General features: G+C 38.0%; 4 protein-coding genes across 37 annotated transcripts; all 4 read right to left on the reverse strand.

Annotated features, from left to right (window-relative positions):
• Positions 1-3,867: 3,867 nt before the first annotated feature.
• Positions 3,868-20,236, reverse strand: LOC579041 (tRNA-dihydrouridine(20) synthase [NAD(P)+]-like). Its single transcript, XM_030976237.1, has 13 exons — positions 20,113-20,236; positions 17,193-17,310; positions 16,551-16,596; positions 15,541-15,676; positions 13,898-14,006; positions 13,114-13,179; positions 11,839-11,996; positions 10,892-11,060; positions 9,341-9,462; positions 7,800-7,949; positions 7,239-7,329; positions 6,193-6,266; positions 3,868-5,399 (listed from the first exon to the last, which is right to left on the reverse strand). Exons 2-13 carry the CDS (start codon positions 17,307-17,309, stop codon positions 5,015-5,017), a joined length of 1,623 nt encoding a protein of 540 aa, XP_030832097.1. The 5' UTR covers position 17,310; positions 20,113-20,236; the 3' UTR covers positions 3,868-5,014.
• A 3,653-nt stretch (positions 20,237-23,889) lies between these two features.
• LOC578978 lies at positions 23,890-104,314 on the reverse strand. Of its 34 annotated transcripts, none has more exons than XM_030976202.1 (71): positions 104,012-104,314; positions 93,438-93,683; positions 92,639-92,890; positions 91,813-92,070; positions 91,013-91,264; positions 85,468-85,722; positions 82,603-82,857; positions 81,697-81,944; positions 79,293-79,551; positions 78,429-78,683; positions 77,565-77,819; positions 76,490-76,744; positions 75,636-75,890; positions 74,692-74,946; positions 73,923-74,177; positions 73,233-73,484; positions 72,661-72,912; positions 71,959-72,210; positions 71,256-71,507; positions 70,572-70,823; positions 69,856-70,107; positions 69,189-69,440; positions 67,173-67,427; positions 66,452-66,697; positions 65,517-65,771; positions 64,569-64,814; positions 63,972-64,223; positions 62,457-62,705; positions 61,740-61,991; positions 61,033-61,278; positions 60,346-60,600; positions 59,594-59,845; positions 58,949-59,200; positions 57,483-57,734; positions 56,713-56,967; positions 56,081-56,194; positions 55,303-55,425; positions 54,877-55,002; positions 54,384-54,506; positions 53,537-53,662; positions 51,863-51,997; positions 51,340-51,498; positions 50,396-50,542; positions 49,793-49,912; positions 48,849-49,097; positions 48,357-48,605; positions 47,866-48,117; positions 47,232-47,486; positions 45,601-45,852; positions 44,630-44,881; positions 44,235-44,477; positions 43,234-43,485; positions 42,647-42,898; positions 42,065-42,319; positions 41,433-41,687; positions 40,374-40,634; positions 39,486-39,743; positions 38,597-38,851; positions 38,109-38,363; positions 37,619-37,873; positions 36,865-37,113; positions 35,235-35,486; positions 34,241-34,501; positions 33,678-33,929; positions 32,965-33,213; positions 30,967-31,221; positions 29,355-29,438; positions 27,482-27,526; positions 26,707-26,808; positions 26,103-26,237; positions 23,890-24,929 (listed from the first exon to the last, which is right to left on the reverse strand). In XM_030976202.1, exons 1-71 carry the CDS (start codon positions 104,076-104,078, stop codon positions 24,712-24,714), a joined length of 15,978 nt encoding a protein of 5,325 aa, XP_030832062.1. In that variant the 5' UTR covers positions 104,079-104,314; the 3' UTR covers positions 23,890-24,711. The 34 variants fall into 34 exon arrangements, with proteins under 34 accessions (XP_030832062.1, XP_030832061.1, XP_030832076.1 ...); XM_030976201.1 differs by having other exon boundaries at positions 79,293-79,547; positions 81,693-81,944; XM_030976216.1 differs by lacking the exon at positions 75,636-75,890 and having other exon boundaries at positions 79,293-79,547; positions 81,693-81,944.
• On the reverse strand, positions 82,864-85,461 carry LOC105447109 (hyalin-like). Its single transcript, XM_011684779.2, has 2 exons — positions 84,187-85,461; positions 82,864-83,507 (listed from the first exon to the last, which is right to left on the reverse strand). Exons 1-2 carry the CDS (start codon positions 84,494-84,496, stop codon positions 83,185-83,187), a joined length of 633 nt encoding a protein of 210 aa, XP_011683081.1. The 5' UTR covers positions 84,497-85,461; the 3' UTR covers positions 82,864-83,184.
• LOC105447115 (hyalin-like) lies at positions 85,730-87,702 on the reverse strand. Its single transcript, XM_030976238.1, has 2 exons — positions 87,145-87,702; positions 85,730-86,675 (listed from the first exon to the last, which is right to left on the reverse strand). Exons 1-2 carry the CDS (start codon positions 87,437-87,439, stop codon positions 86,398-86,400), a joined length of 573 nt encoding a protein of 190 aa, XP_030832098.1. The 5' UTR covers positions 87,440-87,702; the 3' UTR covers positions 85,730-86,397.
• Positions 104,315-107,975: the final 3,661 nt, after the last annotated feature.

Raw genomic sequence — 107,975 nt, forward strand, 5'->3', positions numbered from 1 at the left:
GGGGGGGGCCCAACCCCCAAAAAAGGTAAAAAAAAAAAAGGTAAAAATCACGTGATTTTACATGATTTTTTTCTCAAGGGGGGGGGGCCGGGCCCCGGGCCCCCCCCCCTGGATCCGCCACTGGCATCAACATCAAGATTTTGAATTTTTAGCATAATTTCAAAAGTGTTTGTTCAAATTCGATGAAACATGTACACAAGGGTTATCAAGTGTCACAAATCTTATGGCACAAATTCCAGTTCACAAAGTCAAGGTCAAAGGTCATTTCAGGTCAGTATGTGAGGATTGTTAAATCAATTTTTTCATTTTTTTTCATATTCCATTAAAATTATTAATCTTGGTACAAATTATAGTAAATAATTCTTCTGATGACTCTTGGTCAACATTCACTTTAAAATGCTGAATATATTCAGAGGATTTCATTGGGGGGGGGGGGGGAGCTACTTATTGGCCACCCTGTCTGAATAATGTCCCAGCCTCAATTTTTTATCATATTGAATTGCGTGATGCAGGCGAGACCACCGAGGGCGTTTCCCTTGTTTCTCATGTTTCTGAGCTTTTCGATCCATTTCATTTCACTATATATCTCTTTGGTTTTGATTTTTTTTTCCTGTAAATTTTGGTGTTAATATCACCATAAACTTATTATTTAAGCTACATGATATATTCATTTGCAGTCTTTCTGTTTAAAATGAAGTAAAAGAGGACATATATATATAAGAGATTTTATTCACTTAAAGCCCCTCTAAAGCGTTAGGAGCCCCAAATTCGCCCCAAATTTGATGGCAAAATTTCAAGAAAAGAGGATGTCATTAAGGTCTCACTTCTGCAAAGATTTCCTCTCAAAAAAATGTGTTTAAAGACAAATATTGATAAAAGAATACAAAATTTGAGTTTTCTGTTGTACGCAGAAAACCTAAATTTTGTATTCTTACATACCGTAAATATTCGTCTTCAAACACATTTTGTTTTGAAAATCCTAGCAGAAATATGTCTTAAATGGCATCCTCTTTCACATTATGATACAATTTAAGTGAAATTTTGCCATCAAATTTTGGGAGCTCCCTACACTTTAAAGGGGCTTTAAGGATTGGGCATTTTTTTTTTTAATACTCTTTGATGGTACTTATTGGTTGACATCTTGTATATTTTATGAAGATTAAATTTTAAGTTTTAAAAAAATAAAAGAAATAGCAGTCATGTGTCATTATATCATGCTTCAACATTAATTCTGGGGCAGCTATCCCACGGCCTACCGCCTCCAGACAACTGCCCCCCCCCCCATAAGACTATAACCCCTGTGTAATCGTCTGAGCAGATTTCTGGTAATCTTGGGAGTGTTAAGTTTTCCAGGTGGTACATGTGGTCGTCCCAGTGATGATTGTTCTAGGAGGTAGTTGTCCTAATGGATAGTTGCCTGGGGGTGTGGTTAATTGCCCTTCATCGTTTAACAATGTTAAATCTGAGATGCATGTTTTAAAACCGTTAGGAAAACGCAAAATTTGATTTTGATTTCCAATTGTAAATAACTTGCTAATCAGACAGGCGATTGGCTTGTAAAAGTCATGGGGTTCCTGACTGACCTAAAGGTTTATAATTATCATTGCAGCATGAGGTAAATCCAGGATTTTGTTTCAGAATCTGAGACAAAGATGCCCAATACAGGTAGTTGACTAATTGGGGGGGGGGGGGTATTTGCCTGACATTGAATTATTTCATTCACTACCAGAATGTTCAAGGTACAGTGAACTACATTAACGCATTAAACATTAGATAAAAAGAGACAACAAATGGCAAAAGCTATTCAGGTTTTTCCAGAAATGAATAAATAATTTCCTTTGGGAGGAGTCTTGGGAAGTTGATGGGGTGTGTCATTGGTGATATGTAAACTGTTCAGTGTGCTCATGGAAAAGAAAACAAGTCTAAAAATATAGATTATTTTTAATGGTTTTGAATGCATTTGTGACAAAGCCCAAGGGAACGTACTGCAGCATTCAGTATATGCTGCCTAATCTAACAATTGTAAGCAATGTACGTTCGTAACTTTACCATAAACCTCATAGTGAGAAAACATAGCTAGCTCACACATGACTAATTTCCAGCCCATCATTGGCATAGGGTTCATACAACCATTAAGAATCATTATTCACTGTTTATTGAATTGTTTGAAACACTAGAGAAACAAGAATCACATTAACACAACAATCACTGAATTTTTCAAGGAAGACACTTTTTATTCTAAAATACATTTAATAGATAAGAAATTATGCATATTCAACAAGGAAATTTCATTAAGTTTGATCAGTTTGAAGAACTCTTTGGAGGAAAAAAAATTCCACAATGTAACAAATATGGATTATAACAATGGATTTGTACCAGCGCTCAAAATACACGGGGGCGATGGGCGATTCGCCCCCGTCAGGTTGCTCACGGGGGCGATTGCAAAATTAAAAATCGCCCCCGTGGAATTATAAACTAAAGATTATCTTTTCTGATATAACTTTAACACAATATCGAGTATCAATTTTCAAACCTTAAACCAATGAAATGGAAATTAGATGGCGCTTTCTCTCCCATCTCTTTGAGTATTACCGATACAAACAACGCAGTGCAGCTAATGCAGCCGTCAGCAGTTGATATACTGCGCCCCGGTAGTACCGGTGTGCGCACCAACGCCAAATATCTGCTGGAGCTGGAGACGATCACACAAGGAATGAAACATGGAAAAGTTTTTAGTTTTGAAAAGTGTGAATCCTCTGAAATCTGGTTATTCTAAAGGACCAGCAAATAATTTAACTCGACCAGTAAATCAATATTGAGAAGAAGATCACAATTAAATTATTGCAATATTGTTTGATGATTCAAATGATTATTGTATGAATAGATTATATTAATTACAAAAGAAGGCAATACGTATTATCTTGCCCATACAAAACCTATTTTTGTCCATTTTAAATGTTTTAATGTATTTGAATTGAATGACTATAACATTGTTATAATTACCGGTATGTTTTTATGTCATAAAGGTATTATCCCTCCTAGTCTTATTTTGAATTCTGAAATACATTCTTATATAACTAGACAATCATCTCATTTTCATATACCACTTATCAAAACTTCTGTCTCTAAAAATTCAATTTTCTTTAAAGGACCAGTTTTATGGAATGAGTTACCTCCTAATGTTAAAGCAAGCCCAACTCTCAATACATTTAAAAAGAGATACAAACAATTACAATTTTGTGAATAGAATTTTATTAGTTTTTATATATATGCAATCAGGTGTTAGATGTTAGTTGTTAGGTGTAAGGTGTTAGGTGTTATAGGTTAAAATTCTTTATTATTTTGCAAGGGACCAGCACCACACAAGACTTAAGTGTTCTTTCTTGCTGGTTCCTCATTCGTATATATATATTTGTATTTTATGTTTATCTTTCGTTATGTTATTTGTATGTTCTTTACTTATCTGTAAATACCAATGTTATAATCATGTATGTTTTTATATGAGGAATGAAATAAAATGAAATGAAATGAGAGGTTGCAGGGCGGATCTAAGCGGTTTAGGCGGTTTACCCCCCTCCCCCTCAGGGGCTGCCAAGTGAAAATGTGATGTGCATAGAAAAATTCTATCATGTGTCCAGACCTACACAGTATTAGTAGATGTCAGTAGATGCAAGGAAAACATCACTAACGGGGGTTCAAAATAGCAATAAAAATCGCCTCGCCGCTCTGGGGCTTGTGGACGATGCTTCGCGTGTTATGCCAGGAAAACATCACTTACGAGGGTCCAAAATAGCAACAACAAAAATCGCCTCGCCGCTACGCGGCCCGTGGATGATGCTCCACATCGTATTTGGGTTACCCCCCCCCCCCCTCCATTAGCAAAAAGCTAGATCCGCCCCTGTGTTTTGGAAGGATATGGTAAAGACTAAAAGTAAAGAAAAAATGTGTAAATAAGGTTGCTCCAATAAAGAGGAGGACATTATGTGCAGAACGGGAAGAAATGGAGAGAATGTCATCACGGGGATAAAAGTCACAAATAATTACAGCTATGTAACAAGTAAATTTCTAAGAGTGAAAATGCAGACTTAAATAAATGATAATGATAAAATACCAAGGAATTTAGGAGTTTCATGGGTACCAATTCAATGGAAATTTGTATTAAAATAAGAGCCCCCGAAAGCACTAAAAGAGCCCCCATGAAAAGGCTCACAGGGGCTCTTTTTTTTGTTGAAAGAGCCCCCATGGACAAAAAATTAATTTTAGCCCTGATTTGTACTGAAATAATTTGCAACATTTGTTTAATATACATGTACATGGCCAAGTCCAAGCTATTTTATCACACACATTACTGACCACATCTCAGATTTTATGGATATCTGATCATTTTATCATAAGTTATTGGTCCTACTGTTAAAATCTAAAAAAGAAAAACTGAAAAACTAAAAGTGCCATGTTTGAGCGATCGTTGTCATGATTTTTTAAGCCTCCATAAATAAGGTAGCTATCAAAACATTTACATAAAAACCTGAGTATATTTGATTGCATGAATATGTAAATAAAAGCACTATGAAACAAATCATAACAGTTTTTCTGTTATGATGTGTTTTTTTTTCATAATGTATATATGCAAGCTCTAGATGTTCATGCGTGGATATAAAGTTGTTCGTGAAGTAGGCAACTTGGCAAACACTGAGCCAACGGGTAGTATGCTCCTGTATGGACGTACGCATAAAGGGACACTAGTACGCACAGGAGCATAATACTTGTTGGCTCAGTGTGCTGCCCTCTATATACCCACGCATGAGCAACTTTAATACATGTAGTATATATATTTATTCTAATTAATGTTAACAACCTAAAGACTTGCAGTGAGGGTAATTATTAGCAGAGAAACATAGGGTATGAAAAATTCTTTTGTGGCACTTTAAAAAGCTTTTTAAAAATACTGTATTGCATGTAGTACCAATGCTAAAGACATATAGGTTCACAGCAATAAAAGCATTGTTGTCTCATGTCACCTCTGCTCAGCAGTTCCGACCCCTCTTGCTTCCTGGTGATCTGTAGAACAATCCTTGCTTAGTACAGGCACTTCACTGTCATTCAGCGGATCAGTAGAACAGTTAATAGCATTCCCTTCCAGCCTTGAACTGCATGATTCTGCCTTTTCAACATCATCTTCTTCCCCTCTCCCATTGCATACCTCCCCCTTCCCTCCAACAGGCTGCCCGTCCAGGAGCTCACATTGCTCGGAGCTGACCCTGACCTCCTGACCTCTGGCCACCGATCGGTCCTTCTCGGATGGAGTGCCTGTGACTGGCTCCTTCTTTTGGAGGCTCAGGCCCAACTGTTGGCAGCACACAGCTGCAGCACCCTGCTCTGAATACTTCTTGCTTGTACACCTGTGTAAGAATGAGAACAAAAAAAGGTCATGAAATGTTACTTCAAGTGTACTGGCCTACTCAAAATACATTCTACTCTGTGTGTTAGGGGTTTTGTACTGTACACAATTTTTTAAAAACATGAATGGTACAATTTAAGCCTTCTTCCATCTGGTCAATCAAGAATATTTGTTTCCGTTCATAACACATCAAAATGTGGTGTAATAATATACACTGCGCGTAATAAGACTAATCTTGAACCTTTGTATTCTAATAGAATTTTGTGGAAAATCACCTTGATGTTATTCATATTCATTTATCATAAAGTACAGGGGTTGTCAAAATATCAGAATTGGCATTCAATTCATTATCAGGGGTGAAAGTGAGCACTAAATAAAAAAGTTTTTTTTGTTTGTTTCCCCCTCTACCATGCCCCCCTCTAACACCCCCCTCTTGAGTAAAAAAAAAAGAGGAGTCGGGGGAATAAAATGGCATTTAACAACATCCCCCCCCCCCTTTTTAGTGAGAAAATAGGGGAAAATAGAGGAAAATAGGGGAAAATAGAGAAAAATAGGGAAAAATATAAAAAATAGGGAAAAATAAAAAAAGTAAGGGGAAAATCAGGAAAACAATTTAAATCGGGTAATTATCAGGCCTGCATTATCCAGAGCCATTGGAAAATCAATCAATCAATAACTATTACAGCCAGATAACAAAACCCAGGTGAAAATCATCCAACGACGAAGGAAAACGCCATAAAACCAACAACAACAACAAAAACAACTACCTTTAAAACCTTTAGTTATTAACTTACCACAGAGTTGTAGCATATTCTTGGTCATCCACTATGACAGAAGACTTGAACACACGATTATCTATGTCCTCCTCCTGTAAATAGAAAATACGCTGATTCAAATTGTCATAACTGAAGAAAAAAAAAAATTTAAATAAACAATCAACAGAATCAAAGACTGAAGTTTTCATACTACCGTAGCTTATTAAGTTATAAGCCTAAGTACCACAAGTGTCACAGCATGGTGGCTACGAGCCCTATACAGTGCGAGTCAAAAAAAGTTTACACCTAGAAAATTGCTAATTATTTAAAAAATCTTCTATGAACAGTAAATTATTATACATCTAATGAAAAAGTATTTTAACCCAAATCATTTGGTATCATTTTTGTGTGGTATGTGTTCACGCTTGGATGAACAGGAGGCATTGTTTGCGAGAGTGCAAAAATCGACTTGCGCCAAAGTGATGCCTACAGTATGTATTATGTTGGGATTAGCGGAGTGAGAAAATGAATTGAATGTATCAAATGAAATGCATTGCATTGCAGAAGCAAAGTCACACACACACACATGCGCACAAATGTTCATTGATATTTGATATGTGTGGCATGATTAATTTTGTTAGGGATGTTATTTGGATCTGCAAAGATTGAATTAATACCCAAATCCCAATTGTTTTATTCTAACATCACATAAGCAACTTTGGCGCAAGTCAAATTGTGCACTCTCGCAAACAATACCTCCTGTTAAAATGACCAGCAACTCAAGCCAAATGTGTGTGTAGTCCCATACACACCATTTTGTGTGTTGTACCTTTCACTGCATGTGGTTTTCAGCAAAACTGAAAATTTCACTTTCCAAAATACCTATGAATCGGTAATACATATATAACCTTTTCCAATAATTTCTTGTCACATGACCTGCAATCTACTTAATATTCTATCCTGTAGGATATAAAATGATTCTCTGAATATCAGACATTTCCACAGACTCTAGCCCCAGTTAACTCAGACATACTACGTCACAGATAAAAATCCTAGTTATTCCAAAAATGAGTTGAGAGACTTACCAAGGTGTAGCGAGGTGGGTGTAGTTTATTTGCATGACAGTATTCTATCAGCACACCCTTGAAAGTTTTCTTTGATAGCCTCATCTCCTTCCTGTAAACATCAATAACATGCTGTCATTAATAACAGAAGCCTCCTAACACATTACACCCCACCCCCCCCCCCCAATTAAATAAGACAACAGCTGAAGGAGAAGACAGCACTTCCAATGCTACACACATCCATTTTGAAGATGTTCATTACATACAATGTTCATCGGATTGGATATCACCACATTATATATGTTAATCACGTTGATATTATAAACTTCAAATTTAAAGCTTGAATATTTTCAAAGTGCATATCTAATTTTATAGAACCAGCCTAAAAATATAAAGATATAAATTCAAGTGGCAATGAAATGTTAAAGTAACATCTAACCCTTTGCCTGCTTTGGTCAACATAAGGCACAAATAGTGGACTGCCACGTTCAAGTTTTGTCTCACATGCACAGTGGTTTGTACAACGAAACTGGAAACAAAAACAATTTCACTCCACGACAAATACGAGTTTAATAGGCCTACTTGTTGATTTTACGAGGGGCTTCTATGATGTAGGATCCATCGTTGAGCTTGCGTCGCTTAGGGGCCATCTCTGTACACTGTAGCTCCTCTATCGACCTACTCCTCCCTTCTAAGGCCTTGTCATAATAGTCTAACATGCCATACGCTGAACTGTCATCAAATCAAGAGAAGGGAAATATAGAACAGGCATGTTTTGACAGTTGGTCTACACTAAATATTCTACTTTGCATGTACATAAATGGGAAAGGTAATTATGATATTTCTAAAGCGAATACAAATTCGCTGCTCGATCATGCAGCCATTCAAGGCATGTCATATGTGAACTCTGAAATTGCACCACGTGATAAAATAATCTTAACTTGACTTTAGTAATAAAATAAATTTTAAAATTTTTAATTAAAAAAAAAAATAATAATATAGAAATTTTGAAAAATTAGAAAATTCAGAATTTTTAGGTCTTTAAAATCCTAAAAATCAGAATATTACGGAAAATTCGGAAGGGTTGGCAGGTATGCATATGTAGATACTCCATGGAATTATTTTCTACTTTGCATGTACATGAATGGGAAAGGTAATCCTGACATTTCTGATTATTGTAATGACTCTGATATTTTAAGAGCTTTTCCATCATGAGAATCTACAGGTTTGTAACAAAGTGAGTAACTAAGACATTAGTTTCTTTCAACCTGACCATAAGATTGGACTTGTTGGATTATTATTATAATCATCCTCATCATTACCATCAACCATATTCTTTTCATCATCCAAATGGTAAACAAAGTTATTGTTGTACATCTAACTTGTAGAGCAACCAGGCTTTGTGCAGTATTACTTATAATAGAATCTTAATGTTTTGTATAGCGCATAACACATAGGCATAATTGCATGTCTCTATGCGCTTTACAGAACAGAATGCAGAATGAGTGGAAATGGTGCATATGGTTCATAATTGTAAGATCTTACAAAGTGTCGTTCTCTATGATTATGATGTTGATCAAGTCCTTCACAGTACATTTTAAAACCATTAAAAACTAGATGGATCTTTGACTGCGCGTAGTCGAAAATGATGCCTCTGCCAAAGAGTGATTTTACAAACCAAACCAGAAGCGATTTTTAAAATTAAAGTTTGATTGAAATCCAGTAACAGGTTCTCAGAACATCGTGATTACAAGCTATTTTTCAGAAACATGTATGACCCTTTTTATTTTGACCTCATGACCCTATATCTAATCAGTTCATTGGCTCTGCAAGATACATACATGTCTTGAGTTTGATGGTAATCCGTCCATCAGTTAATGATAATGCGATCACAAGCTATTTCTGCATACATAATGAGTCCTGGGACCCTTGACCTCATGACCCCAAAATCTAATTACTTCATTAGGTCAGCAAGATACATACGAGACCCGAGTTTGGCAGAAACCCATCAATCGGTTCTTGAGATAATGCAATCACGAGAACGGGGCGTACGGATGGACAGACACGAAAAAAATAATGCCTCCGGCTACTTCCTAACGGAGGCATTAAAATCTCAGACTTACCATATCTCCGGTACAGACTTTGAATGCTGTATCTTCTGACCTTGTTCCGTTTGCACCTCATCTCTCAGGATCTGTTGAATGCAGTACTTCATGTTGGTGTACACATTATCATAGTCCACAGACTGAAAACAGGAAAGGTGACAGGTTCAATGCTACTGTTTGGACTCAGTCCAGAAAATGGGTAATGTGTTGTACATGTTCACACATTGAGAGTGAATATATTTTCAAGAAAACTGATTCAGATGAACCTCGACAAGTATCTCAAAGCCTCACTGATCATTATTATTATTATTATTATTATTACTTATACCGCACTTTTTCCATAAGGCCCAAAGCGGTTACGGTGAATGAAAAATTACATAAATACATATAATTAGAACTACAAACTCCAAAAAAGATGTGTTTTTAAGGCCTTTCTGAAGGTAATAACTGATGGAGACTGCCTGATTCTAAGTGGTAGATCATTCCAACATTTTGAAGCAAATACAGTAAATGTCCTATCACCGGCTAATGAGCAGGTAACTGAATATGTGAGACGGGAAGGATCACTGGCTGACCTAAATGCCCTGGCAGGTGTATATAAATTCAAACAGGTATCTAAATATTGTGGAGCTTGATTATTGAATATTTTGAATACAAACAAGAGTAACGTTGATATCATGTAGAGAATCTTGAACCCATTGGATATGGGATACATTAGACCCCTGTATCGTAGCCTAGATGCGAATGAGAGATTTCAGTAGTCAACACATTAACATAAACAAGCCCTAATCACATACACTTGGGATACACATTCCCTTTAATATAGGCACAAAGCAAAATATTTGTATGAAATTGCCTATGTGTTCTAGTATTATCAGCCAATAGGGACTTTTAGATTTTCACGTCAACAGCTTTGACTGCAACGTGTGACTTCATTTTAAGGCACTGCGCATGCGTTACGTCGTCTCGAGAATGCGTCGACCTTGATTTTCCTAAATCTAGTACATACATACATACATATTGATAGTTATATAGCGCCTATACATGCTCAAGGTACTGGTATGCCGCGTGCGCATAAAATATACAGTTCCTCTAGGTAGAAAAAGGAACATCCCTTCCCTGCTATTATGTAAAAATGTGTAGAACAGGTGTCACATGCATATTCACCTGTCCTACACATATTTACATAATAGCAGTGAAGGGATGTTCTTTTGTTGAGGGTAGAATGAGGAACTGTATATTTTGTCCTCTGTCTTTGTCTGTGATGTTCATAGTGTTACTTCCTGCATGCATGTACATCGTCGAGTGCAATCTAAAAGATTTCGAATTGTAGTCAACATGGGCAGTTAAGTACGTTGACACGCATGACCAGTCGGCGTTCGTCGTGTTCTCGTCCACTCAATCTAAAAGTCCCTAATGTCCCAGTCTTTCAACCTAATATTTCTCAGCTCTGAATGTGGACACTCCCTAACAAATTATTTAACATTCTGTGCAATTTTTTTTCAGATGCTATGAGAAATTTGTGTTTAATCCATCACCAGAACTTATGGCCACCTTAAATATACTTACATATTGAATATATCTCTTGGCCACATCATGGTTTGGTAGTTTTCCTTCCTTTCTGAAGATGGATGGGTTCCACTGGGCTTCCCTGGCTATCATCACTGACGAGGCTCCCGTCATCTCCCGGAATCTCTCTATGTCTGCATAGGACTTGATGATGTCTTGTGAACCTCCACTGGCAATGATAACATGCAGGATATGGTGACATACATGTTTGAATGAATCTAAATTTGAGGAAGGTGTGTTATCGTACTTGTACATGGTGTAGTCTTAAGATCATCATATCTGCAACAAGCAAAGTCAATGTCCATCCCTGAAAATGTTTTATTTGACTGACACTTCAAAGGAAAGGGAGTGGCGAAACACCTCCTATAACAAACATAATCCTGGCATAGACAAAATTCTGAACTACATGTACACAGTGTACCATCCCCATTTACATGTATACATGTATATGTAATTATGATTCACACAATTTTTAACCCTATGGGGATTTGGAAATTTTGTTTTATGAAACAAACCAAATGAAGAAACAAAAACAAAGATTTCAGAACAGAATCTGTCCATTGTAGGCCTGATATATCCGACTATCTTTCCAAAACCATGAGAACAAACAAATATTTTCACAATGCACTCAACATTCCATACTGTTAATCCACTGCCTACATAAACTGGATGGTCGCCATACAAAGCCTATGGGAAAGAGAAGTTTCAGTAGTGACTGCATCAAAAACATGTTTCACATGATTTGTATTAAAGGCCGTTCTGTACAAGTTTGGCCAGGAGGGATTAGACCTCCCATCATGGTCACTGACAGGTGGTTATCTCATCAAATCAGCTCACAATCAACAAGGAAATCATGGGGGACCAATGGTCACTGATAGGCATTGCTTGCTACATGTATATAGAGGGCCCAACTAGCTATAAGTAGTGCAGTGGGGCTTTAAACCTACTTGGTAATCAGTGGAATGCTGATGCTATCTGCCACCGCTTTGATCGCATCGCAATGAACCGGATGTCGAGGGCGCTCTTCAGTCAGACGTCCATGGACAGCTAGAGCAGCCACACCAGTTTGCTCGATCATCTTGGCCAGGGCTATGGTGTCCTCCAACTAAAAATAACAGTAGTGCACTTGTAACATTAGCATGCACTCCTTGATATTAAAGGCATTGTTTAACAATGTTAAATCTGAGATGCATGGCCCTACGTGTTATCAGTGTCTGTGATATGGTGAAATACTGAAGCCCTAAAAAAATTGCGCTTCAAAATAATCATGAAATGATGAAGTGCCTCAATAAAGCAATAATTTTTGAGTGACCACTTTACCATACTCATTTTTCCCCAATAGACTGTAATGTTATACAAACTGTTAGGAAAACAAATTTTTAATTTAGATTTCCAATCATAAATATCTTGATAATCAGACAGGCGATTGGCTTGTAAAAGTCATGGAGTTCTTGACTGACCTAAAGGTTTATAATTATCATTGCAGCATGAGCTAATAGGATTTTGTTTCAGAATCTGAGACAAAGTTACCCAATCCCTTTAAAGTGATGATCCGAGTGTCCCTCCACATTCATGAATGACATCAGTATGACTGGTACATGAAAGTGACACATGTAATCAATTTTGCAAGTTGATTTTCTTTTCGCTAAGCCAACTTGGTTCAAGAAAGGAATCATCTCCAATAGACTGAAGTTTTGATTAACCCACAATTCAAAAGGTTATTTTGTTCAACATTCACTCATAAATATTTAAAAAGTCACCATTCTAAATGACGGTAAAGATTTGTTCTATAATCATAGAACCAAAAGCAAATGAATGAAATATGTACATGAACAAGTAATTCATATGACCTGGGGGATGTTTCACAAAGAATAAGATCGACTTTGGCAGGCTGTTCATGCCACTGTTTGCTCTCACCATTTACTGGCATTGGTCTCTCAAGGGACATACAAATCATGGTCACAAATATACCGAATTGACATTTTCGGATAATTCATTATTGAAGGAAAAAATATCATCTAAAGATCATAATAGTGAGAGAAAACAATGGCATGAACAGCCTGCCATAGTTAAGTCCAACTTAAAGTCGATCTTAGTCTTTGTGAAACTCCCCTGGCCTCTGTGAAGCATTAGTTTTGTTCTATCTTTGCTTTAGTAACTCTTGTCAAATGTTTAAATAATAGATACTGAGTATACCGCTTGTCCAAAGTATTAAAGCCTACCTTTGGGAGAATCCGTATTTTGCACGTCACTGGAATTTTGACTCCTTGAACTAATGTTGTCAAAATCTGGAAAAAGAGTTAAAAAAGAAAGAGAATCTTGAGAATACAAAAAAGGAATGTTGTTAAAAATACCGGTATTAGTGATTCTACCGTCTCTCAAAATAAATTCCGACAAAATATCAGAATGGCAAAAACTTCAAAATCAATTGAAAGTATGTGTACATTGTAGGTACACTTTTTTATCACCTGTGATAACCAATCTTGGTTCTTATCAATACATAATCCATTTGGTGATAATAACAATCGTGTGTGTGGGGGGGGGGGGGGGGTTACAAGAAGAGAAATCCTGCAAGGTCAATCATCGCAAAACGGGTATCAACACAAGTGATCCATCGATGGACGTTTTCATTTTCTAAACATGTTTTGATTCCCCATTCAATTCCATGTGAGATGATATGATACTATATTTAATACTAATTTTACATGTACAGTCAAACCTGCTTTAGTGACCACCTGTCTACAACAAGCGCATTTTTTGTTTCCCTTGAAAATAGTTTCTCATTGAAACATGTACTACAGGAACCTGTCTTCAAAGACCACTTTTTGTGTTTCCCTTGGGCGGTCGCTGTAAACAGGTTTGACTGTAATTTCCATGCTAACATCACCCAGCTACTCTAACATCGTCAAATGACACAAGTACTTAGTTCATTTGAACCTTGACCTTTACGTGTAGTTCCAGAGCCTTGTGACATGCACCACGGCACACCTGTAATGGAAGTCTTACCTCTTTGATCGTGTCTGGTTTCTGGAGTAGTGCAGCCCCCATGCCTCCTTTCAGTGAAAAGTCCTTTGGGCAGCCCATGTTGATGTCGATACCTGAAACATCTTTCTCACTGAAAAATATTAATATATCCAGGGTTCAGTGACACAAAGACGCAACTCCATATTTTGCCAAAATGAGTATTTGATATCAAAATGTTCAGAAAAATGTGGGCTTTCCAGGAAACGCAAAGACTTAACTCAACCCAACACCCCATTGAAATTAATGGCTAGTGAAGCATAGACTTAACTCCTAGGCCCAAGTGCTCAGTGACATGTCATAAACCACTTTTTCTCAAAATGGCCAAAATGGAGTTACGTCTTTTTGTCACTGACCCCTAGATATATCCACGGTCATGTAGAGTGTTGACATTGAAATTGAAATGTAGTGGCACAAAAAAATGCATCGGGAACGGAAAAGGCATAACAGTTGGTAGCATTCATATGACATATCTAAATGACTTAGTTTTGTAATATCAAGTCTTATCAAGGTACAGTGAAAATTGTATATAAAGACCGCTCGAGGGAAACTTGAAAAGTGGTCTCTATAGGCAGGTAGTCTTTGTGTACAGGTTGCAATGAGAAACCATATTCAAGGGAAACAAAAAATATGGTCTTTATAGACAGATGGTCTTTCTATGCAGACCTGTGTTCGCTAAAGCAGGTTTGACTGTAGTAGAGTTTTTAAATACGGTCCCATGTTATAAATATTTGGTTCCATCAAAATAGAAAGTATTCAACAAATACCAGTAGGTAGTTTGTGTTCCGGACATGTGTTTACATGCTACTGTATTTAACTAAGCTAGGTACCTCCAGGAACCCACTTAGCTCCTTCTGTACCGACTACCCAAGGTTATTTATAACTGGAACCAACAGAAATTAAAAAGCAAAGTACTCTTACCAAGACAAGGATGTACATTTTGTGTACAAAGGACAATATTCTACAAAAAAAGAACAACATTAGGTCTACTACAAGGATTATCCGTATTCTACTAATAGACCATTTTTTAATTGTAATCAAGGTTATTGCATATATATTTATCTTTGTTAAGTGCCATGTTACACATAATTTCATTCACCTGTTCAAAAAATTGTATTTCAATAGTCAGAATGTGAACTGCATTGTTTACATTAATTGTTGCTAGGTGGGATAAAGCTCATGGCTTGTCCTACCTAACAACATGGAATGTACAGTGTGTATGCAACTTGCATTCTGACTATTGAAACACAATAATTTGTGACAGTTGAATGCAATATATTGAAAGGTTTGTGCATTAAATTTGATTATATTACAAAAAATAGCATTTTCAGTTAAACCTGACATGAGATCTAAGTCATGTTAAACAAAGGGAAAATTTAAACCTCTGTGTACCTTCCTTTTGTTAAAATCAGTTTTAGAGAGAGTTTAAATTCAATGGCAGTTTTAAATATTGGTAGAATACAGACCTCTATGGATAACAACCTCATCCAAATAATCGTGTGTAATGAAAACAAATAGATGGTTAACTATATGGCGACACAAAATGCAACAGTAAATTCACAAAAGCGTTGATACATGTAGGACGTCCTTACAAAGTCAATTTAGTGTCTGCTTTATCTTGTACTCACACCATCTTAGCCACACGGAGTGCTCGCTGAGCGTCGGCTGTTCCCATCTGAAAGACGAGCCGATCGGTTTCTTTGGAACATGTACGGAAGATTACCACATCATCCTTAGAGATGTAATCCACCGTGTCAAGGACACCTAGGTTAAATATCAACAATGGGACCCAAATAGCAATATAGTAATACTGAAATAGAGCAGTCTGTAGTTGCTGCCACAGTCAGAAGGCTCTCTTTCATTAAGTGCTTTGCATGTGCTCGCAGAAACGGTTCTACACAAATGTCTCATATCATAATCATTATCGTTGTCATTATCAATATTATCATTATTATCATTATTATCATTATTATTATTATTATATCTATATCTATCATTATTATTACCATTATTAATATTATCATTGTGGTGTTTGCTTTTTACATAAAGTTGTTGATAGTCTTGGTCACATATGGCATGTTACCTTGGCGGTTCATCGCAGCATATGTGAGCAAGCCTTTATAAGAATTATGCGAATATTCTCTGATGCAGACAACTAGACAAGGGTCTTCATTACCCTTAAACAACCATACAGCTAAAATATAATAATGAGACCGGGAAGGTAGATTTTCTCCCTTTAAACACAGTACTACATCAGGCCTTAAATTTCAATATTTTTAGGGCAAAGCCACTTTTCTGTAGGGCATATTCCTATATTACAGCGCAAATAAGAAGAATTGGAAAGGGCACAAAAAATTTCCAAGGCCAATGAGAGGGGCATTGAGGCCAATCAAAGGGGCATCCACGTCCTTAGCCTTGGTGGCCTTGGATTAATTTAAGCCCTGCTACATGTACCTTTTGAAAGTCTGTATTGATTCCCTGCTATGAGATTCAGATTAAACTATTGTGAACAGGTTGTAACACATGCGTAGGTTGAGAAATATCTGAACATTGGACATTCTAGAAAAAGAAAATCTCAAAGACATTTTTGAAATATATCCCCCATTTACATAATACATACAGATAGATTGATACTTACGGTTCACGTGTCTCCTACAAGTGAGCATTTTGAAATCAATCAACTCCTGAAAGAGAAAATGTAACAATAACAAATTAATGAGAAATTATCCAATCAAATAACTAGTAATACTAGTTATATACTACATGTAGTTACACATGTTGATGGAAAGGGAAAAAGAAGAGATAAGATAAACAATCTCATGTAATTTTTATTTATCTGATTAATTCTACAATAAACAACATGGCTCAAAGAGAATCATTCTTTTCAGAAGAAACAGGTAAAGGACATACCGGTATGGTAAAAATTATTACTAGTGGCCCTACAAAGTACAATGCACAAACACTACAACATAAAGACACAACAAAACACAGACATTAGGGCCTAGCAGGGGCTGTTCTGAAGCATAATGGTTTATAGTACTCTAATACATCCCAAGTAGGGTAATGGTATCAGTTGTATCAATAGAAAATTTCTTCATAACATTATACACAGGGGCAATTATAGTGGAAGGATAGATTTTTAAAATGCTGGAGAGTTGCGATTGATTTCAGCTCACTCATTGCTTTTGAATTTTGATCTGAACTTGTCAAGTTTGAAGGTTTACCATATTTACGACTTACGAGTGATACAAACAGTCTACTGATAACAACCTAGACGTACCTGGCAATACACAATGTCTGCACCATACTCTAACGCAAGTAGTCTCGTAGGGAGGGTGCCGATCCTCACCATGGGAGCAAGGATCACTTTGTTGGCATAACTCAGCCTGGAGCTCATCCTAGGGTGGGTAAAACAGACAAAACCAAAAGAATAATAGTTAGTATAGTGGCAACTCTATCACACTAATTTCAATTTGTGGAATTTAGAAGTAAACTTTCTGTATTACTGGTGGCTACACACAATTTATTTCACATCCATAATACTGAAAACTGAGGCTTTGACTTGCGTCATCAGCATGGCGTAGCATTGCATGTGGATACTGTGAGAGCTTACAATTTGGATTAAGGTACAGTACAGCAAAATAGTTACGATCAGGGGGTAATTTCTCGAAACCGTCATTACCATGACATGACCGTCGCTCAACTTGTCCACTAAGTGTTTCACAAAACTGTCTTTGCCGAGATGAACGACAACTTCCACGACAATTCCTTGACACGACTCCAAACATGTCATACTGTATCTATTTAGAACACCATCTCAAGGCAAATTTAAATCAATCTATGGGCAGTGAAAAAAAAATGAAGTTTCATTTTAAAACTTATTTCTTGATCTTCAAGCTCTCATTTCACTGATCAGTGCTTATTGGTGTTTAATAATAAAATCATAATATAAACATAGAAACTGTTCTATAAAGTTTTAAATACATTCACAAGAAGATAAGACAAATATCATTTGTACATAATCAGTCTACCATAGAAAAGTCGCTGAAAATCAAATAGTCTGTAATTACAGACCCGTTAGAATGACAACAATTTTGTGATGGTATTTCTCTAGACATTTTCCATTCTCAATCCTAATCTTGATACAAATCATATCACAAAAATATTATACATGTCAAAACTATGAGTCATAAAATCTGTATTTTATAAATTATTGTCCTAACTTGAGAAAAATTCAGGGTCTTCTTTCCATCGATTATGACTTATGAGTTATGGTATCCTCTTACTTGCAAATCTCTTAATTAGGCATTTCTGAATGTCAAAAGTAGTTTTAATACTAAGCATAGGGTGTCTGAACGATTTTTCAATTTTCAATTTGGGATCTTTTTTCACCATTTTTATTGGATATTTGAATAAAAAATGTAATCAGAATAATCGTTTCAAATTTCAAGACTCACCGATGTTTCTATCAAAAGATACAGCCCCTCAAAAACTCTGCAATATTTATAGCATTTTGGTCAAAAAGACGTACAAACAGAGTTAAGTTGTTTTGCTAAAATTAGCCAAACAGCTGTATCAACAGCTGAATGGTGACAACGCGTAAAATCTGCACATGCATATGCATTTGGACCGCGTATGTGTATGAGGCGAACAAACACGTTATAGTCAATGGAGGTAGAGCTTGCCAAACGCGCTCAAACCAGGAATAGAAGTAGACACACCTTGTAGACAACGTGCTCAAATTGCGCAATACAGCTGTTTGGCTAAATTTAGCAAAACAACATACACTGTAACTCTGCGTGTACGTCTTTTTCATCGATTCTGACCAAAATGCTATCAATATTGCAGAGTTTTTGAGGGGCTATATCTTTTGATAGAAACATCGGTGAGTCTTGAAATTTGAGATGAATTATTCTGTATTATTATTTTTTATTCAAATATCCAACAAAAATGGTGAAAAACAATCCCAAATTGAAAATTGAAAAATCATTCAAACACCCTAATAAAGGTTTCAATTTCAATTTTTTCATAAAATCATTGACCAATTTTGCATGATCGCCCAATGCACGTAGACTGCATAGGGATGCGTGCAATCTCTATGGGAAGGATTTTAGCACACAACATCGGGTGCGCGATCAGACACCCTACTAGATTAAAGGAGGGGGTTTTCGGCCACTTACTGTAAGACAAAATCCTATTTTTTGGACCCTTTACTTCCTATTTATTATCATTTCTTGTTCACATCATGAAGCAAATATTATTAATATTATTTAAACAAAAAAAGAATCCTAGAAAAAAATCACGAATTGCCATGACAATATTCATTTCAATTTTCACTGTTTCGGAGGCAGTTATCGGCATAGCGAACCAGTTTTCGGCCGCATGTACAAAGTCAATAGGAAGCGCGCGCACTGATCTATAGCACTAGCGGGCGGAGCAGGTATCCCACGCCGGAGCTCCCCTGAGCTCGACAGGCCGAAAACTAGTACTGCGGTGATTGGAAATTGGAATCTGAATTAGACAGAGATATTGTGTGTGCGTTGCGGTGTCTGGCTGCATTGATATATGCGGTGAGATACTTTTGAGCTTGCGACTAACACAAAATCGGGCTCTAAATCTGAAAAATACTTGAAATAAAGCTCATTTAATGGAACCCATATTTCTTACAGAATCAGCGGGACCGCCGATTACATCGCTAAAATGTGATATTTTAGGATATATTTTCCATTGCAAATGTGGTTCTTCAGTGACTCTGGCATGGTATGGAATGTGTGGGATATGTGATATGCTGTTATGCGATGTATTTTAAAGTGATTTTACCATGCATCCAACGGATCGGCCGAAAACTGGTGATGGTCGATTAATAATAAGACCATAATCTAGACCATAGGCATAGCCATAAGCTCTACACACTAATGTCTATGTGCATAATAATATATAAATAATATAATAATGTCTCTGATATAAGTGATAACAGAAACAAAACAGTTGCAAACAAGAACTCGTTCTCAGAAATGTAAGAACCAACACAAACTTTAACAGGTGGGGCAATGTGTTAATAGTCTACGACACTTAGATCTACATCTAGTCTATAGAGTCTACGGATGACAATTTAGAAGGCAGATCTGCAGATCAGATTAATTTATACAAAAGGGGTGACTGCACAAATATAGACATTTTAAAGGCTTCAAGTAACTCACCTATATTTGTATGCTTATTCAGACACAAGATAAGAACAGCTGGCGAAAATAGATTTTAAAAGTGTGCATGCATGCAAATGCGTGCAAATGTGATGATGGTGTTTAATGTTAGTATGGCAAGCCAAAGCTTAGGGAAACAAATCAAACATAAAGCCAGTTCATAGTTGCAGTCTAAGCAGGGATATTACGTCATTTATTACGTCATTTATTTAGGCGAAACGATTATCTAGGGATCTATTGCATTCCATGTACCTCATTTTATCTATTTTGTATAGCATGAGTTATAATTTATTTAGGAATTGCTATATTAGGTTTTATACTAAATCTTCGGATGTATTATGGTACATTATATTATTTACTTTAAAAATTATGTGTCATGTTTTTACAAGAAGAAAAAGTTTTTCTGTTGAACATAATTTTCCTTCTGTTTTGATACACTACAATTTGATAAAAGATAAGTATACAATTCTATCATTTTCTCTACATTTCTTTTGTATTAAACGACAATCGACCAACTTATATATATAGACAAGGCTAAAATTACAATCTTATGTTTTTGGTTAAATTTTACAGTATGCTATACTATACTTTAGTATAGGTACTATTACGTCATTTATTTTAGGCGAAACGATTATCTAGGGATCTATTGCATTCCATGTACCTCATTTATCTGTTTTGTATAGCATGAGTTATAATTTATTTAGAAATTGCTATATTAGGTTTTAGTACACCTAAATCTTCGGATGTATTATGGTACATAATATTATTTACTTTAAAAATTATGTGTCATGTTATTACAAGAAGAAGAAGTTTTTCTGCTGTACATAATTTTCCTTCTGTTTTGATACACTGCATTGTAAATTGATTTATATGATATCTCTGTTTTCAAACAGAAACTTGATTTGTTACATTATATGGTAACTCATGATTGATTTAAATGATTTATTATTATTATTATTATTATTATTATTATTATTATATAAATTATATGTTTATAAACAGATTATTGATGTACTTCAATGAAGTTTAATAACTTGATACATTAGAATACGATACATCTTTTTAAAACGTATTTGGGTATCAACGAAATGATTTCAAATTTAAGAAAATCATTCCTATTTCAATAAAATATCATGTCTTTTCCAAAGTATTCGTCTTTTTGCAAACTTTTTTTTTAATGATTTATTCTTCTTAATTTTTGCAGATCATTTGTCTATTCGCAAACATTTCGTTTTTTTAACAACCATTCTTATTTTGTAAACTGTTTACCTTTTTCACAAATCATTCTTCTTCTTACAAATCATTTATCTTTTAAAAACCATTCGTCTATTGCAAGAGGCGGCGTAGCGACTTCCAAAGTGGGGGGTGTTGGCACCAACAAAAAAGGGCACTTGCTGAAAGAAGAAAAAAAAGGGCACCTTCAAAAGGAAATCTCGACGAAGCAAAAATATACAATTTTGTAGACATTGGTATATACCAATGTCTAAAAAAAAATCCCCCTATATTGTGATTACATTATCAGGGATGATTTCAATATTTGTTTCTCTTTATACATCATATAAGATATTGCTTAAGCATCAAATTTTGCAGTTGGGTGTGATGGTCTGAACATTCATTTGCGAGCGAGCAAAGCGATCGGGGAAAACTTTTAAGAATTACATTCTTAAAAATTCTTTAAAAATTACATCTTAAAAAGTGGAAAGACCCAATCCTAATGGGGTTATAAGCACATTCTCATAACGGAAGACTTGAAAGACCTTTGATAAGTTACATACTTATATCAGCTATAACTACGGGCGAGCGTAGCGAGCGAGCTTTTGGGGAAATTGCTCTTAGTCGCTTGAAATTAGGGGCACGTTTAATGATGAGAGGAAAAGGGAACACTAATCAAAAGGTTTAAGACACGTATTAGAAAAGAGAAGGAGCACGTGTCAAAATACAGGGGCTAATTATCAGAGGTGAAAATGGGGCACTTCTTATACCTAAAAAAAGGGGCACGCACCAGGGATGAAAAGAGATTTTTATGAGAATAGGAAATGGGCATTTGTCGACGGAAAAGAGGCACCCGTCAGATTTTGATAGGGGCATTTATAAGAAGTGAAAGGGGGTATTTATGAAAAGGGAATAGGTTCCTTATTAGGAAGGGAAAAGGGGTATATATCATTGTTAAATTGATAATTATCAGAGGTGAAAAGTGGCACTTATCGCATCTGAAAAGGGGCACTGACCATACATGAAAAGAGGCACTTATGAGAATGAAAAAGGGGCACCAATGATAAAGAAAAATGGGCATTTGTTGAAAGAAAAGGGGCACCGATCAGATTTTAATAAGGGAATTTATCGGCAGTGAAAGGGGGCTAGTATAAAAAGGGGGAGGTGGCTTTTTTAAAAAAAAAGAGGCACATGTTAAAATAAACAAGGCATTTAACAAAGATGAAAAGGGGTAATTATGAGAAGGGGAAGGGGAACTTACAAGAAGGAAAAAGAACATTTTTAGGAAGGGAAAAGGGGGACGTGTCAAAATAAAAGGGGCATTTACAAGAGTTCTAGGACAATTACCCCCTTGGCAATCACCCCCGGAAAATTATCCCCAAAAGTTACCCCTCGAGGACAATTACCCCCCCCCCCCCGAGGACATTTATCCCCCCCCCCCCTCCCGCCCAGAGGACAATTACCCCCTTTGGACAATTACCCCCGAAGAGGACAGTTACCCTCGTGGATAATTATACGATTTATAAGAGATTCAAAGAGCACTTATCAGGAGGGGAAGGGGCACTTGTCAAAGTAAAACGAGTATCTCTCAGAATTGAATAGGGTCATTTACAAGAGATGAGAAGGGGCACTTATGAAAAGGGAAAGGAGCTCTTTTTTAAATGGGGCACTTATAAGGAAAAGGGGCACTTTTAAAAAAGGAACGGGGGCACATGTGAAAATATAAGGTGCGCTTATTTGAGTTAAAAAGGGTTAGTAAAAGGGGAAGGGGCACTTTTTCAAAGGGAAAGGGGAACTTGTCAAAGCAAAAGGGGAACCTCTCAAATGTGAATAGGGCAATTAACAGAGATGAAGGGGTTGCTTATCAAAAGTGAAAAGGGCCGCTTCACGTACCTAAAAAGGGGAACTTACTAGAGATTAAAAAAGGCACTTATGAGAATGGAATGAAAGAGCGATTTATCCCAAATCATTTTGTATCATTTTTGTGTGGTATGTATTCACGCTTGTGTGAACAGGAGGCATTGTTTGCGAGAGTGCAAACAACGACTTGCGCCAAAGTGATGCCCACAGTATGTATTATGTTGGGATTAGCGGAGTGAGAGAATGAGTTGAATGTATTCAATGAAATGCATTGCATAAGCTTTTTGCAGAAGCAGTCACACACACACACACCACACACACTCTCTCTCTCACACACACACACACACACACACTCACGCAGACTTTAACGTAATTCGCACCCACCTTTGATATTTAATCAAACCATTGAACACTCACTTATTCTTCCTTTCATTGGTCATAGGTTTTCTTCAACTTTACAAAGAAATACTCTCATTTCTCTCACATCTATACTATTTCTCCCTCTCCCTCTTCTCCCTTTGTCTTTTTTTCCTGTCCTCTTTCTGCCTCTTTATCTTCCTTTCTTGCTCATGGTAATACAACAAAAACAGTCCTCATGGTGCTCTGTTCTCTTTGGTTGTTCAAAATATCATATAAAAGATAAAGCCTTTGTGACTGCATTAACTACATGTAGGCTACGCAGGCAAAACATGACATGCAAGTTTATTATGGTTCATTCAAATTCATTTTATTATTGTCAGGATGAATCACTGTGCCGTAGAAAAATTACAAACACATCATGCAAGAAAAAACTTTGCAAATGTGATAACAAAACTTTAAGTAAAAGTTAAGAATTTGATTCTATGAATCATTATATTTTTTTAAATCACTCTTTTGTAAGATGCTCAGAAATAATTAGATACGCAGAGAACGAGAATTATTCAAAAATAAAAGATACAGAAAATATTCACAAACTAAGAAGCTGCGTTTATAACCAGAAGCTAACAAGTTCATAAATATGTGCTATGCAGTAAAACGACATCTTTACCTATTGCCTTTCATTTCACTCGACATTACAAGACATGGCCTGCTATTCTAAAGCAGTATGATTATAAAAGTGTCTGTGAGAAAAACAAATAGAAACATTTCAGATTTCATTGTAAAAATGATGTCTATCAAATAATAACCTTTATATACACCAGCAACAGTTTGAACAAAATGTATTGTATACGTTGGTGCTGGAGACATTAAAAGAAATTCTGTCCCACACGGCATCTGTCAATATGTAATAGTTACCATACTGCTTATTCTACAAAGGAATCAATGCAATATACTTGCATTGCTATCTAAATATATAAAACAAAAACATTTAAAGAATATATAAGTATACATATATATCTTTAACAGGATGGGAATAACATAAAATAAAGTATATATCGACTCCGATTGCCGCAGAATAGAGCAAGTCTTATCCAGGTTGGACATTTGCAAGTCAATGACCACACTCTATGGCAGTTTTATCCCAATCTGCCATTATTCTCCGACTAATTACTGGACTAGGGTTATCTCATCCAGTGCCGGCTTGCCAGTACGTATCGACGACCTGTAGCGAGGGACGATGCAGGCGAGGCCAACAAGGAGGAGGAGGATGGTGATGACGAGGATGAAGCACCCGGTGAGGAAAGCCCAAGACATCCAGGTCTGGTTCTTGATGATCTGCTGTAGCTCCTTGGTCGTCTGCTCATCGGTGAAGGAATTCATAACCACTGCAATGACAATGAGTACGAATACAATGTCAAACAGAGCGAGAAGGTCAGTTATGAAAAAGATACACGGTCATCTTAGTTATTTAAATTGCATGCTGTGACATCACGTGTCAAATGTCGTCTCATTAAACTTTCCACTCTTAAGACTTAGATGTGTGAATATATACAAATGATTTGATATAATGGAGATACGAGCGTATTTATGTAGAGTTATAAATGAATTGCAATTTAATTTAACAGCAACTTGGTGAAAAAGCAATGTAGGCTTTAATAACCCTGTGAAAAACAGTGCCAATTTGTACAAAATGTTCAATGTTAACCCTAAAAAGGCCGGCTATTTGAGGTCTTAGTACGGCTGGGGGGGGGGGGGGCATTATGGCCCCCCTTAAGATATCGACCGCAAAGCGGCCGATCGACGCGAAAATTTGCACGCATGTCAAGTGAAGTGTATAGAATAATATGATAATTTCAATTTTTTGAAAAATTCACTCATTTGCATATTTATGGTAATTTATGCAAATAAAGTCATAAAAATCACATTTTTACCCATAAATCATATATTATTCATATTTAAGCATTCTTTTTCACTACATATATTCATTAGACCATTCTGAATAATAATACAACAAAAAATTTGGAAGAGCCAGCTTATTCCTTATGTTATCCCTTGTTTTGATAATTTCTTATGTATTTCATTGTTTTTTTTGTTTTATTTTATTTCTTACTACAATTCAACTATTTAGACTCCTAAACAACCACCTAAACTTGAAACAAGACCCAATAACCCATGTTTGATCTGTTTTTAGGACAGATGACTTTTCCATATGTTTTGTAAAAGTTGCGCAAGACTCGAAAGAAAAAAGTCAGCGAGCGGCGGGGCGCCATCCATATGCGTTCCGAGCAATCGGAAAATTCGTGGAGGGGGGGGGGGGGGGGGCCATAATGCCCCCCCCCGGCCTATTAGTGTTAAACAGTCAAGTGTGTACTGTCTTGCTTTTCTTTTGGTCCTTTCCATATTCCATACTGTACTTTATATTATTGATTTTATATTTTTATGGTAACGGTTTAAAAAGATATCTTGAATCTTTAATCAACAGTATCACTGCTCCTCACTGTATTTACATTCGAGTGTGCAACACAATGGAATTTTTAGGACTATGACAAGATGCTTACTCTTTTCACAGTATCGGCCGCTGTATTCGGGTGCACAGTCACAGATAAAGGAGAGGGTGCTTCCTCGAGGGGTATGTCGGCATGTTCCATTACTACCACAGGGGTTGGGCTGGCACGGGTCGAGGACCATAATTTCTGTAAAACATTGTATAGCAGAAACGGGCATGAGGTTTTGAGCTTCAGAATAGTGTTATCATTTTAATACTCAAATCATTTTCTATAGCCGCCTACTGTTTTTTTTTTGAGGGGTAATGGAAATAACAAGGATCTGAAGCAAGTAGATTTGTCCGGGCAATAATACAAATGTAAATCTCATACCTTTCAATAAATCTTATTCAAACATTCTTAGGCCTTATTTTATGTAATACATGAGTTTCCACACACTGATCTGAACTCCATAGAAAGCACACACAGATACCTTAAATCACCTCATTGTTTACCTTTTTGAAAGACAAAACTTTGAACAAACTTTAAACCAATCCAGTGTTGACCTTTCAATGAAATAGAATTTGGGGATCTGAGTTTGAGTTCGAATCATCGCCTATTACTTTGAATAAGTTCTTTTCGATTCAACCAATAATATACTATAATCATCAGAACTCACCATTTTCGCAGAGTGGTCCGAAGAAGCCTGGTTTGCAGATGCATCTGTTGTTATCATTGTGATCCTTCTCGCACAGGCCATCGTTCAGACAAGGACAGTCTTCTGTAAACAAAGAAGGTGTAAATATATTTATGATAATGATATGTCATAATAATCGACAATAATCATCATAAAAGTGGGTTCTTGAACAGCAATCATTTCTTTCAGACACTCCTGGCCCCCAGAAGTATTACACGGTTTTAGAATGGCTGCCATTAAGGCGCTCTAGCATTTCCAGAAATTGCTTACAGCCAGGTATTACATCACCTGGGTCAAGTACATATGGCCACGTAGATTAATGTCTTGCCAAAGGACATAAAAGTGCCACGACAGGACCTGAACCGCGAACCATAAAACCCACAGTCTGGCGATATATCCACTAGACAGTTACACCTCCATATTTTGCATATTACAAAGATATATCTCCATTCATTACGTGAGAAAGGTATCATTCACATGCCGAGGAATCAGTGAAGCAAAAACAAAAAAGCCTGAAGAAGTCTCGTTATAATCAACATAACAGGCTAACAATAATATGGTTATTTTTTATCATTTTAAAAATTGCTCAGTATTCCGATACAGCATGGAATATTCTTCAAATGACATTTACATAGGTTCATATTAATTTTCCAAGCTTGATATTAAAACAATAAATTCACTTTCTCTCTTGTTGCGTTCTTCTTCTGGATCATAGTCATCCACCATTAAAAGGTTTTCTAACTATATCAATACATACCAGCCATAGAAATACCGTCAGCTCCCCTTCGCCTCCTTCCAGCAACTAGAAAACAAATACAATAAGAAAAACAATTTGAAAATTAATTTCTGTTTTCCTAACCATAGCACTCTTGTACTTCTGGAAAGTACATGGTAATATTATATCATTTACTGTGCGATCTTACCTAATTTGGAATCAGACGTTTAAGTATTTTTACTAAAAGTTCAGGGTTTAATAAATGAAAATTTCCAAATACTCATCTTATTTTGTAATATTGCCAAAGTGATAAATGCTTCTAACATTATATTACTGTACATATTTATGGATGAAAGAATACGACTCAATCTAGCTAAAACTTTCTACTACGCTTTACAAATAAACATATTGCAAGTTGGTATCTCAAGAAAAATAATGGAAATGCATTCTTCGAATCTATCATGGCATTTATTAGGAACAGTTAACACAAGATGAAAGTGCATGCAGGGACAGGTGAAAAAGCAAAAGAAAAACTCATAGTGAAAGAAAGAATGGACCAACAAAGCTAGAACACAAGGAGATCATAAAGACATGGATGGTGGATAGGCTTTCATTATGGGATTGCATAAAAAGCTAGGAAAGAGAGACCTAAGGCAACTAGCTTTGTTGTGCTTAGTATTATGCATTCCCTAAATAATGATGTGTATGACTGTGTTTGGCGATGCATATACATGTTAAAAATTCAAAGAATCTAAGTAGGCCTGACGCAAACATTTGCATGGGGTGAAATGGCTACTAAGGGTTAACTAATGAATTACCCTTCCCCGATCTGCATCGTACTTCCCCCGCTATGGGGCTATATCTGTCAGAAAAGAGTTATCTTTTAATCTCAGCTTTAAAAAAAGGACAACCATTAAAAATACAAACTGAAACTTCTTTCATACCATAAATTACAAGTACAAACAGACCAGAGTCTGAATTACTTTTTGGGTGCATGAACTGCAGAAGCAAAATATGATGGATCTTTGTAATTTTTAGTGCAGTAAGTATTGCAGATTGCTCGAATAGGTCATGTACTTCTTTTTCTTACCTTTTTTAAACCATAAAAACAGTACCAGTGTTGCATGCTTCAGATTCATTTAACTTAAGTGTTCATTGGGCACTAATAAAAGGGGCAAATAAATCATTTCAATTCCTAGGGAATGTGTTTGACCCTACAAGATACTTTTTCACAACCTAATGTGGTTTAGTTCCAAAGATATAAACTTCTTTATAAGAGGCTAAGATGGATAAGAGAATGGAAAGCTATAGTATAGAAAAAATACAAGGAAAATAAAATTAGAAAGAGAGAAAAAGAGAGAGAGAGAGAGAGACCAAGACAAAGCGAGATAAAAAACAGATTTTACACAACACATCAAACGAATTGAATCGGCAGAAAACCGATTTACTCTCATTTAAAAAAAAATTCTGAAGCAATAAACACATAACTGTTTTCACAAGACCATGTAGTGTGCAATGTATATCCAAATGTCATTTAGCTGGTTCATGATTAAATTGAGGTATAGAGATGAAATTGTTTTGAACATCTTCCCCCAACAAATTTCATTTCCTGGTTTACACATTTAATGTTTTGAATGATTTTGTATTTATATGGCCAAGGACCCTGAACAAAACTGTTCAATTTATTATCATCAAATAGGATGGTACTTAGACAAAGTTCAAGTAAATGAATTTAAAGCTTAATTTGTTTCAATCAAAGATGAGCCGATGAACAAATCAAGACACACTGCACCTACATTCAAGCAAAGTGCAATACAAACTGCATTTCAAACTATTAAAGTACAAACCCATCATCAAGGTCATTTTGGACTCTTTATTTTTTTATTTTTGTTTGTGTTTCGTATAAAAAGCGCACCTTGTGGTAAGCAGAGGTACGTGTCAGCACTGTAGAAGCATTGTTCGTCCGCGGGACAAGGGTTGCTGTCACATGGTGTGCTCGCTGAAATGGGGGTACGGAAGAAAATGAAGAATTAATGTGGCAAAAATATTGCAGGAGAAAGTGGGTGGATACAAACTGCTTTAAACGTATTCCAATAATTAGACATGTGCCATATACAATACTATTTCCTATCGAGTTTGAAGACTTTTAAAAGTGAGCAGCAGATTTGTAAAGCCACTATAATACCCAAATGAAGCATATAAATCCAATTTTAAAAGATTAGTAGTGTTGTTTATTTCATAGAAGTAGGTAAGTGGAGCTAGCTGATAGTACAGTAATGCAAAATATGCATTGAGTAGATGTTAAAGAGTCGAAAATAAGAGTGAGTTTATGATGGAAAATTACAAACATAAACATGCGCAGTATCAAAAACAATCGAGACTTCTTGTCTTTAGTCTCAACTACAATGTATAACACACAAAACTAATCAATTGACAGGATTAAAACAAAATAATATGAACATAGAACAAAGACAACGATCAATCTTTTATCTTAAAAGGTTAAAGGGCAAGTCCGACCCATTTGCAAATTGAAGTGACTAAATTGGAGAAAAAAATAAACAAACAAACCAGTGACAATTTTATCGAAATCGGCCCCCCCCCCAAAAAAAGAGGAAAGTTATTGAATTTCAAAGTTTTGCATAATTTCATGCATTACATTGGCTGTATGCAAATTAGCAAATTGATGTCATCCCCTCACAATTCCCCATATATTTTGTTTAAAAAAAATTAGTTTTTTGGGGGGAGACCCACCTGTATGATATTTTTCTTTTACCGTATTACAATAAATTACCGTAAAAGTGATTTTGCTCATGCATGTATTCCATGAAGATTCCAGCCATGTTTTTTCCAGAGCAGAAAAATAATATTGTTTTGTCAAATTTATGTAAACAGCCTATGTAAAACATAATTATCACTGTTTCATGAAATTATACCAACTTTAAAATTAAAATTTAAAACTTTAAAATTCCATAACTTTCTTATTTGCCATACGTTTTTGATAACACTTTCACTGTTTGCTATAGATTTTCCTCTGTTTAATCAATTTAGCTTGCAAATGGGCCGGAATTGCCTAACCCTTAAACAGATTTCAATGTATAGGTTAACTCCTCAGCTATGTAAGCTGTAGTGTAATACAAAAGTTTGTAATGGCCATGCATGTAACACATCATTATGGTTGACATGGACCCTTAAAGACAATACACATGAACTCACATGCAACATAGCGCTGTGACAGGAAAACTATTCTTGAGTCACATACACAATGTTCATGCAAATGGGACCTATAATGATTGATAACGCTTTAAAGAAATATAAAGTCAATCTGCACTTGCAGTCACATGTACAGTTTCCAATTTTGACATCATGGCATCTACTTGAATTTCTACAAAACTAAATACAAGCTCACGCATCATTACACACGGATTGGGCAAGTTATATTTAGAACAGAACAGGTGTGCGGTATGACAGAATGACTGCGAACAGAGTTTACACGGGTCCAATCAGGAAACCCCGCAGAGTTTACAAACCTGTAACGACCACATCGAACTCGCAGATGGCGAAGTTGTTGCTGGTATCGGTGAACGTGTAGGTCACTGTAGTGGTGCCCAGAGGGAAGCTGTTCCCAGGTGCGTTGGTCCTGGTCACAGTCACGGCGGAGTTATCAGTGGCGGTGGGTTCCACCCAAGTGGCGACCTGTGACCCATCGAGCCCAATGTCGGAGATGGAGAGGTCGAGTGGGCAGTCAGAGATGACAGGAACAGTGTTGTCAGTGTTGCTGGTTGCTGGACATGGGGAAAGAGAAGGAAAGGATTAATTCTTTGTCCTCTTGACCGAATGTCATCACCAAAACACTTGGCAATCTTTACGTGGCACATAATATGGCCGTACGTCTTGCATAAGCCACTCTTTGATCAAAGAAATGGAACCAAAGCATGCCAAACATCTACTGAAGACTTTTAAGTAAATCATCTTCGCAACTTCGATTTCCTTAAGAATCTTCGACTGAGATGTTTATGTTGCTCAGTTCAATCAGAGGTTGTCTTATTCACTTTCTCTAATTGGTCAATAGTGTCTTAGATCCCAAACAAAAATCTACTTTGAAGTATTCATGCCATTAAACTGCACTATGATGATGACGATAATGTTGCTGAATGTGCATGTTTGCTGTTGTCTAGATGATTTCTGTCTATGATCTGTCATCCCTGCATTCCTGGTAACTACAAATGGATGTTGTCTTCTATTGTTGTTAATCTATCTTTCTTCCATGGTGGTGAGACGGTCTCCATGATAACTGCAAATGAAATGAGGCTAGGTTAAAAAAAAACACCAACATATAGAGATACCAGTTTGACCAAAAAGATGATGGTAGCGATCAGCAATAAAAACATGCAATACAATGTGTTAATGGACAAAAATGGAATATAAATTTTATATATTAAGGAAAATAACAAATTACGAAGGAAATTGAGACAGTTCCTAAAATAGAAAGTGAGCAAAGGACAAAATAGAATGCGCAAACTATGTTAGAGAAACTAAAGTAAAAACAAAATTCTTAGAATTATGAAGGCATGTAGTTATTAACTGAGGCTGTACAATACCTAGTGGTAGAAAAAAGGTGGAAAAAAGGTGGAAAAAAGGTGGAAAAAAGGAGGAAAAGATAAAGACCACAAAATAACGGTTTAAGAAACATGGATGAGGAAACCATGTATGGAGATTGAATTTTGAATTTCATTGACATGAAATTCAGAACTCCTGATTTTTGTTAAAGGTTTAGGCTACTTTATCATCTACCTTAGATAACATTTACACTATTTTATGACGTGTATACTATCCTTCGTCATGAAACATGTGACATGCATAATGGGTGTGATTTAGAATTAGGTTTTCTAAATAATGTTCAATTATGATTATACTCTATAAATACTATATAAATAATAAGGGATCTATTGAATACACCATTTTATCAAATTGTATAAAGACAAAATGGAAATGGAAATTACAGAAAGATAGGCACCCAAAACGCTGCTAGGAGTCAAAAACTCCAAATTTTGCGCGAGTGACTTATCTGTACTCCTTATCGATTGACTGCGGAAAAGAGAGAGGAAGTTGCATGGGTGTGTGGTGCGCACGTGACAGGTGGTATAGCGGGGTCTTGGGGTGCGGTATGCACAACTGTGACTTTTTTAATTCGATGTCTGGAGGACTAAGCAATAATAGGTAGATAAATGTGATTTATTTTGGTAAATTATGTTACGATGAAAGGCATAATATCAGTGTTCACTTTCAATGTATTATGTACGGTTTCTATTATACACAAGTTCCTTTTGAGAATTCTCTCGTATTTATCACGTTTTGTAAAGCGCTTAGAGACATTTGTATTAAGCGCTATATAAAAACTAAATATTATTATTATTATTATTAGTTAGCATTAGACCACCATATATATTCGTAGCCATGTTGACATTGTTGTTCAGGTTCTTTTGGAATGAAAAAAGTGAAAAGGGGTTTATTCGAATCATACTCACAAACAACGACATTAAATGTGCACTGTGCAAAATTGCCTGAACTATCAGTGAAGGTATATGTAACGGGGGTGACCCCGATAGAGAAGACGGCTCCTGGTGAGGCTGTTGACTCTTCCATCACCAGCCCCCCTGCGGCATCACTTGCAGTCGGCTCGGTCCACGTGACCTGCACGCTGGACGTGCCCTCGGCAATGGTCTGAACAATATCACTCGGACAGCCAGCAATCGTGGGCAGAGTATTATCAGATGCTAGCAGAAAAGAACATTCATAATTTATGATGGACAATAGTTACGATTGTGTATTCATGTTATGTTATATAGGCAAATGGTGATGTATACATAGGAATTATTGCATCGCTCATACAACTGGATATTCACGGTGCTATATACGGAGAGAAGTAGAAGACAGATAAGATAGTGACCACTTTAGAATAGGCAATATTTTTTTCCAAAAGATTAATTAAAAATTGTAATAGGAAAAAAAAATCACACTCCAATATAAAGAATGAGCAAAAGAGCAGAGCATAAAACAAATAAGAAGAATGTCATTTTGATGGTTTTAGATAGCCCTTTCAATCTGGTAGAGATTTGCGGCTAGTAGTGGCATTTTCCTTCATTTGGAACTCGTTCAGGACCTGTGTTATCAAATTCAAACATTTATTTAAGAGATTTAAAGAAAACTCTGAATATGATATTGGTCAAAGTGGTCTTACCAACGTTAACATTGAAGATACAGAATGCATCGTTTCCTGCTACATCTGTGAAGGTGTACATAACCTGGGTACTTCCAAGGTTGAACTGGCTTCCTGGGGCATTTGTTGTGGTAAAGGACACAGTAGACACCGCATCAACAGCCGTGGGTGCGGTCCAGGACACGGCAGTGCTGGCGACTCCTGGAGTCACAAAGGCTGTGATGTCCGAGGGGCATCCACTGATGACAGGAGGAGTGAGGTCACTGTTGGAAGCTGTAAGGGATAGAAGGGTCATACAGGTTCTTTTCAATATTTGTCAGAATCTCTAAGTATTTGAAGAAAAAAAAATCGATACATAGTCTAGTCATGCAGTCCTGATACGAACTGCAGGAAACTGAAGCCTGTGTTTATCTTTCTCCTTGCCTGATACATGTTAAATTAAATTTAAATTTAAATTTCAAATTTATTCATGTTTCCAACATGACAGTATATTACATTCCAGGAATAGGGTTCATGATTTGTCAACAGTTAAAACCTCCAACCTGTGCCAACACCCATACCTGACTCACAAAACCAAACCTTACCAAACAGTGTGACAGTGAAGATGCAGTCATCAAAATTGCCAGAAGCGTCGGTAAAGGTGTAAATAACATCCGTTGAGGTTCCAGCAGTGAACGATGTTCCAGGAGCTGCAGTACGAGTGACCGTCACCGCGCTGGTTTCATCAATAGCAGTCGGCTCATTCCAGGTCAAGGGAACGCTGGTGACGCCGACAGGGACATTCAAGATGATGTCATTAGGACAGTCACTGATCACGGGTGCTGTGTTATCTCCAGCTGATTGGGCTGAAACACAGGGAAACAAAATGTTACATTACAGTTTACAATTATGTCATACTCCAGGAATATGCGTGTCACAATAAAAAGGTTAATAAAAAGGGGTAGCTTCTCGAATTGCGAAGTGAACTAATGCTCGCTATCATTTCTAGTTAGTACTGACGATTAATCTATGAATATAACTAAAGAATATTTAATACAATGAATGATGTGCAGTAATTTTCCACATAAGATGTTCTTGGTCCAAAGAGATAGTGCGTCATTGATATTCTGGAATGGAAACAGCCGTCCATAGCATGAACAAAATTTATTGGTTTTTTATTGATTGAAAGCTCTTTACGTGACCAGAAAAATTCCTACCATTTTAAGGTTGCTCTGAAAAAGTAAGTTGGAGTAGAAATACTATTTGGGAGTACTATTTTTGTGGATAATTTTTCTTATTTAATTTCAAATTTTAAATGGTAATTTTTTTGTTTTCTTGTTGTTGATTTTTTGATTAATTTGTTAATGTTTTTTATTTAATTCCATACAATTTTTTTATAGTTGATGCAGGATATAAAACAAATATACCCTGCCTTTTTCGAGGTACTGGTTAAACATATGGGCCTCGGTGACTCTAATAGTATATACTATTAGAGTCACCTCTTGCCCAAAGTTTAAACCAGAACCTCTCAAGACAGTGTATACTTGTATGCTAACCCTCTCAAGCACTGCTCAGGTTATTGTCAAGAGCGGATCTCACCTGTAATGGTAATAGTGAAGGTACAGGGGGCATCGTTTCCAGCTGCATCCGTGAACGTGTAGCTGACGACGGTCGATCCAAGGTTAAAGTTGTCTCCTGGTTGTGCATTCTGGGAGACGGTGACAGCACTGGTCTCATCCAAAGCAGTGGGTTCGGTCCAGACCACAGGAACGTTGGTCACGCCGGCACCGACGGTCAAGGAGATGCTTCCTGGGCAGTTGATAACCACAGGGTCGGTGTTGTCAACGTTCGCTGTCAGGCAATGGGGATAATGAAATTCATTTAATGATCAGTAGTCGAGGGCTCAGTCCATGTGACAGGGACTCCGGTAGTTTCATTTTGGATAGCTACTCTAATATCAACGGGACCCCCGATGATGACAGGATCGGTTATACCAACTGATGTAGGGATAATGGATTGCAAAGCGAGTCTGAAATGGGAAGACACATCGATCAGGTCGTACTGGTACAGATATATTGTTTACCTGTAAATGATGCATACAGATAAACAGATGGAAGTTTGTATACCATTGATACCAAAAGTATCACTTCACCAAATGTCAGGTTTCCCACGAGTCCTCCAGAGAGTACAATAACAATCGACTTCAGTGACAAGTATTAACCTTTATAAACCAGTGATTGCCGTTGAATATATAGACCAGAAGAAAATTCAAATATTCTGCAAAATGCAATGAAAAATGAGAATGCTTTTTGGTAAGCTCCTCTAGAGACAAGTGGAATTTTCAAAAATGATAAATATAGCCAATATGGCCATTATCGAGATCCAGCGAAAGGTCAGATCATCAGACCCATGGAATCAAGCGGAATCGAGATGAAAAAAAGTGAAAATGACTGAACAATGCAAGAAAAACTTTGTATACGAGCAGAAATTCACAGAAACCAGGTTGATCCATAGAATGAAATGGAAGCCAATAAATGGACATAAACACGATCCTCACATGTTCGCAGAAACTCCATTCTCACCAACAGTTCCATAACATTGGTAAGATTAAACAATAACATCTGAATAACAATGATCAAAGTGAATGAAAATTCAAGAATACAGGAAGGTGCATTCTATGTTTGTGCACTGGGTGAGCAGAACGCAGAACACAGCCGTCCACAACGACAGTGAATAGGTACACTTCAAAGCTCCCTGAATCATCAGTGAAAGTATATCTATGACTAAAGTTGTGCCGACATTGAAGATATCTCCAGGAGAACTAGCATATTTGGTTGCAACCGAGCCAAAACTATTTGTGGCTGTTGGCTCAGTCCATGTAATAGCGACTCCGATGGATCCCAATGGGATAGTGACACTTATGGCATTTGGACAATTACTGATAAACAATCTAATGTTATCAGTGGCAGCTGTGAGATGACAGGTGTAAAGGAAACAAAGTACACTGAGAAAGTAAAGTGTAAAGTGAGAAGTGGAAAGGAAATAATTGGAAACAAGATCAGAAATAGGGTGTTGCCAACACATATTTGGTTCAAAATACCTAATTGAAATCGTGCACAGATCTAATTAAATCTTTATCCATTCTATTCCTGATCACACTGATCGATCTTTTAAAGCAACTTTCGAAAAAAGTGCAGACAAGTGCGGTGCTGTAATAACCAAGAATTACCAATAACAGTGACATCAAAAGCACAGAAGTTTGTGTTGCCCGATTCATCTGTGAAGGTGTAAATAACTTCTGTTGTGCCAACGGGAAAAGATGATCCGGGGGCCAGGTTCCTTGTGACGCTTACTGAGCCAGAGTCATCAAATGCAATGGGCTCTTCCCAAGTGACCACAGTGTTGGAGGAGATGCCAGCCGTGGCAATGATGTCCCCTGGACACCCGCTTATCATCGGCGGGGTGTTATCTGAAGCGGCTGTTTTGAATAAGCCGAAGCGATATAATGTATGATGGACAGGATCGATGGATTAAAGAGATATAAATGATGAAAGGTAATAGGCAGATAAATAGGTATGTGAATACCCAAAAGAGTGATAGAATATATATGAGTAAGTGTATACAAATAGATTGCAAGATCTAGATATACCATAGGCATATTCATCAAGACTTGTAGCTTAATCAATACAGAAGGATCTCAAATAATTTTGACTGTAGAATCAATCAGGTATAGAGTTCTACAGATTATGATAGAAGTTCAAGAATAAGGTAAGACGCGATGAGCGACTCTTAATAAGACGATTCAAGTTATGGATAATCGATTGCATGACATAACGAACAGCTGCTCCGACCACGTTGTGAATTAACCAGGATAGCAATTTCAAAAAGTTGGTAGAAAATGTTGATGAAAGAGTATACAAAGGGGCAAACTATGCATGGATATGAGAGTTAAATGCTCCTCCCCGTCCCGTCAGTGGACCTACCTGTGATGGTCACTGTGAAGATACAGAAGGCATCGTTTCCAGCTGCATCCGTGAAAGTGTAGCTGACAACGGTCGGTCCGATGTTGAAGTTGTTTCCTGGTGATGCACTCTGGGAGACAGTGACAGCACTGGTCTCATCTACAGCAGTTGGTTCGGTCCAGACCACAGGAACGCCGGTCACGCCGGCGCCAACGGTCAAGAAGATTGATTCTGGGCAGTTGCTAACCACAGGGTCGGTGTTGTCTGCGTTGTTCACTGTCAGGTAATGGGGATAATGAAATTCATTTAATGATATGGAAATATATCTTTAAATTGGAATACTTATCTGAAATCAGAATGGGAAAAAAACAGTACACAGCACGCATTTGTTGTTAACAATGTCTTTTCCTTCAAAGACATTATTTAGAAATCTCTTTCAGTAAAGCTGTTCATACACCGGGGGAAAATACGGACATGAAAGTTAATTGCTTTTCCCCGTCAGGGAACCTACCTGTGATGGTCACTGTGAAGAAACAGAAGGCATCGTTTCCAGCTGCATCAGTGAAGGTGTAGCTGACAACGGTCGGTCCGATGTTGAAGTTGTCTCCTGGTGATGCACTCTGGGAGACAGTGACAGCACTGGTCTCATCTACAGCAGTTGGTTCGGTCCAGACCACAGGAACGCCGGTCACGCCGGCGCCAACGGTCAAGAAGATTGATTCTGGGCAGTTGCTAACCACAGGGTCGGTGTTGTCTGCGTTGTTCACTGTCAGGTAATGTGGATAATGAAATTCATTTAATGATATGGAAATATATCTTTAAATTGGAATACTTATCTGAAATCAGAATGGGAAAAAACAGTACACAGCACGCATTTGTTGTTAACAATGTCTTTTCCTTCAAAGACATTATTTAGAAATCTCTTTCAGTAAAGCTGTTCATACACCGGGGAAAATACGGACATGAAAGTTAATTGCTTTTCCCCGTCAGGGAACCTACCTGTGATGGTCACTGTGAAGAAACAGAAGGCATCGTTTCCAGCTGCATCAGTGAAGGTGTAGCTGACAACGGTCGGTCCGATGTTGAAGTTGTCTCCTGGTGATGCACTCTGGGAGACAGTGACAGCACTGGTCTCATCTACAGCAGTTGGTTCGGTCCAGACCACAGGAACGCCGGTCACGCCGGCGCCAACGGTCAAGAAGATTGATTCTGGGCAGTTGCTAACCACAGGGTCGGTGTTGTCTGCGTTGATCACTGTCAGGCAAAAGGAATTATGAAATTCATAAATGATATGGAAACATATTATGTAGAGGTTCCGTGGTCGAGTTGCTATATCACCGGACTGTCGAGGTCCGCGGTCCAAGTCCCGCCGCGGCACTAATGTCCTTTGGTAAGATTTTGATCTACATTTGGCCTCCTTTCTAAAGCCATGGTAATAATCGGGGCAGCGCCAGGAGCGTTACGACGTGACGGACATGTGCGCTATATAAGAAGCCATCATTATTATTATTATTATTATCATAATTTAATTGTAATACCTATCTGAAATCAAATTTACTGTTACTTTGCATACTTTGATTTTTATATTGCGAAAAAATTAAGACTAAAAATTTGCTCCAAGTAAACCAGGTTGAACGACTATTTAAGAAAATATCCAACTTGATCAATAATGTCTATACATTGATTTATACACGAGGCATCTGTCATGAAATGAGCTGGACATGCATGTTAGTCTTAATACCCTCAACAATTAAAAACATGCTATCTCAAATAGTTGTTGTACAACAATAACAAGTGCAATTCATGTGACTATACTGATAAACATGTAGTCAAGATCAATCTTCATGGTCCTTTAGGCAGCTCATTGGTTGATTAAACCATTCCTCACCACTGATAATGATTTGGAAACTGCATCTGGCAAAGTTTCCTGAAGCGTCAGTGAAGGTGTAGGTGACGATGGTGGTCTGCCCGGCGAGGAAGGCATCTCCGGGAGCGGCAGTCTGGGCGACGTTGACAGCACTGGTGTCATCTACAGCAGTCGGCTCAGTCCAGGTGAGGGCCACATTGTTGAGGCCGGCTGGAACAGACAGGTTGATGTCAGCAGGACAGTTGGAGATGACTGGATCGGTGTTGTCTACGTTTGTGACTAATGCAGTGAGAGATATATTGTCGGGGAGTGTTAGGTTATATTGTAAGGCTATTGCATGTGAACATGAATTATAATGGTTTGAAAGAAAGATATTTCATGGCAAACTACATGTATAGAGGGGATAGTAATGCTATGCAAGAGGGGTAGTCGGACACTATCTCTAATTTTTTAAGTTATTGCGTAGGTAGGTGCTATGTGAAAGGGGTCTTCACTTCATCCAAAAAGTACCATGATGGAAAGAGATTTGAACTGCAAACATTTGCAGATATGATTATCCTTCAGATAGAGGATACACATAGGCTTCATTGTCAACTGGTTCAATATCAATTTATGATGTTTAACTAACTCTATTTTAATACAATGATGTATATTTCGTATGTATTGTAATGTGTAGGTTTATTTGTTATTTTTGGTTTAATATATAACTGTTTTTCATTGTACTTTGTTTGTTATATCGCTTAGAGACATCGGTGGAAAGCGCTTTATAATAACCGTTTTATTATTATTATTGTTACCTGTGATTATGCTAGACAGAATGAACTTTGTGAGGTTGAAATTGGAATACATGGTGTAATATAGTTATTCATGCAGAATGTTTGGAAGTGTGAACTCAAACCAATAACCTACCTAAAACAATGACGCTAAAAGCACATATGGACGGGTTGTTGAAAGCATCTGAGAAGGTATAGGTGACCAAGGTGTTCTGACCGACTACAAACTCATCACCTGGACTGGCAGACTGGGCCAGCGTGATAGGGAGAGATACATCAGAAGCTGTTGGTTCTTGCCAAGATGCTGACACGGTAGCAATTCCAGAAGGAACGTTCAGGACCAGATCGTCGGGGCAGTTGCTGATGGCAGGACCCTCAAAATCAACTTGGATGTCCACTATTGAAAACAAAATAATAATTAACAGTACAACATAAGATTTAGATTTACAGTACAAAATAAGATTAAGACTTAATACTCATTGCACTGCAAAAGGACTAGGGCCCAGTGTGATTTGAAAAAGCCTACTATTTACAGATGTAAATATTATACCAAAATCAGTGATTTTTAAATTGCCTGGTGAAGTTCGTCAAATTCATTATCTGCTTCGTTGTCAAGGGAATTCAATAAATCATAAAACATATACAATATGATCAAAGAGACTTAAACAAAAATCAACCACATTCAATTCAATTACGCCATCTACTGAAATGTGTCGACATTACAATGAAATATTACATGTGAAATCAGGCGCGTACGCAGGGGGGGGGGGGGGGGGGTTTGGTAATTTTATGTATGTATCCCCCCTAAAAAAACCTAAACCCCCCCTTTTTATTTTTTTGATTTTTTTGATTTTTTTTTGATTTTGATTTTTTTATTAAAAAAAAAAAAAAAAAAAAAAAAAAAAAAAAAATTATGCCCACGGCCGACCTAAAAAAGGTGACCTTTACCCCCCCCCCAACTGAGCAAAATGTCAAATTTCCAAATTTCGAGACAAAAAAAAAAAAAGTGTCCTCTTCCCCCCCCCCCCCCCCCCCCCCCCTTATTCAGCGGCTGGCTGAGTCGTTGCGAAATGTTCGGACCGATTTATAAATGTTAAAACCCCCCCCTCCCCCCCCCCCCCCTTGAAAAAATCCTGCGTACGCGCCTGTGTGAAATACCAATTTCACTAGAAATCAACAGCATTGGTGCACTCACGGATAACGGTGACAGTGAAGATACAGAAGGCATCATTTCCACTGGCATCGCTGAACTGGTAGACAACCTGAGTGACGCCCTCTCCAAAGATGTCTCCCGGGGATGCACTTTGAGTGACGGTGACTCTGCCAGAGTTGTCAAAGCCGCTGGGTTCATTCCAGGTTACTACCACCTCTGGCTCACCCACAGGGGTCACGATTTCAATGTTTAATGGACAGCCATTGATGATCGGATCCGTTCTATCAACAACGCCAACTGCATATGGACAGGAAATTAAAAAAATACACAAGATGTGTCACCATAATGTCTTGTCCATGAGTAGATATGTGAGGAAAAACCCAATTTGTAATACCTGAATACGCACATTTCATTCATCTGACAATAATCTTTATACAACATAATAGTTTCTCTTCTGTAAATTGAACAAAGATCTGAACTGTCTCACCCATTTACAGAATAACTGTGTTGTGAATTTTTAGATTTACAGTTCATGGATAAACTGGAAGGCAAGCCATGTAGGTTTGGTTAAAACTTCAAGGAAGTCTACTATCGTTCTCTACAATGAAATTAAACGATCACTCTTCTTTTTTTCAGTAGGGTATTTACAATCATAGCTGAGGGGCAATGCTTACGGATTACGTTGACATCGAATGAGCAGACAACAAAGTTTCCAGCATTGTCAGTGAAAGTGTACGTGACAGTGTTGGTGCCTAGGTTGAAGAGGTCACCGGGGCCATTGTTGTTATCAACGTTGACGACACCAGAGTCATCGACAGCTTGAGGGACAAGCCACGAGGCAGGAACAGCCGTATTACCGTCCGAGGTTGCGACGGTAATGTCATCGGGGCATGAGATAAGAACTGGCGAACTCTCATCGGGTAGTGCCACTACAGAAGCAGAAAGACAACATGATAATCACACAGCAAGGTACAGATACAAGGTGGACTGACTGTAATGAAATCAATTTCTGTTGAAGGCCACATTGCTAGGATCGCAAAGAAGATCAAGGAGCTACATTCCGGATTAATGTTCTACATGTAAAGGATATTTCCTGCAACCAATTAAACACAATGTCATCAGTGCAAATAAATGGAGTGGACAGACACATTTTGGTACATGATTCACGTTTGACAGGAATGCCAGCTGGTTCAATTGCCAGTGCATTCAATGATCTACAGTAGGTCTTTTGAATGATGTCATACAACAAATCATACCTCGAACAAAGACGTCGAAAATACAGAAGGCGACGTTGTTGGCCCCGTCTCTGAAGGTGTAGGTCACGCTACTCGGACCTAAAGCAAAGAGGCTTCCGGGACTGGCGGACTGACTGACGGTGATGTCACCAAAGTTGTCCATGGCAGTAGGTTCGATCCAGTACACATTGGCCCTGGTTGTACCCTGGGGAACGAAGATGACCACATCATCCGGACAGTCGGAGACCTCAGGGATAATGTCGTCAGTTGCAGCTGGGGAGAGAAAAGATGGTGGACGATACATAAATAATACATGTACAAGTACGCTTATTAGGTAACTTGATGAGAAAGACGGAGCATACACTGAACACCAAAAGTAAATTTTACAAACACCCTTGTCCATTTAGCTACATTCAAGCGATGAGAACTATAAGCACTGAATCCCTTAGACAGAATTTTGTAAACTAATCTTATCTAACACACACCACAATGCGACATACAAAAAAGCAAGACCAAACTGTAATAAAATTAGCAATGAATTTGTACTATTCATGTATAAATTGTGATAATTGTCACATTTGTATGAAAATCAAAATTATTCTGCTTACCGGTTACAATGACAAAGAAGTCGCAATTGATAGAGTTGCCCTCGTCATCACTGAGTGTGTATGCAACCAAAGTGGTACCAATATCGAAGAAATCGCCTGGATTATAGTTGCTGGCAACATTGACAGTGCCAGAATCGTCAGTGGCAGTAGGTACTGTCCAAGTGGCTGTACCCCTGGTGACTCCGACGTCGACACGGACGCTGACATCATCAGGGCAGGTTACGATGACGGGACGTGTATTGTCCATAGTAGCTGCAGAAAGTATGGTGAAGACCACATTATTAGCAGTGAAATATCAATGAAGTATTCAAATTAATATTACGATGATCACGTCATGCCAAAAGATAACTTGTAACATACGGTCTTGATATGCAAAGTGTCCTGTTTTCCTTTCTTTCAATATGCAGGATTGAGTACAAAGGTTGGTGATATCGCAGCAAAAAAGCAAGTCGATGTGTCATTACAAACTCCATTATCAGGGATGCCATCCTCACAGAATTATTCAAGTTAATATGAAAACAAATATTTCACGTATGACTGCTCCTTGTAGGGGCAGACATGCCCAGACCTGATAACCCTACTGTAAATTTAGCTGTGTTAGAGGCTATCAATGTTTATGGCGCGAATAAAATGAATAGAACCTACTTTCTACCAGGTACCATTACGTCCACAAGGCAATAAGAGGTACAATTACACATTCAGGAAACCTAGATAATAATAATAACATTCACATTTGTATAGCACTGCCATGACTCCTATTTTCCCGGTACCCGGAATCTTTCGGGAATCTCATTCGTTTACTATTTACCGTTACTGGCATTGTTTGTTTCTTTACGGGAATGGCTAAAATCACGACTCCAATTTCGACCAATCAGATGGCTAGATTTGTAAAGAGAGGTATATAATAGTTATTATATTACCCCGGTCATTGGAATCAATTGCTAATCTGCACATGTTAGTGCACATTTTCCGCTCTCTGGGGAGTATTCCCATATACTCACTTATAATGACCACTGTGAAGGAACAGGTAGCCATGTTGCCGAGGAGATCAGTGAAGGTGTAGGTGACCTGAGTGGTACCCAGAGCGAAGTTGGAGCCTGGCGTAGAAGTCTGGGTGGTCGTGATACCTTCCTCTGAAACGCTTGGAGGGTTCCAGGTGACGGGTGCACTGGTAGCACCCAGGGGTGCCTCATAGGTGATGGTGTTGGGGCAACTGATGATGACAGGTGCAATGTCGTCGATGGCTACAAGGTAAATGGATCAATTTGTGTTTGAAAGGTAATTTGTATGTCACACATCAAATGTTCACATATTGCCCTCTTGCCTTCTCAAACGTGCATATCTTTTGAGCACTGTATTTATATTATTGGAAAGAACACAAGAGAAAAGTTATTACCTGTGACTGTAACCACGAAGGAACAGATAGCGGGATTGCCGGCCTGGTCAGTGAAGGTATAGGTGACGGCAGTGGTACCCACCGCGAAGAGGTGTCCAGGGTTGAAGTTCTGGTTGGTCAGCACGATACCGGATGCATCCACAGCGGTAGGCTCATCCCAAGAGACGGAAGCAGTGGACAGGCTTGTACTGACCTCTACACTGATGGCCCCGGGGCAGTTTGAGATCTCAGGAGGTACAACATCAGCAGCAACTGTCAAAAGGTACAGTGTTATCATGGTTTACTATCATGAAAGCTCATCTGTATTGTGATAAAATGTCTATGAACCTGTTGTGGCCCAACTATGTACCTCATAAAGGTCAAGTTAGGTCACATTGGTGAAGAAGGCTGTAACTGTACAGCTCAAAATTTCGGAGGTAAAGATTATGGTATTGAGATCAAAAGTTTATCTCTCAAACATATAAGTTATGACAGTTCTTGTGAATTATTTGAATGTAATGATACCTGAATCAACTAGCAACAGTATTCGGACTGCCTTGATAGTATAACTAAGATATCTATTTTTAAGAAATTTATACAATTCAATATAAGTTATCAACATTCTTGATATATATATATGTCTGATTGATTTACTGAATTACATGTATATGCAATAGTCTTTTAAAAGCAATTTAACCATTTATGCGACATGCCATGTTACTATAGTAGTCTAATTTACAGTTTAGGGACAATACTAGAAAGTACCACTTTTTAATAAAATATGTGGAAGAAGATATATGTTGAGCCGGACATATTGCACGGAATTGCCCATTAAAACACTCTAAATAAAACGGAGATGCAATGAAATAAAAGAATCCTATTAAAGCAAGCAGAATGAATTTATATGCCACACACATTATTATATGTTTCGCATAAGATGCTCTGGAAGACCCATGTGAAAAAGCAATATGAAATCAGGGAATATTATTTACGAGTAACGATGACATTGAAGGCGCACACGGCAAAGTTGCCTGAGGGATCGGTGAAGGTATAGGTCACGGCAGTAGAGCCAAGGTCGAAGACATTCCCTGGGACATAGAGGCTAACGGTGCTGAAGCTTCCAGAGTTATCCACAGCTGTGGGCGGCACCCAGGATGCGGTAACCATGGTGACGCCTTGGGCGACGCTCAGAACGACATCGTTGGGGCAGTTGGAGATGACAGGGTCAACATCGTCGACAGCGACTGCAGAATGCGAAGAGATTATTAGGGGTGAGAGGACACTGTTTAGATAGTCTGGCAAAAAACGATCTTGTACGTATAGCACCTTCTTTTAACTAATGGTATACCAAAATTCATGAAGATTTACTGGCCTTGTTTTCCCATAATAGCCAGTTTAATTAATTCTCCTTACTTGGTTATAGTTTACAATAGAATTCCATTTTCCATACAAGTATTTTATTTTTCGTGCTGTAAATTTATAAACTGCTCATTGAAGGCATTGTTATGTTTGTATGATTTTTTTTTGTTGTTGATTTTTTTCAATTTTTGTATTTGTTTGTTGTTGATTTTTTTATTTTTTTATTATTTTTTTTAATTTAAATAAATGTATTTATTAATTTTTATTTCGGGGGGACGCAGTCAATCAATCAATCAAATTACCAGTTGTTTAAAGAAATCAAAGACGCTGCTTCTAAGTATTTGCTTACATGGTGATATAGATATACAGTGGGCTAGCGGTTGCACTATGTGAGAGGGGAGGGTTGGGGGAGTCCTGAACAGGACTGTTGGTAACCCTTCTTGAGCTTATAGTTCTAGAGATAACTATAGAGCCGGTAGGAGAGGGTGTGTGGTAGGAGTGGCTCGACGATTCGAACAGGTCGAATATCTGTCGTCAGGAGTGAGGAAAAGCTGGCAACCCGGTGACTTAGGCAATACAACGTTTTAGTAATATTTCAACAGAATTGGATTTTGAAATTTAAAATTTCCATTACCATTGTTAGAAAAAGCAACTTTGAAAAATCTGGGCTCTAAAACGCTGAGGATTTCGAGAAATTAAAATATAAACTTTTATCAGTGCTTCCGATAAATTTCAAATAGCGCCTACGGTCATTCAAATGGTAGCCGGGACCATGAAAATCTCGGAACATGCAGTTCTGATATATAAATTCCAAAAGGGAATAGAAAATCGGTCGATATTAGTCAAGAAACATTTTGTTAAAGCTAAAGTAAAGCAATCTTGAGAGGGAGCTATACAACATAAAGAGTTTATTATTCACAATTTCATCACTTTAAACCCAATTTCAACCACGACAACGATCACTGAATATTGTAGGATCGCATATGCTTCCAATTTGTTCATTTGAACCAAATTCATGACCCCTTACCAAAACTTTGTGATACCTTTAAGGACACGCACGCCTCTCACATGTGCAGTGTATATCAAAGACGATTAAAAGAAAACATAATCTATTGAATCAAGTGAAAAATTTGCCTAATATATATATTTGTGTTGTCTTCTCCAGTATGGGTTGCGGCTAAGCATTAGACCTACACATGTCTAATCAAAGTAACTACTAGCTGTCATGAAATAGTTTGAAAGCCAGCATTTCTATTACAAATACCTTGAAGGCCGACAAAGAACTCGCAATCGGCGAAGTTGCCTGCCAAGTCGGTAAACCTGTAGGAGACAAGAGTGGCTCCGAGTGGGAAGGTATCTCCTGGTGAATAGTTCTTTACGACCGAGATGGCTCCAATTGAGTTATCTACTGCGGATGGTTCGATCCAGGTTACGGCAGTCTCGGTGATGCTCACACCGACAAAGATGGCAATGTTTCCGGGACAGTTCTGGACAATGGGGGCAATCTGATCTTCCCCAACTGTCAACAACAAAAAACAACAAAAAGAGGATCGTTCAATTCTTGTGATAATGAAAAAAAACATGCTACCATTCAAAGAAAACTAAATAATTTCCACTTTAAACTCTACTTCCAGAGTAAATTAAAAAAAAAGGTCAGGGTCATATAAAGCAGAATGTTCTTCATGTGATTTAAACATAAATGTAAGTTTTTTGTATAACAAGATACAATCAGATATAAAAATGTCCTTATCATATAGAGCAATATTTCCCTGGGATTGTAATAATATTTTACAAGCACAGATGATGAATTTTCCATCTCCCTGTTATCAAAATAAGCACCATTTTGGTAATAATACAAGTACCCCAATCTTCTTACAAGTAGAGGAAAAGTGACTCACCAATGACGGTCACATCAAAGCTACATGAAGCTGGATTTCCAGCTGCATCAGCAAAGATATAAGTAACCACAGTGGTGCCGATATTGAAAGTCGCGCCAGGGCTAAAGTTATTGGAGGTTGTGATGACACCAACGTTGTCGGTGGCGGAGGGTTCGATCCATGTTGCAACAGATGACACGGTATTAGGTCCAACCTCGATGTCGAGATCTCCAGGACAGTTCGTGATCAGAGGTGCGCTAACGTCCGGTTCGGCTGTAGAAGAAAAGTAAGTATATATGAAGTTTACTTTCTATCTCAGCTAAGCTATGCACTCAATGAATTACATTTCATTACATGCACACTTCCAATATTTTCTTACTCTGGGATTATTATAAGCAAAACGTTAAGCATTCTTAAGCAGGGACTTAAAAAGGTTATGTGTACCACTTAATCTTTACAATAACATCTACAGCAGGATGGAATAACCCTTGATTCGATTCAATGACACCTACCTTCGATACTAACAGTGAATGAACACACTTCAAAGTTGCCAGCAGCATCGGTGAAGGTGTACGAGACCAAGGTGGAACCAAGATCAAAGTTATTTCCTGGACTGAAGTTGTTGTCAGTGTTGACAACGGCAAAGTTGTCGGTGGCAAGGGGTGCCAACCAGGACACCACGGTGCCGAGTCCACCAGGTGGCAGGGTGATTTCAATGTCATCTGGACAAGCCACGACCTCTGGGTCGATGTTGTCAAGTTCTGTATGTTAAAAGTAAAGACATTGTTGGTTGACATTTGTCACGGACAAAGAGATTGTACACACTAAGGTAAAACGTTTTTTTAAACATGAGAGTTGACTCCAACATCAAACACAAAAAGATTAGAATGGTCAAAGGTGTAGTCGCTTTTGAGTTTTAGTGTTGCGGTTAAGGTTGAGTGTTGCATTTATATTTAACAGGCTCATCATTCTATTCCAAAAGGCCACCAAACACTATTCCATACCAGTAACGGAGATTGTGAAGGTGCAAGTGGCAGGGTTTCCTGCGCCATCGATGTAGGTGTAGGTGACGGGTAGTACGGTGCCAATGGCATAGTAAGCTCCGGATTCGCTATTGACAGAGACAAAGCCCCAGTTTCCAGAGTCATCGGTGACTGTAGGCAGATTCCAGGTCACAGCGGCACCACCACTGGTAGTGGTTGCGGGCACGGTCACGTCTTCTGGGCAGACAAGGACTGGGCGGTTGATATCGTCTGGGATGGAAGGAAGAAAGTGTAGAATTTTCGAATTTCAATATTAGTGTTATAAACAGTAAGAGTCTTGTTAAATTTTGCACCGAGTGAAATTACTTTTTGCTAATTTACAGTGCATTAAAAAGATGTGATGAAAGATCACTGACCTTCGTACATTTCCACAGTGTTTCCCTCCCCGGGTGCCCCTCCCCCCATCAAAAATAGTACCTTCTTTTCCTTGAAATTATGTTTTGTTTTTTATACGTCGTCATCTTTGCCATCAACCAAGTTTTCATTAAAGCTGCATGTACTCTTTAAATTATTTAAATCACAGAATATGTAGATTACCATTAGTTCCTCCTTGTAAACTTTAAATAGATACTTGCTAATGCAATTATACAACGATATCAAAATGCGTTTTAACAAACGGTGTACCAAAAGACGTTAAAAGATGGGAGTTGTTGCTACCTTGTTTGGCGTTCAACAATAAGGGATAGAGCAACGTCGATCTGGCGCTGCTCAGTGGCTGCCGGGCTCACGATCAATTGGGCAAAAAGAATTTCCGTTTCGGTTTAATAAAATTTGGAGTGGACTATTAGGCTATTATTATTATTATTATTATTATTATTACAATTCCTATCTGTAAAATTTATATACATATCCATTTATATACTAAATCTTACTAATTTGATTCAAGAGTAGGGGATTCTACTTACTTGGTGGGACCTCACAGGTGACTCCAGTGTATCCATTGAGACATGAACAGACGAAGTAGGTGTTGAAGGCTACACAGTTACCATTGGCAGTACAGGGGTTGCTGAAACAAGGATTGGGGACTAGGAGAAACAACCCAAAATTTAAATTGTCATTTAAAAAAATGTGTAAAATTGCAGAGAACTTACACCCGTTACAGGTCTGTGACTTTAAAAGGCATGCATGCATTTACCAATAAACAGATGTAAAATCACCTCCAGATTCATTTATTAAGCAAAATGAATAAGCAATACATTAATTGCATTCATGAAGCTGTTCAAATTTTGAAAAAGATTAAGTTTTGAGTTTTCAAGCATGATTACTTTTGCTAAGTTTAATTAATTACTTTCATATTTATGGCCTATAGACTGTAATTAAACTCGTATAAATTTTTGGGTGAAAACAGAGAAATATTTGATAAGTGGCTTCTCTATTTCTTTCTATTGTCATGGTTCATGACTAAATCTTTTGGTAAATGAGGTCTTTACATCCACTTGAATATAAACACATTGTCTTTTTATCCAGGCATTTCAGAACGAACATTAACACACTCATATCCAACTTACCAGTAAGTTCGCAGCATTCTCCGAAGAAACCTATTGGGCAGTCACAGAAGTACGACACACTCTGGTCATAGCTGTAGAAGGTATTGTGACAGACGCCACCGTTGTCACATTTGTTATCGTCACACACTTCAAGATTTGGGTTGATGGCTAGGAGAAATATTAAGGGAAGAGTAATATGTTGGATGGTAAAATTTATACATGAAAGCAATTGCAAGAGTTTAAGAAACACACCATTGGTACACTGACATGTTAACATTGATCGGATATATGCACAGGACTTCAGATGCACACAGTAATAACTAAATAATTACAGTTTATATCGTCTGCTCAGAGCCAGAAACATGTTAACTCTGTGTTAAAGTTATGACATGATCATGATCCACAGCACTTGTATGGCGCCATTTATCTGTTTCAAAAATTCAAAGGCGCCCGCTCCTCAAATAGTCATGGACTAAACATTTGCTTGAGAAAAGAAATGGGTTTTGAGGTCTGACCTAAAGCTTTCTAGCTTGTCGGTGTCGCGAAGAATTGGAGGGAGGGAGACGTGGAGCAACTGAAGAGAAGGCACGGTCACACAAATCCTTTCTGACTACAAATGGACCATATTATGTGCTTGATTAAATGTATTTAATCAACAAGGCCAAATTACATTTTGTATTTCAAATGCCATTTCGGCTTATAATTACCGGTGCCCAAAAGAAATGTTGTTTGTCATGATTCGGGTGATTGTATTCATTAAATTGTTGAAGAGAAGGTTGTGTTTAACAGAGCAAGGTTGTTCCCTGTCAAAAAGTGCCAGACACAATGTACATACAGAAAGAAACAAAACTCATTGTGTTGATATGCAGATAGGCCACACAGTATCACAGTTTCCACCATGTAAAAAAAAATTACAGGACACTATACTGTTGTACGGCATTTCATACAGTAAAATAAGGATATACCTGCAGTCAATGCACAGTTGGTTCCTGTGAATCCGTCTACGCAGACACACGTGTACTGTGGGCTGTACACTCCCAACACCTCGGTGCCACTGTGGTAGCTGTTGACGCAATTGCCATTGTTCAGACATGGGTTGTTGGAGCAGGCATCCTGGGATGTTACTGAGATCAAAAGAAAATCAGATAATAGATTAAAGAGAGTATAGTTCTTAAATAGAAAAAAGGCAATGCAAAATCAAAACTACGCCACCAAATGCATTTTTTTTTAAATTCATGATGGTTCTTTTATTTCATAAAAAATATACCACAAGCCCTAAATTCATCTAACCTTTAATTTTACATTTCTAAGATTTGAATACATGGTGCAAATATTTAAGCAATCAATGTACAATAAGATACATAATTAGTTGGATTAATGTTGCTGAATCACCAAAGTAGCGATACTCAAATGAAGAAAAAATATCTAGATGCAGTTGAAAGAAGACAAATTAACAATTTAAATATTTAAAAGGACTGATCTCCTTACTTAGTCCAACTTCACAGTGAATTCCATTGAAGCCTTGTGGGCAGAGACAGACATAGTTCTGTGCGTTGTCACAGACGCAGGACGCACCATTCTCGCAGGGGAAGTTGTTACAGGGGTTAACCAGAATTACAACAGCTGCGAAAGGAGAAAAAACATAGAATCCATATCAGATATGAAACATGGGGAAGTTAATTTTTATTTTCGAAACGGTGTCGAATACCCTATTAAGATTCTTGGAATTAAGCAATGTAATTCCACAATCTTTCCAATGGTGTACTTTCACTCTGCCATTACAATGCAGATAGAAATTAGATACACTTCTTACCACATATTGACCTTAAAGGGACTTGGGAACATTGTTCAGATGAGAGTAAATGGTGCTAATGACTTCAATGCTTGATGTACAATTAAAGATAATCTGAAAATTAGTGAGAACAGACCATAATTAATGATAACAATTTGGGAAAATAATCTGATCGACTCCTTGATTCTCCCAACTATATTATTACAAGTTTATTGCATTTAAGGTTAATGTTAATCGTTACGAAGCAATGAATTGGCTCTATAATTCCAGACATTGTGTGGTGTGGAAAGATTTTTTAAAAGCCTGTCTTATGCATTTTTTTCATGGGAAAGCGGTTGGGAAAATTCAAAAATGGTTGGGATAGCTTAATGGTAGAGGGTGTCGCATAATGACGCCCTCAAAGAAAAGTATAACTATCTTTATGGTTTGAGAATTTGTTTTAAAAAGTTTTGCATGTAAAGCCCCAGTCCCATATAAAGCCGGACCAGCACGGACGAGCACGGACCACTCCGGACCATCCCGGACCATGGTCTGGGGTGATCCGGGATGGTCCGGGATGTTTTGTTCAAAAAAGTGTGATGCTTTAAAAGCTACAGTCCCATATACGTCCCGGACCGTCCCGGACCCCATCCGGGGTGATCCGGGATTCGGTCCGTGTTGACACCGTGTTGGCACCGGGGTGGTCCTGGATGGTCCTGGATGGTCCTGGATGGTCCTGGATGGTCCTGGGCGGTCAATAACTCACTCCCGGACTGCCACGGATCAACACGGACCGCCCCAGCGCCACTACGGATGACCCCGGACCCAGCACGGTGGCTACACGGATCACCCCGGATCAAACTATTGTCCCGGACCGTCCCGGACCACCCCGGCAGTTTTTGACCGTCAAAAACATCCGGGGTCGACTCCCGGACCGCCCAGGACCATCCAGGACCATCCAGGACCATCCAGGACCATCCAGGACCACCCCGGTGCCAACACGGTGTCAACATGGACCGAATCCCGGATCACCCCGGATGGGGTCCGGGATGGTCCGGGACGGTCCGGGACGTATATGGGACTGTAGCTTTAGAGGGCTAATACAGTAGAAGGAATATAATAAGTAACATTTCATACACAAATTACTTTTTTTTTCATCAACCGTCAACAATGTTACCGAGTCACTTTAATGACAGCATTCAGAGCAACAGCAAATTCTTTGTATTTGTGGTGACATTTGTGGCTGAGAAAGGAGATATTTTTTTCATGGAATGCAATAGATATTCAGCAACATTCATAACACATGCAATTATTTTATCAAAATACCTGACCCACGTGCATGAAATCATGTCCACTTTTTCAAAATAAGACCCATCCATCCCTCGACTCACCATCATCGCAGCGAGGTCCAGCAAAGCCGGGCTGGCAGGCACACTGATAAGCATAACAGCTTCCAGAAACGCGAGAGCACACTCCTCCATTAGCACAGGGATCAGCATCACATGGATCAGCGATAGCTGAAGAAAGAAAGATTGCAGGAGAAAGAAAGCATTAGCTCGGGGTGTTTTATCTTAATAAGGTGGTCTTACAAAGAAATGTAAATAACTTTATTAATGTATGGGAGTAACAGCTTCTTGGTACACGAGAGCACGCCCCTCCATTAACACAGGGATCAGCAACACATGGATCAGCGATAGCCGGTGGTGGACAGGAGGGAGGAATATATGCAGGAGAAGAACAATTGTTTAATGATGTACGAATTTAAATCACCACAGGCCTGTATTACACCGAATCGATACATATGATTCATAACAGCCCTAACGAGGTGCATTAGCATTGCTGACAAGTTTTATGAAACTTCAAAAACTACGATTGTGGGATTGTGAGTATATAGACAAAAATAACATTGAATTGGTTAATATCAACGAAATTATGCAATTTTCGTTATGTAATCAAATGCAATGCATAAATCTTCTTTGAAGTGCCATGCTACAAATTATTTCATTCACCTGTTATGAATAATTTTATTTCAATAGTCAGAATTCAAATTGCATGCATTGATTGAGATATAACAAACAATATGGCCTGTCCTACCTTACAAAATGTAATGTATGCAATTCGCATTCTGACTATTGAAATACAAATATTCGTGCATTAAATTTAATTACATTACGAATATGTCCTATTACATAACATAATCAAACTATTATTTCATAAGCAGCAAATTCTTGAACTTACCAATTTCACAACTGTATCCTGTGAAGCAACCCTGGCACTCACAGCCATAGGCAGAGCACGAGTCAGCAATGTTACTGCAGATTCCACCGTTCTGGCATGGTACATTTTCGCATGGGTTGTACTCTGTACGGATCAAAATCAAATGTCAAAGACTAATTAAAAAAAAACACTTAAGGGGAATAAAACTATTTTAAGATACATGTTTTGTTTTTAATTCCTCACTTCCCTTCTCAAAATATATATGGTTTTGATTTTTGTTTAAAAGGGTTAAGGGAGAGATCTCTAGGCAAAGTTTGTGAGACTAAACCTAACCTAGTCTGTTCGTCTTATTGTCATATAAATTTGACACTGTCAGAGTAAAAGGAAAATGCTCATGAATATCTGTATAAGGACCCTGAACACCAGCATACACGACGCCAATTAACACATTAACAATTAACACAAAAGGCGAGTATAATATGTTACGTGGGAATGCAATAAGTATGCTACCAACCGTTTTCACAGAACTGTCCGACAAAGCATCCAGTGCAGAGGCAGTTGTAGTCTGTGCAGGTGCCACCCGAGATAGGCAAGCAAACTCCTCCGTTTTCACACTTGTTGCATGCACAGGCATCGACACCTACATGAAAAGGAATCGAGCATACATGTATAAATAATCCACAATACATATACAGGTTGATTATATGATTTCAAATTAAGATCACAAGTATAACTGAGTAGACATTAATATTCTTTATTTTCAATGATAGAAGCAAATTGGTGGTGCAAAAAATGACAAAAACACTTCCGACAGCAAACATTCTACATTAGGTTAAATACTGTGTAATATTTGTTCCTCTTCTACCCAACTATCTTTATGCTCTATGACCCCAAATGGTAAACACTATCCCGAATATTCCACAGGTGGTATAATACTCACGGTTTTCACAGAAGTCTCCATAGTAGCATGACGGGCATTCACAGTAGTAGCGTGTGCAGGAGTTGTCGTATTGGACACACTGGCCGCCATTGGCACACGTGTTACCGGCGCAAGGATCAAGTTCTGGAAACCAAAGATGACAAACGATTTAGACTTTGTTTAAAGCCCCACTGCTCTATTTATAGCTGCTTGCGCCCTCTATAACAAACAATGCCTGATCGGTGAACATTGGGCCCCATGATCCTCTTTTTCTTATGTCAATTGAGAGCTGATTTGATGAGATAACCACCTGTCAGTGACCTTGCAGGGTGGTCTAATCCCCCTTTAAACTAGTACATATGGGCTTTAAGGCATCGTTTATGATTTCACTCAAATCCATACCTACTTCAACCTCAGTGTTTATCTTGGTAACAATACAAAATATACACAAAGTTTTATTTCATTGCAAATATTTGTTATGAAGCATTTGCAGTACAAACACTAAGCACCATCCAGTAAACCCTACTACCACTTCAAATTGATCATAGACACTTTTCAACTTTAAGGTCTGTCAGATGAGTGAAAGTCACGACAATATTTTCAAATGCTCATAATGATAGTGATATGATCTTATTCATACCATCACCCTGGCTTTAGCTTTGCTACCGTAAGGTACGTGCTCAAGTACTCAAGGAATGTCTTGATGTGCACTGGATACTCATTCACTTTACCTAGGTTTAAAGTGGCAACTGTAGATTGTGTCTTGTAAAAGGATATTTATTCACGAAATAGAGCTTACCAATCTGACAGTTGACTCCAGTGAAGCATCCTGCGCAGACACAGACGTAGTCAGTCAAACTCTGTGCAAGACACACACCACCGTTCTCACAGGGACTCACGTTGCATGGAGAATCTAGAGTGATAGACAATTATGTATACGTCGATGAAGTATACGTGAACTGTAGACCACATCCTTATATCCCCTTTTAATGATTACAAGTGTGTCTGTAGGGTTTTAACGGTGGCTCTTGAGGTATTGCATGAGAAGATTTGTTTGTTGTTTTTTCCCCTTATAATGGAAATGTTCGAAGGATAGAATTTTTGGGGAAATATCTGTATTCTTGACACCATTGGCATCCAGAACATATGATTGTATTCTTTGCTCCTATAACAAAGTCTTTCAACTATTGACTGTAAGGGAATATACTATACTTAGGGAAACAATGTTCCGGCCTGTATTCACTGTTTCTTCACCCCGATGCCAATACTTTGTCCTACCTCCCAATAAAATGAATTTCACTATTACGGTAATTACAAAAACTTATTTTATATTCTATTGGATAGTACTTTCCAAAGAAAAATCATTGAAAAATATCACAGTTGAATAAAAGATTGTTCAACCCTTGACAGGACACTTAAACGGTTTCTCACCTTGGTCAATTATGATGTCGAAATCGCACTCCTCGATGTTTCCTGCGCCATCGGCGTACACGTAGGAGACGGAGGTCGTTCCCACAGGGAAGAAGCTTCCTGGAGTAGCAGGATTGCTCAAAAGCTGAACCTCTTCACCAGAGTTGTCGGCCACAACGGGCACGGCCCAGGTGATGATGCCACCGGTGGTGTCATCCAGGACAGTGCGGAGGATGTTGCCAGGGCAACCAGTGATGACAGGACCGTCCTCGTCAACTGATAAAACGGATAAAATGAGGGTGCTATGTTAATAGTCGTTGATGGTTTGCTATGTCGGATGAAGTAAACATTTCCAGGAGTGAAACATCTTAAATAACCCATCTACTGTCCACTGTTACCTTGTTTGGCGTTTGGCATTCTTTGTCCGCCAGCCCACACATTTTTCATATTATTTTAGTTTGTTATTATATATTTGTTGTACTGTATTGTTTACTTCTTTCTTTTCTTTGTACTAGTATCTACGTGTATGTTTAATATGTTATCATCTTTATTCGATGTGGACTGGATAAAATTTAAATTTAAATCATCTGTTTTGTAGCATGTTTGCTTATACAGGTAGATCTAGGTCTATTTTCCTTTTAAAATATATAGTGTTTGGAGCCACAAGGGCATTAACTCTGTGTAGCATGATACGAGTTAAAGCCCTTCTGACCCCAAACAAACAATCTCTTTTTTTTACACCAACACTTAAAAGATTCAGGGGAAAGATATGTAATAAAAGTTGTACATACTTGCAACAACGGTTACATCAAAAGTGCAGGAAATACTGTTTCCGGAGGAATCCACAAAGTCGTATGTGACCTCGGTTGTTCCTACATCGAAGAAGGTACTAGGAGCCTTTGAAACGACGATGCTGATTGGTTGACCAGAAGCATCGGCAACAATTGGTCGATCCCAATCAACCACAGCACCGGTAGTGGTGACGTCAGTTGTTACTGAGATATCGCCTGGGCAGAACTGGATGAGGGGAGGAGTGGTGTCCACTGGAAAATATATCAATAACAAATATAAATTTACCTCTTAGACATCTAAGACAATCTCTTTTTATTCCTGTTTAATAACATATGAAACATGGCTCAGGATGTGCTTTAATGTCAAAACTCATTCAGGTTCTGATCTACATTAAAACAAAAAAATTATGTAAATTCAAATGAAACTATCGAAGGAACTTGAGGAAAAGAAAGTATAAGTGATACAATCTAAAGAACATACTGTATGAACAGAAATAGAAGAGGAATATTTGATTATTTCTTTTTTAGTCAATGACATATTATGTTCAATCATTCACGAAATACATATTGTGACATACTGAAACCACACATGTATCAGTTGCTCTAGGGATACAACAAACCAATGTAATTTCTATAAAGAACCCGCCAAACTCCAAGCAAAGTTTCAAGGTTTTATGGGACTTTTATTTACGGAACATCAATTTGAATTTCATGACAACATGTTATAAATTTACACACTTTGTAATCAGGGGGGTGTTTCACAAAGAATCTAAGTTGATCTTATCTCTAAGTTGGACTTAACAATTATGGAAAGCCGTTAGCATCATTGAAAGTGTTTTGTAAAAGTTATTTTAAAAGGCATAAAATGTTGATTCAAATCATTCATATTTTCTATTATCTTGGGAGATTTCATGTTCTTGATGTGGAATTTATAAAAAGTCTAAAATACTTGAATTTTCCCTTTTGAATATATTTTATTTTAAGGCTACAAATGGCTCTCCATAATTTTTAAGTCCAACTTAGAGTTAAGTTTGACTTTGGATCTTTGTGAAACACCCCCCTGGTCATTATCAATTGGAAGAATAATTCCATTGGAGTTTAGACAGTAAGTCTGTTTCCAATCAAACTTTACCCAGGAGGACGGATATGAAGTCCATCGCTTGAAGGATGGATGCGCACCCCCCCTCTTTCTAGTTATAATGCTGACCATTCTCGAGAAACACAAGATCAAAGACTTTCAAGAACCTAACTGAATGATAATTTCAATATATGCTATTGTACATCCCAATAAATTCTGTTCAGATTAATGAAATTGCCTTGGGTTGATTTCTTCAAAAATAGTTGAGATTGTGTATTGATTTGATTTTAATTTGATTTGAACTGTTGAAATGACTAATGACAACCCTGGATCAACAATAAACTTAAAAGCACATTTCCATGATATATCTACTCGCCCTTCGACTTACCACCAGAGACAGCAACATTGAAGGCGCACTGAGCGTCATTTCCACCGCCATCGGTGAAGGTGTAGATGACGACAGTTGATCCAACATCGAAGAAGTCTCCAGGGTTGAAGTTGTTCACTACGGTTGGGGCCACACCAGAGTTGTCCGTAGCTGTTGGGATAGCCCAGGTGACAGCGGTACCACCGACGCCAATCTCGACCTCAACAGCGATATTGATTGGACAGCTGATGATTTCTGGTCTCAGGTCATCCACTGATTTATGAAAAATTGTGAGTATATTAGATATATGCATATATAACAATCTTTTTAGTTGAAGTTTTTAATCACCCACATTTACTTATTTAAAGATAAAGAAGAGGCAGCTTTCTACATATACCGTAGTGTGAAATAATTAAATAATATGCTGCTAATAAAAGCAGATCTCTCACGGTCCGATTGCTGTCCAAATACAAATTAATCCCAATTTGTATTAATCTACGTTCATACACAATTACTATATGTTGATTATCTGTCATTGCATATTCATATTTAACATTTCAGTGAATATAACGAAAGTTGTATTAAACTTTTACCTGCGATGACTTTTATGTGGAATAAACGACGTTATCAAAAAAATCACTAAGAATATCATCCGATGAGACTCACGTGTGTTGACTGTGACATCAAAGGAACAAGTACTTGGGTTGCCGCTTTCATCCTGGTAAAGGTATGTTACTGTGGTAACGGTACCTGCCTGGAATTCATCTCCTGCAGTAGCACTCTGGCTGATGAGATTGACAGTACCCGAGTTGTCCTGGGCAACGGGTGTCGTCCAGGTAGTAACAGCAGTTGGAGTTCCAAGAGAAACCACCAAGGTGATGTCGTCAGGACAGAAGAGGAATGTAGGAGATGTTTGGTCTAAAACGAAAGAAGTATGCGTTCATTATATTTGAAGCAATGGTGGTCAAGTGTTTGGTCATTACTTGCAGGACATGTATTTTTTTTCTTCGATTTCCAATCTTCAATGGTAACCTTTCTTATACTTCAGAAAAATGTACAATAAGCGATGTAAAGCTTTACTGCATTCCACTAAGAGTTCGGAGTGCCATTTGCACCCGTTTTTGTGTTTGGTGTTGGGTCATTTTTTTTCTCCAATCATCTTCATTAATAGCTAAAACCAAATCCCTGATGCGTAAGTTTTTATTTCTGCACATATGCATATATTATTGCATGAACATATCTAAACTTGAAATACAACATTGCCCTTACTTTTTTCACAGCTGACTTTGTATCTTTTATATAGATATGATTAGTACTACAAAATCAGATACTACAACTAACAAAGATAACAAGCTCTTATTGAAGAAGCTTAAAGTAATCAATCTTTTCATTACACGGATGGTTTGACTAACACCTACCGAAAATTGTAACGGTGAATGAGCAAATGGCCTCATTGCTTGCCAGATCTCTGAAGGTGTACGTAACCGTGGTAGTTCCAATCGTAAAGACGTCACCACTATTGGCAGTAGAGACCAATAATGGTACATTGCCAGAGTTGTCTGTGGCGGTGGGGACGGTCCATTCAACAACAACTGCAGGAGCATCGTCTGGTAGTACTTCAGCAATGTTTTGTGGGCACCCAGTGATGACTGGATCAGTCATGTCCGGTCCGACTGTGAGTGCGAGACGAAAAACACTGTCAGTATATATTTTTGCCAGTAAGGGAGGAAGTTATAATCCTTCTAGGGCAAACAAAATGGTTGCAATAGAAATTTTTTATTTTCAACTTACATATCATAAATAATTTCCTATTGCCACATTCGATATCCCTTTTATCACATAGATCGTTCATATGTTGGACAAATCCTAAGCTTTAAATGAAATAAGTTATGAACAATGTGAAAGTGTTGCTAGGCACAATTTATTGCTTATTAATTTCTAATAGACATGATCTCTAATAGGCATCATCATCACCATCATCATCATCATGAAGTCGGATTCTTTGTTGAAGCAAATCTACGCCGACATAGACATGTACCAAATTCAAACCTTCACCTTCCCTACCCATATACTCCTTACAGCAAGAACAGCGAAATTTAACTTACTGTCGATGGTCACCAGGAAGTTACAGACTTGGAAGTTGTTGGAAGCATCTGTGAAGGTGTACGAGACCTGCGTGGCAATGCCAGCGGTGAAGAGATCCCCAGGGTTGGCGTTGTTGCTGGTTTGTACGCTACCAGAGTTGTCGTTAGCCTGAGGGACCTGCCATGTGATCGCAGTAGAGGTGGTACCAAAAGGCACGTCCAGATTGATATTGGTTGGGCAGTTAGTCACAACAGGGTCGGTGTTATCTGAATTACAGGGAGGACGGAAGAAAATTAAATTACTACACAAGTCAGACCATCAAATCGACTCAAAATAGACCAATAACTTGGCCATTTAGGGTAATTCAAATTTGTTTAGGTCAGTCTGTAGTCCGTCTGGTGTAGGTCTTGTTGGTGTTACTAAAGTATTACATGGGATTCATTTTGTTCTTGCAATATTCGGTGATAACTTGAGAAATGCCCCTAATGACAGAACGTCCTTTTCTTTTCATTTACCGCCATGAATGATTGTTCTCTTTTCAAATCAATTTCATATCTCAAATAGTTACTACCAATACAATCTGATATTTGTACGATCCAGAGTTGGGATGTCTACGATTTATTTGGATACATTGTAATTCATGCAATCTTTAAATCTGGAGTCTTTGCCCCTTTAGAATGGATGCTTCACGCTCTCCAATATTTATTAAACATAATTTCATTCTTACCGATAACGACGACATCAAAGATACAGAATGCCTCGTTGCCAGCAGTATCCCTAAAGGTGTAAGTCACCGTTGTGGTTCCAATGGAGAAGAAGCCTGGAGCATTGCTGACGAAAACCTGTGGATTGTTGCCATCGTTGTCAACAGCAGTCGGGACTGTCCAGTCGACGCTGGCCCCGGGTAGGTTTTCGCTTGCCTGGACAGCAATGGTGGATGGGCAATCTGAGATCGTTGGGATGCTGGTGTCACCAAGAGCTGCAGGAGAGAGGAATGCATGAACAAGCAGAGAAGAGGAGGGATAGAGAGATGGAGAGAGGAGATATATTGAAAGAGGGATGGACATAGAGAACAAGAAAGGAACAAAGGAGAGACAGGAGAAAATATAACCAAAGAGAAAGATTAATACATTTGATAATGAACAGTTGTTAGCATAAGGATATGACTTCTGATGTACAAGTAATATATTTCTCGCTTGGAATAACGATATAATCATGCCAACAATTTGTGATTTGTATATTTCCACTTGAGAAGTGTGCGTCTTTATGAGTACTATATATTCACTATTTCCTGTAGATAAGTCTTCCATACAAGCAAACAAAGTAACAATATAACCCACTTCCTTTAACACACTAAAAGTCTCTGATTGAAATCCCGTTTCAAGAAAGGGTTTCAGGAATCTGTATACATTTACAATATAACAATTGAAGATGTTAAGCTTACCCACAACAAAGATATTGAAAGTACAAATGGCATCGTTGGTGAAATCATCAGTGAAGATATACACGATCTGAGTGTTACCACCAACTGTGAAGGAGTCTCCGGGATTGGCATTGTTGGATGTCAGCGAAACAAAGCCAGAGTTATCGGTAGCCGAGGGAACCGTCCAGGTTACCACGGCAGAGGTCTGTCCGAATGGCACCGTGAGGGAAATGTCATTAGGACAGTTCTGGATCATGGGATCGGTATTGTCTGTGGGATGGAATGGAGCATTCAAAAGTATGGATTTTATTTCATGATACTTCCTAACTGTTTAGTTTCTCCCATCGTTTGGGTTTGTTAAAAAAAAGGTTTCTTATAAGTTGAAAATGACGCCACTCATCTTACAAGGTGGTTCATAGGATCAAACTCGGCTTCCTATATAATGGAGGAGTCAAGGTCTGGATTGGATTCCAAAATTGTCATCATCTTTTGTTTTTGCTCACTTTCTCCTACCTCCAGGGTTTGGGCTTGTTCAAAAATGGTTTCAGTAAGTCAGAGATGCTGCCACTCGTAATAATAAATGTACATGTATAGACGAATGTGATTTTAGCCAGAATTTACTCGCTTATAATAAAAATGTATCTATAACGTGATGGAGACGCGATTATTCAGTGGTAGAGCATGGTCTCGTAACTGGGAGGTCCTGGGTTCAAAACCCAAGTCAAAGCGCTAGTGCCCTTTGGTGATGATTTTAATCCTCTTTACCAAGTCCCTCGGGTAGGACTTAAAGCCGTCAGTCTCTTGGTTACTTGCTTACAAGCTTACACATGCTTTCTTAGCAGTCGGGTAAAACAAACCTTCATACCATATGAAACCATGTACCAGATCAGGGGGTTCTGAAAATAATCCTGTAAAAAGGATCACCAACACAGTTTAATAATCTTCGTGTAGAGCTATTGCTTGCAACGATGTTAAAAATTAACATCCTGACTTCATGAAGTAGGCCCTAGGTTCTTGTAGACATACAACAACTTTACGGTTTTTCATATTTTTAGGGAATTATGACCTTAGAATTCTTAGAAAAGACACAAAAGCCCTGATTGATACTCTTCAATCTCTGAATAGCTATAGATGACATAGATCACTTTCAAATGAGTTTTAAAAAAAGTCTATTCCACACTTACACACACAGTTCTTTGTCTACGATAGAAGCTTTCATAATATGCTGTCAAGGTCTTGGGAAATATGATCTCAGAATTCTCAGAACAGACACAGCCCGATTGGTACCCTCCAAAACTGTTAAGGTATAGATGATACGTCTGCAAGGTCAAGCTGTTTTGTCCCATACGTTACCACCACATCCGAGTTGTACCACTTATAATAGTTGATGGCTTACAAGAAGCTTGCAACAAACTAAATATCAACATAAATGATACAACTGATATCAAGTGGCCAACTACCCTGGACTTGCTCGTAAACTAACAACTTTTTATTTTTAATTCGGATGAAATTAATCACTGTACTACAACCACCTACCAGACACAAGAACATTGAAGGAGCAGATGGCATCATTGCCAGTTGGATCTGTAAAGGTGTATGTCACAGTGGTTTCTCCAATGAGGAAGAAATCATTAGGAGAAGCTGAGAACACAACATTGACTGATCCAGAGTTATCGGTAGCCGATGGTGCTGTCCATGTCACAGAAGCACCATTGCGGGAGCTGTCCGCGGTGACTTCAAGGTTTGGCGGGCAGTCAACGATAACGGGGTCAACGGTATCTCCAAGCACTGAAAATACAATAGAAAATGTGGAAGTTAGTGCGTCTTGCTTTAATACACATGTTACCTCCACTTCATGAGGAAAACACAATTTTCAAGGTCTTCCTGATTAGTATGGGCTATCTAACAATACCATAGCCAAAAACATGTGATACAAGCGTTACCTTGGTATTTTACGTGCTTCTTTAATACACTGTAATCCTGCCTCTACTCTTCAAAGTAGTTTAATATTGTTGCAAGAATTGTTTACACCGAAATTACGTAGCTGCAGTAAAATCTCCTAGCAAAGTGCATTCAAAAATGCAAATGGAAATGAAACCAGGTTGTATTCCAAATAGGTTAGATCAAATCTACCTGTGATGATGATATTGAAGGAGCACACGGCAGGGTTGTTCTGGGCATCTGTGAAGGTATAGATGATCCGGGTGAAGCCAACTATGAAGACATCACCGGGAGATGATGTGCTGGTCGATGTGACAGCACCGCCAGAGTTGTCGGTGGCTGTGGGCACTGTCCATGTGACAACGGCACTTGTGGTTCCAAAAGGCACCGAGAGGGCGACATCGGAGGGGCAGTTGACGATGGAAGGTGAGGTGGCATCTAAAATGAGGTATTGTAAAACGCAACGTGAAGAAGAGCATTACAAATATTTTGACATGGTATCTCGACTGATTTCCTTTCCTGCTCAAAGTGTTTTTTCAAAGTGTAGTATTATTGCCTCATCGTGAAGCAAAAACAGTTATGGACTACAAATGTTGCAGAGTGTTTCTTTAACAAAATGTGTAAGTGAACTTTTCTCGTTTACCTTCACAGGGAAACTGTAAACTGTTATAAAAAGCTCTGACATAAACGAGATATCTGACCTAACATAGAAATTCTGCTGGTCCCTCTTATGATATAACAAGATGCATGATATTAAAAAAAATATAACATCATTTTCGATGTCTTTGCTACAGCATTGTTATCGTGTTTTTTTAAAAAATCTACCCCTACACACTTTGTTCATGACTCAGATAAATGATATTCGATATCCATCCTATACCATCTTCAGTAAGCTTGGTTAATCAGGGGTCGGGTGAACTTGGCACTACGGCAGACTTAGCATCGTGTGGACATTAGCTTTTAAGAGCTCAAGTGCAAGCCACACATCGGACCTCTAAATAATCTTGACAAATATGCGCTCGATGCGAAATTGCACTGAAATACTTGCGATCGATTCAACCCTCTTAGCTATCTCGGCCATGATTTCCGCCGATTCTGAGATATTCCCGATGCCGGGTAAGCCTGGATCTGGATACTCACCATTAACTCTGACATTAAAAGTACAGATGGCCATATTTCCTGCATCATCGGTAAAGGTATACATGACGGTAGTCTCGCCGATCAGGAAGATAGAACCAGGGCCAATCGTTCGGGTTACTGCTGGGGTATTTCCGGAGTTGTCGAACGCCAAAGGCTCTGTCCATGTAACAGCAACACCGTTTGTATCGCTTTCACTGTCCACAATGATGTTACCGGGACAGCCGGAAATGACTGGATCAATGTTGTCATTCTGAGCTGAAGTTCAAAAACGAGATATAGAAGTGTGAACCGGCCTCGTGCAATACAAGGGTTCAGTGACTTGTGGCTCACGTATGGAATGAACATGAGTTGCACCCAACCCCATATGCATTACAATTAATTTTTTTAATACATATATATCACCAAAATCCAGCAACAACACAATGTTTCAAGAAGTGTGGTGTCATTGTATAAAGACCACTCAAGGATGAAAATAAGAGCAGTCTTAAGGCTTTTTATACACATTATTGCTAAAGATTGTTTGATTGTTTGATTGTGCAAGGGCACACCTCTAGCTTATTGGATTTTAATGTATCACCACCACATTTATAATATACACGTGTTGGTATTAATCGGGAAATTACCATAAACAGGTTGTTTCACATCCACTTAAGTTTTAAAAAAAAAAGTTTTTCCATTCTCCATTTTCAGTCGAAATAAGACATTCAAATATCCCATCCAATCCGATACCAAAGGTATTTGATATTGTGCCTTTACCTAACAGTTATAAAGCAGTGCAACAGGAAGCAAGTGAGTCAATACAATCCTAACAACATAAATGGGACTTCAGAGGTTTCTCTCAAAGTTCAACAGATGAAGGTGTCTTCACAATAGTACGTTGCCGGTTCACAGCTTTGCGGTAGCCAGTGTAAAAGACATTTCAAAGAGAATCTCACCAAGAACGATAACGTTGAAGCTACACTGAGCAGGGTTGTTCTGGGCATCGGAGAAGGTGTAGGTGACTTGTGTTAGGCCCAATGGGAAGGTATCGCCGGGGTTGTCGGTTGAAGTCACAATCACATTTCCACCAGAGTTATCGACTGCTGAGGGAGGATTCCAGGTGACGGAGACACCGGTAGTGCCAAATGGAACAGTGACCGAGATGTCAATTGGACAGTCACTGATGACGGGTCCGTTGTTGTCTGTTTAGGAAGTTTGGTGGCAGAGGATAGATCTTTAACGTATGTGAACAATATTTTAAGTGAATGAGAAAAGTTATAATTCGGAAAATGCCAAAAATGGATGAAAAGGTTATCAAACTATGTGAATATTTATGTATTACAATGATTACCCGTTTTTTGCAGCTTCAAACATAAGACTGGTCATATTCCCATTGATTTTATGCAGCAGAATTGCTATGTTCTGAAGGCTTTCTTCAAGTCCATACAAAATCACATATTTTTAAAACTTAAAACACTACAGATATTATCTTGATGTTTGAGTCTTCCTTCCTGCAATGATTCTTAACAATCAGATGACTTGTGACAGTCATCTATACAAAAGCAGCTATCGTGTAGTTGTTTTAACCCAAATAAAAGGGCATTGGTCTTCATATGGTAGAAATCTGGAGCAACACTACCGACGCGACAGCTTCGTGACACGACGCCGATTCCTTACCAATGACGGTGACGGTAAAGGTACAGCTGGCAGGATTGTTATTGCCGTCAACGAAAGTGTAACCGACCACGGTGGATCCAATGGGGAACATGTCTCCAGGACTCCTAGAGCTCACTGCGGTTGGAATCTGTCCCGAGTTGTCGGTGGCTGTTGGCTCCAACCACGTGACAGACACCTGGTTGTTGTCGGACACACTGTTGACGGTGATACTGGAAGGGCACCCACTGATCACGGGAGGTGTGTTGTCTATGGTAGCTGCACAATCAATCAGAGTGAAGACTTTTAGCAAACAACTCCATTTGTAAATTATAAGCATCTTTCTAAACATTATTAAGATTATTAAGAGAGTAAGCATTTTGTAGAAAGACAACAAAAAACATGATCACGAAGACTTAAGAATCAAGTCAATACCCTATTGTCTATTATATATTTTAAATACTTGCAATACTTGTGTCACTGTAATGTTTGCACTTTTCAAAAGGTGGTGGACAAGGCTATTGAAATTTTCTAACTTTCATTTTGTTAAAAAGGAGATCCAATCATAAAAGCAAAGCAGAAAATCAGAGAAGCAGACTGGTGATAGTTTGAATGAAATCAGACAAAGATAAAGCTATGAATTTTTGACAGTTGTGATCCCTATACTTTTAGAAACTAAACATTTGCTTAATGGGTAATGTCACTGTGATGGAGTGCCGGACGCCTTTCCCATTTGTTCCAACACAAAATGAATAAAGTGTCATTCATTCAAAATGTATTGTTATAGAGTGTCTTTTCCTTAGAGAACCTATAATATTATAACAACCATTGTTAAATTTGAGTAGTTGCACAAGGGAGAAGGAACTAGGGAGATACATTGTACAAACGGCAGAGTTGCCCGTGACGTCGTCAACAATCCACTTACAAAACGATTTAGCATTCACATAGCCATAATAGAATAATATTTTAAACATTCATTACTCACTTATCATTGGTCAGATTCATTTCTGTTTCTATAAATGTTCTGCTTTTATGCGAATGCACATATTACAAAGTTGAATTGCCATTTAAGTCTTTGCAATTCATGTTAAAACTACTTTTTGCTGCTAAGTTCACTATTGCTTGAGGTTTGAAGACAATACCCCCTATAAAGAAGGAAAATACATTGGTGTATGTACCATGTATGAAATAGATATGACAAATATATATTTGTGACATAACTACATGTAGTATGATATGGGGTCACATAAAATGAAGCAAACAACATCACATTGGTATCACCAAATAATACATGTAGGAGAATTGCTCAAATGTGAGAGATGAAAAAATAGAGCTATCTGACAAAAGAAAAAATAATCTTAAGGCCAGAGACCTAGAAGAATCATCTTGTGAAACTTCTGTCAGCTGTCGGGAGGTTTATGATACCTAAGTTTCAGAAAGTGACCATCCTGACCTGATTGGTCGAAATCAAATTAAGTTTAACTTCTTAGTTGCATTCAAATGTAAAAAAAAAAAAAAATAGAAAAAAAGAAGAAGCACTGGAAATGGAGAGACGAGTGTTGTACTATCAACTATCGAAGGCGTGAGGTTGAAGGAAAGTGTTGACTTGGTAGGCGTTCTGCGGAAAGGATAGACAACATCAAGAATTGGGAAGGTGGAATGTAAGTAGCAAGAGTGAATGTGCGAGAAGCCGAAGGCCCTGAGGGGCTACGGAAAACAGTAGCAGTTAGTAATAGCAGTACACTGCATATTCGTTATGTATTGAACGACTTTACACAACATTGGATGCATCACTCCTGACACAGGGGTTGTGTTAAGTTGTGTAAAAAAAAATCTACACAACTTAACACAACTCCTGTGAAAAGAGTGAACCATCCAATGTTGTCTAAAGTCAATACACAAAGAATTTTCAGCGTAGTTATGTTATGTTATAACATAGTAGTCACATAGATTGTTCGGGAGGCCCCAGGATCACAACAAACAAAAATGAAATGTTATGATTAAATGTTGTAAATGGATAATTCGTGAAAAGACACATACCCTCAACTGTGATACTAAATGAACACAAAGCTGAATTGGCAGAATCATCGCTAAATGTATAAACCACAATAGTTGTTCCGACAGGGAAAGAATCCCCTGGAATGGACGACGATGATGATGTGACTGCTCCAGAATCATCAACAGCTGTTGGTTCAGTCCAAGTTACTGCAACTGCGGTATCACCTAGTGCTGTCTGGATAGTTATGTCTTCAGGACAGTTGTTAATTACAGGTGCAGTGACATCAATGGTGGCTAAATTAGTGTTAGGAAACATATATTAGTTATCAAAATAACCCCATTTTAAGATAATACTGGTTTTGTTAGTTTATATAATAATATATAAGAGTTCTTCGTTTTGTAGTGACAATTATTGAATGATAGATAAATGGGGTTTAATTTTGGGATATTATTCCCAATGATTCTATGTCAAATCGGGCCTGTGTTTTGGGTCAGGATTAGCTTTATACTGAATGAAATTTCCGTTATTCTAATCAGACAATTTCTATTAAAATAAAAAATTTGATACAAATAAGCATCATTGCATCAAATCAATATAGATTTTTTAAATGAAATTATAGGAATATAAGTTTTTAAGGGTATCCATGATTCTATTATAAACTGTGGTTTAAATTCCACACATAATGTTATACAGACACTGTACACATACCCTCAACCGTAACAGTGAAAGAACACACAGCAGAATTGGCAGAATCATCGCTAAAGGTATAAACAATCAGAGTTGTTCCGACAGGGAACGAATCGCCAGGACTTGAAGATGACGTTGACGACACTGATCCAGAATCATCCGTAGCGGTTGGCTCGGTCCATGTTAGTGCTACCGCAGTGCCACCCAATGTTGTTTGAACGGTTATATCAGTTGGGCAGTCATTAATAATAGGTGCAGTGACATCAACGGTGGCTGAATTAGTGTTAGAAAACATACATCGATTGTTAAAAAAAAACCATTGTGACCTCGGGATAATTGTCTTGTTAGTGGTGCTTATAGAACTTGAACATAAAATCAAAACATTAAAATATTCAATTGAAAGATAGGGTAGTATGTCAAGTCCCCTATTCAATTGGACTTGTTATCTTATAAGACCGGGTCAATTTTTTTCTAGATCTTGGGATAGTGGCAAGAGTAACATCTAGTTTTTATTCTCAAATATCCTATCTTCTAATGGGATTTAAATTGGACGTGTGATAAGGGGAGAAAGAACGGATGGGAGGAAGAACGGATGGGAGGAATAACGGATGAGAGGAATAGCTGTAGACCGAAACAAAAACAAAAAGTAGTGCAGCCCATAGTCATGGATTATATTGTAAACGTTTAAGAATGATATTGACAATAATCATGAACAAACACATTTTATAGAAACGTACCCTCAACCGTAACAGTGAAAGAACACAAAGCTGTATTGCCAGAATCATCGCTAAAGGTATAAACAACAAGAGTTGTTCCGACAGGGAACGAATCGCCAGGACTTGAGGATGACGTTGACGACACTGATCCAGAATCATCCGTAGCTGTTGGCTCGGTCCATGTTAGTGCTACCGCAGCGCCACCCAATGTTGTTTGAACGGTTATATCAGTTGGGCAGTCATTAATAATAGGTGCATTGACATCAACGGTGGCTGAATTAGTGTTAGAAAACATACATTGGTTGTTTAAAAAAAAAACCACTGTGTCCTCGGGATAATTGCTTGTTAGTGGTGCTCAGAGAATGTGAACATAAAATCAAAACATTAAATTATTCCATTGAAAGATTGAGTGCTATGTCACGTCCCCTATGCATTTTGACATGATATCTCATAAGATCGGGTCAATTTTTTCTAGATCTTGGCAAAGTGGACCAAAGTAACATCTAGTTTTTATTCTCGATTATCCTATCTTCTAATGGGATTCAAATTGAACATGTGATAATGGAAGAAAAACGGGTGAGAGGAATGGCTGTAGACCCAAACAAAAACAAAAGGTTGTGCAGCCCATAGTCATGAATTGTATTGTAATTGTTTAGGAAAGATATTGACAATAATCATGAACAAACAAATTTTATAGAAACGTACCCTCAACCGTTACAGTAAAAGAACACACAGCTGTATTGCCAGAATCATCGCTAAAGGTATAAACAACAAGAGTTGTTCCAACAGGGAACGAATCGCCAGGACTTGAAGATGACGTTGACGACACTGATCCAGAATTATCCGTAGCTGTTGGCTCGGTCCATGTTAGTGCTACCGCAGTGCCACCCAATGTTGTTTGAACAGTTATATCAGTGGGGCAGTCATTAATAATAGGTGCAGTGACATCAACGGTGGCTGAATTAGTGTTAGAAAACATACATCGATTGTTTAAAAAACCCACTGTGTCCTCGGAATAATTGTCTTGTTAGTGGTGCTTAGAGAACGTAAACAATAAATGAATCATCAATATTAAATAATTCCATTAAAAGATTGGGTAGTATGTCAAGTCCCCTATGCAATTGGACACTATATCTTATAGGGTCGGGTCAGGGTTTTCTAGATCTTTGGATAGTGGACCAGAGTAACATCTAGTTTTTATTTTCAATTATCCTATCTTCTAATGGGATTCAGACATGACGTGTGATAATGGGATGAAGAACGGATGGAAGGAAGAGCGGATGAGAGGAATGGCTGTATTCCTAAACAAAAACAAAAAGTTTGTGCACCACGTAGTCTTGAATTATTGTAATTTTGTGAGAAAGATATTGAAAACAATCATGGACTAACAAATATTATAGACACGTACCCTCAACCGTTACAGTGAAAGAACACACAGCTGTATTTCCAGAATCATCGCTAAATGTATAAACAACAAGAGTTGTTCCAACAGGGAACGAATCGCCAGGACTGGAAGATGACGTTGACGACACTGATCCAGAATTATCCGTAGCTGTTGGTTCGGTCCATGTTAGTGCTACCGCAGAGCCACCCAATGTTGTTTGAACGGTAATATCAGTGGGACAGTCATTAATAATAGGTGCAGTGACATCAACGGTGGCTGAATTAGTGTTAGAAAACATACATCGATTGTTTAAAAAACCCACTGTGTCCTCGGAATAATTGTCTTGTTAGTGGTGCTTAGAGAACGTAAACAATAAATGAATCATCAATATTAAATAATTCCATTAAAAGATTGGGTAGTATGTCAAGTCTCCTATGCAATTGGACACTTTATCTTATAGGGTCGGGTCAGGGTTTTCTAGATCTTTGGATAGTGGACCAGAGTAACATCTAGTTTTTATTTTCAATTATCCTATCTTCTAATGGGATTCAGACATGACGTGTGATAATGGGATGAAGAACGGATGGAAGGAAGAGCGGATGAGAGGAATGGCTGTATTCCTAAACAAAAACAAAAGTTTGTGCACCACGTAGTTTTGAATTATTGTAATTTTGTGAGAAAGATATTGAAAACAATCATGGACTAACAAATATTATAGACACGTACCCTCAACCGTTACAGTGAAAGAACACACAGCTGTATTTCCAGAATCATCGCTAAATGTATAAACAACAAGAGTTGTTCCAACAGGGAACGAATCGCCAGGACTGGAAGATGACGTTGACGACACTGATCCAGAATTATCCGTAGCAGTTGGTTCGGTCCATGTTAGTGCTACCGCAGCGCCACCCAATGTTGTTTGAACGGTTATATCAGTGGGGCAGTCATTAATGACAGGTGAAGTGACATCAATAGTGGCTGGATTATGGTGCAGGAAACATAATTAATTTATTGTTAAGCCATTCATAAATAAAAGGTAATGTTTGAATCTGTGACTAGATTACACAAAATTAGTCAGTAAAAACAAACACCAAAACGTTAAATTGTAATGAGAAATTGTAAATAAAAGACATAAACAGGCGATACACAATTTTTCAGGAAATACCAAACACCTTAGCACAAGATATTAGTGCAAGCAAGCAGTCACAACTAGCAAGGATACAGTTCACCTTTAGTGAATATATACGTCTCTGACGTGATTGCATGGAAACAATTCATATATGCAAGGCACCACTTACTTTCAACAGATACCTCAAATATACAGAAGGCATCGTTTCCGGCGGCGTCAGTGAAAGTGTATGTGACAACGGTTGTACCAGGATTGAACGTGTCTCCAGGATTAGCAGACTGAACTACTTGAACTGGGCCACTGTCATCCGTTGCAGTAGGCTCGTTCCAGGTGACTGCCACTGCAGTGCCATCCAAAGTCGTCTGGACAGTGATGTCGCTCGGACAACCACTGATCACTGGGTCTGTGTTGTCAACAGTGGCTGTGAATAATTGAAAAAATAGAAAATAATAGATGGACCATATGCTAGTTCCTGGACTTTATGCTTAAATGGCCCAACTTCGTATTCCAGCACCGAAATGAAGTCTTAATTTGGAGGAAAAAAACACTAACCAGATCTTGAAGACAACAAGGCATGAGTACTTATGGACGGATGTGTGCAAAGTATTCTTTTCATATACGTTATTTCTCATCTTAAATGGAGCACAATGTTTAGTGTAAATAAACACTGTGTAGGTGTGCGTGTGCGCGTTTTTTGTTGTTGTTGTGTGGTTCTTCTGAGGTGTTTCTATAGTTATTTCATCACAAACCTCTAATTTCAAATGTTATTTAATTACCACAGTATTTAATCTTTAAAAAAAATCTGCATCAGTTTAGACTCGAAAACTGAACTAAGTACTGGTGAGAGATTAATACCAACCTGTTACAGCGACTGTGAAAGTACACGTTGCCTGGTTACCAGCACCATCCTCAAACACATAGGTGACTTCGTTGACCGTACCGGCCTGATAGAAGCCGTTGTTGGAGGATGGTCCAGCAACTTGCGTGACTGTCCCAGAATCATCAGTGGCAGTCGGGGAATTCCAGAAGACAAAGACGAAATCATTGTTGCCGGCATCGACACTAAAACTTGCAGGGCAGTCGAAAATGACGGGATCTATGTTGTCCCCAGCAGCTACAGCGGTTTCAAAGAGAAGGATTTATTGATGAATCTTCCCTATTGACTAATCAGCACATATCAAGAGATTAAATGAAGGAAATCTGCTATATATGGTGATATGAAAGCGGCCACTTTATTTTTTGTTTGGCTTAAAGGTTAAGTATGCAAAAAGGTCCCGTGGTGATTTGAAAAAAATTAGATAAGAAAAACATTCATGAAAACCTGAATATGTGTTTCATTTGGAAATCATTGAAGCTCCCAAAGGTAAAACTAATTCCGTAACAGAAATATTCAATTAAAAAAAGCAAAACATACAAGGCTGGCATTAAAAAAAGGCATACCAGATACGGTCACAAAGAAAAGACAGCTATAGAGTGTATACGATTCAAAACTCAAATTAGAACAATAGGTTCTTCTCTATGGAAATGTCATTTTCATTTGGGCTGATAAGTATCAAGGAGACAGATCACTGAATTCAAGAAACTGAAAACCAGACTTTTTTTATACAAATATGAAAAAGTAAACATACCAGAAACAGTCACAAAGAATGGGCATTGGGCATCATTTCCTGCCCCATCAGTGAATGTGTAGACAACTTGGGATGTTCCGACGATGAAAGTATCTCCAGGAGACCTATTAGAGCTAGATGTCGGAACTGCGCCAGAGTTATCTGTAGCTGTGGGCTCAGTCCATGTGACAGACACTCCGGTAGAACCAAATGGGATAGCTACATTGATGTTATCTGGACATCCAGTGATGACAGGGTCAGTGTTGTCACCAGTAGCTAGAGTGAAAATGTACATAAAGGAGAAAAAGAAATGTTGAGGTCTCGTGGTAAAAAGGATGAATGTCCGAAATGTTAACAAGGTACATGGATTGAATTCCTGCCACAGCACCGGAATCTTTTCCCCAAGTTATAAATATATATTAGCCACACACGACCCAGGAGTACATGATAGGAGTATTCCTTGGATGCACCGAGCACTACAATTACATGTAGACGTTATACCATAATCCTATATGTACCGTACAAGAACAGAGTATCATCATCATCATCATTCATCATCAATAAAGTCATCGTCATGTAATACACATGTAATACACAGTCCCGATGGCCTCCTTTACACGCTATATCATAATTTGATGTGTGCCAAACAAGAACGGAAAAATTATTATGGTGATGATGATGATCATCATCATTCCGATTATCATTATTGTAATCGTCGTGGTCTCCCTAACGTGTAACTGCAGTATTTAGCGTTCGAACTACAGAAACTTAGCACTGCATGTACATGATTCTGAAAAAAATAAAACTCCGGAACTTACACCATTTGAAATCAAATTTGAAAACATGGTACATATCCATGAAATTCACCTGTCAATTAGCACTGATAAGTATGAATAGACAAATCTTTGAATACAAAAGAGATCCAAAATCACATATTTGTAATCAAGATATTATGGTAAACATACCAGAAACAGTCACAAAGAATGGGCATTGGGCATCGTTTCCTGATCCATCAGTGAATGTGTAGACAACTTGGGATGTTCCGACGTTGAAAGTATCTCCAGGAGATAAGTTAGAGCTAGAGGACGGAACTGCGCCAGAGTTATCTGTAGCTGTGGGCTCAGTCCATGTTACAGCTACTCCGGTAGAACCAAATGGGATAACTACATTGATGTTATCTGGACATCCAGTGATGACAGGGTCAGTATTGTCACCGGTGGCTATAATAATGAGATGATGAGATGACATGGATATTAGGATGAATGTATTGAGAGATAAAATGTACACAAAGAATATAAAAAGATGCTGAGGTCTCGTGGTAAAAAGGATGTGTCAACTGACGGTCAATGGCCAGGTATCGAATTCCTGCCACAGCACTAAAATCTTTTGTCAAGACAATAATCTACAAAGGCAAACCAGGAGAACCTCGAAGGATTATTCCTTGAATGCCATGAGCACTTCAGACACGGACACGCTATATCATAATTTGATGTGTGCCAAACAAGAACGGAAAAATTATTATGGTGATGATGATGATGATCATCATTCCGATTATCATTATTGTAATCGTCGTGGTCTCCCTAACGTGTAACTGCAGTATTTAGCGTTCGAACTACAGAAACTTAGCACTGCATGTACATGATTCTGAAAAAAATAAAACTCCGGAACTTACACCATTTGAAATCAAATTTGAAAACATGGTACATATCCATGAAATTTACCTGTCAATTAGCACTGATAAGTATGAATAGACAAATCTTTGAATACAAAAGAGATCCAAAATCACATATTTGTAATCAAGATATTATGGTAAACATACCAGAAACAGTCACAAAGAATGGGCATTGGGCATCGTTTCCTGATCCATCAGTGAATGTGTAGACAACTTGGGATGTTCCGACGTTGAAAGTATCTCCAGGAGATAAGTTAGAGCTAGAGGACGGAACTGCGCCAGAGTTATCTGTAGCTGTAGGCTCAGTCCATGTTACAGCTACTCCGGTAGAACCAAATGGGATAACTACATTGATGTTATCTGGACACCCAGTGATTACAGGGTCCGTGCCGTCACTGGTGGCTATAATAATGAGATGATGAGATGATATGGATTTTAGGATGAATGTAGTTAGAGTGAAAATGTACGCAAAGAATATAAAAGGATGTTGAAGTTTCGTGGTAAAAAGGATGAGTCGACTGACGGTCAATCGCCAGGTACAGGGATCGAATTCCTGCTACAGCACTAAAATCTTTTGTCAAGACAATAATCTACAAAGGCAAACCAGGAAAACCTTGAATAAGTTGAATGCCATGATCACTTCAGACATGGAAACGCTATATCATAATTTGATGTGTGCCAAACAAGAACGGCAAATTTTTATGGTGATGATGATGATCATCATCATCATTTCGATTATCATTATTTTAATCGTCGTGGCCTCCCTTAACGTGTAACCGCAGTATTTAGGGTTGAAATCACTGACACTTAGCACTGCATGTAAATGATTCTGGAAAATAAAACTCCGGAACTTACACCATTTGAAATCAAATTTGAAAACATTGTGCCTATCCATGAAAGTTACCTTTCAATTTGCACTAATAATAATAATAATAATACATAACATTTATTAGGCGCTTAATACAGGTGTTTCTAAGCGCACCATTGTCTGACTTAAAATTACCAACTAAAACTTGTAATAAACACAAAAAAATATAATACAATATAATCATGCATATATATAAACAAAAATAAAAAATGAGATCAAACATAAGGTCAAACATAAGATCAAACAAAGAATAAGATGGTGTGCACCTCCTGATAAGTATGAATAGACAAATCTTTGAATACAAAAGAGATCCAAAATCACATATTTGCAATCAAGATATTATGGTAAACATACCAGAAACAGTCACAAAGAATGAGCATTGCACATCGTTTCCTGCTCCATCAGTGAATGTGTAGACAACTTGGGATGTTCCGATGTTGAAAGTATCTCCAGGAGATAAGTTAGAGCTAGAGGACGGAACTGCGCCAGAGTTATCTGTAGCTGTAGGCTCAGTCCATGTTACAGCTACTCCGGTAGAACCAAATGGGATAACTACATTGATGTTATCTGGACACCCAGTGATGACAGGGTCCGTGCCGTCACCAGTGGCTATAATAATGAGATGATGACATGATATGGATATTAGGATGAATGTAGTTAGAGTTAAATGTACACAAAGAATATAAAAAGATGTTGAGGTCTCGTGGTAAAAAGGATGAGTCGACTGACGGTCAATCGCCAGGTACAGGGATTGAATTCCCGCCACAGCACTAAAAATTTTTGTCAAGACAATAATCTACAAAGGCAAACCAGGAGAACCTTGAAGGATTATTCCTTGAATGCCATGAGCACTTCAGACATGGAGACGCTATATCATAATTTGATGTGTGCCATACAAGAACGGAAAATTATTATGGTGATAATGATCATCATCCTCATTTCGATTATCATTATTTTAATCGTCGTGGCCTCCCTGACGTGTAACTGTAGTATTTTGCGTTCGAACCACAGAAACTTAGCACTGCATGTACATGATTCTGGAAAATAAAAATCCGGAACTTACACCATTTGAAATCAAATTGGAAAACATGATGCCTATCCATGAAACTTATCTTTCAATTCGCACTGATAAGTATGAATAGACAAATCTTTTAATACAAAAGAGATCCAAAATAAGATATTTGAATGCGAAATAAAAACATAAATTGGTAAACATACCAGAAACAGTCACAAAGAATGAGCATTGGGCATCGTTTCCTGATCCATCGGTGAATGTGTAGACAACTTGGGATGTTCCGATGTTGAAAGTATCTCCAGGAGATATGTTAGAGCTAGAAAACGGAACTGCGCCAGAGTTATCTGTAGCTGTGGGCTCAGTCCATGTTACAGCTACTCCGGTAGAACCAAATGGGATAACTACATTGATGTTATCTGGACACCCAGTGATGACAGGGTCCGTGCCGTCACCGGTGGCTATAATAGTGAGATGATTACATGATATGGATATTAGGATGAATGTAGTTAGAGTTAAAATGTACACAAGAATATAAAAAGATGTTGAGGTCTCGTGGTAAAAAGGATGAGTCGACTGACGGTCAATCGCCAGGTACAGGGATCAAATTCCTGCCACAGTACTAAAATCTTTTGTCAAGACAATAATCTACAAAGGCAAACCAGGAGAAGCTTGAAGGATTATTCCTTGAATGCCATGAGCACTTCAGACATGGAGACGCTATATCATAATTTGATGTGGGCCATTCAAGAACGAAAACTTATCATGGTGATGATGATGATCATCATCATTTCGATTATCATTATTTTAATCGTCGTGGCCTCCCTAACGTGTAACAGCAGTATTTAGCGTTCGAACCACAGATACTTAGCACTGCATGTCCATGATTCTGGAAAATAAAAATCCGGAACTTACACCATTTGAAATCAAATAGGAAAACATGATGCCTATCCATGAAAGTTACCTTTCAATTCGCACTGATAAGTATGAATATACAAATCTTTGAATACAAAAGAGATACAAAATAAGATATTTGAATGCGAAATAAAAACATAAATTCGTAAACATACCAGAAACAGTCACAAAGAATGAGCATTGGGCATCGTTTCCTGATCCATCGGTGAATGTGTAGACAACTTGGGATGTTCCGATGTTGAAAGTATCTCCAGGAGATATGTTAGAGCTAGAAAACGGAACTGCGCCAGAGTTATCTGTAGCTGTGGGCTCAGTCCATGTAACAGCTACTCCGGTAGAACCAAATGGGATAACAACATTGATGTTATCTGGACATCCAGTGATGACAGGGTCGGTATTGTCCACAGTGGCTGAGAGTAAGGAGATGCAGGGAATGAAAAGAATTAAGTTTTTAATCATTACAAGTCACTTTTATGCCATGGTCACAACTGGTCATGCACTTCTGCGCAACTGACTCGTTCGTTCGTGTCTCCTTAGATCAAGATAGTTATGTAAAGTTCCTTAATTAAATTAAATTAAGTTTTTCCATCGCCCGATTGCTGCAATGGCCGTTTCATTAATAACAAGGGCCAGGTCTTCATCTGTGCAACCCGTTCCGCCGCACTGCAAGATGTGGAACTGGTCAACATGTACAGTGTACCGTGTATTTCACAGAGAATCACTGCATTGGATACGTAGGTCAGCATGTATTGTCAAAGAAATGCAGGATCATTCGAGCACCTCCAGGAGGTTGTTGGACAATCTCTGCAAGCGGGCATATTTTTTCAATGAATGCAGGTGGCACATGCAGCCATTGTACTTTTTGCAGTGGTCTCAAACAGCCGTGTGGCCTAGTACACAGCTAAATGGAGCTGTAACACACCGTGCTAGTTGCCTGAGAGGATGGAACAAGGGGCCCAGGAGGGATGGCAAGTAGGACATACGAATCACAGGAGTTTGCCTGTAAGCCACCCACAGCTACACACATGCACATGCAAAAGGACCCACAATGAAATGTGACCATAGCATAAAACCAGCCGTAAAATGCCTAGTATCTAAATGCTCCAGGGAACATTGTTTCATATTCCTGGGAAGTAACTGTCTGGTAAGCTTCAACCCCACATTCTACATTTTCAAGAATCTTGGATATACCTTTGAATTTTAACGTCTCTTTTAATATAGTGTAGGATATCCAACAAATTTACCTTTGGTAGAAAATTGGCTTGGTTGAAGAAAGAAAAATCGAGCTACAAGAGTACAGGAGTTTGAACATTTAATGATTTTGAAAAGTTGATATTACTTCTTCCCATTTTTATTTTTGCAGCGAGTCATTTCATAAATGATAACCATAATGTAACATGGACAGTACATGTAGTACATTCATGATTTAAAGTGGAAGCGCGGGCTATTCTGATTGATGTTTTATAAAGATATTTATTTAGCTGGTTATCAATATATGCCATTACATCAGTGGTTTAAGGCGCTTGACTGGAGATGCGAAAGATCGGGAGTTCGAATCCAGACACGGCACCAATATCCTTTGGCATTGTCATTGTTAGTCAAACAGTTTTTGAGCATCAAGTAACGCCTGGCTGGAATGCTCCCCAGGTAGTGGAGATTGTGCACAGTGTGTGCGGGCAATTATTGAATCCAATGACCGGGGTAATAGTTAATCTGTAAAGCGCTTAGAGACATCGTAAATGTATTGAGCGCTATATAAAAAGCGGAATATTATTATTATTATTATATTCCCAATTGACGATTCCGATCAGCGATCGCACATAAGTTCCTTGTATTTCCAGTTGTAAGTGTTTTATTTTCATTTTCTGCTTCAATTTATGCTAATTACTAACAAGTCAAAGGGTTTCCCATTTTCCATTTACAAATGAATTAAATACATTAGACAAGATACTTAAGACTATCTTGAATGATTCGCCACAAGCAAGACATCATTCGTATATTTTGTCACATACTCTACCAAACACATTTGTAAATTAACAGGAACAAATTTTTCAAAAGGAAGAAAAAGAAAATCTTCAGTACTGATACTTTTATAAACCAAAATAAAATCTGAGGAGAGAAAATAATATAAAATAATCTTAATTCAAAATCAGATATGTTTACTGATGAAGAAACAATAATTTGCTCCCATACATCTGATCTAAATCAATACAATTATTACATGAAATATAAATAAACTTCCCAATACAGATGTATAGTAGATAATTTTTAATCTAATGTTTACAAAACGGCATCTCCCTCCATGATTTAACCGGGACACTTTTCCCGAAATTGTCATAAGTACTAGTTCATCGACATCCCATTGAAACGCGAATGTTGTAATTAACACACATTTCAATGGCATGTTGTTGAAAACGATGCCCCGGTGTCTACTATGAACCCTAAATACATTATAAATTGTGATAAAAACATTTAAGAGACCACATCTATGTAATAAGCAGACTAAAAAGGGTTTTAGAATGACAAAACATTCGGAAGGGATGGCTGAAACATACCCTCAACAGTGACAGAAAATATACAGAACGCATCGTTTCCCGACGCATCAGTAAATGTGTAGGTAACTTGGGTTGTGCCAACACTAAAAGTATCTCCAGGAGACCTGTCAGCGCTAGATGTCGGAACTGCGCCAGAGTTATCTGTAGCTGTTGGCTCAGTCCATGTGACAGACACTCCGGTAGAACCAAATGGGATAGCTACATTGATGTTATCTGGACACCCAGTGATGACAGGGTCAGTAATGTCGTCGGCTATAATAATGAGATGATGAGATGATATGGATAACAGGATGAATGATACGAGGAAGACATAAAGCTACAGTCTTCAACTATTATTAGCCAAACATGGAAGATGCCAGGAAGAGTATATATATTTACATATATGGATAGAAGCAGTCGCAATACTAAGAACAAATGGACAAACTACTGCGGGGACATATAGGAACTGACATATATATATTCTATATCAGTCAGTGGACACAATAGCAGTGCCCTAAAAGCTTTAGAAAATGGTTACTTAAAGTGTTTTTGACAGTTTGTATAAAAGGGTCTACCGATTGCAATCATCTATGCATTGCTTGAAAATAGATCAACTTCCAAAACTAAACATTAAAAATTCGCATCACCAGTTAGTGATAATAAATTAAACATTTTTACAGGGCTCTTCCAATAAAATCTAAGATCAGAATCAGATACTCCAATGTTTTTCTTGGCATAGTGATTTTTTGTAAGCTGTTTTATTTAATATTTGAACTATTTCTCCATTATCTTTTGTATGGTTCTTAAACTTTCTGTATGTCTTTATTATCTCTGCATGTACAATCACTCGGATGCACATGGTAAATATGTGTCAAGTCCAAGTGATCTAAACTGATCTTACATGTAAATGGCGACTAAAGCAAGAACGTACCCAAAACGGACACTGTAAAGCTACATTGTGCCTCATTCCCCGAGGCATCCTGAAATACGTAAGTGACGTCATTGGTGCTTCCAGCTGGATAAAAGGCACTGTTTGATGATGGTCCAGAGACTTGCGTGACTGCCCCAGAATCATCAGTAGCAGTTGGTGTATTCCAGGTAACAAATATATGGCTATTACTGCCGGCATCGACAGTAAAGCTTGCAGGGCAGTTGGCAATTACTGGGTCTATGTTGTCAGCAGCGACTGTATGTATTTTACAGAAAAGGCTTTATAAGAGCATGTTCAACTATAGTTGCCTACGTGGCGGACCCCTGTTTTGCTAACCTACAAGGACATGCTATCAAGCACTTAGTAGGGGTAGAAAGCTAATGAAACCTACCGATATCAATGCAGTTGGGACAGCTCACTGTGGGGAAGGTTTTGGAGGCGTACATCCTAACATGGCACATGCAACGAAAAATCTCCTTTTTCCCCCTTCTTATAAATAACGATACATTTGATGACAATTATGTTTAGTAGTCTGAAGTATGGGACACAAAAAATGGTTAAAGCAAATAAACAAATACAGTACTACACTGTAGGGAACATGATTTGGATTGGAGAAAAAAGATGTCTTGGGAAAAGGGAAGAAGACATACCACTGACAATCACAAAGAATGTACAGAAGGCATCGTTTCCTGATCCATCAGTGAAAGAATAGGTAACTTGGGTTGTGCCGACGCTGAATGTATCCCCAGGAGAATTAGTAGTTGTAAACATGACAACTGAGTCAGAGTTATCTGTAGCTGTTGGCTCAGTCCATGTGATAGCAACTCTGGTAGAACCAGACGGGATAGCCACACTGATGTCATCTGGACATCCAGTGATGACAGGATCAATGTTGTCAGAGATGGCTATTGTGATGTCAATGACATGGCAAATGAAATGGAGAGGACGTAGCCAAATGCTTACAATTCAACAGACAGTTACAAAACAAGAAATGATCACAAAATGAAGGATGGGAATACATTTCTGAAGCAAAAATGATTTTTTGTTGTTGTTGGTATTATTATTTGTTTTTATAATTAAATTTGTTTTTAAAATCTTGCTATTTGTTTTCTAATAAAAATATGTATAAATTATGATTTCACGCCCTTGTAGCACAAAGCTTATCAATTCATAATATGATTGATTTTCGTGATTGGTTCTATTGATCACTATGTGCAATCAATCTTAAGTATTCGTACAATCTATTGCTAATGTTTGTGTTGCGGGGCCCAAGTCGGTTTGGTTTCCTCTTCAAACGGATGTATCAAGACAATGAAAAGAGAAGTGAACAGAAACATACACATAAAAGCTACCAAACAAAGACAGAACAAAATGAAAAGAATGCATCTATAGGGATGTAATCATCTAAGAACGTATTGTGGGTAGCAAGAAGTACGCTCTACTGAGTTTATATCTATTTCGTGTAAACTTAACTTTGAAAGAATTAACTAAAGGCAATCATAAAAAGAGATTTAGTTTGCAACATGTATATGAATACTATGGTATGAAAGGCCGACCAATAATGGAGACAGAAGTAAAACATACCAGCAACAGTCACAGAAAATGAACAGATAGCAAAGTTTCCTGATCCGTCAGTGAATGTATAGGTGATTACTGTCGTGCCAACGTCGAATGTATCTCCAGGAGATCTGGTCGACTCAGAAATGACTGTGCCAGAGTTATCTGTAGCTGTTGGCTCAGTCCATGTGATAGCGACTCTGGTAGAACCAGACGGGATAGCCACACTGATGTCATCTGGACATCCAGTGATGACAGGATCGGAGTTGTCATTACTGGCTATTGTGATGACAATGACATGGTAAATGGAATGGAGATGAAATTGACACAACCCCATTGCACCACATCACAAGACATGGCAACAAATCTTTCAAATGATGCAAATGAATCTATGACAGAACTAACATAAACAAAATCACAATGACTACCACCATGCAATACAATATTGTATGACATATACATAGGTATTCTGCTCATGCATCGTTCTTCATCAAAAAAGAACCAGCCTTGACAGCAATTGAAGTTGAGTCAACAGAGTGAAGTGAAAAGAAGCCTCCATGCATTTTGCCACTTGGGACCATTTCACAAGCTTTAATAATAGCATAGTATGGTTTGAGCATGCGTCAGTGAAACTAAGGCTGATGATAAATGGAGGATCTCCAAATACACAATGACAAGTGCAGAGATGGCAAGTGGATAGATGGCAATTACATAGATGGCAATTACATAGAGGGCAATTGCATAGATGTGAAGTGCTTACCGAATAAAGGCAAGACAGATGGTTCTTCTCTCACTCACTGGCAACAGCGACAGAAAAACGAATAGATAGCAAAGTTTTCAGAGCTAGAGGTAAACCTAAACCTAACAAGGGTGGTACCATGCAATATTGAAGGGGTTGTGCACAAGAACATGCAACAATGAAACTAAAGCAAAAGAGAAAAAATAAAAAGCCAAGGATCACAACAGGCAAAATGACAAGTGCTATCCATAATGTACTGCAGGAAGCTGACAAGGCAAGATGACTAATTGCCCTCTCTCTCTCACACCAGCTAGAGTAACAGGATAGTAACAGAGAGCAAGTTGACAGAATTATCAATACACTACACGTCTACTGCCAAAAAGGTTTGTGACATGCAAGGGGGTGTGCACAGAATATTTTACACAGTAAACATGCAACCATGAAACTAAATATGAACACAATGAAAATACTCTGTGAGAAGACAACATCTGAAAGAAAAGGGACAGAAAAAAAAGCTGAAATACCATACAAATATATTAGCATTCATGTGAAATGCAAAATTAACTTACCAGCTACAGTGACAGTAAATATACAGAAAGCGTCGTTTCCTGATCCATCAGTAAATGTGTAGGAAACTTGGGTTGTTCCGATGTTGAAAGTATCTCCAGGAGACCTAGTAGAGGTAGAGGATGGAACCACGCCAGAGTTATCTGTAGCTGTGGGCTCAGTCCATGAGACAGAGACTCCGGTAGAACCAGTCGGGATAGCTACATTGATGTTATCTGGACACCCACTGATGACAGGGTCAGTGCCGTCACCGGTGGCTATAATAATGAGATAATGAGATGATGAGATCATATGGATAATAGGATGAATGATATGACGAAGACATGCATGTAAACTACAGTCTTCAATCATTATTAGCCAAACATGAAAGATGCCAGGATACATATATATATACATATACATATATATATATACATATATGGATACAAGCAGTCGCAATACTAAGAACAAATGGACAAACTACTTCGGGGACATACACGACACCCAGTGATGACAGGGTCAGTGCCGTCACTGGAGGCTGCATAAAAAATGGGCATATAAATCAGATTGCACTATTAAAGACTACATGCACAATACAGGCCTTGATCCAGTAATCTTGTATCAGCTTCTAATACCCATCATGCTGATTTTTCAAATCACTATAAAATCTTTATTTCACTTATTTCGGCCCCACCCATAATGTTTCAGGTAAGCTCCAGAAGTAAACATTGGTATACTGTTGACCCAACGTATGGATATTTCCAATAAAGGAGTCTGGGTGATTGGATAAAAAAGACAGCTAAAATAAAAGAGCAATTAATAATTAGACGTTTATTCAATTTCAAAGAGTATTCTGACACATAAATAGAGCATTAGTAAATAAAAATGAACAAAAACATCTAGAAAGTTATCCAAAGAAGCATGAACAATTATATTACAAGAAAGAAGTGGTATTAGTGAAACATACCAGAAGAGGACAATATAATATCGAAGGAACAATCAGCACTGTTTCCAGCATTGTCACTGAAGGTGTACGTGACCAAAGTCGTTGTGCCCACATCAAATGCATCTCCAGGTTGATGAGTTGACGTGGACGAGACAGAACCCGAGTCGTCGGTGGCTGTGGGTTCTGACCATGAGATCGCAATGGTCGTTATAGTGGCTGAAGGGATCTCAAGAATGATGTCTTCTGGACACCCAGTGACCACTGGCCTTACAGTATCACCACTTCCTTTCCCCGTTAACCAAAAGGATCAAGGAAAATGTGGAACCAATGAAGACAGGAACATATACGGGAAATGAATTTTAACATGGATTATATATACATATAAATACAACAAAAACACATATACACTTATACATTTATTTACACGACATCTGAAGTACAAGTTTACAAGACAATACAGGATTTAACATAAACGGCAATGATCACTTCAACAATTAAGGTTTAGTGTTGTAAGATCCAAAAGTAATATATGTCTGCACTAGGCAATATTCTGGATTAGTTGGGAAGTTGCTCATTGATCAAGTTGTCATTAGGTTAAAATTAAGGCACATCTAATGTCAGTTGTTACCATTAATACCACAGTTATACCGTTAGCTGCATGAAATATTTTCAATTTGAGACAAATCACACATTGATGAAAGACATTGGAAAAAATAGGATGTTTAAAAAAGAACAGAGGGAGGAGTAATCATACCAACACTAGAGATGGTCACGTTAAAGGAACAGGTTGCAGAATTTCCAGAGGTATCAGAAAAGGTATAGACCACAGTGGTTAAGCCGATAGGGAAAACATCACCAGGAGCGTGCGATGCTGTCAGGGCGACAGACCCCGAGTCATCGGTCGCAGTCGGTTCAGGCCAGGTGACACTGACATCGGTAATACCACTTGGAATTGTCAAGATTACGTCGCTGGGGCAGTTAGTGATGACTGGATCTTGAGCATCAGCGATGGCTGGATGAAGTGTGTTATTATTAAATAGGAATCTCATGACAACATTAACATGAGTACAGGTCAGTACATTACAAGGACAACATGATGATGAACGTACATGACACAAAACTTGAAAGTACGTGTAATATTAATATGAATATGAAAAGGTGAAATAGTCTCTATTTGTGCAATTTATATTTCCTTTTAGCAATTGATTTATACATTTTGTACCAATTTTTGAAAGGATTTTCATCAACTATGAGAAAACAGGTTCACTTTTTAGGCCTACTACTAACATATTCAATATAGGATGCTTGTGAAAAGAAATATAGTACTATCAAAGGTGACATTGCTGATTTGTTATTGCATTACTTTTTATATCCCGCATACTAAGAACCTTGCAATCTCATTGGTCTAAACGAGGTCACATGATCAATGATAGATAAGTACTATCTCCCTGCGATAGGACTTTTGTACCGTAATTTTTTGCTGCTGCTTCCCCACTTGCCCATTGATTAAGCGTAGCAAAGTAGGTTACGCAAAATGTCAATGTCATGTCAATGTCAAATGAACGCGCATCAACTTTATTACATGTATGCATGTTGTGCTTTGTAAAATCTAGCTGAAGCTAAACTGTCTGCAGAATCAGTTCTTTTAATTATGTAAAATTCACTTTAAATAGACCTATATTGCCGATGTGGGATATAAAACAAATATCAACCTCCTTTACTCGGGCAATGGGTACAAACTACCATCGCCTCGGTGATCTCGGGGCTACCATCATAGCCCCGAGATCACCTCGGCGATGATAGTTTGTACCATTACCCTCGTAGTCGATTAATATTTGCTTACTATGATCACCAACTTGTACAGTGTTATGAAGTGATGATGTAAAGTAAATGCCTTTGATGTACTAATATTGAAATGGAAAGGAGGGGATTAACATACCAGAAACAACCACTGTGAATGAACATAAAGCCCTGTTTCCTGACGTATCAGTGAAAGTGTACACAACGTTAGTGGATCCAAAAGGAAAGGTGTCTCCGGGGAAGGCACTTTGTGTTGCAGTGACCGAACCCGAGTTATCTGTTGCTACGGGCTCGGTCCAAGTCACCGTGACAATGCTGGACCCGACAACAGCTTCGTTGTTGATGTCGGATGGACATCCCATGATCATAGGTGCGACTTCGTCAGGAACGGCTAATGTTAGTACAACGGTAGAGTATAGCGAGATAACACACATTTATCCATATTAGTGACATAAAATGGGTGCAGGGTACATGCTATCACAACAAAAGAGGACACTGTACAAAGAGTGAATATTGTTCAGGGTCACATTCATAGTTTTCCAGAAAGAAGGGCCATGGGACATGAAAACAGATGAGAATTATCCAGAATGTAATGTATTGTTCTCTCTTTGTCTATCATAAATAAATTTGGTTTTTTTTGTGGAACATTTGTAAGCTCACTCTGATATCAAAATAAGAAAGAAATTCATTTCTTATTTGGTATGAAGGTTTTGTCTTGGTATTTTTTGTACCATTTGATTCTGATCTTTGCACTTTGACATTGTATGGCAATCTTGAAAAGGTTGTTAATACAATATGAGAATGTCAATTAAAAACATACAAACGGGACATACCAGAGACGATTACAACAAAGGAACATGAAGCAGTGTTTCCTGAGGTATCAGTGAAAGTATACACAACGTTAGTAGATCCAAAAGGAAAGGTGTCTCCAGGGAAGGCATTTTGTGTTGTAGCAACTGAGCCAGAGTTATCAGTGGCTACGGGCTCGTTCCAAGTCACTGTGATGTTGCTGGAACCGACGACGGCATCGACGGTGAAGTCAGATGGACACCCCATAATCATGGGTGCAAACTCATCAGGGATGGCTAGCGTACATAAGGAATTGGGTTATAGAGAAATGAGAGTGCAAGATGGTGACCAACCATATACATACCGGTGTACAACTGATATAAGTGATCAAGATGCAGAAATGTACAAGACACACACATGTATTAGATAGTTACACAACACACAGTACATAAAAACAAATCGATCCCATGAATCGCACTTTGAGAAAAGAAGAAAATGTCTTCAATCAAACAGTAGTGATAATACACTTTTTGTGTATTCTGATTAGCTTTTGATCATTCAATTTTTAAACCTAGAATTAGTGAATAAATATAAATGTAAAAGATGCAGACATTAACTACAAGTACGACTTTTTTTTTAGATACACATACCAGACACAATGACATTGAAAGAACATGTAGCCATATTTCCAGATGGATCGCTGAATGCGTATTCAACCTCGGTGGACCCGAAAGGAAAACTATCCCCAGGGTTTGCCGATCTAGTAGAGCTTACAGATCCTGAGTCATCCGTGGCAGATGGCTCTGTCCAAACGACAGAGATGTCACTGGACCCAACGACTGCATCAACCTCAATATCAGATGGACATCCAATAATTACGGGATCGGTGTTGTCAAGATTTGATGCTGAAGAAAACCATGAAATTAGTGTCCACATGTTACAGATTAACACTATTATATTCTATATTATAAGAATACAAGGTTGACAAACAGACAGTACAAAATTATACATGAGGTGAAACACAGGTCGTGAATACTTAATTAAATGAAGATAGGTTAATTATTTTAATAGTATCATAGCAATCTTCAACAGTCCACTGGAGTACTGTTGGGGAGGCTTAGGGGTAGGGGACAGTTGACCCACCAATAAAATTCAAACGTGGTTCATTTCTGATTCGATACCAGTGATTTATAAATGTTGCTGAAATAACATGATTTTCAGGGATTTTGTCTCACTTTTTTGTAAATTATTTTTACGCGCTTGTTGGAAAGTGACGATTTCCCAAATTTAAATTCAGCCAAATAATATGCTTATGTAGAAGCTTACATGTCAGGGCTCGAGCATTTTTGTACATATATCATTAGAAAGCTGCATACATTTTTAATTTTGTATGGATGTAGAAAAATGTTAGGAAACCAGTTCATTACGATTCAATATAAAACATGTTACACACAATATGGAGACATTGATAGTTTTGAAATCTTTGACTTAATGGAGATTAGGGGGAATGAGTTAACAGAACAATATGAGGTAAGATGAGCACATACCAGGGGAGGTTAAAGTAACGACAAAAGAACACGTAGCAAAGTTTCCGGCATCATCGGTAAATGTGTAGGTGACAGTTGTCGAGGTACCCACATCAAACGCATCGCCGGGTTGATGGGTAGAAGAGGACGTGACAGGGCCAGAGTCGTCCATAGCCGTGGGCTCTTCCCATGAAATAGAGACGGTTGCTATGGTATCAGAAGGGATTTGAAGATTGACATCTTCCGGGCAGCCAGTGATAACTGGACGTGTTGTATCACCACTTGCTAATGAGTTCATGGAAAGTGATTAATATAATAAATTGGATATTAATAGAGGACAGAACATTACAGAAGATTACAAAGAACACTATATTACATGTACGTACAATACATGCTGAACATTAAAGGGATTTAGAAGAAAAATACAGACAGATGGGACACCAAAACACAACTTTATTTCTGGTCATGTTATAGGTTAGACCTTTTTGGCCAAAAATATGGACTTACAGAAAACGTTGACATCGAAACTGCAGGTGTCAAAGTTTCCAGAGTTGTCAGTGAAAGTGTATGTGACGGTGGTGAGTCCCGACGAAAATGACTGGCCGGGGACATGACTCCTGAGGATGGAGACAGAGCCAGAGTCGTCGGTGGCAGTGGGCTCGGTCCAGGTGACAGCAGTGCTGGTTTCCCCAAAACTCAACACAACATTGATATTTGCAGGGCAATTGAAGATGGCAGGAGCTGTGTTGTCACCAACAGCTGTAATATGAAGAAAAAATAACAAATTGAGGATATCGTGGATCAGACATCTTCAACGGGCCAATTAACCATGTTACCGGTTTACTAATCATGTTTAAATCTATGGATATTTCTTTCTTGGGGATCTAGTGACGAGTTATTCCATTTACCTGTTATTAGTGAATGAAATACAATACTTGGATCCAGTCTGCATACATAATGTGTTGCTATGTCAGGCAAGCCTCGGGCAATCCTCAGTCTAGTATGCATCAAATTTGATTTTTTAATTTTTTTTTTATTAAGCTTGTCTATTGCATGGGATATAAGACAATATCCAGAATTAGACGGCTTTTGCTCATTAGACTGCTTTTCACCAACCGTCTGTTCCGGAAAAATAAGACACCAAAATTTGTCCTGTTTTTCATGTTAATGAAAGATATAAGCCAAGTGTTATACAGAGTCCTAAAAGCGTCTATTGTAAACGTATTTAGACGTATTGAGATTCCTAACTTGTTGACATTGATTTCAACTACATGTGATCAGGAAAAAAATGCTGAACACGAACTTACCCGCAACAGTAACAGAAAATGAGCATGTCACACTGTTGCCTGACGGATCGTATAAGGTGTAGCTGATGGTGTTGGTGGTACCAGCCTGATAGAACTGGGAGGTCGTTGCTGGACCGGAGAGCTGGTTGATCACACCAGAATCATCAAATGCGGTTGGTGCATCCCAGGTCACCAGGACAAAGTTCTGGCCATTGTTGGCAACCGCTATGTCTTGCGGGCAGGTGATAAGGAAAGGGCTGGTCGTGTCTGGTGTTCCAACTGCAGGTGGAAACCACAAAAAAATGTCATGTTAACAGAACTTTTTATAGCTTCCATTAGTCAATTCAACCAGAAACTTCACATAAATATTTTATTTGAAATACGTTAATATCTTTTCATAATGAATATATATTTTCAGGGTGTAGTTATCATAGAAACTTATTTACTTATGAGCATATCCAACAACGAAATCAACCGCCATTATCAAACAAAAAAGTGTAGAGTGGAGAGATGTTTCTGCTCCATTATCATGTGGTCAAAGCCACTCATGGTATGATATTAATTTATATTGTTTTATGTCATAGTTTTTAACTGCTATGCCTCTCTCAAATCAATTTGTATTTAGTCCACACCATGTACACATGACAATATCAGTAGCCCATTCGCCCACCAGATGACGACTGTTTAATAAAACCATCACAGGTACAAAATCGCTGAAGCCCATGTTAATTTTTAACACACCCATTCAATAGCATGTCAGCCAACCTGTACTTATGACAGACTTGTGAGACACTGCGCCCAAATCTGAAATTGAAGCTTCGTATTGCTGAATAAAGATTCAACTTACCTGCAATTGTCACCTCAAAGTTGCAGAATGCCTCGTTGCTAGAGGGATCTTCAAAGGTGTACGTGACAGGGTATGTTCCTACCGGAAGACTGGTCAGGGGTGACAGGTCCGATGTGAACTGGGTCTGTCCAGTTTCATCGCTGGCAGAGGGAGCTGTCCAGGTTGGTGTCCCCAGAGTGTTGCTGGTTGCCACGAAGATAGTGAAGTCCGTTGGGCAGTTGCTGATGACTGGAGGGTTGTCGTCTCCATTCACTGGTAGGATAGAATAGACCATAGACGAGATCAACATCTATTAATGGATCACTCAAATGAGTTTCGACTTATATTTTGTTTAAGTTTCGTGTTTTTTATTTAAGGAAAAGTGACGGATAGGATTACACTCGCTGGCTTATTCGGGAGAAATTAATACTAGATCTAAATCCATATTCAGGATGTTGATACTTATGATAATGGTGCATGTTCACAATCAGAAACCCAACAATTTTTGCTTGCTTTAGTAGAGTTAGTGTGCTAACAAATCAGTGAATTACCATAAGTAGCTAAACTAAGAAGCATCTCAACAATCGCAAAGAATTTAGAAACAGCAATTTATACTAGCATTATTACATACAGTTTGTCATCACCTAATAAAATGTGCGGATATTACAACGAATGATGTAGACTTATTATGAAATCCGAACGTCCCGACCATGATCTCTAGTTTACAATAGGGTATTAAGATTGTACTTTATATTATTAATTGATTTCCCAAGCCTTCCGCTTGATTGTGCATATTAATTATCTCGTAATGGTTACTTACATCCGACGCTGATAACGAAGCTGCAGACCGCCGCGTTGTTCGACGTGTCACGGAAGACGTAGGTTACAGCCGTGAAGCCCACCGGGAAAGCAGAACCGGGGTTGTGCGACTGGGTGGTGGTGACGGTTTGACCGCTGTTGTCAGTTGCTGTCGGCTGGGTCCAGGTAACAACCCCGGTGTCCCCAAGGTTGTCGACCCTGGTGGAGATACCGGTCGGGCAGTTGAAGATCTCCGGTGCCGTTGAATCTGAGGATGAGATGTTGTTAAAAGGGTTAAATGAGTAAAGAAGGGTAGGTTTTTGTCAGAACAGCGGTGCACTAGATCGACTAGACAGAAATAACCGTCTGGTAACCGTCTGGTTTAATAGAAACTGACATTTTGTTAACCTATAGAGGCGTTCAGTGGAGCCACACGTAGTCTCAGCGGAACTAACGTCGATTAGCGACTGAATCAGCGTTTGTATTATATAAGAAGCTCAACTATAAAAAATCACTTGCAGCTCATCATATAAAAGTAAATGATCTCATGCAATAGCCGGTTTTCACAATTGTTCTCGAAACATAATGAAAACACAAGGCACTCCCCATACAGATCCGAGAAAATTAAGAAACAAAACCCATTGCAGCGATTGGCGTTTTCAGAATTCAGAAATCAATTTTCTTAATGCTCTATACATTACCGGCTACGAGGGTCGATGTACCTGTAGCCCAAGATTTTGTTTATGGTCCCCGAGCCTAGCCGTTGGGGGTAGATTTGTTCTGTTTTAATGTTGAATTTGCATGGGCATGTTGGGATTTAATTTTGTACATACAAACGATAAGTTTATGTACAATCAAGTATCATGCATGCATGTAATATTCAATTTCAAAGAATGCCTTTAAAGTGATTTCAATGTAAATATTTGGTATAATTAACTATTTTTTCAAGTGAAAGAAAAAAATAATCTGGGATCCCTGTGGATATGCAGGGCTGCTTTCAACTCATATTTTGTTATCCAACATCTAAATATATTTCCTAGAGTTTTAAATATCTATTAAAATAATTTGCTCGGAACTGTTAAACCCCACCCTAAAAAAGCTCCAGATCTCAATAATCTTGTGACATCATCTGTCATTTATTAGTGAACTAGAGACAATGGAATGTAACTTCCCCAGCTCAGCACGAAAGAATTGCATTCATACAATACCTCCGCATTACCTTTCCTTTCCTGGAGATGCTATAGCACGTCTGACATAGCAACTCCTGTGTTGGTATTGTATGGTCTATTGTAAACAAGTAGTCATCTCTGGTGAAGCTACATACAACTGTCTCTTGTTAGGTCACTAATGATTGACAGATGATGTCACAGGATGAATGAGATCTGTAACTTTTTATAGGGTGGGGCTTAGCAGGTCTGAGAAATCATTTTAAAGAAATCAAAACCTATGAAAATATTTAGATGTTCAAATTTAAACAAAAATGAGGTGTCTGCAGCCGTGCACACCAACAGCAATCAATTTATATTTGGATGTCACCAGACCTTTAAGGCTTTTTATCAATCTGAAGGATGATTACAAATTACGTAACATATTTTACCAAGCGTTTTTCAAAAGCAAGATAAATACCTTTCATCTGTTTGCCTTTTGGATTTTAGAATACTTATAGTTTGTTCTTTTTGAGTGGGATATTGTTCCAACCTAAACCAAACACTCTTAGAAATAAGAACCGATTAAGAAGGCTTCAAACATTTACTTTCCTCACACTCGTGCTTTGTAATGCATACCCGACGGTGAATGATGATAGTTCTCTTAGAAGGATTAATGGAACCTAGTTAAGTGTACCAGATAAGCCAACATTGACCCTTTCGAATACATAAATAAATATATTTGGCAAATTCCAGGTAGGGCCTATTTTGACCATTTGATGTCCAAACGTTACCGAATGGTGTAGTTTAAATTGACATGAACATTTCACTTTATACTGCATTTAAGCTCTTAGAAGTGTTCTTAATTTAATATACTGATTGCATATCTTAGCCGATGATGTGGCAGGTAACGCATTATATTAGCAATCAAGAATAGCCCGTCTTTAGGTCGTAGATTTTAAGTGTGCCTTCAATATTCTAAGATTCGTGTACTGTTGTTTTTTACATGAATGTTAGGTCGTGTCCAATTTTGCGATTGTTTCACAACGTCATCGACCCCTTCCTTCCTAGGTACAGGTGAATTTCCAATTAAAGTTTAAGGATCTATTGTTAAATGAAACCCTTCAAGATTCAGGATGCAACAAAATAATGGATGTACGATTTCGTTGTCAACTCTTGTTAATTCTTCTGTCTTTTAAAAGGAAACCTCAACCCAAGAAATAATTTTACTTATTCCGAGAGATTTATTAGATTCTTGCCCATTAATCTACAAGATTCCCCACCAAAGTGTATGAGAAAGGCATAAAGCAAGCATTGTGTACAGTTTCACCTGCTTTTATCCTTTTTACTACAATTGCCAGAACGCAAATTGCATAAATAAGTTATTGCTCCTCTGGGGTGAAGGTTTCTCATAAATGAAATAGATTTGTCAACTGCTATATTGTAGTATTTTAAGTGAATTAGTTAAAATTGTTCCCCTGTTATATATTTTTCACAAAATATAATTTCTATCTTCTCAGCTATGATTTGTCCTCATTGAAAAGTAAAGGTTTTGTTGTTCCTTTCTTTCTTTCTTTACAACTAAAGATTGGTGCATGATACATGTAAAACGTCAACTGGTACGTCACATTTTCAAGAAAACGGCTGCGCCCAGGTCATGCTAAAAGGCATCATATAATGCCAAGAAAATCTTCATTTATAATCTCTTGTACGTTTTCGTTAGGGATTGTACATCAAAGGGATTGTACATAAAAGGGATTGTACATCAAAGGGCTTGAATACATCTCATTTGTCAAAATAACTTTACTTATTCTTGGGGTGAGGTTTCCTTTAATGGAGAAACATACTACGAGCTAGGTAGCATATCGGAAGTATGCCATTTTCGTTGTGTTTATGTAATTTACCTTCAAAGATTGTCTGGTTATTATTTTGCCTTACCTAGCAACTATCAACTAATAAAAGCTATTAATCAAAACACTAATAAGACGATTAGAACATACAATTAAAATGCATAGTAATTACAATAGGAGAAAGTTTGAGTATTAGTTTTTCTGGTGGAGAGAGTTAGGAAATTTGCGTACCATGCATACAGTTTTTTAAATGTTTGACACTCACTGGCCTGTCGGAGCCAATTTAGCTACGCAGGGCAGGGGGAGAGGGTGTATTCGGGGCCCCGACAAAGGAAACGACAATTACTCTTACGATCAACATAACTATGTATTTAACCCTTTCACTTCAAAATCTTTCTCTTAAATACTTTAGCAAACGTCAAATCATATTCTGTTATAACAAGTTTCTTTACTGTGTGTCTTTTACACAATATATTCGGATACATAATGTCTTACGATGGTCACACTTTTCTATGGGGAATTGCCCTAGGGGTTTTGTACCTCGCAATTTGCTCATCTTCTGGTAATATTAACAAACGTGCTTATACCTCTTGGATCATCGATAACTTTCAATCTTTCAAGATCTTTGTTACAAACTTTACAAATTGTGCACTTTCTATTCAATTTGTACCGATCTCACAATGTTTTGAGTGGAGGATGCTTAACAATTACTGACAAAATCGGCGTAATTGATATAATAATGGAATTACAGAATAAAAGAACTGAACTGAACGAGAACTGTACTGAGGATTAAACTGAGAACGAATTTCACCCAATCATCGTGACGTAAGTAGAGTCGTGATACGAACGAAGGAACTACTTTCATTGCCATGAATTCTCCTGAAATGTGTTGGTCCCTAATATCCAATTAAATCTGTCAAACAGTTCACTTATCTTCATGAAATAGTGTAGGAGGTCATCTTTAACCCTATTTATTGATTTTAAAGGGAGTACTGACCTCTTAATCGCTTTAACCTAAACATGTAACTTCCGAGGGGTTAATAAGCTTTATGTCGATGAAAATCCTCCCTGCCCGTTTTGCGATTGGCTTAAAAAACACCCGAGCCAACTTCAATTGGTGTCATGTTTGGTCACGCCCTTCCAGGAAGGAGACGATCTGCCTCACTAATCGTAACAATTGGGGCTTAGAAACGGACTGGAACGGGGCTATTGCATCAATGGGGTTCCTCCATCCATGCAGGCATCGATTCTGGGCCTACAGACGCGAATCGGTAATTGTCATTGTGCAATGCATGACAAAAGCTATTACGCAATGTACAACCCCAGGACCTAGAGTGCCGACATCGATCAAAACGTTATGTCTCTTTTTCCGTCCATTGGTTGGCTGTAGAACTTACAAGAGGGAGGGGCGGGGCTAAAATTAAATGATGTATGAATGAATCCTGAAACATTTTTTTAATTGTTAATTTAGGAATTAGATCATAGTGACGACACTTCAAAAATTGGAAAATCAAATTCAGTATATTTTAAAAGCGTTCAGATGGCAATTGTGACACATGCGAGACCTTCTATTAAAACAAGATCATAAATTAGTAGTCAACACTTCTAAAATAACGTTTAAACACGACTAGCTCACTCTGATTTGTGTCACACACGAAACGACATGTACCCGCCCGTAGGACGATGTTGGGGATTGGCGCCACATGTGAGGCGCCATGTAAAAAATAACTTACAAAACGACTAGCTCAAACTCTGATTTGTGTCACACACGAAACGACATGTACCCGCCCGTAGGACGATGTTGGGGATTGGCGCCACATGTGAGGCGCCATGTAAAAAATAACTTACAAAACGACTAGCTCAAACTCTGATGTGTGTCACTCACGAAACGACATGTACCCGCCCGTAGGACGATGTTGGGGATTGGCGCCATATGTGAGGCGCCATGTAAAAAATAACTTACAAAACGACTAGTTCAAACTCTGATGTGTGTCACACACGAAACGACATGTACCCGCCCGTAGGACGATGTTGGGGATTGGCGCCACATGTGAGGCGCCATGTAAAAAATAACTTACAAAACGACTAGCTCAAACTCTGATTTGTGTCACACACGAAACGACATGTACCCGCCCGTAGGACGATGTTGGGGATTGGCGCCATATGTGAGGCGCCATGTAAAAAATAACTTACAAAACGACTAGTTCAAACTCTGATGTGTGTCACACACGAAACGACATGTACCCGCCCGTAGGACGATGTTGGGGATTGGCGCTATATGTGAGGCGCCATGTAAAAAATAACTTACAAAACGACTAGTTCAAACTCTGATGTGTGTCACACACGAAACGACATGTACCCGCCCGTAGGACGATGTTGGGGATTGGCGCCATATTTGAGGCGCCATGTAAAAAAATAACTTTAAAAAAAAGACCACAACATGAACGATACAAATAGTGCTTTTAATAACCCGTGTATGCACTTATTGTTTTCAAATTTTCAAATGGTAAATTATCCCAGGTAATGAAATGACGCCTCATGTACGACGGGAATTCCATCCACGACAATTTCTTGCTCAATTCAGTCGAGATCCAAATGACGTAACTGTCACTGGAGACACGATTATGTAGTGAACTCTTTTCATTCATAAAATGCCATTATTTGGGTGTGTCTTCGTTGGTTGTGTCCTTGCTTTTCAAAAGGCGATTTACATCTATTCTTCCGTTAGGTGATTTTCGTCGAGCACAATGGGTCGCAACTGTGCCATGGTAGCTGGAGTCCAATTTAAAGAATTAATGCAGCGTTAAATTCCGTCTTTAGACTGTTTATGAAAGTGTTCGAATCTAGATATTTCATCTGAGTTGATTTTATTTGTATTCATTCATAAAATAAACATCATCGTAAATATATTCACAACTATAATACCATAAACGTGTTTAGTAAACCAGACGTATAGCCTACATTATAGATTATCGTAAAATTTGTTCGAATTATAATTGATCCTTTCAATTTGATAGTTCATATACAATACTACATGTACGTAACATCGCATACTGCGATTTTATCGCATTGGAAAGCGTTCCAACCTCATTGTTCTATTCATTTAGATTATATATGTCATAAAGCCGACACAATGTAATCTGTAATATATTACTTGTATATAGTAAATAATGCACAGTACTTTAAAAGTGAGATATTTGTCAAAAATGAGTTGGGGAAAAGGAGAATTTTGTTTGGTTATATCGTGTCCTGGAACAAACTACCGATGTCAGCAGTGAATGCACCAACCATTAATAATAATAGCTTCAAATCAGAGGTGGATGCCTATCTTTCAACACAGCTCGACAAGTTTAGTTATATACCCAGCAGGTCTTTCAACAGATCCAGCTATTGACCTATTCTATTAAGGAATGAACTCTTTGCAGTGGTGTATTGGTGAGTTATGGGAGGGCATTACAAGACATTGTCTTACTAAGGAGCCCGAGAAGACAGGTGAAGACAGGTGAATACAGGTGAATTTGTCACTGAGTATCACGGAGTAATGAACGCGATTAAATATGGAATATGAATATCGTCTACTGAGAATAAGAAGGGCGTTTAATATAACCCAGCGTAAAATTATATCAAATAATGCCCCATCTGGCTTTCAACAGGCAATATATTTAACACTGAAAGTATTTCTTTCAAAGATATTTGGTCTAATCAACTCAATACAATCATCAGGTATAATGAAATAGTTGATATTATCAATGCATGGTGTCCAATAAGTCTTGCTCATTGATGGCACTCTTTTTTTTTAATGATGAGAACCTACATTGCTTTTAAATGCGTCTTTTTCATCTTTCTCCACACAAAAAAAACTACAAGGAATTAAGACGCCAATCAATAAGGATGTTTGCGAAGACCTCCGCCTTTATTCCTCAACAAGTATTCCAAATCGGACACAATAGCATCACTCCTTTTAAAAGACAGATCTTATGTAATATACCAATAACTGCTTTACAACAGAATGTTATGCAAGTAGTGCCGCGAGAGTTTGTATTCAGAAGGAAATAACATTGTGTTTTAATGATATGCAAAATCCTGTCCAAACACTCTCATAAGAAAGTTTCGTTTTCGGGTAAACTAACGTACAGTATCTTTTGTATTTTAAAATTCAATTATTAGATGTTTTAATTACCCAAGAGTCTAGACATAAATAAGATAAGGAATATGTAACGAAGTTTGTTTTTTAAAAAGCCACATTCATTACAAGATAACCATAGCATTTGCGTTTTCATGGTTACTTTATCAAATACAGAATTTTCTTTGCTCAGGTTATGAGTTTATCATTATAACTGCAAATCAGGCTCTCGTGGGAGGCCGTTACTTTTGTTTTAAATGTGTTACGGTATGAGCATATCAGAAATTAATACATATTTAAGAAAATGGGTTTGCAATAATGGCAATATAATAAGCTTCGACTTTTCTTCCCTTTAATATCTTTGAGACCATAATAAACTATCATTCTAAAGTTTCTTCCTCAGATTAAAAAATGTATAGGCTATCTAAGATTAACGGCATTCCACTTCTTCCCCGCACTATTAACAGGAACCTGGATCAAAGAAAATTACGGTTTTTTTTCCCTATTCTTTTTTTTTCTTCAGGGCAGCGGATTGTATTTATTTCATTGAATGGTCCTTCTTTTCTATTCCCTTACACTTAGGAATACAATAATCAGTGATTCTCAAGATTCACACAAATCGTTAACGTTTTAGAACGTTAGAAGGAACTCAGTTTTGTAATGCAAGTTTATAAGACATCTATGCAGCAATACTTTAAAAATCCAGGTTAGCGATAAATGAATTACATTAACATTGCGTTGTCGCTTTTCTGATGGCATGGTTAGTGACAGCTTTAAATTCTATTGATCGATACGCATGCTCCGATGACAATCTAAATTTATTTTTTACTTGCTTATGGAAGACCCAAACATTAAATTGTAGGTATGAAAATGAAGTCTATAATCAAAACCTTCTTATTCCTTATTTTAAACTAATGAAGAAAAAAATGTTAAAGAATGTTGAAGTAGTTAAACTACGAATGTCGTTACACAACACTAACGGACTCACGTTGATACAACCGTCCCATTTCCCACGACCCGTCCCCTTTCCTACGACCCTCCCCCTTAAATCCCAGATCCGCCCCCATTGCACAAGATATTGATGTTAAAAGAGATTGAAAACTGAACAATATATTCACATTCATCAGAATGCCTTCCAAAATTGTGTAGATTAATTAAGTTGTGCAATTTCGGGGATCACCGTGATGCGCTTAAGATTCATGAATAATGTGACATCGTAAGTGGCATCAACAAATGTTAATGAGTGATTAACAGACAAATCTTCCCTAATTGGATGCAGGGCGTTGCTCTTTCTCTTTATTAAAATATCGCCCGAAGGAAGAGCACACTGTGTTTTACTCGATCCGAGATAAGCAAATACCAAACGCCGGTGCTTTTCTGATCAATAAACAGTGTTCGGTATATGCCCGAATCAATAAAAGAAATCGAACCAAATGGTCTTTAAAATCTTATTTCAACCACACGATTTCTACAAGGTATAATTATAACCAGAAGGCACGCTTATCCCAATAATCATGGTCACAGACAATCTATATTTTTCAGAACTTAAGCAACAATCTTCTATATTTTCATAACTTTAGCAACGCCCCTTCCCCCCCCCCCCCCTTCCAAAAAAAAAGGGTGGGGTCAATCGAAATCGAAAGTTTAAAAAAAATACATTTTAGGGTTCCTTCGCGGCATGGAGAAACCTGCACGGATGTTTTTCGTAACAACAGGCAATTCCTCACCAAACCAGGCGCGACCAATGCTTGTAATTAATAATTCAATGCATTGTACAAATGAATTGTTGATATAACAATGCCTTTACACTTATAATAATACGGTGCTCCACAAAAGATCAGGTCTACTGAGTATTTTCAGTCAAATGTTCTCTTCTGCTTTTAAAGGTATAGACCAGTTCTGGAAAGGCCCCCCCCCCCCCTCTCAAAAAATGAAATGGAAGCTCTTATTACCAATCAAGTGAAATAATATGTTTTGACTAATACCCATGATACAAATTTTGCTGGGAAACCGCCTACTAATTGATATATTTGGTAAATTATATCGATCCGGCCTGGATAGATATCGCGGATGCACTTCAGCATTGAACATTTGGGCATATATTTCTGATTTTTTGCAAATTTAGGTTGAAGTATTGCCATCTAAACCTCTGAAGGCAATATTTAAGCCATATTGAATGGATATTTTGCACCCAAAATCCTTGAACCGCAATTTTACCACTACCGGTCTATATCTTTAAAACTAAATATAAATTACACCCAAAATAGAGATAAGCTAATCCTACAAAGATAAAACAAAATATACATTCCCTGCTCACCCACTGTTGATGCATGCGAGCACATTGGATGATATAGTTAAGCATGTTTTTTTTTAAATATGTTTAAGGAAATAGGCAAATGAAATGCGTCAAATAGGTCCCATCTCTCCTATTCTTTCACGTTTACCGGTCAATATTTTGAAATCTATTTTTCTACACCGTTTTTGTCTGTACTGACTATCTTCCACTATATCCACATTTCCCCACGTTTCCCACTGATTCTAACAGAAAATATTAAAAGTCATTGACAACCATGAACTTCTTTAAGGTGGCATGAATTAATAGTCTCCGTTATCGTCTCATTTTTTGCTTACTCAAACGTAGCAGAGATTCTACCAAAGGCAATGGGGTCCGTTGCGATTCTGCTAAATAGGATGTTTAAAGCAGAGTGAAACAAATTCGTACGAATATAAGTGCTGGTGTCCTAAATAAACCATTGGACTCCATTGACACATTTGAATACATTAGTGAATAAGCGATAAATTACTAGATACAATACGAAAATGTACTCTTTAATTTCTAATTGCAGATCTAAAAACATCACATCTCAAATATCAACGATTTAATGACACATAAACCGTGTTAGTGTGTTTTACGCATGTCATTGCGCACAACAAATAAGGTGTGCTCATTTCAAATAAAAACGATCTTTTGCTTGGCAATCTTACAGCAAATGGGGCCAAATCATGTTAGGCTTTTAATTGATATTCTAGTCCTTCAGCACTGTATAACCATTTCCCAATATTTCTTCAATTTCACTACATCTTACTTTTCGAACTTTTAGGGTTACGATTACTACTGCGCCAACAGACCGATTTACTAACATATTCAAATATACGGATATTTCTTTCCTGAGGACCAAGTGGCGAGTTACTCCATTAACCGTTATTCATGAATGAACTACAATACTTAGAATCCAGTCTACATACATTACTTGTTGCTATGTCGGTCGGATAAGCTTCGGGTAAGCTGTTAGATTGTCAAGATCAACCTTTGTTAAAAATTACGGATACAATTTGAATATGTCAGTAAACCGGAGTATTGGACTAGAACTGAGATTAAGCGACCAACAAATAATGTAATGCCATTTAACACATTTCTACCTTTCCTTTTTACTTTCAAAATATTAGAGAAAATGAATACGATATTTGCACATCCTACCTTGAGCCTGGACCAGGCTGCCGACGACAACGAATACGGCGACGAGTGACAAAACTGTCCTCCCCATTTTAAAGATCGTTTTCTTCGAAAGAAAACCAGTAATATAAAAAGTCAGAAGGGGTGAAGAGTTTCAGAAGAGAGGGATCCCCAAATGTCCCCTTTTCGATCCTCGAAAAGTATATGAACTTCTCGAGAAGAAAATGGATAACCTCGCTCAAAAGACAGGGTTGATGTGTTGAAAAAAGGGAGTGGCCGGGTTGTGTCTCCACTTGCTTTCTGCACCACTACCCCGACTGACGTATATCATCTACGATTTGGGTTTTCAACCATGCGCTTCGTTAAGCCGAGAAATGAATTGGAAGGATGCGCTCCAGTGATCAGACTCTATTCTTTTCTTTATCCCGTCGCCCTCGACATATTTGTGAAAAGGTTTTTTAAAACTCCTTTCACCTATTGTCCCTCCGTCTCTCTAGCTCTTCTCCTACAACGACTTTTCTTATTATCACATTCAACGCATAAGGTCTTATCTGAACGCATCTCTACCAGAGTATTTAAAAGAACGTTGGGGATAAGATTGGCTTATATAATCTACATGGAATTGAAAGTGCGACTGACATTTCTAAATGCAATGCATATCAAGCGGTCACGGTATGAAATTCATGAAAATGTCAAGAGAGAGGGAAAAAGAAAGAGCGGGAGCAAACATAAAGGAGAGGGGAAGAAAGAGTGGCATGTTGTTTGCTATGCAAAACGTTACGTAAGAAATGCAAATGTATATATAGGATTAACTTCTTTGATCAATGTATAGGTTCGAATTCTCGGTCAGGGTTTGTTACGTCAGGGCGGGGATTGGAATTTAACTATGTACTTTCATTCATGTCCGCGTTTCATTACATCAGATGTCATATCATTTTAACGTGTATTTATAAAAAATATGGTTCATATTAACAATTTATATCCCCTCTATTTTCCCATAGACTCTATGATTAAAAAGCCTATGCATGTGTTAAAGAGATTTACTTTGAACGACGCTAAATAAATGGAAGATGTATATCAATGTATTATTAATTATCAAATAGTTCACATGACCGAAATAATAGCACCTCTATGAATGGGATCCATTTTTCAAACATTAGTTTTTACTGTGTATGAAAAATATCTGGCAAGCTTTTTAGTCCTCAAGAGCAACTTCTTTCAAAGCAGTATGAATAAGATTAGTAAACATTTAAAAATGTCGAGAACGAAAACAATTAATACCTCAAGAAGGTACAGTTAAATCATGAGCCCTGACTTTGAGGTAAAAAAATTGTTTGCGTTTTCGCATTATCAAATTCCCCTTCCAGATAATTTTGAGGAGATGTATTCACAGTATATATATATATATATATATATATATATATATATATATATATATATGTTTAATTTGTAATAGATTTCCAGAGTAAAGTAAGAATTCACTATAACCATGAAACGAGAGGAGCTCGGAACTTTCAGTCGAATGATGTTATTGTGCTCTGAATTGATAATAATAATAAGTATCATAGGTCCATTTATATAGCGATGCTACTATACGCCTAGTACAAAGTATCATGTTATTACCCCGACTGAAGCTGAGCTGCCATAACTGATACACGAGATCTAAGGCCTCAAAAACTATCAAGAAGTTTAACAAATATCTACAAATCATTGTTTTAACTTTTAAGAATAGCATTTTAAAATGAATGGTGCCTAATACCGCATAAATTCGACTTTGTTTAATTACCAATATAAATAACTAAAGAGTGAATTATGCAAACTGCTTGAACTTTACAGTCTTATTCCGATTAAGCTGATCGTGAATGAATGAATGAATCATTGATTGATTATGGAATTAAGAAAGAGTGTGAGTGATTACACAAATATAAGTCAGCCCTCCTATGTCAACACTGCTAACGACACTTAAAGAGTTTAACCCATAATCACAGTGGGGTTGTAACCCAAACTTTAAATATTGATCATTAAGACCCATGCCATTTGTAAATAGCTTGAAGATACACCGTCACATTCTTATTCGAATCTAAATAGATTGCTAAGGGTGGAATGGCTTTCATGGCGTTATACTATCAGTTTTAACAGTGAATCATTAAAACGTGTCAATTAAGCTTTATGTTTCAGCTCGTTGAATAGACCTGGGTTTTTATGTATACAATGAGTGTACAATTACGCCTATGAAGGGCTATCAAAGGTTCGTGTGAAGATCGTTGCGATCAATTACTTTCTTAAAGGTTGAATTGTTTTTTTTTCTATGAACATAAGCTAAGGGAAGTTGAAACATTACGATGAACTCGTTCAGCAATTAAGGAAATGTCGTCAAAATTAAATAAAATGTTTGTTTTGAAAATGGGGCGATTTAAAAGACAGGGAGCGAGTAGCGACAATAAAGAAAAATTGCATTCGATATTGATTAGCAAAAACAGAAAACGGAGAGAAGAGAAAAGAGAGAAAGAGAGAGGGGGTGTAGACAAATCACTTATGATTTTGGAGAGTATGTCTTGATGTCTAACCCATCATGCATATAATTATAGCACCTGTACTGGATAATGTGAATGATTTTTTTTTTGCGAATGAAATACTTCATGGTTCAACGCCTTTATACATGGGAAAATTCCCCCGCTTAATAATTTAATGTTAGCACGTTTTCCTTTGTGTGGATGAGTTAGGGATACAACTAGATTGAAGGCTGGTGAAAGTGATTTAAGATAAAACATTGATTGGAGTTTGCGGTTGTAAAAGGGACTTTGGGATAGTCAATCGGAGAACGACTTCTACAAAGTACAGGTAGGTCCAATGTTTAAGGACTATAACACTGAATGCAGATTTGACTGAAGCGCCTTTTCATTGTGACCTTTCCCTTTGAAAAGAAGCTTCTTTTTATCGATTAAGATCATGAAAGGAGATAATTGATCTATGAACTCAAACCGTAGACAGCGGAGACCGAAGGATAAAGTGACCACTAAGGGTCTCACATACCAGATTAAAACGGTCTTGAAAATGATCTTTTGAGCTCCATTCTTACACTAACAACTAAACCAGCTTCGACAATTAACAGCTAATCAAGACAGTTATCTCTCATATGATATCCTCTTCCATCCATCCAGTGGCGGATCCAGGGGGATCCTCCACTGAAAAAACAGGTAAAAACAAGTTATTTTACCTTTATTTGGAGACGGGCCCTCTCCTCTGGTGCTCAAGGGGGGGGGGGGGGGGGGGGGGGGGGGGGGGGTGCGATTTTAATTTTTTCGAGGGCACAACAGAAAAAAGTGCTCGCACTACCCCCCCCCCCCCCCCCCCACTCATCGAATTCCCCCGGCCCCCAACAGAAAAAAATCTGAGCAAATGGGACATAGTAAATTTTAGTGGAGGTGTCGTAGTATACGTGCATTAACAGTAATCCACATTTTCCATTCTCCACCCAGGTGTAAATGGGTACCTGTTAATTCCTGGTGTTATATGTATACATGCATATATATATTTATTAATTTTGTAAATATATATACATATATATATTGCTGATGAGGCTTCCCTTGGTAACAACATTATTATAATTCTTATGATTCTTATTATTGTTAATTGAGAACAAATAAAAGGTTCATCTCTTGAGGACAAAGTGAAAACCCACTTGACATAGAATCCTTCTCGTTTTTTTATTTTTTTATTTTTTTATAGCTATCGTATTATAACATTAGGAGTGTCGCTAGCCTAGATTTGAGTGGGGCGTTGGGCCAGATTTTGCCGACAAGTTGGCAAAACAATTCCATTTAGCAAGAAAAGAAAGGGTGTTCGAATATGCTGAAGGATGTGAAAGCCAGCTAGAATGTCATTTGCAGACAGAAAATAGTACCTACACCTCCCTCCATAAATACATTTTCCTGATCGATAAATCCCTCCAACTACCCCCCCCCCCCCCCTCTCCCGTATTTGGACA

This window comes from Strongylocentrotus purpuratus, unplaced genomic scaffold, assembly GCF_000002235.5.
Source record: "Strongylocentrotus purpuratus isolate Spur 01 unplaced genomic scaffold, Spur_5.0 spur5_scaffold_8, whole genome shotgun sequence".
Taxonomy (NCBI): domain Eukaryota; kingdom Metazoa; phylum Echinodermata; class Echinoidea; order Camarodonta; family Strongylocentrotidae; genus Strongylocentrotus; species Strongylocentrotus purpuratus.

What these genes read in the sequence shown, in the direction of transcription:
- LOC579041 (XM_030976237.1), bottom strand. Translation starts at nt 17,309, where the DNA reads ATGAGCTCCAGGCTGAGTTATGCCAACAAAGTGATCCTTGCTCCCATG. An exon ending in AAATACGGATTCTCCCAAAG is followed by an intron (nt 11,997 to 13,113) that starts GTAGGCTTTAAT and finishes TGTTATTTTTAG; the next exon opens with TTGGAGGACACCATAGCCCT. An exon ending in AGCATTCCACTGATTACCAA is followed by an intron (nt 11,061 to 11,838) that starts GTAGGTTTAAAG and finishes TATCATTGCCAG; the next exon opens with TGGAGGTTCACAAGACATCA.
- LOC105447109 (XM_011684779.2), bottom strand. Translation starts at nt 84,496, where the DNA reads ATGGGGTTGTGTCAATTTCATCTCCATTCCATTTACCATGTCATTGTC. An exon ending in ATTTTCTGTGACTGTTGCTG is followed by an intron (nt 83,508 to 84,186) that starts GTATGTTTTACT and finishes ACATCACAATAG; the next exon opens with CCATCTCTGACAACATTGAT.
- LOC105447115 (XM_030976238.1), bottom strand. Translation starts at nt 87,439, where the DNA reads ATGAGATTCCTATTTAATAATAACACACTTCATCCAGCCATCGCTGAT. An exon ending in CGTGACCATCTCTAGTGTTG is followed by an intron (nt 86,676 to 87,144) that starts GTATGATTACTC and finishes TAACGGGGAAAG; the next exon opens with GAAGTGGTGATACTGTAAGG.
- LOC578978 (XM_030976202.1), bottom strand. Translation starts at nt 104,078, where the DNA reads ATGGGGAGGACAGTTTTGTCACTCGTCGCCGTATTCGTTGTCGTCGGC. An exon ending in CTTCGTGGTTACAGTCACAG is followed by an intron (nt 44,478 to 44,629) that starts GTAATAACTTTT and finishes TTTACCTTGTAG; the next exon opens with CCATCGACGACATTGCACCT. An exon ending in TATCTTCAATGTTAACGTTG is followed by an intron (nt 33,214 to 33,677) that starts GTAAGACCACTT and finishes CTTTTCTGCTAG; the next exon opens with CATCTGATAATACTCTGCCC.